This window comes from Copadichromis virginalis, linkage group LG23 (assembly GCF_057382275.1).
Source record: "Copadichromis virginalis isolate Kocher_CV1m ecotype Utaka linkage group LG23, C_Virginalis_male_GT1.1, whole genome shotgun sequence".
NCBI classification, from domain to species: Eukaryota; Metazoa; Chordata; class Actinopteri; order Cichliformes; family Cichlidae; genus Copadichromis; species Copadichromis virginalis.
Genome location: NC_140639.1, coordinates 22,345,507 through 22,478,863, shown reverse-complemented (window position 1 = coordinate 22,478,863; position 133,357 = coordinate 22,345,507). Strand labels below are relative to the sequence as shown.

General features: G+C 40.9%; 5 protein-coding genes across 6 annotated transcripts in view; 3 read left to right on the top strand and 2 right to left on the bottom strand.

Moving 5' to 3' along the window:
• Positions 1 to 26,582: 26,582 nt before the first annotated feature.
• LOC146680835 (dynein light chain Tctex-type 1-like) lies at positions 26,583 to 29,282 on the top strand. The gene is made up of 5 exons (XM_085449255.1): positions 26,583 to 26,797; positions 27,138 to 27,179; positions 27,741 to 27,864; positions 28,447 to 28,524; positions 28,606 to 29,282. The coding sequence occupies exons 1-5, from the start codon at positions 26,759 to 26,761 to the stop codon at positions 28,677 to 28,679; spliced, it is 357 nt and encodes a 118-aa protein (XP_085305381.1). The 5' UTR covers positions 26,583 to 26,758; the 3' UTR covers positions 28,680 to 29,282.
• Positions 29,283 to 31,852: 2,570 nt separating this feature from the next.
• On the bottom strand, positions 31,853 to 46,257 carry cybb (cytochrome b-245, beta polypeptide (chronic granulomatous disease)). Its single transcript, XM_085448278.1, has 13 exons — positions 46,141 to 46,257; positions 45,383 to 45,475; positions 42,586 to 42,696; positions 41,413 to 41,497; positions 40,920 to 41,068; positions 39,368 to 39,549; positions 38,297 to 38,429; positions 38,096 to 38,188; positions 37,524 to 37,777; positions 35,522 to 35,684; positions 35,097 to 35,243; positions 34,798 to 34,922; positions 31,853 to 33,480 (listed from the first exon to the last, which is right to left on the bottom strand). The coding sequence occupies exons 1-13, from the start codon at positions 46,183 to 46,185 to the stop codon at positions 33,363 to 33,365; spliced, it is 1,698 nt and encodes a 565-aa protein (XP_085304404.1). The 5' UTR covers positions 46,186 to 46,257; the 3' UTR covers positions 31,853 to 33,362.
• Positions 46,258 to 61,152: 14,895 nt separating this feature from the next.
• LOC146680833 (uncharacterized) lies at positions 61,153 to 62,321 on the bottom strand. Its single transcript, XM_085447743.1, has one exon. The coding sequence runs from the start codon at positions 62,319 to 62,321 to the stop codon at positions 61,170 to 61,172; it is 1,152 nt and encodes a 383-aa protein (XP_085303869.1). The 3' UTR covers positions 61,153 to 61,169.
• A 4,457-nt stretch (positions 62,322 to 66,778) lies between these two features.
• Positions 66,779 to 121,252, top strand: crfa4 (cytokine receptor family, class I receptor 4). Its single transcript, XM_085448961.1, has 9 exons — positions 66,779 to 66,903; positions 93,961 to 94,070; positions 105,015 to 105,156; positions 106,521 to 106,690; positions 115,111 to 115,289; positions 115,946 to 116,099; positions 117,780 to 117,867; positions 119,190 to 119,259; positions 119,695 to 121,252. The coding sequence occupies exons 2-9, from the start codon at positions 93,980 to 93,982 to the stop codon at positions 120,370 to 120,372; spliced, it is 1,572 nt and encodes a 523-aa protein (XP_085305087.1). The 5' UTR covers positions 66,779 to 66,903; positions 93,961 to 93,979; the 3' UTR covers positions 120,373 to 121,252.
• A 10,886-nt stretch (positions 121,253 to 132,138) lies between these two features.
• Positions 132,139 to 133,357, top strand: part of styxl2 (serine/threonine/tyrosine interacting like 2) — a 31,422-nt gene continuing 30,203 nt past the window's right edge. Inside the window, exon 1 of one of the 2 annotated variants that reach the window (XM_085449801.1) lies at positions 132,139 to 132,195. The gene's annotated coding sequence lies outside the window, so the exon portion shown is untranslated. The remainder of the gene's footprint in view (positions 132,196 to 133,357) is intronic. The other variant, XM_085449802.1, reaches the window with a different exon arrangement.

The following is a 133,357-nucleotide window of genomic DNA, read 5'->3' as shown; positions in this document are numbered from 1 at the left end:
CTTCCTATCCCCCCTCCTCATCCTCCTCTCCCCCCTCCTCGTCCTCCTCTTGCTCCTCCTTGTTCTCTTCCTCTAACTTCACCTCCTTGTCCTTGTCGCCCTCTTTGTCCTACTGCTTCACCTCCACGTCCTCTTCCTCCGCCTCCTCTACTTTTCACTCTTCTCACTCTTTCTGCTCCCTCCATTGTACTCCACACACAGAGCTTACCTGTATTATAGTGCTTAGGCTGATTGCAAAGTGAACTAATTATCTAAAACAGTTTTCACATTTGACAGTGTGCCAGACAGTTGGCAAAATAGTGTAAATAATAGCAATAAATGTGTATAGTTTTGTTAGGAGTGCGTTGATCATTTGGAAATTGAGTGTAAAGCAGTGAGTTGTGTTCACACTTCTGCAAAAAGAGTGCTGTGCAGTGGATTGTAGCTACAGGTTTGCAAAGTGTGTGTTACAAAATGGCAAACTGAGTGCAAAGCAGTGTTTGTGCTTTTAGTTTTGCAAACTCAGTGAGTGGTTTTGCTTTAAGTATTAACAGTTTTTGAAATTGTGCTATAAGAATCACAGTTAGGGTTAAGTTTTACTGGGTCTACTCTTTCCTCATATATGCACTGCATTATGTTCAGTAAAGTGGGTATGATTGATGGTTTAGATCAATGTATTTAATGAAAGTTTTGTACTATGTGTGTTTTGTACCAATAAAAGAAATTAAAATCCATGAGTTCACTGGATTTTAGTGCTTACGTGTGTGTGTGTGTGTGTGTGTGTGTGTGTTTGTTATTTTTTTTAATGTCATTGGGTTTCTAAATCATCCCAGTAGGGCAGTGTTATTACAGTTTTTTCTGATTGCTTAAGCACATGTTATGTAACTATTGGCTAATTTAGCAAAACTCTACACACAAATAAAACAACCTGTCACCCAATTATCCAAACATTTTAGTTCTCTTGCAAAAGCAAACACAGCTAGATTAACTCTTCACACCTTTGTAAAAATGGTGTTTCTGTATCAAACAGTACACACAAGCCATCATCTACTAAGCACACAATGCGCCAACTGCACACCGATGGTATGAATACAAAACACATCTGGCGTTTGCCTTCCCTGTGCACAAGGTAGGCTATGTCAGTTTGAGCTCATACTTCTGTCATAGATCCATAAGCATAGAGGGATCCAAACTTCAAGTACATCAAAACAAACACAAGTGTTTATTTCCAAGTATAGGATTATTTGCAATCGCCATAATGACTATATGGGTTACTTGGTCTGCAGTGAACATGCTTCCTCTGCCCCAGCATCTGGTCATCTAGCAATTCTGTAAAGTAACAATTTCAGTATTTTTACATCAATGGTATTGGTGTGTTTCTCATTGGCATATGGCAGTGCTACAAATCTTTGTGACTGTACTAACCGATTCTCATTTCAAGATGTCCTTATGGTGCTTGCTACAGTGTAGCGGCTCGAGTTAGGCTGGACCCGTTGGCCAGCTACCCTCAGGGTCATTCCACGGTTGATTACATGGTCCACTATTGTAGCTCTGATGTCATCAGCAATTCTATTTCTTACTCTTCCTACCCTTCCTCTCCCCCCTCCTCATCTTCCTCTCCCTCCTCCTCGTCTTCCTCTTGCTCCTCCTTGTCCTTGTCGTCCTCTTCATCCTACTTCTTCACCTCCACGTCCTCTTCCTCGGCCTCCTCTACTTCTCACTCTTTCTGCTCCCTCCATTGTACTCCGCACACACAGCTTACCTGTATTATAGTGCTTAGGCTGATTGCAAAGTGAACTAATTATCTAAAAAAGTTTTCACATGTGAAAGTGTGCCAGACAGTTGGCAAGTTAGTGTTAATGATAGCCATACATGTGTATACTTTTGCTAGGAGTGTGTTGGAAATTTGGTAATTGAGTGTTGTGCAGTGAATTGTGCCTACAGTTTTGCAAAGTGTGTGTTGCAAAATTGCAAACTGAGTGCAAAGCAGTTTTTGTGCTTTTAGTTTTGCAAACTCAGTGAGTGGTTTTGCTATAAGTCTGAATAGTTTTAGAGATTGTGCTACAGGAATCACAGTTAGGGTTTAAGCATTCAGAAAAAACTGTAAAATGCTTAAAATCTATACTAATGTGGACTGGGTAATGTCTGTGGAATCACAGCATGTTGAAAATGTTTGATGGGAATAAAATTTATCATCCTACAGAGGGCTTAATTCAAAGACAACCCAGGTGCACTACAGTTGGAGAAGGATCAAATAGCATGTAGCAGAGAATGGCGGCACCCCACCACTGGCTAGGTTGAAACACATGTACTGTAGACCTCTTGGCCAAACTGCCCCCCAACCTCAAACATCCTTAAAAGGAGAAAGAGCTTGTCCATTATTCCACAGAATCAGAATCAAAATCAGAATCAGAAAGGGTTTTATTGCCAAATGTTGAGCAGGTTTACAACATTAGGAAATTGCTGCGGTGCTTCAGTGCAAACATACTGTCATAAATTACGCTTAAATAGACATGAAAAAATAAAAACATAAAAAAATAAAAATAAGAATAAGAATAAGAATTAAAAGTGCTAAGTAGATAGATATATACATGAGTGCAGATGGTGATCAGTGCCAAACATGGAATGAAGCAGTGAACACAGCGTAGGGTCATGAGTTAGTGGTGGGAACAGTCATACGGTTATTGTTCATGTGTCCAACAGCAGAGGGGAAGAAACTGTTCTTATGGGGAGAGGTTCTGGTGCGAATGGACCGGAGCCTCCTGCCTGAGGGGAGCAGGTCAAACAGATTGTGTCCAGGTTGAGAAGGGTCAGCTGAGATCCGAACTGCACGCCCCAGTGTCCTGGAGGTGTACAGGTCCTGCAGAGATGGGAGTCTGCAGCCAATCAAGATGAAGACTGTATTTTGATTTTCTTAATGAGTCCTAAGTACAAAAAAACTCTTCTCTCCTCTTTCCTAGGAGTCTGTAATTGAAACATAACCTTCGGTCCCCCTCCTTAAAGTTACGAATCACTGCCCAGAGCTGTCTGTTATCATTCTTCATTCAGCCTGTTTGTCTTACATGGAGAATCAAACATACTGTCATCACTTGAACATGAACAGGAGATATCTATGTATGTTTCCTGCATGATAAGGTGATACTGATGAGATGTACTTTGAGAAACAGTAGCTCCTTCCTAAGCTGAAACCCGCCGCTGGCAGCTTCCTGTAGTTAGATGGTGGAGGCAAATGAGTTTTTAGTTTGCTCTGTCCAGCTGAGTGATTAGTGTTAGAAATATAGAGTTTTATCTTAGCTGTCATTATGTTGAGTGTCTTTAAAAGTCATAGTATGGGCCAGTATTTCACCAGAAGGTTTTATTGAACATTTCATCTGAAAATCACTCAGGGTACCAGCATGTTGGCCAACTATCATAAATTTGGTGATTATGGAGGCACTTCTGTAGATAAATTTTACAGACAAACCCAAAAGTAAAGAAACAGTTATTTTGTTTTTAAGGAGAAATTACAGTTTTTTCTGAATGCTTAAAACCCTAACTGTGATTCTTATAGCACACTTTCAAAAACTATTGATACTTATAGCAAAACCACTCACTGAGTTTGTAAAACTAAAAGCACAAACACTGCTTTGCACTCAGTTTGCCATTTTGTAACACACACTTTGCAAACCTGTAGCTACAATCCACTGCACAGCACTCTTTTTGCAGAACTGTAAACACAACTCACTGCTTTACACTCAATTTCCAAATGATCAATGCACTCCTAGCAAAACTATACACATTTACGGCCATTATTTATACTATTTTGCCAACTGTCTGGCACACTGTCAAATGTGAAAACTGTTTTAGATAATTAGTTCACTTTGCAATCAGCCTAAGCACTATAATACAGGTAAGCTCTGTGTGTGGAGTACAATGGAGGGAGCAGAAAGAGTGAGAAGTAGAGGAGGCTGAGGAAGAGGACGTGGAGGTGAAGAAGTATAGGATGAAGAGGACGACAAGGACAAGGAGGACCAAGAGGAGGACGAGGAGGGGGGAGAGGAGGATGAGGAGGGGGGATAGGAAGGGTAAGAAGAGTAAGAAATAGAATTACTGATGACATCAGAGCTACAATAGTGGACCATGTAATCAACCGTGGAATGACCCTGTATAAAGATTTGTAGCACTGCCATATGCCAATGAGAAACACACCAACACCATTGATGTAAAAATACTGAAATTGTTACTTTACAGAATTGCTAGATGACCAGATGCTGGGGGCAGAGGAAGCATGTTCACTGCAGACCAAGTAACCCATATAGTCATTATGGCGATTGCAAATAATCCTATACTTGGAAATAAACACTTGTGTTTGTTTTGATGTGTTTGAATAAACACCAGTACTTGAAGTTTGGATCCCTCTATGCTTATTGATCTATGACAAAAGTATGAGCTCAAACTGACATAGCCTACCTTGTGCACAGAGAAAGCAAAAGCCAGATGTGTTTTGTATTCATACCATCAGTGTGCAGTTGGCGCATTGTGTGCTTAGTAGATGATGGCTTGTGTGTACTGTTTGATACAGAAACACCATTTTTACGAAGGTGTGAAGAGTTAATCTAGCTGTGTTTGCTTTTGCAAGAGAACTACAATATTTTGATTATTGGGTGACAGGTTTTCTTATTTGTGTGAAGAGTTTTGCAAAATTAGCCAATAGTTACAAAAAATGTGCTTAAGCAATCAGAAAAAACTGTAAGATCTAATTAAATGCTCTTCTCAGAAATGTAGGTTTGTACTGTAGAAGTGTCATCATGACAAGAATCTGTCTTCTAGGAGCTGGGAGCATGCTGAAACTCACATGATGTTCAGTTCTGCAGTTGTTGATATTGTTGTAATATACTCCACATTGCTTGAGGAAATTATGGTTAGTGGATTTTGACATCTTGGGGTGTGTTACATGCTCTGAAAAGACACTGCCATGTGTGTGCACTACAATGCCAGACATTCTGATCTCACAATGTGTTACTGCTTCTAGGGTGTGTGTGTGTGTGTGTGTGTGTGTGTGTGTGTGTGTGTGTGTGTGTGTGTGTGTGTGTGTGTGTGTGTGTGTGTTTGACCTCCCTATTTAACACTGTATTTCAAGCAGCTCAGTCATCCACGCAGAAAGCCACAGTACTGTGAGTTCATTTGATCAAGACTTTTCTGCAGACATGATTTGGGTTTCTCCACCAGTGTTTGTGCTGCTGCCGTTTGTGGTGAGTCCATGGCTCTTAGAGTTGATATTGACTGATGCTGAGTTTTCACCCTCTTATTTGATCTTTGAAATTTTAAAAATATTTTTTTGAACCAATCAAGCCGGCACTGCTGGCTGACTTCTAGCATGACAAGACATATATAGGCCAGACCTGGCATACATGCCACTGTTTATGCGATGCATGCCATATCTGGCTCGATTGTGGTTGGGTTTATGGCCCAGACCCATAGAAAACAGGTCTTCCCTAGATCCGGCATCAAGCTGGCACTTCTGACTGACCAGTGTCATGGCAGAGTGTATGTCAATCAGATGTGGGCCAGGTCTGGCAATGATGGCACTATTTATATTCCTATTTTAGTTAGAAGACCCAAATGCCATGTTGCAATACTATACAGCTATGGGAGCCAACGTTTCAAATGCAGGTTTGACAGGTTTATGAGTGTACACTTTATCCAAAGCCTAGTGAGGGTTTACTGGAAGGTTAGTGGTTCGATCCCTGGCTCCTCTAGTCTGCATGTCGAGAATGTGTATGAATGTAGTTAGGAAGCACTCAGTTTAGAAAAAGTGTGTGATTGGGTGACTGTGGCATGTTGTATAGAGCACTTTCAGTAATCTGGGATAATGAAAAGCCCTAAATAAAAATCAGTCCATTCACTGTCTGAACATAGTTTTGTCATGTTACTTTTGCACTATTATGCACATGTTGTTATTACATGGCTCAACTGAGGTACACATTAGGATGACATCTGGGGCCAGAGCTGAAACTGTTCTGGGCCAGCACAGGGCCAGCAGTGTGTTTGCAACTGGTCTTGTGCTAGCCCATGTGTGGGCCACCTCTGGTAAACCAGATCTGGGCCACCAAATGGCCAACATTCTTTGCAGCATGTGGACCGTGTGTAGGCACATTGTGTGGCCCAGATTCGATCCATGCCAATTTTGCTATATGGGTAAAGATAGTCAACTTTATTTTTAGAAGATAAAGTTACTAAAAGATGATGTGACCATCAGAGTCAATAACATTATAGTTCATGCAGTATCAGTTCATCTTACCGCACCATCTCCCTAAAGAACTTCTGGGGGAAGATGAACTTCAAATTTCAGCTCCTTACTGCCATTAATTTATTAGGTTTGTGCATGCTTGAAAACGTCTTGAGCCAGCTTATTATAGGACAGGAATGAAAAATAATTGAAGAAGAGCGGTGGATAGTGTCTTTGGACTCAAGCAACCAGTAAACTTATTGAAAACAAACAACCCCCACCCCCCCAAACATTATCTATAAAAATACAAATACAGTATGTTTGCATGGTTAGTACTTTTAACTAACCTGCCATTTGACTGGCACTTCAGCATTTAGGTGCATTTCTTTTCAAATCTCTTTTTGAGCGTCCATTACACCGGCCTACTGTCTCACATTGTGTGCAGAGAAGCAGGTAAAAAAACGAATGCCTTGCAGTGGCTAAGTGGGGATATACCATGCAGCCTATGAGTCAAGCAACTATTGTTTTTACTAATGAAAACAAAATAATCATATATCCATACATCAAAAATGTTAACCTGAGAGAGAACAACACATCTAAGCAGCTACAACAGGGGAATCTAAACTACATAGAAATCTCAGACAATATAAATACCACGAGAATGACTCATCTACACAAGTCAGAGCAGGTTATAGAATGTGACTGTTTTATATTGTTTGTATTATACATAGTTCAGTTGATAGTTGAATGCCTCTGCACCGTCTGAGAGACAAACCTGTCTGCCTCTCTGTCTGTCTCTGTGTGCAGGATGACCTATGTTAACCCAAGACAATGTAGAGTCACTCAACCTGTAAACAGGTGCACAATGGCACAAGAATATGTGAAATTCTAAATTAATCCATCAACAAGGTGCTCCTACAGTACTCATGATGATAACTTGACTGTGGTTGTTTCTTTGTTTTTCATTTATGGAGTTGCTGGTTTGCAGTTTGATCATTGATGTTTATCAGGTAAGGCTGTCTTGTTGCTGGATGTGTTTCTAGCCCATGTGATGGATAGATTCATTTGCAGTTAGTTATAACTTAGATTCTCTACCACACACTTGGTAGCAGCACAAGTTTGTGGGCATATGCCTGAATAGAGCCTATTGTTAGCTATGTGGCCTGTTTATACTTCTTGATGTCCAATGACTTGAAAACTAACCAGGGTTTTTGGTTAGGACACACATGTTTGGGTCCAGATTGAGGAGCGCCAATTATTGTAACTACTGTTAGTGTCTTTAGTCCATGTAGTTTGTAGCTTCATTAAGTGAAGTTTGAAGAAAGATTTATATACAGTCCTTGTGTTATTGTAACAGTGTTTCAAAGGGCTATTTCTGTGGTTGGGAAGTTGACAAACTGATAGAGTTTTGATAAAGTTTTCCAAAGATTGTAGAGATTAAAATCGCCTGAAACAACAGCAGCCTCTGAGTACTTGTTCTCATATCTACATATCATGTCATGGAGTTGTCTGAGGACATGGAGGTTGTACATTACCCTCAATACAATCCATTAGACTTATCTAGCTAAATAAGTAATAGCCACCAGAGTCTCCTAGTGTAGTTCCAGGAAAGAGTCGAGCACTATAAGATTAAAATATTCTTTGTGACCCTTTCTAGGTAATCGTATTAAGGTTTCTCTATCATACTTAACATGAGCCTCAACTGACAGCAATGGGTTTGCTGAGGTGTTTAGAACAAAATTATCATTACTATTGTAAATATTATAAGTACCTGAATTAATGTTCAAGGCCATCATTGTATTAGAAAATATATACAATCAATGTAGAATCTAAAGCAGGGGTATCCAAACTTCAGCCCGCAGGCCCCCGCAGTTGGCCCGCTGGCCATTTTTAATTGGCCCGCAAGTAATTTTATAAATAGAATAGAATATGGCCCGCGCTTCAGCTTTTGCTTGACAATCTGGGATAGTGAAAAGCCCTAAATAAAAATCAGTCCATTCACTGTCTGACCACAGTTTTGTCATGTTACTTTTGCACTATTATGCACATGTTGTTATTACATGGCTCAACTGAGGTACACATTAGGATGACATCTGGGGCCAGAGCTGAAACTGTTCTGGGCCAGCAGTGTGTTTGCAACTGGTCTTAAACTGGCCCTAAAAGATGATGTGACCATCAGAGTCAATAACATTATAGTTCATGCAGTATCAGTTCATCTTACCGCACCATCTCCCTAAAGAACTTCTGGGGGAAGATGAACTTCAAATTTCAGCTCCTTACTGCCATTAATTTATTAAGTTTGTGCATGCTTGAAAACGTCTTGAGCCAGCTTATTATAGGACAGGAATGAAAAATAACTGAAGAAGAGCGGTGGATAGTGTCTTTGGACTCAAGCAACAAGTAAACTTATTGAAAACAACCCCCCACCCCCCCAAACATTATCTATAAAAATACAAATACAGTATGTTTGCATGGTTAGTACTTTTAACTAACCTGCCCTTTGACTGGCACTTCAGCATTTAGGTGCATTTCTTTTCAAATCTCTTTTTGAGCGTCCATTACACCGGCCTACTGTCTCACATTGTGTGCAGAGAAGCAGGTAAAAAAACGAATGCCTTGCAGTGGCTAAGTGGGGATATACCATGCAGCCTATGAGTCAAGCAACTATTGTTTTTACTAATGAAAACAAAATAATCATATATCCATACATCAAAAATGTTAACCTGAGAGAGAACAACACATCTAAGCAGCTACAACAGGGGAATCTAAACTACATAGAAATCTCAGACAATATAAATACCACGAGAATGACTCATCTACACAAGTCAGAGCAGGTTATAGAATGTGACTGTTTTATATTGTTTGTATTATACATAGTTCAGTTGATAGTTGAATGCCTCTGCACCGTCTGAGAGACACACCTGTCTGCTCCTTCTGACATCTGTGTGCAGGATGACCTATGTTAACCCAAGACAATGTAGAGTCACTCAACCTGTAAACAGGTGCACAATGGCACAAGAATATGTGAAATTCTAAATTAATCCATCAACAAAGTGCTCCTATAGTACTCATGATGATAACTTAGAATGAAAACAACAGAATTTGAGAGAAAACAACAGAATTAGAATGAAAACAACAGAATTAGAATGTAAAGAACTGAATTAGAATGAAAAGAACAGAATTAGAATGTAAAGAACTGAATTAGAATGAAAAGAATAGAATTAGAATGAAAAGAACAACATTTGAATGAAAACAACAGAATTAGAATGACAAGAATGGAATTTGAATGAAAACACCGGAAGTTGAAAGAAAACAACCAAATTTGAAGGAAAACAACGGAAGTTGAAAGAAAACAACAAAATTAGAATGAAAACAACAGAATTTGAAAGAAAACAACAGAATTAGAATGACAAGAACAGAATTAGAATGACAAGAATGGAATTTGAATGAAAACACCGGAAGTTGAAAGAAAACAACAAAATTAGAATGAAAACAACAGAATTTGAATGAAAACAACAGAATTAGAATGACAAGAACTCATTTATGGAGTTGACAGTTGGATATTAATTAATTAATTTCATGATGAGGGTATTGGGTGTATTGCACTTCTTAGTTTTAACACCCTGAGCTAAAGGATCTGTATTATAACTTATGCGCCTGCTATTTCATGAAAGAGCTAAGGGTGGTACCAATCCCCACAAATGCCAATATGAACTGCCAACAGTCCAGCATCACCTACAGAAAACATCTGGCTCATTATATAAGCGCAAAAAAAAAGAGGACATGAACTGCATGGATTAAAATTCTGTCTAAATGGGAAAACATGCTCCTTTCTAATCTCTCATCTCTCCCATGATGTCTCCATGGTGGGATAATTAACAAATCAGCATTAAACCAATATATAGGTGAGATTGTGTTAAGTAACGCTTCATTAACAAAAACAACAACATAACCCTTTTGTTTTGGTACAGCTGCTGGCTGTTGCTATGCTGACTCGTAAATCTGAAGATAGTCTGGTAAATTTGGGAAAACAAAAATGGCTTGCTCTTGTACATAATCGGGATTACACTAAAGAGAAATGAATTGCCAGGGTAAGTCGCTGTTTCCTTATTTATTTTAAATTGATACACTAACTTTGACATGGGGGCAGCACAGCAGTGCATCGTAAGCACTGTTGCCTCACAGGAAGGATTTCAGTTTGATTCTACCAGCTGGAACCTTCTCTGTAATGTTTGTGTGACGCCCACAAGTGTATGGTCACAATTTTAATTTTTTGTGAATTGTTTTGATGTAAAAGACCTGATTTTATGTTGGTATTGCACTTTTCATTTAGAGTTATGGACAATGTAATTGCGTGGCATTACCACAAGGGAGAGATAGTGGTGAGTGCGATAGGCCGTTGTAACGCTTCTCTGACTAATACGGCGGGGTCCCTGTCGGCTCGTGGCCGAAAAATAGCTTTACTTTGTTGTGTGGGTCAACTTTGCTTGCGAGAGACAGAGAGAGGCGTTGAAAGACTGCTCCAACGGAACTTATTGTTTTCGGAGGAAAACACGAACACAGTGTACAGTCGAGTCTTAATAGCTTACTTACAACTGGGCTCGTCAGGTACTCTTCTATGGAACGCCAGGACTGCCATAATGAATTAATTAAATACACCATTAAATAATTAATTAAATGTGGCAATAATTAATTAAAATTGGAATTAATTAATTAAATAAATAGTTATGACACATGTAATTAATTAATTATTGACACATGTAATTAATTATTTATGTATTTCACATTTTAATTAATTATTGACACATTTAATTAATTAATTATTGACACATTTAATTAATTATTTATGTATTTCACATTTTAATTAATTATTGACACATTTAATTAATTATTGACACATTTAATTAATTATTTAATGATATATTTATTTATTTCATTTTGGCAGTCCTGGCGCCTGGCTCTCGTCATGAAATAATTTTATCTGTCAGCCTCACCCATCAAACTCAGGGGGCGGGGTTAACGCTGCCCATGCAGCTTCTCTAACATTTGATTGGTTGCCGTGCAAAGTAAGTCAAAACAGGTCGATCCTAGATAATCGATTGCTTGTGCAGACTTGGGGCAGCCAGTTATCCCAGAATGCAGATCAAATCACAGGCAGCAATGGTGGTGGTGTAGTTTTTCTGTCACCAGCTACACTTTTAACAGTGTTTTAGCCGCGAATGTCGCGACGTATGTCTGGTCAGGTTGTCAACATAGAACATGTTTGCAAAAGTGCTCAGATGTTTTCAGAGATTTCACTAGCTCTGCTAACAGTTAGCATGCAGAGCGCACCGAGGGGGTTACGTTAACCGGTTTGTTTACATATTCCACTCTCCGTGTTCCACATGTTGCATTCGCAGATTCTCACCGAACGATCGTCTCTTTCCGCCTGGTCTTGTGTCTCTGTGCTTCTGTAACATAAAGAACGAGCTGACATTTTTCTCACGAAACCAGCAATCAGCTTAACAGACCCTCAGTTTACCTGCATGCATCCTCCTCCTCATCTGTCAGCTGTTTAACACCTGCTGCTAATTCAAGAAACACGCCTAGTTACCTGGTGATAGTCACAGTTTAACTGGGCAGCCGGTGCTCGATATAACGCAATGTCAGCGCATTTTTCTGCACAAGATAAGTAAATATAGTGTTTTCCCCGAGCGCAGAGCTGCTGGAGCTTGTTTCCTTACAGAGCACTTTATAGGCGAGCCAGCTTTATCAGCGGCTGATGTCCAATCACCGGCACACAGCTTTGAAACCTCAGCTGAGTTTTAGCTCTCAGTGGTTAAACGCTGGACTTCATTCACTCAGGTTCTGTCTGTCGGGTCACGTTTACTTCGCTGTTTTATTTACAACTGAGCAAATCGGTTTGGCTGAGGTTAAAGTTACGTTTCATAACTGCATAGTTTCACAGACGTTTAATGGTTCACTGGCACATGTGTTAGACTGAACTATCATCTAAATATCATCTGTTTTTTAATAGTTATTCAACTGTGTTCTAAGCACCAGCTGTCTGTTAGAATGTGATTTTTTTCTCTCTCTGTTGGCAGAGGTATAAAAATGTGCAGGAAAATCTGACGTGCATGGCAAACTTCACCGACGATATTTAGGGAGGAATAAACACACATCAAACATAAATGAACCATTTGTCTGTCTCCATAATTGAGAGCATTTTCTCTTCTTATGTCAACACTCTCTCTCTCTCTCTCTCTCTTTTTTTTTTCTTTTTCGGTCATGTTATGTTTACCTGTCAAAGGCTTGTTACAAACTATGAAACACATCGTGCAGACTTCTGGATGTTAGAAGAAAACTAATACTGCTCATGAATGAGACTAAAGGCAGGAAGGTGTCCTTTAAAACTAAACATGTTAATAGGACCTCCCTATTTATATCATAGTTTATGATATAGCACGTGTATTTCAGTAATAGCCTGCTGAGGCCACTATACGTTTGTTTATATCTAATCTTCCTTTTCAAACATTTAAACAGCAGCGAGTCTGCAGCTGAGGGAATACAAATTCAAATTGTCGGAACAGGTTTGCTCGTTTCTTGGATTCATTTGGTGATTTATTAAATGTATAACTGTTATTCTAATCTGCTGCTGAGTCTCTTACACTTTTCTTTATGCTGTATATTTTCACGTCTCTGGAATAGTTGGCAGTTAGATAGTCAGCTGGGAAACTTTGTGTTAACTCGTGGAGCTGAGGATATCGTGGATATCGTGGATATGCTGACCTCGCTGCGTGGTGTACAGAGCGAGGTCAGCATGATTAATATTCACAATAAAAATATTAGCCGAACATCATGAAGTCTGTATGTGTTTCATAGTGTCGAACAACCTTTGTACAGTTAAAGCCAGCAGTTACTACATGACGGAAACACCAACGTTATCTCTTTTATGCGTTTATACACAGGTCACGCTGATTACTGAACAAAAACCCAAAGATCAGATGTTAAACAGATTTATTTGCTCTCTCTCCTCCTTAAACATGTTTTTAATGTTAGTTATAATTCAGAATTGGCGACTGAAACACGTAGGACACATAAGAACATCAGGAAATAAAACACCGATAAATATAACCTCAGTAAAAGAAGTCAGCGGGGGTTACTACAGCTGTGTACCGGGGCCTGCGCTTTGTCGGTGGGATTGCTTGCGAGGCGAGCGGGTCTATCCCACGCTTTGCCGTGAGACTGGGCAGACATCTCCGAAATCATCAAAACACTTTTGCAAAGAGGCTGTATCTTGACAAACCGACCAGACACATGAAGATTAAACCACTACATTCTCGGCTAAAAAAATATTAAAACGGTATTTGGTAACACACAAACAGGGTTTTTCAAAGCTCAGTTCTGTTAGCTTCCACATGCCGGTTGTTGTGTGCTAGAAACAATGGACACCAGGCCAAAGCAATGGTTTTGACTCGATCAGCGTTAACCCCGCCCCCTGAGTTTGATGGGTGAGGCTGACAGATAAAATTATTTCATGATGAGAGCCAGGCGCCAGGACTGCCAAAATGAAATAAATAAATATATCATTAAATAATTAATTAAATGTGTCAATAATTAATTAAATGTGTCAATAATTAATTAAAATGTGAAATACATAAATAATTAATTAAATGTGTCAATAATTAATTAATTAAATGTGTCAATAATTAATTAAAATGTGAAATACATAAATAATTAATTAAATGTGTCAATAATTAATTAATTACATGTGTCATAACTATTTATTTAATTAATTAATTCCAATTTTAATTAATTATTGCCACATTTAATTAATTATTTAATGATGTATTTAATTAATTCATTATGGCAGTCCTGGCGTTCCATACTCTTCTTGGCTGAAGTGGTTATTATTATATTTACATGCTTCCAGCTCCCGTTTTTCCTCGATGACAACTCGTACCTTTCCACTCCCCTTTTTCTCCCTCCTCGCTCACAGACACATAACGTGTATGGCAGTCCATTCTCCCTGCAACACGGACTACACTGCCCATGATGCTACATTCTTTAGAGCTATGCTTGTAGCATTCTGCCTGTTAGCTTAGCACAACAACAACAATGAAAAGGCGCTCTCTCACCCAGGAAACTCACAGTCACCGAGAGAGAGAGAGCGTCGCCCTGTAACTATGGCAACCGTAACACTTCCGCCTGGAACAACAGAACGTAGCTGTCAAACAAAACCCAAACAGTCCTGACCCGCGACAAAATGAAACAGGAAAGTATCGCAGTGTAATCCATTTATTTCAACAAACTAACTGTATTCTGAATACCACCTTTTTAAACGGTAACTGTAACGGAATACAGTTACTCATATTTTGTATTTTAAATACGTAACAGCGGTACATGTATTCCGTCACTCCCCAACACTGGTTAAATGTCATCATAACAGCTTTGACTGGCAGCTGCAGTCACGGAGAAACTTGCGTATCTCTGTTCAGGAATAGCAGATAGAGTGTAGGCTCTGAGAGGAGGGCCAGCGTTTACACTACGAAAACACGACCGAGTGTTTTAACCTGACAGCCTGAGGTGTTCTTCAGTAAACTGGACTACCCGACAGAAGGACCCAAGGCCCCGCTGCACTTTTTCGGTAAGTTAAACGTGTTTGTAAGCTAATCCGTAACTAAAATTCAAATTCAAATTCAAATTTTATTTGTCACGTGCACAGTCATACACAGTACGATATGCAGTGAAATGCTTAGACAACTGCTCGTGACCTAAAGAAAAAAAAAAGGAAAAGGCTATGAATAAGATAGGAAATAAATATGAAAAATTAAAAAGGGTAAATTTAACTAGGAAGGAATAAAATATAAAAAAAAATTAAGGTTAAAAATGAAATAACTGTACAACACAAATTAGAATGAAGGGTAAATTTAACTGGGAAAGAATAAGATAAAATATATAAGTTAAAGTTGAAAATAAAATAACTGTACAACAAAATACACAATACACAGTGTAGAAATATATAAGAATGTATGAAGAAATATAAATAAATAAATATATATATACACAATACCAGCAGCTGTACAAGTATTAACTGGAAATGAAGAATATAGTGACCAGTGTTGTGCAATCCACATTATGTCTTGTGCAGTGCAAATATGCTTAAAGTGATTTAAGTGATGAAGTGAAAACAATGTCCAGAAAGTCCAGTGTGTGTGTAAGAACCATATGTGTGGGTCAGTACTGTGTGGTGGTGTGATTGAGAGACCGTATCGCCTGCGGGAAGAAGCTCCTCCTCAGTCTCTCTGTGTTGGTCTTCAGGGAGCGGAATCGCTTTCCTGACCTCAACAGAGAGAACAGTCTGTTGTTGGGATGGCTGAGGTCCTTCACCATCTTCCTGGCCTTGGTCCAGCACCGCCTGCTGTAGATTGAGTGCAGGTCAGGGAGCTCGGAGCGGATGGTGCGCTCAGCTGACCGCACAACCCTCTGTAGAGCTTGTCTGTCCTGCATGGTGCTGTTCCCGAACCAGGTTAAGATGTTTCCCGTCAGGATGCTCTCTATGGTGCACGAGTAAAAGTTCCTGAGCACCTTGGAGGGCAGTTGGAAGCCTCTCAAGCGTCTGAGGTGGTAGAGACGCTGACGGGCCTTTTTCACCACGGTGTTGATGTGACAGGACCATGACAGGTCCTGCGTGATGTGAACTCCGAGGTATTTGAAGCTGTCCACTCTCTCCACTGGGCACTCGTTGATGACAGGGGTCTGGTAGTTCCTCTCCTGCTTAGTGCTGAAGTCCACTATCAGCTCCTTTGTCTTACTGACGTTTAGAAGGAGGTTGTTCCTCTGGCACCAGTTCTCCAGATTCCTAATCTCCTTCAGGTAGGCCGTCTCGTTGTTATCAGAGATCAGGCCCACCACGACGGTGTCGTCAGCAAACTTGATGATGGTGGTGGAGCTGGTAGTGGCCACACAGTCATATGTGTACAGAGAGTACAGCAGGGGGCTCAGAACACACCCCTGGGGGGATCCAGTGCTGAGAGTGGTGGAGGCTGAGACATGTCCACCCATCCTTACTGCCTGTGGTCTGCCAGTTAGGAAGTTGGAGATCCACTGACACATAGATGAGCTGAGTCCCAGATGCTCCAGCTTGGTGGTGAGTGTGGAGGGAATTATGGTATTAAATGCAGAGCTGTAGTCTATGAAGAGCATTTTAACATAATTCCCCCTTCTAGTGTCCAAGTGAGTGAGTGATGTGTGGAGGAGATGAGAGATGGCATCGTCTGTGGAGCGATTTGGACGGTAAGCGAACTGTAGTGGGTCCAGTGTGTCTGGTAGTGAAGAAATGATGAAGTCTCTGACCAGGCGTTCAAAACACTTCATCACTACTGAGGTGAGGGCTACAGGGCGATAGATAAGAGAAGCAGGGTGGGGTTTCTTCGGGACAGGAACAATGATGGACTCTTTGAAGCATGTGGGGATCACCGACTGAGATAAAGAGATGTTGAATATCTCAGTGAACACAGGAGCTAGCTGGTATGCGCAGTCTCTTAGGATGCGACCTGGGATGCCGTCTGGTCCTGCTGCTTTCCTGGTGTTCACTCTCTTGAAGGCTCTCCTTACTTCATGCTCGGAGATGACGAGCACGTTTCAGGTGCTGGCAGTATCTTCCTGTCTGCAGCCGTTAGCGCCGCTAGCACTAGCATCGTTGGAGTCCTTAGCTGCAGCCTCGAAGCGAGCATAGAAAGTGTTCAGCTCGTCTGCCAGAGTCACGGCCGCGTTTGTCATACCGGTTGTTGGTGCTTTATAGTCCGTTATTGTCGTTAGTCCCCGCCATAGGCTCCTAGAGTCACTCTGTTGGAGTTGTGACTCTAGTTTCCTCCCATAGCGCTGCTTCGCCTCTTTCACCACCCTCCGCACGTTATATGATGCGGCTTTGTACGGGTCCATGTCCCCTGTCGTGAGTCCCGTGTTGTAGGCAGCGGTGCGGGATCTCAGAGCGTCGCGGATGGTTTTATCCACCCACGGCTTCTGGTTGGGAAACGTTGTGATAGTCTTTGTCTCCACGGTATCATCCGCTAGTTTCCCGATGAATCCCACAACCGCTTCCGTAAACACGTTGACATCATCATCGGAGCTGTTTCTGAACATGCCCCAGTCTGCGTCATCGAGTGTGTCCTGTAACGCGGCCACCGATTGATCCGTCCAGCGCGCGACCTTCCTCTGAACCGGAACTTCCTGTTTCAGCCTTTGTTTGTATTATGGCATGAGGAAGATGGCGGCGTGATCGGATTTGCCAAACTGAGGGTGAGATTGTGCCTTGTAGCCGTCCTTGACCGTAGTGTAGCAGTGGTCCAGTGTCCTTTCACCTCTGGTGGGGCAGGTGATGTGTTGATAAAAGTTCGGCGCTGCGCGTTTGAGGTTGGCGCTATTAAAGTCCCCCGTCACAATAAGCGCAGCGTCCCGGTGTTATGTCTGGTGCTGTGTGAGTGCCTCATGCAGCTCGCATAAGGCGGTGACCGTGTCCGCTTGTGGTGGAATATAAACGGCACTTACAATGACCGATGTAAATTCCCGAGGTAGATAAAAAGGACGACACAGGATGGACAGTAGTTCCAGATTTGGTGTGCAGGAGCGTGTGAGAGGAACAACGTTCGCACTGTTGCACCAATTGTTGTTCACCATTAAACACACACCGCCTCCCCTTGACTTCCCCAAGTCCCGTGTCCTGTCCATGCGGTGAACCGAGAAGAACTCGGCCGGCTGGATGGCGTGGTCCGGCACCGCTGGGTTCAGCCATGTCTCGGTGAAGCAGAGGAGATTGCAGTCCCGAATGTCTCTCTGGAACTTTATCCTGGCCCTGAGGTCATCAAGCTTGTTCTCCAGTGACTGGACGTTGGCGAGCAGGATGCTAGGCAGAGGTGTGCGGTGTGCACAAGCTCTCAGCCTGTTCCTGACGCCGGCTCGCTTACCTCTAGGCCGCCGCCGCTTCCTACCTACCGTCCTTAGCTCGGTCCTGAGACCTAGCTAGCTAAGATGAGGACTCGGCTGTTAGGGTTCGTTTAGCTAAAAGGTGCAGGTGAATGAATTTACTAAAGAAATCAAGAGAAACGCTCCAGGCGACTCAGTCACTAATTACTGTTACTGTACTTTTATTACAAGTATTATACTGTAAAAGCAACAGGATGCACTCTGCTTCAGCTCCTGTGCAGAGCTGATTATTAAATATGTGCAAACAACAGCATGTTTTCAGTCTCTTGCCACATCTATAAGGACAGTAACTTTAAAAAAAAAAAAAAAAAAGCTTGTACCTTGTAGCTCCTCATTAATCAGGAACTATGGATTAAAGTACTGTAGTGTACTGTAATACTGAAAAAAATGTAAGAGAAGAACTTCAGATCCTGAGTGTGTGAGGACAAAAGAATCAGCTTTATTTCAATTTTGAGGGATAAAATTTATATTTGAGTTTGATGGTTCTGTTCTCTTTGTGATTACAAGAGCTGCCCTCAGATTCAGACCTCAGCACCACCCAGTGACAGCAGACAGATCATCCAACATGTTCACATGTTAACTGCAAAATGAACTGATGAAAACAGTACAAAGGTTAAAGTACCACATGTGCTGCAGTGAAAGCTGCAGCTGTTTTATTGATAAAGTTAAACACACACACACAAAAAAAAAGGATTAATCACACCTGTAACTGTGTCACTGTATATCAGCATTAACAGGACCTTAGTTTGGTGTTTCACAAACCTGCTGATCTTAGACCTGCACAGCTTCCGTTTTAAACACTTGATGTACTCAGCTGCATGAAGAGCACGTTTGAGTTTCTCTGACACAATTAAATAAAACCTGATGAAAGTCAAAGGTCGTTACTTGTATGTTGAACTACAAACTTGTCATCTGGAATTCTTTCACAGTTTTTTGCACATAGTGGGTTATTTATCATAAAGTGATGCAGAGTTATTCATACCAGAGTAACCAGAAAGGATCATATATTTTTAAATATATAACTTTCTACAGGACTAAATATAATATCTTTATGTAAAAGTCCGGAGCCTCTGGGGAGTATCCGAGTATTTATAACATTACACAAAGCAAAGGTCTCCATCACAGTGTTCATGAAATGCTGGGTTTATCCATCTTCTGGGGCGGGCCTACGGAGGAGCTCTGAAGATTTCCCTGTGAGGGAGCTGCTGGTGAAGATCATGAGTCCTGCTTGATCAGTGCGATGAGCTTCAGTGTTCCTGGTGTTTCTTAAATGAAGTCTCTTTCAGTGGGTCAACAGAACTTCTGGCACAGGACAGCTGTAATGAAAAAAAGGGAAGTTTCTCCAAACCTCTGGACTCAGAAACCCAGCTTAGTCCTGATGGTCTCCCTCACTAGTTTCTCTCCAGGGTGAATGTAGCTGTTATACATAATATGGACTCTATTATTAAATGAAAACAACACATTAGACTACACTAATGAAACGTTCTGCTGCTGTTTTTAAAGTTTCCATGTTACCAGGCTGTAGACTAGAGATTTAAACAGTTTTAGATCCATTACACTCACAGTCTTAAATGTCAAAATCTCAAAGGACAGCGTTACATTTTTGGTATTAACAGTAACTCTGGGCCTCTGTGGGATGTGCAGATGATCTCATCGCTGTCTAAAAATGGATAAAAAAAAAGAAGAAGTGCTGAATCCTTCAATAACACAGAGTATTAGAGTAACAGGTATGTAGCATCGCTAACTAGCTAGCAAGAAGCCTCCAACACAGTGCGTATGCTAGCGGCTAATGTAGCAAACGAATTAACAACAGAGCGATTTATAAGATGATAAGCTGTGTGTCTTTTTTTATAACAGTGACATGGTTGTATTTACCTTAATTAAACGAGTCGTCAGTCGCGGTAAACCAGCAAAAAACTCGAACCACAGGTGCTACGTAAAAAGTGTAGGGGGGCGTGTTTGCGGTCATGTCCAGTGGGTGTGTGGGCGGGAGTGTTACACAGTCGCTCCACCTCAAGTCACTACTGCGCAGACTCTGGCTCCAAATTTGCAAGATGGCAGCCTCCACAAGCGGGATATTTTGGCTTCATTTTTGCACAATGGTAGGAGGCGGTGTCGCGTTGTCCATCTTTTATACAGTCATTGGTTGGGACTAACGCGTTATTAAGTAACGCGTTATAGTAACTACGTTATTATTGTGGTAACGTGCATGGTAACTAGTTATTATGCCAAAACCGGGAACGTGTTACTCATTACTGGGATTTAGATAGGCTCGTTATTCGTTACTTCGTGTGGTGGCTATCGCGGAGCTTCCACAGATTCAATAACATTAGCAAGTGGTGGAGGCCAGCAGGTGGATGAAGGAAAAGGAAGGCAAGAGGAGAGACCCTCAGGTGAACTGAACTTCAGGTAAGAAGTTATAACCTGCAGTCCATCTGGGTTAGATATGAACCAAGTTTAGGTGGAGTTTATTTTCGTTATGCTGACTTTTTCGTACTGCGTGCTAGCTAGCATGACTGAGTTTCTATACAACTGAGTGGGTGCTATGTTACTGATGTTGAACTTTATTTTGTTCATAAGGTTAATTATTAGAGTTGCCAACCGTCCCGTAAAAAACAGAATCGTCTGGTACTCAGAGAAAATATTACAGGTTTCGTATTGAGGTGAAAAGGAACACAGTTTGTCCCGGACTTCAACTACAATGAAAAAGACACAAAGCTGGAGTTATTCTGTGTTTACGCTGCACAGCTGCCTCTTCTTCTCTCATCCTCTCACCCTCCCTCTCCTGTTTCTACTTCAATCATGAAACTGATCAATGATCAGCTGATCGGCTTTTCTCTCTTGTTTGTTTATCGCTCACTTTGCGCCAGAAAGAGGAAACCAGCGGATGTCGCGGTAAACAACAGCAGCACGTTTAAGCTTGATCAGCTGTTGTTAGAATTTATTTAATATTAATTTCTAGTATCAGCTGATGTTTGCTGGAGCCACAGCTGTAAACCTGCTGGTCATGATATCGGTTTGGTTATGTGATGAGAGGGAAACATGAAGATGAAACCAGGAAATGTCCTTACTGAATCATCAGAGCTGTGATAGAGAAACAGGTTTACCTTTTAGTTAACATGAATGAGTTGAAGGGAAGTTATGAACTGTTTCTGAGAGACAAATAACCCCAGGATCCTTTTCTAAGTAGCTGACAGCTGGTAACTGTGCAGGGGCAGGTCTAGCAAAGTGTTGCCAGGGGTCCATGTAGGGCATTAAAAGGGAAAGGGGGGCACAAGGAAATACTTTCTTATTCTCATTTAAAATGTCTCACTTTTAAAAAAATAATTATCTGAGTCTTGCAACAAACAATTGATAGATTGATACATATATACCATCAGAACAGTGAACATCACTGTCACAACAGTGTTTATTTTCATTCAAAGGCTTTATGATTTTTGCTATAATGGTGGGCCCGGGACGATTTTTTTGTCCCAGTCCAGCCCTGTATGAAGCTCATCTTCAGTCTGGTGTTACCTACATCTTCCTATTCAGAAGGCAGAATTTCCGAGTTCTGAGTACAATCGAAAGCACCACGACTGCAGTTTTTGTGTTGGATGTAAAAAGCAGGCTAGGATAAAATCAGGTGTGGCAATCTTGCTGGGTATCCAGTTACGGAAGCAACACATTAACAAGAGAATTCTGAGTAAAACCAAAGTTACTTTCTGTTACGTGTCTGCAGGCTGCATGTTTTCTTTCCCTCCCCTTTTGTTTGCCATTCCCTTAGGTCGCAGACTGCAGGCTGATGTCAATCTGGGGACGTCCAATTAATTAGAGGAGGGAGGCCCTAATTGGACAAACCAGGAGTGAAGCCCTTGATAAGGAGACTCACCTGTGGCTGGGCGCGGCTCTCTTCCCTCCTTGAATTGTTTGACACATGTGTGACGTTTCCCTGCTGTCTTTCTTTTGTTTGATGATTGTGGTGGGAGTAAAGTGGACTAGGTAAGTTTGGGGACCCCATACACTTACTCACGTAGAGTCTTTGTGTTAGAAACACTAGGTAAGTAGGTTGGTGCCACCCATGTAATTTTGAGCTTGTTTTAAGTTGAGGTTTAGGGTCTTTCTCTCCTGTTTGTTGCTTTTCTAGGATAGTAGCTCAGCTCAGCTAAGTTTTGGTTTTGTCTTTTTGGTGTTTTTTTTTTTTTTGGCACAACCTAACTGTCCCTTTTCCCCCCACATTTGTTGTTTGAGTCTGGGTTGTTTATTTTGTGAGAGCGCCGCCATTAAACCTTTTTTCATAACACCTGTACTGAGTTTCCGGAGTTGTTGTGTTATCCCCTCCTGCCCTCGGGGAGACGTAACACTTTCCCTAGTAACTAGTTACTCTGAAAGTAACGAGTAACTTGAAGTAACTGAGTTACTTTTGATAGAAGTAACTAGTAATGTAACTAAGTTACTAATTTAAAGTAACTTACCCAACACTGGTTTTCACCGATTGAGAGAAAGCTAACTATACCGCTATTTGTAATGGCAGCCGCCATTTCACTTGTAGTCGTTGGAGATGCTAGTTCTCTACATTGGAGAACTGGCTGAAAATGTGTGGTCAATGCTTACATATGAAACAAGAATTACATGTTATCTTCTCTTCCTATGTACAAGAATAACTGGCTATAACTGGTATAGGTCCTCCCACATTCCAAAGACATGCATTTAGTCATGATAGGTTAATTGGAAACTCTAAAATTGCCCATTGGTGTGAATGTGAGTGCAAATGGTTGTCTGTGTCTATATCCTAACCCTGTGACGGATAGGTAACCTGTCCACGGTGTACCCTGCCTCTCACCCTAAGACAGCTGGGATAGGCTCGCAACATTGAAAAGGATGGATCGAGATTTTATATTTTAGCACTGCTTACTCTATGCAGGGGTGTCGAACTCCAGGCCTCAAGGGCTGGTGTCCTGCAGGTTCTCACCCTTGGTCAACACACCTGAATCAAATGATTAGTTCATTACCAAGCTTCTGGAGAACTTCAAGACATGTTAGCTGTGTCCCAATTCAGCGACCGCACGCTTCGTAGTACACATTTGTAGACCGATTACGTCACAGTGACGCGACAAAGGGTGTCTCTATTCGAAGTATACGGTGGCCCCTAGAGACGAAGCGCGTACAAACTCCCAAACACTTGCAAACTCCCAAACACTTGCAAACTCCCAAACACTTGCAAACTCCCAAACACTTGCAAACTCCCAAACACAACGTGCTCCAGGACGCTAGGGGCAGTGTTGAGCTTTTGTTACCTAGTAACTACACAAGCCAGGAAGTACCAATGACCGGATTTGGGCTGTATCCCAATTCATGGTCTGCAGCCTTAAAGGCCGCATTTTAAGGCCGATTACGTCACACACTTGACACATGAAAATACAACATTGTGGTATTAATGCGCAGTTGTTTAGAAACCGTTATGCTGTCTTGGCGAACTATATTTGTAACTTACAAAATGTAGTCACCGTAACATAAAAATCTGCTTGACATTTTAACTTCCAAAGAACCTCGGTTTAACTTGATGTTGCAAATTCCATAAAAACCTCACAATTAATGAACAATTCTAGGATGTAGTGAAAGTAAAAAAGTAAATGGCCAAACATAACAGTAAAATGATTTCACGTTTTTGAAAGATTTAAAACATTAAAAATTATAACTGGAACTTAATAAAATGGAAATGGACCAATTTTTTTTAACATCATTTGGTTGTGCCTGCATGTCATTGTGTGTGTGTGTTTTTTTTTTTTAATATAATTTAACATAACTTACACAACGGTAGGTTACAGATATTCTTTGCATCATAGGATAATTTACATACAGAGGAGAGGACCAACAGATTTGATTATAACATGTAGCTTTTATGAGCACACTCACATCTCATATGAATTTTACAATTAACCAGGCCCATCCAGATTTTCCCATGCTGACCCATTACCACATTCTGCCACTGTCACTGCAGTACAGGTCAAAATGGTACAGATTTGTACTTTATTTCAAATTGAACCTTTAAAGGGGCATTTCTGGACTTTTAAAGATCAGTATTATACTTTTAAGGGAACATTTTAAAAAAATGTACCTATAGGTACAAAAATGTTCTTCTCTCGTACCTCTATTTCTGAGAGTGCAGCGACACAACGAAGGCTGTCCCAATTCAAAGGCAGCTCGAAATGCGGCCCTCAAATGCGCCCTTAATTTCCCTGAATTTTAAGGGTGGGTCGGTGTAGACTTTATGGCCCAACATATCCCAGATTTCATAGCGCGGCGGTGGTGTGGATAATTTCGCCGAAAAAAACGGCGGAAGAGTAAACTTTCATAAGTAAGTACTGAATATTATGTCACTTATTTATGCGCAAATGTTTTTATAATGAAGAACATTAAAACATTACTGTTGGCCACATGTCGGGAAAGTTATGTGACATTATCGATGTTTGTACTAACTTGGTTTTAAAGCCTTTACTTCAAAATATACGCCGTTCAATAGTTGACTTTAATCTTACAGAGAATGTGATGATTTTATGGATAATTAAAGTCAGTCATATATCCACAAACACAACAAGCTGAAAGTCAGTGATGCTGCTCGGTTTGCAGTCCTGAATATCACGGCACAAGCAGGATCCACTGCACTGTTAATGTTAGCTATGTTTTATTGCTGCCTCTGTTCGGTGGTGTCGAGCCAAACGGACTTTGACGTGTGTTTGAACGAGCTGACGGTTCACTCGTTAAGCTGAAAGAAAGATGCTTTAATCACAGGAGTCACACTTGTGTCCACTGTGTCATCTGGGAACTCTTCTTGTTTCGTAATAACACAATCCTCCTTCTTTTGTGCTGTTTTGTAGCAGTGTATACACCCGAGACTGTCACCTGCACTCTCTCTCTGTTTCTTTCTCTCTGATTGTGTAACAAAAGTATGAACATTCATTTATAAGTTACACTTGTGTTTGAATCCTGCAGCTTATCACACATTTGATTTCCATGTGTGACAACTGCAAGTGTCCAGAGTGAGGACAGACTGAGGGACCCACTGCTGCACATCATCTGTGAGGCTTTGCACCCCTGATGATCCACCAGGACAAACTCAGCAGTGTGTGAGGAAGAGGAGGAGGAAGAGCCAGCCGCAGCTGACAGATGGAGAGAATAGACAGACTGTTCCCTGTTTGTGAAGGACTGCTAGAAAAGTTTAATATAACTAATTGTCTGTCCTGAATCAGTCTTATTAGGTAATGTTCAAATAATTTTATCATTGCAGTGTTTTCAGTGTGGGAGAAAGTACTCAGGACCTTCAAGTTACACACTATGAAAGGCAGCAACAAGTGTAATATTCAGAAACCTAAAGTATGTATCAGCAGCAGAATGGACCTAAAAATAAATGTTTGTTTCAGTTCTGAAGCTTTGAGTATTTTGAATTAGTAGTACTGCTGTGTTTGTTGCATCATATTGTTGTAATTGTTTATATGCTTTATATATTCTGAGGTAAGTTGATCTATAGTGTTACATCATATTCTATAAGGATGTTATGTGTTTGTAGACTTTCTGCCCAGTTTGGACCATTTAGCAGAAGTCAGCCTGTTTAAGGCTCTGATATCTATTCTGTATGACTTAAAGCAGTTATGACATGGTCTGATTTTCTCACCCATTAAAGGAATATTTCATATATCAGTCTACTCTTCATTTTATCAGAAACAGTTTTCACAGCTCGTAAATTTTCCTTTTACACATACGTGTAAGCATTGAGCCAAATCTTTACTGAAGCTCAGTATTTGACACAGAGTTCAAGCTTACTGCTGTAATAAATCATAATAATAATAATAATGGATACTTTATTGATCCCCATGGGGAAATTACTTGTTTTTCTCTGCATTTGACCCATTCACTCAGTGAAGCAGTGGGCAGCCCACTAAGCAGGCGCCCGGGGAGCAGTGTGTAGGGACGGTACCTTGCTCAGGGGTACCTCAGGGTAGCCGTTAAGTGGATTCGAACCGCCGACCTTCCGATCATGGGGCGACCACTTTACCTACTGAGCTATCCCTGCCCCTAATAATACATATAATATTGGCCATATTATATTTACATTACCAAAGTGAGATGACTAGTCTCATGAACAGTATTAGCTAATTGTTATTTACTAATTAATCTTAAAATGACTCTTCAGTAAAGAAATGAAGCCCAACAATCATGTTTTTACAGTCCCGTGGTCTCAGCCTCAGATACTCAACAAATAAAAGTGATCTCATAAAAAAAAACAAAAAAACAAAAAAACATTTCTGACAGAAATGTTCCTTCAATGCATTCACATTCTTCCAAATTCAATCTGCTGTACCTTGTCAAGCATGTACATTTTTAATTTAGGCAATCTGTATTTCTGTCTCAAGGCTGTATTTCACTGAGCCTCCATTAGGGGTCAGCGGTCAGCTAAGCACCGGTACTCCCTCCGGGTTCGGATCGCTCTTTTCGTGTGTCGTTGACTCCACTGACAGCTCCTCCGGAAGTCCCTAAGAGCTCCTGTCGCTTTATCTGTGAACAAAAGGTTTTTCTGGCTTTGTTTTTTCTTCTGTCAGTAAGAAAAAAAGTAGCCCTAGCCGGTGTCAGATGACAGGAGGAATGGAGGAATTTCATAACGGAAGCGAGGTTAGTCCTGATCCGAATTCACCGTTTTCACCAGTGACAGCAGAAATGAGCTAGCTAGCCACTCCCAGTGATAGCGGCGATTTTTTTTAATGCAAACGTCCTAAAATCAATAAATATAATTTATAATATTCAAAATAATCTGCTGTTGCTTTTACTGCTTAATGTGTTGTTAAAAATAAACGTTTACGTGCTCCAATAAGGTTAAATCTGTTGCTAAAAAGTGTTGCTAAAGTGATCCTATGGGTCACTTTAGCATTTTTCCATAAACGTATGTTTATTTAACTAAAGTCCTGTCATGTTATCTTTATTATGACCTGATGATCTGCTTTCTCTATTTTAGGGCTCATTCAATGCAGAAGAAGCTGACACCATAGTCAAAGAAGTAAGGTTTACTTTTATATGCAGCGTTATAAATCCCTTTAATGTCTTAACCCATTTTGCGCCACAGTGTCGTCATGTTTTTCAGGTCTTTATTAAACAAACACTGATTTTGTTCTTTGGGGAGTAAAACAAAAGCACATTTAACATTTTCCCAAGTATTAAGTCATAAAAATAGAAGTTTCAACAGCAGGTTGTTATGGAGAGATGCTTCGATTGTGTAGTAAACGGTTTAGTTTGATTGACTAAAGATTAATAATTAAATCTAGCCATGTAAACAGCTCAAATACACTCCTATTTTTAAATGTAACTTTTACGCGTCATTCATTTTTGCACATAATTTAAAGCTTTTTGATTTGTGTTTCATTGCTAAGCTTGCGTAGTTTTTCTGTGCTCCTGGGAAAATTCAAGATAATAAAAAAGTATCTTTAAAACCTCAGAAAAACCTTCAGAAACAAGCTGCACTCACTGCCTCTTTGTCTCAGTCTCCTCGGGCGCCAGCAACACCGGCTGACTAACACATGACTCTGAGCGCTGTGATGCCGTTTCTCTGTGTTTGTGTCAGTGCATTGAGAACGTCGTGGGCGGCGGAGACTACAGCCAGAGTCAGGTGAACAAGTGGACGGCGAACATCGTGGAGCGCTGCCTCACGCAGCTCGTCAAACAGGGCAAGCCGTACAAGTACATCGGTGTGTATTTGTTACTGTTAGAGTTAACCTTTTCATGCTCTTATGTTTGCCCTCCTATGAATTGTCACTCAAAAACAAGAAAGTCCCAGGGGGCCCAGCCAATCTTAAATCTTCACTCTCATGTCAATCTCTAATCTCTTCTAAAAATAGAGGAGGGTAATGGATTCACTTGAAGATTTAACTCAAAAAACATAAAAATCTCAGACTGTTGGCTTTAAACTGTTAAAGTGTTGAGGCCAATGTGTGATCCAGCTGCCACTCAGATACAAACTTCATTGCTATATATATATATATATATATATATATATATATATATATATAAACTAATACGTTTATATAAATCAATTTCACAAATTTCTGCAATACCAGCCCACCAGGGGGCCCTGTACCACATGGAAACAGTTTTGTTTGTTTTGTTTTGTTTTTAACATAAAACAGTTACTGTAGAGGAAAAAAATCAGCTGATCCAGAGATGTTTTTAAAAAATCTTTTATGTGTTTGTCCTCGTGGGGTAAAATAATGAAACCAGATAACATAAAGAGACGCTTTAAAACTAATTCTTGTGACTTTGTTTGTGCACAGTGACGTGTGCTGTGATGCAGAAAACAGGTGCCGGCCTCCACACAGCCAACTCCTGCTACTGGGACACTGCCATGGACGGTATGTGTTGATTTTGGGGTGTTGTTCCCCTCCTCGATGTGCGACTATAGACGTTTTCTCATTGGTTTTTCGTGTCTGTAGGGAGCTGCACGGTGAGGTGGGAAAACCGCACCATGTACTGTGTGGTCAGCGTGTTCGCCGTGGCCACCGCATAGAAAAACGCACACACATTAATGAATCCACGAGGAGTGCAGTGTGCTCTTGTGACCAGCAGGAGGACACCAAGTGCCACAGAGCCTTCACCCGTACAGCTGTCTGTGCCTTCTGTCAGCTCCCTTAGACCAGTGAGCTCTGAGCAGCAGCTGCAGTGGCTCAAACAGCTGTATGGCTTCAGTTTCCAGCCTTCAGGTGCATGAAACGCCTTCATCGTAATGTATTTACTCCCCTCGCGCCACCGCCGTGCTTTCATAGCTTGATGTTCAGCTGCATTTATCCCAGACGCCTGACAGCTTGCTGTAAAACGACACGTTCAGTCAGGTCCTTCAGTGTTTTGTCTGTTTGTGAATCATGTAGATGAGAGAGAGAAAAGACACTTTTTGTACTCGAGCTGCAGGATAATAAACACGAAGACATTTAAGAACGAGCAGCAGCTTCCCCTCGTCTTTCTTTACACTAATAAAAGCGTAATTCTGTTTTATTTTTTCTGCTTATTTATGATCCCATTGATTTTATCCTGCTTTATTTTACATTTTTATATGATTTTAGCTACTTTTTGTTTTTTTTCTTTTCCTTGAATAAAGATTTGTTTATATAATGTGTTTATTTGTAGCATTTATCATTTTAGGCTTCTTTTAGTTAAACAGAACAGTTATGAGATGCTTTAGCAACAGTGTTTTAAGAATCTTCTTTCATTTAAATAAAGTAAACCTAACTGATTATACAAATATGTCTTATACATTTTTTCTCTGAAGTAAAATAAAGAAGTATTTAGCCTATTTAATATTTAATTTAAAACCTAAAGGAATAATATTTTATAGTTGTTTCTTTTATGAGTTGATTGCAGGACTGTTTTGTTTTTGTTTTTTTAAGTTTAACAAACTTAGAAAAGTAAAATATTTTCCTCTGTAGTGCAATGACAGGGAGTTTACAAGCGCCTCGAATTTGTGCCGAAACGCAGCAGCTCTCAGCACCGACTGGAGAACCGGGTTTGACCCGTTTTTCACTGGAACAAAAGATTATTCATGTCTGCCTTGCACCAGTGTCGCAGACAAACGTCAGATGTCGCCATTAAACTAGGACAGCTTTGCTAAAGCAGGGATCAGCGTTCTGCTGTGACACCATTTCCACCGATCGATCTACCTGTGGAGCAAAGTAGTTAAAATACCAATAAAGACCTACTTTAAACATCCATCAGCACTTTGTTCTACATAAATCAGAGAGGGGTCTAAAGCTGTGGCTTAAAGCTCCTGTTTACTGCTGGTAAATTTCCACCAGGAGCTTTATGGGATATCATCTCAAAAGGAATTCAGTTGTAGTCTTGCAAACACTGACCCAGTCTTTAAAATAATCTTATAGGCTGAAAAGGCACGTTTTTACTTGTGAACAGGTAGCAGACTTTAGTCTTTTATAATCCATTTAGAGTGTGGTGAGAGTTACTAAGTATGTGCACACAGACACACAAGAGTACCTGTAGACTTTTACACTAATTATAAATTCTACATGTGTTGTTGTTTTCGCACATAAACTCATCCTGCCAGCCTGGTGACATTAGACTAGAGTCCTGCTGATCTTAAAATAACCAAGTCTGTTTACTGAAGCACGGTTTTAATGTGTTTGTACTTTCTTGTGCTACTTTGTTCAGTTGTGACATATTTTGGATTTAAATTTTGTGCAAATTATCACAGTTTAACTGAAAGTCAGTTAAACTTCATGGATTTTGAGTCTATTTCAACAACTTTGGTGCAAATCAAAGGGACAGCGTTGACAACAATCAGACAATCAAAAAAAAAAGAGGAACGGCTTTGAAGTTGGTGGCTCTCTCTATATTCCTCCTAACTATTTTTCTTTAGTTTGCTTTTTTCTGCTTGTAGCTTGAGATAGTACCTGTGTGACCTGAATGGGTTGCACAGATAGTCCAGCTCCAACAGGATGGCACAACCATGCTCAACATCACAGGAAGGATGCCCATGTTCCAGCAAACCCTCATGTGTGGAGGAGATACCAGGAAATGAGCTGTTATGCAACGAGAGCTGAACAGGGCTGTAGAAGAGCATGAACCCAGCAGTGTTTGTGCCTCATGTGCATGTTTCTAACCAGACTGTCAGAATGAGACTCTATGAGGGTGCTGGGCATTGTGGACAGTGTGGCCATATTAACTAGATGGGTTGCCAACATTGACCGGAGGGCATTTTTTTTGTTATTACATTAATAATATGTGTTTTCTTGTTCTTTTTTAGAGCACTTGCACTCATGCACGCTATGCAGAATCAAAACTGGATGCATAGTACACTCACAGAGAAGTATAACCGCAGTTATAAAAGTGGAAAATATCTTTCTTAGATTGCAGAAGCAAAGCGGGAAACAAACACAGAGACTTTTTCCCTCGGTGCAGACGTGGATCGAGTAACTCACCACACAGTAGGACAGCTGACTGTGAGAGAACTGTGTCTTCAACGCATTGCCATTAGTTTCACGATTTTCGAGTAGGGCTGCGCTTTGAAAACTAGCTGCACAAGCTGGTGAATGACCTTTTTTTGCATGGCTCCTTCCTCCCTGTCCTCCTCAGACGTGCTGGTTACTGTTGCAGAAGCACTAAACTACTGTTAACCCAATAATTAAACTGAGATCATACTGCAAAAAGTTAGCAGCAATACGGATGTTTACGTTTTCCATTATTAAATTGTACAAATTAGTGCAACTTAATTTGACTTTATCAGTTGGTTTAATAAACTGAAACTGTAAAAATGAGAAACCTTTAAAGTCTTGAAGCTTGACAACTAGTAACCAAGACCTCAGAAGTTTTCTTTAAATTGAGTTTTTCGTCCATGTAACATTTTAAAATGTCTTTACTTCATTAAACAGTTCATGCTGTACATTTAGCTTTAGAGGCTCTGGAGAAAATGTATTCATTATTTAAATACCAACACGTTGTTGATTAAAATCTTTCACACAATGATGAAACCATTTGGAAAGGAAGACCTCGCAGTCAAAGCACTGCATTCTCCTGCAGAAACAGAATCAAAGGTGTGTTTTTTTTCCTGCAACATGAAAAGAACAATTCATTCTCTATTAAAAAAGCAACAAAAGAGCATATTCACAAGTGTCCTTCAGCGAAGTTTGAACAAATTGAAGCGGTCATTTGTCAGGAATGCAGTGAAAAGTCAGGAAGTTTAAATTTAGTTTAGTTTTTATTAGACATTATGAGTTAAGAAATATTTTCAGCAGATTCCAAAAGTTTTTTCATTTACTGTTTAAAAAGAAAAAAGCAGTGAATCCAAAATAATTACAGCAGGGATGTTATAGTAATTTTACTGCATGGGCCACACACATCCCACTTTGATGTGAAGTGGGCTGAACCAGTAAAAACGTGATAAACGTGTAGAAAATTCATTCAAAGAAAATGTCTTTGTACTTTGGGATAGTATGGATGGCAATGAGTGGTGGGAGTCATTATCAGTAGGAAAAACTACAGAACTTATGAAAATGCTGTTAAAGTTCAACATCTATCCACTAAAGCTGTCCAGGCTTACGTTTGATGCCCCTGACTTACAGTATGACAACAATATAGACATCTGATGTCTGAAAAGAATGACAAAAAGAACAGCAATAACCAAAATGTATAATAATTATCATGAAATATACCTTTTAAGAGTTTTGAACACTGTAATCAGCTAAATATGAAAATAAAAAGGTGGAACTACTTTCTCGTCTCCTTTGAGGATCTTTTTGACTATCGTCAAGAGATTGAGTTTGAGTTTTTTCATTAAAGGATTGAGAGCAATTTTAAATGTGTTTACCTTTGTGGTTGATTATTTGACAACAAGCAGTCTCACATGGTAAAATGAACTTTAGGTGACAGAGCCTCTATTAGTAAATCCAACCATGCATATAACCCAGATTTATGCCACAGCTCTCCTTTTCTTATAGCAACACCACCCAGACCTCTGAAACAGACAGACCCTTCTCCAGAAAGCACTCCAGCAGGTAGCCTTCTGCTCCTTCCTGTTCTTGGATTGGATCAAACAGCTATTCAACTTTTTTAGAGAAATCAGGAAATAATCACACAGTAGAAGATTGCTTCTGGTTGGTCCATTTTTTTTTTTTTTTTATCAAAACAAGCTAAACAAAACATTTCTAGCCATAAAAGTCTTTGCCACATTTCTGCTCTCATAGAAAAAACACGGCAGCACAAAAGCATAAAGCATCCTGGAGCTTGTTCGGTCCATGGAGAACGTTTGCAGCAGCCAAAGCTTTAAAGGCCTCCACCTCTTCCCTCATACTGTTAGGGAATTGAAACCGCCTTTTAAGAAGATGAATCCACTTCTGGCACAAAGGAAAATCAATGAGGTGGAAACAAAAAAAAAAAAAAAAAAAAAAAGACGAGAGAAAACATTCTGAAAGTGGCGGTTTCACTTGTTGATGGAACAAAAAAGGAGAAGACAGTAACCTAGAGAACGCCACAGGGTTTATTTTGAGTAACAACTGTATCTTTGCAGAAGTCTGCGGTGAAGACGTGATGAGAAGCTTGTTCCCGTCACCGATGAGCTGCCACTTGTTCCAAATGTAAATTTGTTCTTTTTTCAGAGGAAACTTGATAACTTATAATCAAGCAGCTACTTGGAAAGTTCCCCTTTTTTTTTATCATGATCTAGCTGCTGTTTCTGATTTTCTTTGTTTTCCTAGAAATTTTCTTTATTGAAGATGAACTTGACATCAGCAGCTGAATGAGACATACACTGTTTCTCCAGAGATGTCGCCAGCTGAGGCGGACCGCACAGGAACACACCAACTTTAGATCTGCAGGCACAAAACACCCCAACACTTTGATTATAGATATTGGTATTTATAGCATTCATCAGAGCAACAGTCATGGCTGTATTCCACTCAGTGGTCACACTTTAATAGCTTCAGAAAGAATCAAAAGGCAATGAATTAGCAGCAAAACTTCACCTGCATTTTGCTGTTTTGCAAACAATTCAAAAGTTCTCACAGAATAACTGAATTTGTGTATTTGTAAGTCTGTGCTTTAAATACTTACTATTTCCTACAGGCAGTTAAATCCAGTGTTATAAAAAGATCCCAGGGACCCCATTTAAATAGATGTACTACACATACCAGCATTAAAATTTCAAGAAACAGGAAATGGATGAAAAAAATAAATAAATGTTAGGCGCAGAATGTGGCAGTAAGTTTGTACAGGCCTGCAACTAAAGATAAAATACAGATGGATAAAGAAAGATAAAAATCCATACTGGATTAATACACTGAGTGTTTTCTTATTTACCTAATTTGTTATTGGTAAAACTTTAAAAACAGTATGAAATGACCTTTAAAGTAACGAAAAGTGGCACCAACTTGGGAGATACTGCTAATAAAATAGTTTACACAATTACAAGGAGAAACACAATTTATAAAGTTTATATTATCACAAAATATAACTTGTACATGCTGAAGGTCAGTCTGACTAAATCGTTTTACCTTAATACATTATTGGTAACGTATACAGTGTGCCGGACTGATATTTTATTGTTTTGAGAAACTTTTTCCTTTGATGTACCGAACTGTATCATACAGGTATGCAGGAATTGTAAAGTTCGTTGACTAACCAATTAATGTCTTATCAGTATTAAAGGGTGCTCTACAAAATGAAGACTCTCCTGTTTATGTCTTTGAGTATTTAGCAATATGCAAGCAGTTATATATTTGTTATTTACTGCATCAGAAAACCTTGACTTTTTACGTAACTATATGTGATATTTCACTCTGAGCTGTAATGGACCTAATGTACGACACAGCATGATATTAATATTCTCAAATAAAATTACAAAAATCTCTACTAAATAAAATACTTGAGTAAATCTACTCAGTTTTAAAGCTGCCTAAAATTAGGCAAAGTGGAAGAAAATATGCTGACCCATTTCATTCTTTTATAACTGAGATTGGTATGATGTGCTGACCACTTCTCCCAGTTTACCAGAGATGAGTTTAATAAGATAAGATAAGATAACTACATTTTCAGTCATTATGTAGTGAAGAGGTAACAGCAGTTCTTGAGTAGATGAGATCATGGACTGTGTTTGCTTATGGAGAGATAATAACGTTAAAGAGGCTCACCGAGGGTGCTGCGAAGTAATATTGGTAAACTCATTGTCCCAGTTAGGTTTCCCGTAAAAGGTCTTCTGCTTCAGTCCGGTGATCGGATCATTTTCTGCCTCATGGTGAACACGGAAATGAGCCGCCTGTTAAAGGAAATGACAGATGGATGTCACTTTTTTTCTTTTTATGACTTTTTGCTTAATTTAAGAACCACATGCATTAAACCATAACATAAGAAGATTTCTTCAATCACAAAAAATGGTATTTGTTGTCAGTTCAGCCCACAGAAATAAAAATTTATATCAGTGCCTTCATACCTCCTGCTCCTTCCAGCGGGTGAGGTAGATGTTGTAGCTGAGGAAGCCCATCATGTTCTTCTCCGTCATCTGGCCCTCCAGGGACTGCAACAGGTCTGCAAACCACTCGAAGGCTTGGGTCTCCGGACAGAGCCAGTAGAAGTAGATCTGGCAAACAGTTTATTAACCTGACATTCAGACTTACTTACATTTATCATTTATTTTTTGGTTCATTTCAAACACTCTTATTTCACACTTTTTAACTCAAAGCCTTCAGTAAATAGTTTCACAGCAAAATGGATATGTAGCATCTAGCATTTCTTCCAGACAGATGTTGTAGATAATAATTTTTATTTTTGTTTCATTATGAACGCTTCATGTGGGGCTTATGTGATATGGTTAGTTTTATTTAAACACATTTTTTTTAATTTAAAGTTCTCGCTCACCTTTTTGGTAAAGACATCTTGGTTGTTCTGGATGCGTTTGTACCACACAGATTTGAGGATGGAGGCAAAGGGAGTCACTCCAATTCCTGCACCCACCAGCATGACCACCTCATAACCAAACACGTCTTCACTGGCGGTACCAAACGGGCCATCTATGGCCACCCTGACAACAAAATATACACAAAATAATCTTATATCCTGTTTTTACTCTGCTCTGTGCTTTCAAGTCAAGCTTTATTTACCCAATAAAACTTTGATTATGTGTATTTATCTCAAAGATTAACTTGCTAACTTGCTTAACATGTGGATGTATTGGGACTTTTAGCCCCACACCCTAACTAAAGACCCATGGGCTCTGTGGCTTAACCCACCACTAACTAAATCTGACATTTCCAATGTGCAACTGTTGCTAAAATGTGAGCAATTAAGATATTTTTTGTCCCTCAGAGAGACAATGCTACTTGCTTGGTAATGCTACTGTATGTTTAGTCACTGTCATTGTTCACATTTATGTTTGTGTGTAAAATTAAGCACTCACGTATTGGACGTACAAGTTCCTAGTACTTCATTAGATTTATTAGGTTAATGCTAATTTCCAGAAAATCTTTATTATGTTGAATATATGAACACATGATCTTCTTCTCTGATGTTTTTTTGCTAAATGTTTTGACCCTGTTAAGATTATAAGAGATTCCATTATTTATTTATTTAGTTGTTTTTAACAAGATAATTGTGATGGCCCAATAATTCATGATGTACATCACAAGATCTAAAAATTGAACATTTTAATTACAATAATGATTTTACTTAAGTGACTGTAGTGCATAGTGAGTTTTTCTTTGTTTATTCTCTTATTTGTCTGTGTTATGGCAAATTAATTAAGCTTAAGTTACAAATTTGTGGAACTGGAAATGGCTTGAGTAACCAACATTATACTGAGATTTACACAAGGAACTATACAGAGCATGAGCATGAGAGCCTCCTCTTGATGTTAAAGGGCTGTACTAAAACTTGTTTTATCACCTTTTTATTACAACGTGATAATGTCAGATTGTTATGGTGTCTTTTTAGGAAGTTGTATCCAAAAAATTCAAAATGTATTGTGCAGCTCTGCCCTTTCATATGACATATTAATCAATATGTTTTTTTGAAAGATTTTTTTCAAGGTCAGCTTTGACCTTTGGTGCTAACAATAAAGATAAGGTCAAATGCTTGAAAAAGATATCTTGAAAACTGTGGACGTTAAACTGCTGAAAAAAGACATATAACATATTGTCTTCCTTTGGACGGAGAAATATTTGCGATGTTGCCATGCTATGCCTCCAAAAGTGGCTGAAGTCTGCACAACCTCCAGCAGACATGCAAAGAGGCATGGTGCATTGCCATTTTGAATGAAGGCTGCATACATGACTTCAGTCTCAAGCTAACTGCCATTTTTTTGCATCTGCTTTGGCAAATTCTAGAAAAAAATCTAAGGCCAGTTATATAATGTGTATATATTTTTTAAATATTAGCTTCTTTTTGTTGTCATCTAGAACAGCTATTTGTTTGTTTTGCCTTCAAGCAACTTAAATAATGACATAATTTCAGGATTATTAAGGGATAATTGAAGACTTGGTCACTGTGCTGTTGTCTAGCAAGTCCAATCAAGGTCTATCCAAGCAAACAGTACACTGGCCTTAAGGTGATTCGAGGCAGCAGCTCAAAATAAAGGCCTCCTTCTTTCATTGTCTGGTCTATAGAAAGGAATTAGTGCTCAAATTTGCACAGCAGGACCACTGTGAAAAGATGGTATTCTTAATATTGTATGATTTTTACTGTTTGTGCCTCTCTACTAATTTCTTATGTGAGGGAAGAGAAACAGACATACACAATAAACCTCTCAGGGCTGTAAATGAAACCCCTCCTGCCAACTTTTCAAAGGCGCGCTGGACAGGCAGCAATCAACTGTAATCACAAGCAATTTAAAGCACAATTTTCCTCTGTTGTCAATCTTTCCTACTTCGGCAGTTTCCAGGCCTCCTGAGGCTCATTTTTGTCCCCTCCACAGGCCTCGTACAGCGCCTGAGTCCAGTCCCCGACAATACGGATGTGAGCACTGAAGTAGTCCTCCTCAGGGGCTGAGGTCAAAGTGAAGGGGTGCCACTCTAGCCTGGAGACAGATGGACACTGAATGAAGACGTACTGTCCCACCTCCATACTGAAGCCTTTCCTCTTCATCTGTAGTTCCAGTGTCTTGGAAGGGTGCATAACCACCTGAAGACCAGGTACAGGGACAATAGAATTATAATTACAGTTATTTATTCAGCCTTTTTGACCACATAGTAGCTATTGAAAGTAAATACAGTTTCAAGTAGTAATAATTTCCATGGCACAACTCTAAAATCCTTTGTGTTGTTACCTGCTGTGTTAAGTGTAATCTGCAGTTGTAGTATTAGTGTAATAATGCAGCTAAAAGTCAACCTTTTTTGAAAGACATGCATTTTTTAATCATTTTTCTTCAGATATTTAGTTGAAACAAGCTTGGTGGAGCTCCTAAAAAATGTATACCAGTGTAACTGAGGCAGGACCGACCTTAGTAATGACCACTTTTTGATGGGATCGGTAGATGCGGACGATCCTCTCACACACATACAGGATCATGGGACCCAACACCCACTTCCATGTCTGAAGAAGGGGAAAATATTGGATGAAGTACTTTTCTTAAAAGCCTGAGAAGAGATGCAACTTGCTGAGTGTTTGGGCTGGTAAGAAGTTTAGAAATTCGAAGCTAACCCCAGGTGGGTTTCCAGCAAATTCTGGGACAGCACAGTTGGAGCCATTTTTACCCCAGTCTTCAAACTTGTCGGAGCAGTTTTGAGGTTTATTTGTGTCCAGGCTGGCCACCGTCTGTCCTCGCACAATACGCCTACAATCAGACACACACAGAGAAAAGATGAGCACTTAAACATGTGTATCAATGATTATTTGAAGAGAGACCTGGGAATTTAGTTTAACTAAATTAATTTAATGGAAATTATATTATTATAAACTATGTAGACAAAATTACTGGGCCAGCTGCACATTACACCTACAGGAGCTGCATGACTATGGAAAGCAATGCCATGGGGCTCCCAGTGATTTCAGCGAGATTTGTAAAATCAAACATTTCTGAAATAGCGTTTGAAAAGACAGACTGCATGGCTTGATGGTTGAGTTTGTGGTTGGTTGAATCCGTGGTCATGGGACTGTATGAAAGAGCTGAATTCACAGACTAAGCGGCATGGCCCAATATTTTTGTTCACACAGTAAATTTGTAAATCCTTAAAACTAAGTGTATGATTTATAAAGCTCAATCACAGGTAAGTACAAATTTTACCAGTTTAGAGACTGATTCAAGACCAAGTCAGAGTAATGACAGTTCAAGAATCAAATAGTATTGACTATTAGTTAAAACTGTGATCAGTATAACATGTGTATGAGTTAAAGACCAAGATCAAGCCCAAATGTCCAAATCAAACCGCTAGTCCTGAAAAATTATGTGACAAAACTGCAGTTCACTTGAGGCTGGGAGTCAGAAGGGAGCCAGTTCACATAGACTCCTATGTTACATTGCCCAATGGTATAGCAGTATATACCGTTGGTATATATCACTTCTGGCTCCAACAAGTGCACTAACATTAAGGATAGAAACATAAAGTTGTGGCTAGATCCAGTCTGGTCAAGACAGAAACCAAGTAAATCATTTGTAATAAGCTCATTGAGGGCAAAATACTCTAAGAGGAAATACGTGTGGCTAAGTGTTTCAGGTCAGAAAAAGACAACTAATGGCAGTCCTTTTATGGTTGAAATTTTGTGCTATCTTACGCATAGCCGTGAAACACCAGTCCAATGAAGAAGATGATGAAGAGATGATGCGTGTACCAGAACACCTCAAAGTATGACCTGCGGATGACCTCCATAGATGAAGTGATGATGAGGATGAGTGCTAATGTGATGGCCACACCTGTCAGCCCAGCGACGGTGGTGAACATGACAATGGTAGGATTCTGTAAATGCAGTTTACAGATGACATTTTGAGAAGATTTTCTCTTTAAAAAGGCCAAACAGATGATTAATCTAGAGTGGGATGAAGTCCCAGGTCATCGCCTCAGTTTTTCAGTTGCTTCAGTTGTAATGACACACCTCATGTTTGTTGACTAACTTCCCTCATTTACTAAATGGCTGTTTTGTCATACTTCCCTATATCACAGAGGTTGATTGTTTAACACAAGGTAACAAGAAGGAAACAAATGTTAGAAATGTTGGAAAGCGGAATTTATAAAATGAAATGGAAAGCCTAAAAGTCTCTAAAGAGTCAGCTGGAATGTTGGTCAATTAAAATAGGTTAGCACTTAGCTAACCCCAATTAGCATCGATGGTCAAGTTAAAATCACCAAATCTTATGTACATCTGAGGAAGTCAAACATGTTTACTCCACACAGAAAGGCCCAAGTCAGGATTTGAACCAGGAACGTGGTTGCTGTGAGGCAAAAGTGCTTGCCAAACCACCGTGCTACCCTTTTGCAATTCTTGGATCACTGTGAAGGCACCATGTCTCTGACCTCTGACCACTCTTCATCATGTGCACCAAATATGATCACTTTTGTTTTACTCCTAGATTGTCTTTCTGTGGGAGTTTGGACAATTGTGCTATTTTACAGTAAGAAGACGTTTTTAAGCAGTAATTAAAATGTATTGGTAATATTGCAGAAAAACAAAACAAAAAAAACATTTCCCCATTTTGTACTGTAAGTACACTGTACTTTTTGGGCTTGGGCTGTTATGGAGTTGCTTAACCTTGCCTACCTTCCAGGTAATTTACAGGAAAGTAAACACTTCTTTCTTGTACACTCCTTTTGAAAGTTATGTTTGAACAGTGATTGTTAAAGAAAAGAAAGACCTGCAAGTTTTGATGGTATTTACTTTTTCTTGTATGTTGGTAAGGAAGAACGGTCCTTCATGGGGGAATTACACCCTTCGTTGTGGGCGGTACCACATTTTAAAATATTTTCATGTGCATGTTTTGTCTTTTTCGGAACCTCAATCTTTCTTTGTCTGAAAGAATGAGGTTTATGTTCTTTTTGTTTTTTTGCTTATATCAATTGTCAAAAGTTTCTGTTTTGGCTTATGAACAATTGTATTTGAGAAACAGTATCATTAAAGATGAAATTTCACAACTGATCTTGAGGTTTTTTTAAGAAAAAGGGAAGTTTGCCAGATGAAGTAATACTACTCAATACAAAATTTAGTAAGAAGTTGCAGAGATTTCAAGACATCATTGCAATACAAGAAAACTCAGCTCATATGACTAATCTCACCATTATTTTTGTACTAAAAAGGAAAAAATGAGGGCAGCCTGGCAATGGCAACAACTCACCGTCTCATTTGTTCTGATGGGGTTGAGGAAGGCGGCGTTGTCCCCATTACCAATTTCTGACAGAACAAAGGTCAGAAGGCTGGTGTTGCGATTGAGCTGGGCGTCCATAAAAAACTCAAAGTTAAACAGATGTGCAATAATGTGCACAGCTACAAGAAACAGAGAAAAAGGAAAAATATCACTATAAATATTCAGTGCTTTTCTCCAAAATGTATACAGTTCTGTTTGGGCAGACATTACTGCATAACTACTCATTAAATGGTCATAAGTTAAAGTTAGATGCAGGTTTATTATTAATCATTACTCAGTGGGATATACAAACTCACAAACTCATCTGTATATTCCACTGACCAGTTTAGTCAGTTTATCAACCTCAAGCTATGTCAAAAAATCTATCTTAAAACTTTAATATGCTTTAAATCATTGCTATCATTAGTTATGGGGTAATGATTGCTCCAACCCCTTTAACATGTTAAGAAAAAAGAAAAATTACCTGTATGGAAGGCAATCATGTAAGCCACCAGTTTGTGAAAAGTTAGGTTTCGATCTAGTTGGCGAGCTGCTGTGCGGCTGCAGCACTGAATTTAAACGAGAAACACACAAAAATAAATTAATAAGCGATGAATATTAAAGCACAAGCAAATACACCACTACAGCATTAATAAGTATGGTACACCTGTTCAACTATTGGTTAACAACATCTACTAATCAGCCAATCACATGGCAGAAACCCAGTACATTTAAACATGCATCAATGGTCAAGATCAGTGGTCCCCAACCCCCGGGCCTCTGACCGGTACCAGTCCGTGAGTCGTTTGGTACCGGGCTGCGAGAGTTGAGGCTCAGGTGTGAAATGCATGGTTTTCAGGGTTTTTATCGGTTTTCAGCGTTATTTTGTTATCGTTTTTATCGTTTACTCGGTTTTCCTGGGTCTTTTCACATGTGTTATGAATAAATCTTCTTTTTTTCGGTACCAGTATTGGTTTTATTTTGTTGTATTTATCCGCGACACCTTAAAGGCCGGTCCGTGAAAATATTGTTGGGCATAAACTGGTCCGTGGCGCAAAAAAGGTTGGGGACCGCTGGTCAAGATGACCTCAGTTCAAACTGAGTATCAGAATGTGGACTCAAGGTGATTTAAGTTCACCAGTTCACCAGAGGTCAGAGGACAGTAATGCTCTGAGGTGATATGAAGGAAACAATGACTCAAATAGCCACTTGGTACGACCAAAGTTTGTAGCAGAGCATCTCTTCTACAGTACTCTACGGTATTTTTGCTGATCACAGTGTATCTAACTTCTAATGGTGCTTGCTCATAGGGGGTCATTTGATCGTTGGGTTTTTTCTCTGTATGTATTATTGTAGGGTCTACCTTATAATATAAAGCGCTTTGAGGTGACTGTTGTTGTTTGGCGCTATATAAATAAAATTGAATTGAATTGGTTCCTTCTAGTAGGATAAGGTGCTTTTGCACAAGCTGAAAACATTTCAACCTAATAAAGTAATAAAGTGGCCGGTAAGCAAATGTTTGCAGAAGAATCTGGTCCTATACCCTCATTACTTCTATCAAGTCTTTTCCACATAATGGGACACATTACATGCTATATACTGTCGTTTTGTGGTAAGCCAGATTTTCATTTATCTGTTATTTATCCTTAATGAATACCTGTATGGTGCCGCGGAGGAAGGAGAGGAGGTTTCTGCAGACTGGCAGCAGGATGAGCATGCAGTTGAAATTCAGGCAGGCAGCAGGAGCTCTGGCCCAGGGCAAAGCTTGCTGTGGAGAGTATAAAAAAACGGTGTGTTACAATAAAAAGTTTTCAAATTCACTTCCCTCACCAGTCACGTATAACAGTTCACCAGTAGGAGGTGAAAAGAGTTTTATATAAACCTGAAACTTAACTGCTGACAGGTGTTAAGCAAAAAGAAGAACTAGAACTGGACAGTAAATGGAAATGTCAAGCAGCAGTTATTTAGTGAGGTTTGTGGAAGTCTGAATGCCTTTTAATGTGTCACTTGAAACCTTAAATAGATCATTGCAAACAAGGCTAATGGATATAATTTTTTATTTTCTTATTTAAAAACAGGCAAAACAACAAGATAAATCAAATTAGAGCACGGTTATGGACGGCTGATGGGCTGTGAACCGATCCGGGACTTTACACCCTACAGCAGTTGGAAATGGCTTGAAAAATTCCATTAGAGTCATTTCTATCATTTAATACTGGCAGTCATAGACTTCATAGAGATTGACACACATTTTAATTTAACACCGTGTCATTGGTACCACAATGCATGCATGCATATATTATCTAGATCCTCTAATCCCCAGAAGAGCCCTGATGAGCTGAAGCTAATCCCTGATGGCTCACTTTCTTTATTTATTCATCTTTTCCATCAGAGTGTTATTGTACTGCAGTTACAGAGCCAGTAAATGCTGGTGAGAATACACGTGTGCTCTCACCACTCTGTTTTACATCAATAATTAACTTCATCTCAACATGGTATTGTTATCCTCAAACCCAGTCCCTCATCCCCAAATCATCATCTGAGCCCTTCCTTCAGTGTAAATGATTCATTTTTTTAAGCTTTCCTGAGGTTCTTTTTGGAGCTTACAGGTTTCTCAACACTTTTGGGAAAACAGTCTCTCTAAAGAAGCAGGATGCAGCCACGCTGAATACTGTTCCTCATCTCTCCATATTAAAATCTGAAAAACAGAAAGTACGAGATGCAATGTTTCACTTCTGCTGGCCTGAAGCCAGATGTGCAGCTGCTGGTCCAAAGTCAGTGTGTCATGAAGCCAGCTGTAACTTACTTCCCTTCTCTGTGTGCACGTTTGCTTGTCGAATAATGCCTATGTAGATAAGGAGTGTTTAACATGGGTGTATATGTGTGTATCAGGTGTAAGAATCCTAAATTGCAAGTTTTATTTGAACAAGATATAATCAGAAATATTTGCAAAGCCCGACAGAAATGGCCTTTGATGCAGGCTGATAGCACTGTTCAAACACAAAGTCCAACAAAGATCCAATAATACCTCACAGGCACATTAATGACTACAAACAAGTATAAAGATGACATAGTTTAAGTTACTTAAATCTGTTTTCCCTATTTTTATATCTGATCACGCCATTTTTTATAGTAACCGCATTTAACCTTTACTCTTTGTGGACTTCGTTTAAAATATAATTATTATTTTTTTTCTTATCACAGTAAAAACTTTTTCAAATGGCAATTAATAACTTCCCAGCATTCAAACATTAGAAACATTTAGTGCGTCACTCACACTTTTACAAATCTGTTAATTTTTTTTCTTGTTGGCTGCCAGACAACAAACTAATTAAGTTGCAGCATTAATAGTTCATGTGCAATTTCTGATAGCAACTTTGTAATTTAAAAATGAATGAAATGAGGAGTTAATCATCGCCGTAAGCCAGTCCCGTCCATAAACGTGATCAGGTGAGAGGGAATAATCGTTAGCTCTCACAGTGGTTATTTTGAATGGGAGATATGAGGCTCTGATATCTTCCATGTGGACCAATTATTTGTGGAAGTGTTAACAAACTGATGGGTTTTGTTCTTGCGTACAGGAAATTTTGGCATTTCCACAACAGAAACTTTAACCAACCCCAGGAAGGGAAATTCCCTTCCTCGTTTCAGGGTATTAACCAGTTCAGCTAATTTGGGTTAAAGTTATAACATAATAATTATACTTGTTACTGCCTAGAAAATGGCCATACATTACAGATAGATTCAGTCATGAGAAAGGGAACATTTTCACAGGATTGTATGCAGTCCAGTGCAAAACCTAAGTACACCCTTACTGCTTTCATTGTTTAGATTTGTTTGGAAGCGTTGCCAAGAGAAAGTCTCTTCTCTCTAAAAAGAACATGGTAGCACTATTACCTTTTTTACATTTGTGCGATCTCAACTCCAAAGGTCAATTCTTGGAGTTAAAATAGACCGTTATTAATTCATTTGCATGTATAGATAGGTATCATGAATCGAGTTTATCTTAACATATAAAAAAAACCCAAATATCACATAAAACAAAATAAAATATTCATAATTTAGAACATAGAACTGCAAAAATGTATTTCTTTTTAATGCAAGATTGTTTAACTTATTGCCGTGGCTCTGCACTGTATCACTTCTCTATTCTGTTGCATAGTTACAGTGTACTAAAAAGAGTAGTGGGTGGGGTTGCAGGGTCTGCTTTAATTTTCTTGTTGTAATGTTAGAAACTTTTACTGTAGCTATAATTTGAGGAAATGAAAAAGGCAGAGTCCTGTTTTTTTTCTTCTTTTTTTTTCATATTTGCCTACAACTTTTGAAATAGGTGCAATTGTGTGTTTAACAGCTTGGAAATTCTCTGAAGAAATAAAAACTAGAAATCTACAAATACCGACTCAGTTTGGAGTGAAAGTCTGTGCAACAGAAGTGAAGTTGCAGGTCGGACTCACCCCGAGCAGGACTCTGGTGTAATACCACCTCTCTACCAGGAAGGCCATGTAGAAATGGACAAACAGGAAGGCGTTGATCCCCAGCCATACCAGCTGTAAAATGCACCCAAACACACTCAGGTTTAAATCAGCTGCAAATACAGCAACAGTTCAGGGTAGATAAAAGCATCTTTATTAACACACCAGGAGTGCAAATATCAGTTAAGTGCACTTGTTTAAGTCCCACTACAACAATGGCACACTTTCAGTGCTTAACTTGGAGAACATTTTTCTTTACCTGCTGAAAATGACTTCTCTTTGTTCAGAAAACAAGTCAGACTGTAATCGAAGTGCAACTAAAAACGTGGCTCAAAACTGTGGCATCAGCTCAAATTTAGAATGGATGCCAAAGAATACTTCATTCAGTTTCATGAGTCTATCCTTGACACAGAAAAGAATTCAGATCTATTACCACGATCTGCAGCAGCCATTTTTTTTTTTTAGCTTAACCAATTAAAACTAAATATTTGGAAAAATGTTTAACTGTTTCAACCAAAGCCTATTTGGTTCAATCAATAAGAAGAAAAATCATATTTTTCTGAAGAAAAAGCTTGTTTTTCCATGTTTAGTCACTGATTTATATACCTTAACTATTTTATGACACATTAATGAGACACTGGTGACAATGCAGCTTGAATGAAAAAAACCCAAACAAAACAACAAAAACGAACAGACGTCATACCAGAAGCCAAAAGGAGAAAATCATTAAATATACTCACAATAACAAAGACTGAAAGTCCCTCGTTGGCGATAAAGTTCCCCATTATGAAAATTGTTTCTGAAAGGAGTGTGTGAAAGAGAGTGTTAGTGTGACAATGTAAAGGGAGACAGGAAATGGTGGCGGAGGAGAGTGAAGACTGCTGTGACTGATTACTCCTTTTATAATCTTTCTCAGGCTACTAATAAGGAAGTGGCCTTTCTGCAGAGGCAGTTTCCTTCCCATCATTCCTCCAGTTACTCTTAATCAAAGTTTGAGAAAACAATTATTAGATGGAGAACAAAAAAAGGTGATAATGAACCCTTAAGCCAACACAGTTAAAAAGAAATCATTTCATTTTCCTAAGAAGGTGTGAAGGACTTTGTTATCAATTGTTTTCTTTCACTTTCAGTCCAAGGTACCAGCTAACAGTTGACCACAGCTAAGGTCCATACAATGATAAGATCGGTTTTATCCCAATTACTCTGCACTTCCAGCTAAAACATTGCTCTGAACGAGAACACCAAATAACTTCTTTCAGGTTGATTGCAGTTGGACTAAATATGTTTATATCCGGTGATCCGAAGGGCCAGCTCTGTTCTAGGATGCCCTCTGGACCCAGTGGAGGTGGTGAGTGACAGGAGAACGGCGGCTAAGCTGTCATCCCTGATGGACAACATCTCCCACCCCATGCAGCAGACTGTGACAGCACTGAGCAGCTCCTTCAGTGGGAGACTGCGGCACCCACGGTGTGGGACGGAGAGATTTCGCAGGTCTTTCCTCCCCACTGCTGTCAGACTCCATAATAAAGACTTTAACTGATCAAGCACACACATCCACACATATGCAATAATACTAAGTGCAATAATCCTTTCTGTCATCGTTGTATTTTTACTCAGTTGTATATAGTATTTGTATTTGTATTCTATTTTTATCTTATTGTATATTTGTTTTATTTTATTCTACTGTATATAGTATTTTATTTTATTCTATTCTGTACAGTTGTGTACTGTATTTATTCTTATTGTATTCTAATTTTTGCCTCATAACTTTTGCACTGTCCACTTCCTGCTGTGACAAAACAAATTTCCCACGTGTGGGACTAATAAAGGTTATCTTATCTTATCTTATCTTATCCTGTAAAGAAGTCCTATTCGGCCTTGTTTAAGGACCAAACATGACCAAAGATGCAAAATCTCAGACTTTAAACTGCTTTAAATACTCAGTTGCACCTACTTATTTTCTACTCTTGAGTCTGTTACATGTCAATGCAAGTGGATATCCTTAAATGTTCATTTTAAGCACACAGAACTGCCACCCACCTGCAGGTCAAATCAGAATGAAGTTGACATAAAGGGCTCGGAGCTAATCAGCTTATTTGATTATTTATGTTTAATAAATAACAAAGAATTTCCAGAAACACTTGCCCAATTTTAGGATCCCTTTGCTCTAACCATTTTGAGACACAACCTAGTGGTCCCCTGAAATCAAGTTAAGGCGCACAAGGGACAACTGGAAACCTTATAAACCCCTGTTGGGATCAAATGCTATTGAAAGTTAACTCTAAAAAAAAGCATTGAGAAAATTCGCTTAACTAGTCCTGGAAAAATCACATTTTTCTTGGCAGATTCCAGAAGAAAGCAGTTATAGAACATGATCATTTTTAAAGTCTGGTTTATGGTCATAGCATTGGTCTTAATGTGGAGGGGGGTGAAGCCTGACATTCAGATAAGAAATGACACTCTTACCAACATGAGCTGTGAGGATGGGTATTCTGATAGCAGCAGTTGAGTCCAAGGTGACTGTTTAGGAGGAACTAGGTACTTGATGGCGACATTGTAAATTTTTGTCAGAGGAAGTGGCAGTTTTCTAAACATGAAGTAAAACAGAAGGTAAATTTCCACACGCTTCCTATTTCAAACTAGACTGCAGCAAGGGAAACACATGAACCGAACATTAACTTTGATTTACACTCGAAGAGTACAACAGAAGAGAAAAAGCCAAAAATGTTAGCACTTTTGAATCAAACACAGAGCAAAGGAAAGATGCTTTATTTGACACTAATAACTGGAGCTTTTTGTGTTTTTTACAATTAGAAAGAAGCTTAGCTGCAGTGTGTCATTCTGAGTGAAAGAAAAAAAGCAGTGAGTTATTATCTTTTCCACTGATGACAATGAAAAGATCTAGGGGTCCTTAAGGATTGTAACAAACTACAAGAGGGTTGCAGAGTTTCTTAGATAAGTCAAGATGGAGGCTCAGATAGGGTTTTTTTATGAGGTAGAGTTAAGGATTAACTCTGGGGACACATCACAGAATGTGTATACTTGTTTGGTTCTTTTTTGAGAGTTTCCTCATGAGTCACTCTAAAGCTTTTTCCTTGCTAAAAAGTGGTTGCAGAGAACTTAGAGAGGTTACAGAGGCTTTGAGACAAGTCATGGAGTCCCAAAGGTCCAGCGGGTGGTTCCAGGGGTGTATGAGTTAGAGTTCATCGACGGATTTCTGATGCATTCAGTGTTCATTAGTGAGTTTCATGGGCTTTTTTATGTCAAAGTTCTGTCTTATCTGGGGTTCTTGGTAAGGTTTGGTATGTTTAAGGGGATTTCAATGGTCATAACATCCTTAAGTCGATTACAGTGGGCTAGAGGGGTCTTGATAGGGTTAAAGGCATAAAAATAATTAGATTGAGAGATCTTGATGTTCAATTTGGGGGCTCATGGGACTCATCACTTGACATTTTTCCACTGAGTTGTGTGGTGGCGCTAAATGGCCTCTTGTTGCTTGGGAACATTTTAAGGACTCTTGGAAGTATCTGTGGCACCTTGGGACCCAGGAGTTGATAGGATTCCAAACTCAAATAGTATTGAAAGTGTTCCTGGGGGTTCCTGGAATATCTGACCTCCTAGAAATTGCCTATAATGTGATTCTTTTACTAGTCTCCATTATGTGGATGGTACCTAGAGCTAAGGGTTATTTGATGGAACTGTTCACTTGGATATATTTGATAGGAACATCTTGATAATCCCTGCATTAGAAGACATTTTTTTGTTTGTTTTTTTCCCCTTTTTAGTGAAACTAAAACCAGCTCTCTTTGCTTGAAAAATAAACTTTCCAAGAACAATAACATGTTCTGGATAAAAACCTGTGGGAACGATAAAATCAAATCAAAAGCATTTAAAAATGATATCAAGGTCATAGTTTTTAAGTTTTATCTGGATTTAAGACCTCCATCACTTTAACGCTGGTGCTTTTAGCACAATTGCATGGATGGAAATCCAACTTTCACTTGGGATTATTGTCAATCAGATCACTGCTGATTGTGTTGAGGGATTTAACATTGCTGATTACATCACACCAATAGTAGTTAAGCCTTAAAATGGCGTCCCTCGTGTATGCTGGAAATGAGTATAAAGTTCCCCTTGAGTGTCATCTTTTCCTTGTTAAATATCTGACTGGTGCTCAGTAAATGCCAGGGCTTACGAATATGTAGTTCCATGAAACATGATTTAAACAGTGCACAGGTTTGTGTGCATGCAATAAATCACCAACATGCAAATGCAGAAACAATGTTGGCGCATTACTGCCACCTACCAGGAAATACTACACAGTGTAAAACATGATTGACAACAGACAGTGAATACATGAATGTAGAAAGTAGAAAAAATACCACATGTATAATATTGACAATTCATAGTAATTAAAATCTTAAACTTTATGTAGCAGTTTAATTCTTTTATTCTTTTATCATAAAATAGACTAAAAATCATACTATCATCGTACTATAAATTCCAGAAACTTCTTTAAGCAAGAAAACTGTCAGTGCATTCCTGCTATTATAAACTTGCTGCAAAAAAACCCAACTTGCTGCATTCTTCTCAGGTCACCGACGCGTAATCTAGACAAAAGATGTTTAAATTTAGCTAAAAAGTGAAAGGACTTCCTCTCCAACATCTCTAATGAGTCCTCAGCTGACCAGATGATTTAAAACCCAGGCCCTTCTTAGGGGTTCTGAAGAGGCATTGTTTGCCACAGCATCACCATTCATAATGGCTGTATCCCAATTCAGGGTCTGCAGCCTGCTTAAAGTACGCAGCCTTAACGGTCCACAAGGGCCGCGTATTCAAAGACCGCTAAGGCCGGAAGTACGAGGCTTCTGAAATGGGACGGTCTAGCCTCCATCACGCTGCCCAGGTTGCCTAGCAACCATGATACTAACAGCTGGAAACGTTTCATACAGCTTTGTTTGACAGAAATGAAGGAGAACATATTTTGTTCATTTGTTTGCTTGTTTTCACATGAGCTTTGTTTGATTTGTTGAGTATCTGAGGCTGAGACCACGGGACTGTAAAACATGATTGTTGGGCTTCATTTCTGTACTGAAGAGTCATTTTAAGATTAGCTAGCTATCTGTATGTTAACAGACCGTCAGATATCGTAGTTAAATATGCTTCTTTAAAATGATATCAACATTTTGGAGCATGATTTGCTATTCAATTGTTTTGTATGACCATAAAAACTATGTTATAATCTTTACTAGAAATTCACTAATACTAATGGGAATTCCATTTCTCTTCACTTCTTTATCATTGGCAGGAACATACAGGAACAAAAACAAAGTGTTAAAGCCCTCAAAACTGAAGTGTATTCACAAAAAACCTGGTTCCTAGAACAATATTGTGAGTATGCAGTCACCTACAAAAACGTGTCAGAGGCAACAGATGTGTTCAGCCTTGGATGGCTTATTTATTACTAGAAATTGTCTAAATTTTGCAGTAAATGAAGCTGTTGAATTGCTAGAGTGTAGTCGGGTATTACTGCATACATTTTTTAAATGATATTTTTATTCCATGTAGACCAGTCAGTCTTCTGTAAGAGCTGTCATTTCCAGTGATGGGAATAACAAGTAACGGCGTTACAAACGGCGTTAACTTTTTCAGTAACGAGTAATCTAACTAATTACTACTTCTATCGTTACAACACGTTACCGTTACTAACAAGAAAATGCCATGCGGTTGCGTTACTATTTTTCAACAACCAGACGGTTGAAACTGTCTTCAGCTTACCGCACCTTACCGCATCAGTTGTACAGAAGTAGCTGTCTACGTAAGTAATCTGGGCGCTACAGCTTTAAGCAGCTGCGCACGCTCCCGCGGACAGCAATCACTTTCTGCCCGACAATCACTTTTTGGCACTTTTTTGCAGCTAGGGGGGCAAAACAATCGCATAAGTGCTGCTGTTTGACTGAGGAAGAATAAAGTAGTCGTGGTAAGCCAATCACATGACTCCTTCAAGATGACAAAGCAACAAGGTGATATTTACCAGTTTTTAAATTGTGTTGATAGGCCGTGTAAAACCAGAGCCATGATAAACAATATATATGCGGCGTTTTGTCCTGAATAGTTTCGTCACATTTACTGTCTAAGGACAGCACTAGCAAGCACTCTCTGCTTATGACCAAAAAAATACCCCAAAACAAAAAAACACCCCTTTCGTGTTGGTGGAAAAATGCACCATGTTAACGAATCAAAAATGATATGACAACATGACATTTGGATGTTTAGGAAAAGGGGGGAGTTTTAGAGAGAGAGAGAGAGAGAGAGAGAGAGAGCGAAAGACAGCAAAAAAAGAGAGAGAGCGAGTTTTGAGATGCGAGAGATTTGTGACGTTTAGCGTGTTTGGAGTGTGTAGTTAATGTGTTGTCTTGTGTAGTTAGTGTGTTGTGGATAGTTTTGTGGTGTGTGTCAGAAAAATGAGGTGACTGCTGTCCCCAGGTAAAAAACAGGAGTGATGCACCTGCTGCTGTCAGAGCTGCAGGTATCAGGCTGTGATGTTCTCCTTTATAGTGGACAGAAATATTTAGAGTGGCCCAAATAATTTGGGTGGCATCTTATTGAATGCAGAACAGCTGATTGTTATGCAAATAGTTTGAAACGGTTATTTAAATAAAAGGTCAAAGGTAAATGGATGCAAATAACTTTGTTTGCAAAACTTGTGCATATGATTTTAAAATTGACAATTTATATTTGCATTTAAAGTTATGAACATGATTCATTAAACATGTTTGTGGTTGTTACAGTAAAAATATATCCATTTTCTACTCTGATTTTACGTTTTTTTTGGTCTGATTTTAGATCAATTGTGTAAATACAGTATGTCAAAATGAAAATATAACTGCAAAATCAGACACGTGAGGTTGTGCTGATAAGAATGATACCAAACAAGGCAAAGTAAATAGTTTTTAAAGGTGAAATGTAGAGGAAACATCAAAAGTAGTTAAAAATGGCCAATTATACCCTGGAAAAAATGTTAAACTTTTTTTTAAAAATAACGCAATAGTTACTTTTCAAGTAATTAATTACGTTTAGAATCTTGTAACTCAGTTACTAACTCAGTTACTTTTTTGAATAAGTAACTAGTAACTATAATGAATTACCTTGTCAAAGTAACTTGCCAGCACTGGTCATTTCTATCTTCAGCTGTAATGTGCCATTATTTAGAGACTGAAATAGATCAGACCACTGAGATAATTTAAACACATCTGTGTGTCCATGTTGCATGCTGGTTTGCATTTGTGCACTGGAATAATGTGTGTGTGCGTGTTTTGTTAGGTTTTGTATGTCAGTTTTGAGTGTCGAACAAGCAGACGGTTGTTGAAGAGAATGGGGGAAATGTATTATTCAGATTGAATGAGACTGAAGTTTAATGGCAGAGTGACACACATTAGATGTGACAGAATGAGTCCAATACCACACACATGCACAGACACAAACACAGAGTGCAGGTGTATCTTCTTTTTATTGCTGAAACATGTTGGAGTTGTTTGACACAGTTGTGAAGATCACATCGAGCTGTCTTTCACAGCCAAACTTTCATGAGTCGATCAAGACCAGCTGAGGATCATGTGGCTCGATTTTGCTACATTTAAACACTTCTGTCCAGTACTGATGAAAATATTTGTAATAGATTAAACTATGTGCTGAGCCCAAAACTTCAGATTACAAGGTAGAGACTAAATATTGATGCTGGTCCCCTGGTACTCCAGTACAGGTGTCCATCTCAACACTAATGTTAAAGTGGTGTGACAGGGCCATGTGAGATTATATAGTTTTACTGGCTCACAATGAAGCTAATTTAATGAATTCATATACTACTGGTTAAATACTGTAGGCATACACTGGACCCCCTTTTACCACCAAAACAGCTGCACATCCAAAATGAATATCTCATTACATCACATGCCAAGGGTGCTCTATTGGCTTAAGATCTGGTGACTGTGGAGGCCAATTGAGAACAGCGAACTCATTGTCATGTTCAAGAAACCTTTTTGAGATGATTTGAGCTTTGTGACACAGTGTGTTATCCTGCTGGAAGCAGCCATCAGAAGACAAGAACAATGTGGAGATAAAGGGATGGACATGGTCTCAAATAGGTTTTAGTATTTAAATGAGGCCCAGTATAATACTAACGTGACCAGAGGGTGTCAAAAAATATCCTTTACACCATTACACCACCAACAGCCTGAAGTACTGATAAAAGGCAGGACTGAGCCATGCTTTCATGTTGTTTACTCCAAATTCTGACCCTATCATCTCAGTGTCGAAGAAGAAATCAAGACTCATCAGACCACACAAGCTTTCTCCTGTTATCCAATTTTAGTGGGCCCATGTAAACGTGGCACTAAATGTGATCTTCTGCTGTATTCAGAGATGCACTTCTGCATACTTTGGTTGTAACAAGTTGGTTATTAGTTAGTGGTTGATTTGCTGTTGTCTATTTCAGCTTGAAGCCATCTGACCATTCTCTAACCTCTGACATCAACAAGGCATTTCGCCCAGAGAACTCTCTTTTTCAGACCATTCTGTAAACTCTTGCAAGGGAAATCTAGTAAAAAATTAATAGCTAAATGACAAGAAATGCCATGCCTCCTTTAGACTTATATGATTATGAAGGAGATTTGCCCAGCTGCGTTAGCACCTCTCTTGGCCAATCCAAGAATACAGATGAAAGCATTAGTTTTGGAGAGTCCATCAACAGGAGTTTTTGTCAATGGACCTTGACAAAGGTCGAGAATATATTCTTGTATCAAGGCATGAAGGATGACTGCAATAAGAAGGTAAAAAAACACAGTGGCCACGTCTTTAGGGCCATACTGGTAAAGGTTGACTGGGTCGCTTTTCTCATCAAGAACTTGAGTTACGTTGTACTGAACTGTGATGGGTTACAGCAAACTGGCAAAAATAGAGGCTAATAAGAGGCTTGATGTCATATACCAGGAAAACATTATTCCTATCTGAAAGTATCATTCTTCCACCATCTTCGTAAAACACACACTCTGGAGAGGTTGCTAGCACGTTAAGAAAACCTCTGAGCAAATATAATGAGGCTATTTTTACAACAGATGTTAAACTTTATTTGATAACAGCAGAAGCTAAAGGTAATATTTAGTCAAATTGAACAGTAAGACATCCAGTAATGCATACAGTTAAATGAATCTTATTCCACTGTGTTCACCACCTCTGCTGCTGTGCCATGTACACAACCTTTGTGATTATTTTCATTTACCACATATTTGATGTAAACCCTCAGCTCTCCACATTGTATGTGCTTTATTTTATTTATTTGTTTTGTCCTTGGGATAAAATCCAGCTTGTGTTTGTCACTTTGCCTCCTGTGCCAAACAGTCCAAATGAATTATGCAAGTTCTCCAAGTGCACAAAGTCATCCAGTCAAACCTATGTAATTGTTGTCTCTATTACACTGCTATTAGGTAACTATCAGTTAGCCTGTTGGTTTTAGTCAGGGTTTGGTGTTGGTTTACACCCTAAACAGTCTTTGGATATCTGCCAATTAAGAAGCTCAGCCTGGTTAAAATGACTTGTCCACATTGGTGCAGTTCCTCACTTCTCGCAATGCCTCAGTTAAGCATAATGAATAATTATGATTCTCCATCTGAAATGTGCTTGGTTTGAAGGGAGAATGTTTAAGGCTGAAATCCTGCGAAATGAATAATTTATTCACTTGTCATTCCGCAGCTTCGCACTGTATTTCTATGTCAGCCGTGAGCAGTATAACCTACAAAAGAGGTCAAAACTTAGTCCAGGGTGGAGCGTCACAGCATATGGTAAACCTGCTGTAGAAGATGGAGGTTAAACAAATACTCACATGGTGTGTAATTTAGACAAAAGACCTTCTAGTGATTTTTCTTTCTAATCTGGGGAAAGGGGATTAGATTAAATCTGTTGCATGGCGACTGTGACATCACCGCTGGCCCGTTTCACAATCACAAAGAGCTGCAGGCACTGCAGCTGAGACCTTTGAGCTGCCAAACCAGAACCAGGGCTCGAACGTTTGTAGACCAGGATTCACATTCACCACTAAAAACGCATAAAGGCTTCTCTCAAGGCCTTAGAAAAGAGGGCGAGGGGGTTCCTAATGGAGTTTGTTTCCATTAGGGCTGCCCACTGAGACTCAGTCCTCTGTTTTCAGTGCCCTGACCTTCATGAAATGCACTGTGGACCACATGACATAAAAATCAACTATTGTACTCACAGTCTCAACATGAAGTGATACAAGCAGAGGTAGACCGCACACACACAACACCCTGTCATGGACAACTAGTGACCTGAAAATTTTCACCCTGTGTTCTTTTCCCTCTGCAAGAGAAATGAAGCCAGCATTGAAAACTGCAGTTCCTCTAATGTCCACTTGAGGCTGGCCCCCAAACTAAGCCGATTCTTATAGATTCCCATATTAAAATGTCCAGTATTGTAGCAGAATTAAAAAGGTTTACAGCCTGTTTTCCAATAACTCAGCTAGGAAGGCTTAAAATACTTTGACAGATGGATGCTGACAGAGGTAGCTGACTAACAGGGTTGCTGCCTTTGTAAACATTTTCCATAGAATCACCAGGTAAATATCATGGCTCACTGTTTTTATAGCAGTTAAAAAAATGAATTTAAACACAACCAAAAACAAAGCAGTTCAGTTGATTATTATACAGCTCAATAACAAAGTGAAATCTAATGTGAAATCGAAAATAATCCCACTAAAGTAAAATAAGCATACATTCAAATGCTTACATAAGAAGGTTAACTTTCTCAAATTTAAGATGCCAACATAAAACAGAATTAAAAATAGCTGTGTATAGTAAAAAAGAATATGGTAAAAAAAAAAAAAACAGATTAAATCACAGTCTATCAGACAATGCACTGCAGTATTAAGTATTGTGACAGTGCATCCTTGATATATTAACATGACATTGTTGAATATCTCACAACCATTTTCAAATATTTCAGTTTTATTGTGTTTGATCTCATATATAATATGAGATGCCTAATTAATAGTTTATGCATTTACAAATCCCCATCGGGAGGTTGGAGGGGTTCAGCACTCACACTGACTCAACGTCTTACACAGCAGAGACACTTTTCATTGGAAACAACATAGTGAAGTTAAGGAAATATAAACTGCTTGACTAAGCTAAGAAATATAGTTTGGGTTATGTATAATGGCTTCAGCTTTTTTTTGTTGTTGTTGTTGCCATGGTGACTATTCACTTCTAAAGAGTCTGGAAAACAAAAATACTACCTGCAGCTATTACAGTTTATGGATGTAGCTGGTAATAAAAACTAACAATACATACGCCAGCTCAGTCAGGCTGCTGAGTGGTGGAATTTGTTTCTTAAAGGCCTTTTTAAGCTGTAGGTAGTGTAACAGCAGTCTGGCGAGGAAGGAGCGGCTAGCCGGTCCAGCGGGCATGTGGTGTGGAGGTTAGCCGGATAACACGGAACCAGTCGGTTAAATCCAATAACAGACCTTTATTCGCCGTCAGCAACATTACACTTTATAAGCCAGGTCTCCTCGGCTGTACTCGTCCGAACCTACATGCGCGGGGATTGGTACCACCAGCGCCAGCTTGTCACAACAGTAAGTAAGGTGCTTTCTTGGAGCATGGAACATGAGCAGCATGAAATGGCTGCCGCTAACAACTCACACACCCACTAGGAGACCCCCACAGCTACTACAATAGTTGGGCAACCCCCCCTAGTGGTGCTATAACCCAAAAGGTTTGTTACATCACCCCCCCGGCAATTCGCAGGCTGTCCTCAGCCGGACCCAGGTGACCCTCCTCCCGCTACCCTTCTTCACTATACATAGTTACATTAGGTACTAAGCAGGTTGTGGAGGAATTGTTAGACACCCTTACCTTATAGCATTGGTACAGTCAATAAACAAAATTAGTGCTTGAAGCAAACAATATAGAACATGCAGTATTACTGCCAATCCATCTTCCAGAGATGGTCATAGACAAGGGAAACAGTCAGACATACAACACAACCGGTCACTCAAATCAGTATAACAGAAAACCAAACAAAGGCTCTCACGGGCCACGATTACCAGGGCTCAGTGGAACAGAACAAGTAATCACCCCTTATGAACAGAACAATTACAGCATGTACATGTATGAAACCAACCCTCAGTCAACATTGAGTCTGTCCGTATGATGACGGTTAGTCCACCTGGTAGCAGTCCAACCCTCAGTGATTCTGGGGCACCGGCGGGGTCTCAAATGATATTGTTCCCCCTTGGCCGGTGGCGACTCAGAGGCGCCCTCAGCGGGGTGCCCGCCTGCTCCGATATCCCCTGAACTCGGGAATGAGGGCTGTTCCCCCGTTTCAGTCTCATCCAGGCTCTCCTGGGACGAAGTCCGGTGCCCTGAAGGAGATGTGGAGTCCCAGGAGTAAAATGGCTGAACGTTCACGACGTGGAAGACTCCTGCGTCTTCACCAGTGTCAATCTTGGCTAATCTGTAGTTGACCTCCCCAAGCTTCTGAGTAACCCGGAGGGGCCCTGTAAACAAGGGTGCCAGCTTGGCCGTGAAGCAAGATTGAGCGTCCGATCGATGATGAGCTTTGACTTTCACCAAGTCTCCGACTGCATAGGTCATCGGCCGGCGTCTCAGGTCGTAGTAGCGTTTCTGCCTAGCATGGCTGCGAGCCAGTGTCTCCCTGGCTCGATCGTGGGCCTCCTGAAGCGACGCTTTAAGGGTCTCCGGATAGGGCATGGATGACTCCTCGCTCTCTCCAGACGGCTTAGTAAGCAAGTCAAGGGGTGTCTCCAGCTCCCTACCATACAACATCATAGCAGGGCTGAGTCCTGTACTCTCATGGGGGGCTGAGCGCAGCGCAAAACAGATTTGGGACATGAACTTATCCCACGACGCGTGCTTATCGCCCACGTATGCACGGATGGCCGTTTTGAGAGTTCTGTTCACTCTTTCGGTCGCATTAGTTTGCGGATGATACGCCGTCGTGAGGCGGTGGGTGGACCCAAGAGTGGAGAGAACAGAATCAAACAGCTCACTGACAAAAGGTGAGCCCCTGTCCGAAATAAGGTACCTAGGGGCCCCATGCCTAGCAAATACCTCGTTAATGAACTTACTGGCTGCCACTCGAGCCGTCGCATCCCGAACCGCACACACTTCGATCCACTTCGAGAAATAGTCTACGAAGACCAGTATGTACGAGTTCCCCGAAGCGGTGCGAGGTAGTGGTCCGACAAAATCGACCCCTGCGTATTCCCAGGGTCGCTGGGGCGAAATGGGGACCATGAAGCCCGCTGGCTTTCTTTGACTGGGTTTTGTGAGTTGACATACTGGGCACGACAAGACATAGCGTTTAACTTCCGATGCCATCTTGGGCCAGTAAAACCTAGACTGCATTCTCGCTAGTGTCTTAGCAATCCCCAGGTGACCTGCTGTAGGGTGGTCATGATAATAACCGCACAGGGTACCCCGGAGAGCCGTAGGAGCATACAGCTTCAGCTCCTCCTGGGGCCGAAGACTGCGCTTATGTTTCGGGCCTCGGTAATAGAGTAGGCCGTCATTGACCACCAAGGACGGTGAAGGACTGGCGTCCGAACCCAGATTGGGGGAACACTCCAGGTCTCGGAGCCTTGGACCTGCACCTGGGTCATCTAACTGCAGCTGCCTTAGTTGTGTTCGGTCCTCTAACAAAAGGGGAGGCTGGGCACGAAGATCCATGCCCCACATGACAGCATGCTCCGGCAAGATTTCAATAGGAGGACCCTCTGGTGCAGGCAGTGGGTTGCGAGACAGAGCGTCTGGCACCCTGTTATGTACCCCCGCCTTGTGTACGATGGTAAAGTCAAAGTCCTGCAAGCGCAGGGACCACCGCGCCAACCGGCCAGTAGGGTTTGGGCGTGACATCAGCCACTTAAGGCTGTTGTGGTCAGTCAAGACCGTCACATGAAGCCCTTCCACATAGGGACGAAAGTGTTCTAAAGCCCAAATCACAGCCAGACACTCCTTTTCTGGCGTAGAGTATGGTTTCTCTGCCTTGTGAAGAGCTCGACTTGCGTAAGCGACCGCTACTTCCCTACCCTCTGCATCCTTCTGCATTAAGGCCGCCCCCAAGCCAAGGTCACATGCATCCGTATGGATGAAGAAAGGCCGGGAAAAGTCAGGGAGTGACAGGACAGGCGCTGTCGCAATGCTCTGTTTCAGGAAGTCCATGGACTCCTGACACCTGTCATCCCACTGAAAGGTAACATCCTTCCTTGTCAGGGCGTGCAGAGGTTCTGCATGGCGAGCATATTCCTTTACGAATCTGCGGTAGTATCCCGTCAGACCGAGAAACTGCCGCACCTGTTTCATTGAGGACGGAGTTCTGAACTGCATCACAGCCTTGATTTTGTCATCGTCCGGTTTAATGCCATCCGGGGTAACCCGGTAGCCCAGGAAGGTGAGCTCCTTCAGGCAGAACTGGCATTTCTTAAGCTTCAATGAGAGACCCGCAGACCTAAGTCTCTCAAGGACCTCCCGCAGGTCCAACAAATGCTGTTCGAAGGTAGGGGACACAACCACAATGTCGTCCAGATATACAGCACATGTCTTGTAAACAAGGCCGCTGAGGACGTTGTGTATCAGCCTCTGAAAGGTGGCTGGTGCGTTGCAGAGGCCGAAAGGGAGCACGCGAAACTGAAACAGCCCACAATGGGAAACAAAGGCTGTTTTAGGACGTGAGTCCCCTGAGACCGGCACCTGCCAGTAACCCCTCGCCAGGTCCAATGTTGAAATGAATCGACCTCTCGCTAGGAAGTCGAGAGACTCATCGACCCGCGGTAAGGGGTATGAGTCCTTCCGAGTCACCTGGTTCAGCCCCCTAAAGTCCACACAGAACCGTGGGTCAGCGCCCAACCTGTTAACGATCACGACAGGTGCGGCCCAGGGGCTCATGGACGGTTCAATTATGCCATCTTCCAGCATTTTCTGGACCTGCTCTTCAATGAGTTGTTTCTTTGCAGGGGAGGTGCGGTATGGGGGGAGGTTAATAGGCCTCGCATCTCCCGTGTCGATCACATGTTCAGTTAAAGACGTGCGGCCCAAATGACCATCAAACATGCAGCTAAATTGTTCAAGGAGGACAACTAATAGTTCTCTCTGACTATCTGTTAGGTTTGCCTCCAGAGCTTTGGTCTCCAGCGAGGGCTCTACCATGTCAAGCGTCATAATGACATTATCATCGCTCAACAGATCAACTGAGCAACCCTCCTCTTCATCCGCGCCTGGGCATGGACTGTCGTCCATAACTACGGTTCTCGAGGGGATGTGGATTGTCAAAGAGGCCCTGCTCATAAAGTCCATCCCTAAGACAAAGGGGGACGACAAGTTGCGGATGACAGCAAACCGGTGATAAAACCTTTTGTTCAAGAACCCTATGGGCAGCCATGTAACACCCTCCGGGAGACAGCGAGCACCGTCTACTAGGCTCACCGGTGGACCCATCCACTGGTGGGTCCTGCTGGGAGACAAGTTGTTCTCCAAAATGAGTTCAGCCCGCACAGCAGACAGGGATGCCCCTGTATCTAGCGTAGCGTTCACTGCCACTGAGTTGAAGTTAATTTTGGCTTTCAGTGGGGTGTTCCAGTGTGCTCCAGACTCTACATCTTCCATGTGCCCCACAATGCCTTGCACAATCTGGTGGGCATCATGCGGGCGAGGCATACTTTGTGAATGGGGGGAGGGCTGCCTCATTAAAATGTCCTCCCCCCCCGGGGGTTTCCCGACTGCTGACTGGCCGCACGAGCTGCCGGCAGTGAATCCAGCCCCTCAGCATCGGCCAGTTCCAGGCCCGGTGGTGGTCCTGGAAGAGGTCGGTGGGAGGTTGCCCTGGGTCTGGCAGCACCTCGTTCTTTTGGGGCAACCCAGGTGCAACTTGGGCACGTGCGTGTGGTAAACCCTGGGCGGGAGCATTTAAAACAATGTGGTTCTCTCGCGGTTGCAACACTAGGAGATGAAGTAGGGGTTGAGCGGCCAACTGGACCTAAGGCTGTGTGGAGCTCGTGCGCGCGAAGCAGTAGGTCCATAACCGACGGGACCGGCGTACCGTACAACGCAACCCGATATTTCTCCAATGAATGTTTACATATGAGCTCGATCTGTTCATGCTCCGGCGGCGGGCACCTTAGCTTATTAAACTCACCGAGCATGTGAGCTACAAACGTTGGGAGGGGCTCCTCTAGTGATTGGACGCGATCGAGGATGCCCCGCCAAACGTGCTCTTGGTTATCAGCTGACACAAACACTGATTCAAAAAGTTGGTAAAAATGTGCCCATGTAGTAATGTGAGAGCTGAGGGCCCTAAACCATTTACTGGGCTCTCCCTTGAGGAAGTGAGGGAGCTCACTCAGAACCTGCGAGTCGGTTAGGCGCAGCGACGATCTGTAGCTATCCACTGATTGGAGCCACTCCTCCGGTGACACTCCGCCGTCACCAGCGAACACTGGGGGCTCCAGCTTGGCCTGGTGCAGCGCTGCGGCGATCATCCTCGATGTATTGCAGAGTTCCGCCGACTGACGCTGGAGAAGCGGAGGGGGCTCTGTGTTGATCCCTTTCTGCGTGAATGGCGTGGAAAAAGCCACTGGGTTGGGGGTTCTCTGAGGAGGTGTTTGCTCCCCCGGTTCCCCTCTCGCGCCACCATCCAAGTGCTTCAGAAGGCTCTTTTGTAGCTCCAGCGAATCGTGCAAGCAGACTCGCAGTTTCTCCACCTCTTCTTGCAAGCTTTCCACCTTAAGATTGAGGTCATGAGGGGTAGAGCAAGGGATGATGTACTTAGTCAGGCTGGGAGCTTCAGCATCTGAGTCGCAGCCGTCTCCCTCGCTGCCTGTGTCTGGGTGGGACGCCATTTCAAAAGTATGGCCGAAACCACTCTCTCTCTCACAAAAGTTATGGCAAAGTGAAAGAGCGTTCCCACAGAGTACCTAAGCGTTAATATCCATCAGACAGAGAGCGTCCGTGCACACTCTGATGCTTCACACAAAACAAAACGTCCCTCTGGATGAACACTGAGTCAAAGTCACTGTAGCGTTAGCCTTAGCTTTAGCACCGCCGATGTCGTAACGGTCCAATAGCACTGAGTTAGCGGTCCGACGGACCGTACAGTTACTCACGGAGTACTCCCCCTCGCAGGCGAGCGTGTCAAGCGATGGGTCGGCGCTCTTCCATGCCTGCAAATGTCGTTGAAATCCCGGGGGGTCGGCTCCTTCACGGGGTCCTATCGGCCCGGCCAATACAGCCAGACGAAGAGAAAAAAAAACACGCCACCTCAGCCGAAGTGTCGATCGTTGAAAAACACGGGAAAAACATCCGAGCCCACCGTCTGTCGGTCCGGATGACGATGAAGATCCAGAGAACAATGTTCGGGCGCCACTTTGTAACAGCAGTCTGGCGAGGAAGGAGCGGCTAGCCGGTCCAGCGGGCATGTGGTGTGGAGGTTAGCCGGATAACACGGAACCAGTCGGTTAAATCCAATAACAGACCTTTATTCGCCGTCAGCAACATTACACTTTATAAGCCAGGTCTCCTCGGCTGTACTCGTCCGAACCTACATGCGCGGGGATTGGTACCACCAGCGCCAGCTTGTCACAACAGTAAGTAAGGTGCTTTCTTGGAGCATGGAACATGAGCAGCATGAAATGGCTGCCGCTAACAACTCACACACCCACTAGGAGACCCCCACAGCTACTACAATAGTTGGGCAACCCCCCCTAGTGGTGCTATAACCCAAAAGGTTTGTTACATCAGGTCCTTAGGATGTTGAAAACAAGCTAACTAAAAGTTTTCACTCATCACACTTTAAAAAAGCGGTATGACGGCTGCAAACATCCAAACTATGGATATTCATGTGAAGTCCTACAGCCAAAATTGAGAGATCTCAGTTTCAAAGGAACTTCAGGAGTGCAAGGTTAAGCTGCTTCAGCCGTGTTAGCATCTGAAACAGAAAATTCATACCCGGAATGGAGTCAAGCTGTAATGACGAGTCAAGAAAAGGGGAATGAAATAATTTCCCTCAAAATGAGGAAAAAAGCAAAAAAGCAAGCACTCGTGAAAACCTCATAGCCCACCAAAACATCGTCCGAGATTTAAAGCATCTACTTCAAAATTGTACGCTGAGGAGTTGTTTTGGCTACAACATCAGGTGAAGGAAATGCAGGAAAATGCCACCTGCAGAGTGAGTCGGGAGGCTGCTCAAAACAAGGCCTTAACTTTCCAGCTGAAGGAGACTCTAAAAGTTGTTAGTTGAGTTGTTCTTGAGATGAACTTGAACTAATAGAAACATGTCTAATAGTTTATTATACAACTGAAAATGTCTTGCACTAAATGGGTTTAAGGAGGCACAGAAAAAGAACACAAATTAAATACATCCCGCAATTAAACCAAAGGTACTCAAAACGAGTCTGAACACAGCAGGTTCCTTTGGTGCTGCAAGCACTTCAAGCAGTGTTTCAGTTCAGGTACAGTTGACAGCGGGTACAGTTTAGGTTCACAGTGAAACACAATGACTCAGTTGTCCAGCTTCAAAAAAGGTGGCCAAAGGTAATTTCTCTTTCCTTATTGCTAGTGTCCTTGTCACTACTGGCAGGATCAGATGGTGCCTGCAACTCATTCAGGTTAATAGGTAGACCAATTCCAAGAATGGACAGTCATGTTTGCTGCAACAGGAATCTTTGCTAGGTCTCCCAGCACAGAATGTAGAGGTGACCCAAGGGAATGGATATGCAAAAGAGGAGCTGGACAAAATTGTAGAAGGGCATCAACTCCACGGCAGGGCTAATTATAGACACTAAAAGCTGCTTGGGAGAATTCCAGTCAGTAAAAATCTACAAGTTTGTGCTGCAGTTGAGAATCTGCCCCTGTAAAAACAGTAATCCTTGGAATTGAAAACTGAAAGCACTATTTAAACCTCAACCTAAATTAAATAACAGATTTATAAAACAAAGTTTATGTTGGCTAATGTATTCAGCTCTATCATATGTGACATATCCGTGTCCCATCTGGTAGAAAAATATTCCACTACCACAACCCCACCTCACATCAGCTTTCATTTATCCAGGCAGTCGCCTCAGTCACTGCGTCTCTGGATCTGGGATCTCTTTGATGAATCATTCAAAGGACGATGCACTCTAACTAATTTGAGTCATGCCTCCTGACTTTGGGGAGCAGTCATGCTCTTCTCATTGGTTAAACATCGGCAGCGACACAGTGAACAAACAGAGCAACATACAGTGGAGGCCTTGCAGCACAAGGGCCCTGAATCAAACAAGCTGCTCCTGAGAATAATCTGATTATTTTTGTCTCCGTGGGGCAGAGCTAATACTGATCCAGGATGACTGCTCTTTCACACGTCGTGTGGTACTGTCAGCGCTGCTGCAGGATCAAGATTTTTTTCCCCAAAAGCTGTCAGTGCTATTTTATGCTTCTCCCTCGCCACATTTTAAAGTGAATAATTGTACTTTTTACTGCAAAACGTATATCTGACAGACGCAGTTATGTCTCTAATTAATATTTTATATACTAAAAAACAGATGACGTCTTTAGAAATTGTGCACTAGTATGATTAAACAAGTGGTTTCCAACCATTTGGCTTGTAGACTCATTCCTTAACCTTTTTAGGTAGCTATCTAAACCTCTTTTTTAAAATCAAGATGAAGAAAAGTCTATAAAATTCACATATTTGTGAATATATATATCGCTCAGATGTATAATGTGGCCCCACTAAAATCTGAAACAAAAGAAATAGTGACAGTGAATACTGGACTTTTATTTAGATGTTATTTCCTTTTATTTTGTAATGTTGTGGGATTAGTATTTTTATTCTTTCATCATTTGGGCGAGGCTTGTAACAAACACCCCAAGACATCATTGCTTTGTTTGTGTCAGATGAGCCTGGTTCTGCTGGAAGTTTCTTCCTGTTAAAAGGGAGTTCTTCCTTCCCACTGTCACCTAATGCTTGCTCACAGAGGGGCTGTCTGATTTTAGGTGTCTTCTCCTTAATTCTGCAGCGTGTAGCTGGGATTTGGTGTTATACAAATAAACTGGAATTGAATTAAATTTGTATTGTCATTTGACTTTTTATTAATTATTAATAATAGAGATTTTATTTATTTTCATTTATTTGTTTCATTGTAATTCATGGATTTCTTTTTAATGCACCAGAAGTCATCTGGAACCAAATAGTGGGAAGACCTTTACCTTTTTCTTCAGTTTCACAACTCAGTTGTTTCTGACCATAATCACTTAAATCACAACAATCTGCTTGTCCCGTGAACATTATGTTCATAAATCCTGATAAAATAACACAAACAAACAAAAAAACCCAACACATTTTGTTTTGCTTTTTTATCAATACAGTATCAAAAATTTAACATAGTTTACATCCTTCAGTTTTTCGTTCATTTTCTCCTGCTAATTAATCCAGGTTTACCGTATAAGAATTTACGACAGGACATCCTCACTTATTGGTGCCCATTTCCAAACAGGATGTTACACTTGAGTACTTTGTTAAACCTATGAGGTAGCCTGACATGCAGCTTCCCAGAAAGATATGTACACATTGTGGTAACATAGACAGTAATATGAGGTATAACCAGAATATACTGATTAATACGGAGATCCAAAAGTCCAAAGAGAGAGCACAGAAAGTGAAAGACATTCTGATACTGCGAAATAAGCAACAGCAATGGGAAGTGGGTGGGAACCAAGAGAAACGTGTCCCTGCTTCCAGGAGAGCCACTGAAGTGACTACCATTTTGTCACATTACAGCCACAAACATGAATCAATTTTATTTGAATTCCACATGAAAGACCAACACAAAGTGGTTCCAAACATTTTTTACAAATAAATAACTGCAAAGTGGAGTTAGTGCAAAAAAACAAAACAAAAAACCCAACACTATTTAGTCATTTATAAATTTCCTTTCTCTTAAAACTGGGACTTCTTCATATGAACAAACTGGCTCTAATTTAGAATTTATTTAAAAATGTTACCTTTTTTTGTTTCTGTTTAATTTGCTTCATTTAGCGCACACGTTGTATTTCTATTTTGGCACTAACTGTCTTCCACACATTGCTCCTCGGAGCAGAGCGCAATGGAGACGAGGAGGTGGTTCAGTAAAGATGGGTGGGGGAGTCCAGAGCTCCAGCTGGTGTTTGGCTAATGACGCGGGATCAGGTGGAGGAAAAGCTCCTTATGGAGGGGAGGGGGACAGAAATACTGTGACAGGGTGGTGAAAGGCGCATTCGCTCCGCGGACAGCACATCAGCACCGAGCAACAGCAGCAGCAGCTGTTAGAACAGCTCCCGACTCTTCGTACGGACTTCATCCCCACTATCTGCTCAATCGACGGGCCACCGGCCGGTTCCTGCTCCCCGCGTGGGTTTGTGTTTGAGGAATCGCGCCACAGGAGGCGTTAAAGAGGCTTACTCCAGGTAAGACGGATTCCTGCTTTTTAATCTGCAGGTCAAGTGCGCCAGTTTGTAAGGTTAACAAGAAGATCCCAGTTTACAAACTTCATGTAAAGCGGAAAGAAAATGCGTGAACTGTCTGAAGAATCACACAACTGTTTATTACTGCTTATTTATTTTATGCAAAACCCCAATAGGAGAGTTTTTACCACAGTTTGCTTACTGACGCCCCCCCCCCCCCACACACACACACACACACGTTGAATCCATTGAAAATATAGTGACTATTGTAAATTACCTTTAAAACTGATGCTATTCTGTGTGTTGGAGTGAACATGTTTATCTACTGACATTTGATATAAATACGTTTCTTTTTAAAATTTCTTTACACCTGACAGTGAAACTGCTGCCTGAGGAGCACATGTACACCTTTTCAGTATGTCTGTACACCTGCTCCTGTGTGTTTTGTAAGTCCCTTTTTGAGAAGACAAATGGTCAAATTTAAGTTTTTCCCCAAAAAATAATCGATGCAGAAGCAGATGTAGGACAAGAAAAGAAAAGAAAAGAAAAGAAAAAGATCCGTGAAGTTTCTTAAGCACTTATCAAGTTCAGGATATTGAGGATGGCATTCAATTTACTTTAGTTATTATTTGAATTCACTTTTAATACAGGTTACTTTAATTGAGTGCTCTGACTTAAAATTGTTCTTTTCTGCTCATTTTAAATATCTCTCAGTGTGGTTTGAAGATTGACCTTTTGTGATACCACACGGTTCAAATATCATGTCTGCTTCTTGATCAAAAAAACATCCAAAAATATGAGAGATATCAATGAAAACCATTGTCAGTGTACAGCAGGAGTGTCAAACCTGTGTCCAATCTGGGTCACTGGGTGACCTCACAAAGTGTGAAAATTGCGGTGGAGTCATTAATTACAGACATTATCGATACGACACAACACCTGCTGTGGTGATGGCAGCGGTGCGTCATCACAGTGAAAACATCTGGAAAGTTAAAATTATTTCTAGGATGATGTAAGTTGCTTCAAATAAAAGATGTGAAATACTTCTGTTTAGTTTCAACAAAGCAACGGCTGTGTAACTTTCCTCTTTGATCCGTAATCGTGTGGTGCATGTAATGACAGCTGTGTCACTGAATGTGGAAAGACGTTGACGCATCATTGAAAAGTGCACTTATTTTTTTAAAGATGTCAGGATGTTCCACCGTTTTATGAATAATTTAATGAGAAATCTAACCTTCTGGTGATCAAATTGGGCCCTATGTGATCTAGGAAGTGCCCATGTTTATGTGCTATTGAAGAGTAAGGTTTCAGGCAGACGTAAAGGAAAATAAGCAGCGCTGTAATAAAATTAAATCTGTAAGCATTTAATTCAAGTTGGGGTTCATCTACTCAACATTTGTAGACATTTTGTACACAAATACTTCAGGAATAATAGGAAAACCCCCAATAATATTTCTGTTAAATAAAATAAGACAAACTCTTTGCCTTCAGTGGATGCCGGTCAGCTGTGCTGGTGTCACCAACAAGCAGCTATTCAAGGCTCAGGAAAATCCCTGAATTTTAGCTGAAAGAGTCAATTAATGTAACCTAAAATCATCTGATCATCATTCCAGATTCTAAAATGTGGCACTTTGTTGCTTTACTGTTTGTTTGTTTTTTTTAGTCTAATGAGCTGAACATTTGGCTTTCTTAGTGTATTAATGCTGTATTAATTCTTAGATAACCATTAACTGTGACTTGGACCTTGGAAAGATGTAATAACTAAAGTCAGATAATGGAGCAGAATAGAAAACAAGAGTGACATTTCAGAACGTGAAATCGATGCTTTTTAAGATTTTTCTGCAGACACCCAGCTCTGTGTGAGCTTCTCTCTGCCCAGTAAACCCCTTCGCCCTCATGACCCCATGTGTTATAACAGATAAGAATGGCAGCAAGCATACATTCAGCCACTTCCGCAACAATGAGCCATAAACAAGATGTTTTCTGAGGCTTGTTCAAGATCAGTTCAGTTCCTACATTAAGAGACGACTGTGCACAGGGATTCGCAAGGACGAAATTCTGGGTGCAGTTTTGTGAACACATCTGTTCTTTTCTTCTTTGTCGTTGTTGCAAATGTTTAATCACATCGCCACCTTCTTCTTCTCTGAAAACTTTTGTCTGCATGAACTGGGCTTTTAAAGTCAGGAGAAAGTAGATCTTGTCATCTTCTCTAACTGAAACTTCTAAATGCAGCTCAAGTATGGGAACAGAGGGCATTTACAGCATTTATAAAGTCAGTAAAACACACAGATTGAGCATTTCTATTTTTGTTTAATCCTTATGTTGTTGCCTTTCAGACGTGTCTGCACTCTAACTAACTGATTTGTAGTCACTGGGTACCATCTGCACATACCTGGAAATGCTTTCTAATGATATTGTGAACAAGAAGCATAACATGAAAGATATCGAACCTACTACAGAAAACTACAGAAAGCTCCATAGCTAATATTAGTGTTTGAGGAAGACTTTATAAGAACAATTTGGAATCTGTTAGATTAATATGATTCAGACCAGAGCATCCAAGTTTTTTTCAGTGAGCCCAGCTGAAGTCAGAGAGAGGGTGATGATCATTAACCCTATTTAATGATTATTTCCTCTGTTTCTCTATCTTCTGTTTGCTCATCACTTCAGAAACACTGAGCATATAAAACCACTAAATAAAAAAAACACAAGTTGAGCATTTCATGTTGCATTTGAGGTTGACATTGCTGCATACCTAACTGTAAATTAAAGACTGTAGATGCTTTTCTTTTCATTTTCTTTCATTTACTGTATTTTTAGTCACAACAGCAGTTGTCTCAGTCTGACACAGTAAGATAAGGTGCTACAATGCTGGAGAGAGAACTATAACAATCAGCTCATCACATTTGAGCAGGACTGTGTTTTAGTAGTCCCCCAGCAGCTTAAGCGTATAGCAGCTTAACTAAAGGATGGCTCACGGTCACCTGATCCAGCCCTAACTGTAAACTTTATCAAGAAGGAAAGTTGTAAGTCCAATCTTCAATGCAGAAATAGTGTCACTCTCCCAAATCCAAACTGGAAGTCTGGGAGCCGAGTGCTCTGTTGGGATAATAGACCACTTGGTCTCAAAGAAGCAAAATAGATGACCTAGTTTTTCAACATCACTCTGAGACAGGATGTTTAACAATACTGCACAAATGGAAAGAGCAAGGTCTACAGATTTGGTTAGTTTGTGAGTTAAAGACACGTCTTGGTCAGAAGTGACTCCAAGTTGTTGATGAACAGAGATGGGCAGTAACGCGTTACTTGTAACTTTTCATTTTCTATCATTTACTGTATTTTTAGCCACAACAGCAGTTGTCTCAGTCTGACACAGTAAGATAACAATGCGTAATCAGATTACAGTAACGCGTTACTGTAATCTGATTACTTTTTTCAAGTAACGAGTAAAGTAAGGGATTACTATTGCAAAAACGGTAATAAGATTACCGTTACTTTCCCGTAGGAACGCTGCGTTACTGCGTTACTAAAACCGTGATTTTTTTGTGAGAATGTCTCATGACAGTGACGTAAGCGAGTGCGACATTCGTGACAACAGCTGTGTGCAGATCAACAGTGGATCATATATCGAGTGCGGGAGAGAGTATGAGCGTGCAGCGTTTAAAGCGTGGCAGTACTGACCTTATTTTGAGTCTGATTCCATAAAAAGTGACAAAAACATTAGTGTCCGTTGTGCATGGGAAGAAAACTTCTTTTAACAGCAAAAAACCCCCCTAAACTTCCAAACAAGCACCGAGTGCACTATGACGTAATGGGAAACTCACAGAGAAACTCACGGATTCTTCCACTGACCGCTGCAGCACACCTGCACCAGGGTAAACCTCCGCCTACCCTACTCCTGCTTTACAGGTGAAAATAGAGCAACAGGACCGCTGAGTCTTTGATTTTATTTATTTTCTGCTGGTTTTACTTGCATCTATTTGAAAGAGTGAGTGTAAACACAAAAAAAAATTATTTTATGTGCTGGAATGTGTAGAAAATAGGTTTAAATGTTAAATAAATTTCTTCCAGTCAGAGAATGTTGCATATAATTAAATTTTTGCTTGATGCATAAAGTTAAAAGATTAAAACTAATAAAACAAGTTTTAAAAAGGGACTTTTCCATTTGATTACATTTTATATGATGGATTATGTAGAAAAAGTAGAACTGGGCTGAAAGATCTATCGCTTTATCACCTATTCAGGTTGTAAATCATGTTTTTAAAAAGTAACTATGTAATTAAGTAATTAATTACTTTTGAAAATAAGTAATCAGTAAAGTAACGGGATTACTTTTTGGGGGAAGTAATCAGTAATTAGTTACTGATTACTTTTTTCAAGTAACTTGACCAACACTGTTGATGAATCCCAATCTGCTGCAGACAACAAAGGCAATGATGGAAAAGATTTTCAGGTTTTCAAAGTTTTGGGAGATCTAATCAAGTGTGCAGCTTTTTTTCCCGTAGTTTTTGCGCCATCTACATTTGGGTCAGTGTTGTCATGTACCTGTTTTTATTCAGAAATTGCTTTTCTCCACAGTGAAATCCTCCATTTGATTTGCAGATTGAATGCTTTCAAGAGAATGAAAAGGTCACGGCGACACCAATACATGAATGTATTAAAATGGACACCAGATAAAAATCAGTATCGATTTAAGCAGAGCAGAACTCTGACAAAATAACGGAAACATCCCATAGTGTCTGACGTTTATACCAAGTCAACTTGTTGATCCCAGGTGGAATGATCTGCTAGGCTGCTATCTGCATAATCAAACTCAATGACTTTCCTCTGCTGTGATAGGTGAAAATACATGATCCACTAACTGGAGTTTGGCCCGTGCTGCTGATATTTTATCCATCCATCCGTCCATCCATTTCTTTCCACTTCCTCTGGTTTTTATGCACTAGGTGACCTGAAACCTGTTAGGGGTAGAGTTAGAGTTAGCACCTTAAACTATTTGGCAAATCGGCTAAAATTCACTTAGGATACAAGAATGGCATCCACCTACCTTAATATTAATTTGTTTAAATTATGATCATGAAGGCATTTTAGTTTTGTGTTTAACAGGAAAATGTTAGAAGGTCAGGCACAGCAAGTGACCCATGCCTATTAACAGTGTTGGGTAAGTTACTTTAAAATAGTAACTTAGTTACATTACTAGTTACTTCTCTCAAAAGTAACTCAGTTACTTCAAGTTACTCGTTACTTTCAAAGTAACTAGTTACTAGGGAAAGTAACTTTGGTTTTACTCAGAATTCTCTTGTTAATGTGTCGCTTCCATAACTTTGCCAGTCTTCTAGCTTGCTTACTTGCCACAGTGCACTGTGCCACCTACCAATAGAAAGGAAAAGATAATGTGCATATTTCCACGAGAGAAATCCCACGCCTGGACCGTTGACCGCCGCCATGATTCTAGCCTACGTCACAGCGTCATGTGCGCCTTTTACATCCAACACAAAAACTGCAGTCGTGATGCTTTTGATTGTACTCAGAACTCGGAAATTCTGCCTTCTGAATAGGAAGATGTAGGCAACACCAGACTGCAGATGAGCTGCTTACAGAGCTGGACTGGGACAAAAAAATCGTCCCGGGCATTTTGACTAGAGACTGGCCGCCATTATAGCAAAAATCATAAAGCCTTTGAATGAAAACAAACACTGCTGTGACAGTGATGTACACTGTTTTGATGGTATATATGCATCAATCTATCAATCGTTTGTTGTAAGATTCAGATAATTATTTTTTAAAAGCGAGACATTTTAAATGAGAATAAGAAAGAAAAGTATTTCTTTGTGCCCCCCTTTCCCTGTTAGTGCCCTACATGCCCCCCTGGCCACACTTTGCTAGACCCGCCCCTGCACAGTTACCAGCTGCCAGCTACTTAGAAAAGGATCCTGGTGTTATTTGTCTCTCAGAAACAGTTCATAACTTCAACTCATCCATGTCACCTAAAAGGTAAACCTGTTTCTCCATCACCTGTTCAGCTCTGATGATTCAGTAAGTGTCATGGTCCTGGGTCGTTGACCCAGCGTTTTGTGTTTTGTGACTATTTCCCTCTGTTCTAGTTATTCTGTGTCCTCCCCCCTTGTGTCCGGTTCGGGTTCTAGATTTCCTGTTTTACTTTGTAGGTCTGTCTCGTTATGCCCATTAAGTTCCAGCTGTGTCCCCTCCTGTGTGCCATTTCCTCATTACCTGGTGTGTGTATTTATAGTTGGTGTCTGCCTGTGCTCCTCGTCGGCTCGTCTGCACTCATCCGTGTATTTCTGCGTATCTCTGCATTCATCTGCGTTCCATGGTGTCCTGTCTCTGCGTCCCTCTGCCCCGCACCCCCTTTGTACGGTCTCAGGTTTGCTATTTAGTTTCTCCCAGTTTAGGTTTCCGTTTGTAAAGTACTCATACCTCGTTGCCTGTTTTTGTCACCACCACCTTTGTAAATAAAACATCACTCGTATCATCAGTTTGCTGCATCTTGGGTCCTCCTTTTCCTCCACACCACGCGGCTCCCTCCGCCAGCCGTGACAGTAAGGACATCTCCTGGTTTCATCTTCATGTTTCCCTCTCACCAGATAACCAAACCGACATCATGACCAGCAGCTTTTTTGCAGCTGTGGCTCCAGCAAACATCAGCTGATACTAGAAATTAATATTAAATAAATTCTAACAACAGCTGATCAAGCTTAAACGTGCTGCTGTTGTTTACCGCGACATCCACTGGTTTCCTCTTTCTGCGCAAAGTGAGCGATAAATAAACAAGAGAGCCGATCAGCTGATCATTGATCAGTTTTCATGATTGAAGTAAAAACGGGAGAGGGAGGGGAGAGGATGAAAGGAGAAGAGGCAGCTGTGCAGCGTAAACACAGAATAACTCCAGCTTTGTGTCTTTTTCATTGTAGCTGAATTACGGGACAAACTGTTCCTTTTCACCTCAGTAAGAAACGCGTAATATTTTCTCTGAATACCAGACGGGACGGTTGGCAACTCTAATAACTTATGAACAAAATAAAGCTCAACATCATTAGCTTCATAGCACCACCCAGCTGTATAGAAACTCCGTCATGCTAGCTAGCACGCAGTACGGAAAAAGTCAGAATAACGAAAATAAACTAAACTTGGTTTATATCTGACCCAGAGAGACTGCAGGTCATAACTTCTTACCTGAAGTTCAGTTCACACTTGGACCGGCGGCCACCTCGGGTCTCTTTTCCTTCTGCATCCCCTTTCCTTCATCCACCTGCTGGCCTCCACCACTTGCTAATGTTACTGAATCTGTGGAAGCTCTGCGACAGCCACCACACGAAGTAACGAGTAACGACCCTATCTAAATCCCAGTAACGACTAACGCGTTCCTGATTTTGGCATAATAACTAGTTACTGTGCTCGTTACCACAATAATAACGTAGTTACTGTAACGCGTTATTTAATAACGCGTTAGTCCCAACACTGCCTATTAATGACTATTCATGAGACCTGCCACCACACAAGCTTTGACTGAAATTCATAAATACCACTGTAGTCACTATAATTGTTGTTACTGACATCAAAACAGCTACATATAATATAATGCACTTTACTACACCATAAGGAAATGATTGTCTAGAATTGCAAGGACACTGAATTGGGGTCCTGGACGGTGGTAATGTTGCTGTTTATAAAAATAGAGTTTCCGTTTATCTGAAAATAAATTGAATGTAAAAGAAAAAAATGACAAAATAAAACTAGCGAAAGAAAGTTTCAGAAAACACTTGACCGTGTTACCTTGCATGCAAGCACTAATTAAAGCTCTGCTTTTCCACAATGTGACCATGTCAGTAATTTCCATCCAGTATTTACTCTCATGGTCATATAGAGTACAGCTAGCGAGTGCTCTGGCACCACTCTCCTTAGTAATTCATTTACATTTGGGTAGCAGATCACCAGCTGCTAGCGTCTCGTTTTTTGTGGCCTGGTTCTGCTCGTTGATGGCTATTTGCTTGTGAAGTGGTGAAACAGGTTTGTTGTTTCCACCTTTAGTGGGAGCAGTTTTCTGCTCAAGTATTGAGTTTTATTCGAGATTGTTTTAATAGTTCCCTTTTTTTCCTACTAAACCGTCAATGGAGGCTCACACGTGGCTCTCACTCTTATCCATGACTGAGCTTGTTGTTATGTATGCTAGGGAAGCTACAGACTTGGTGTTGCCATATTACTGATCTTAAAATGTGACACGTTTGTACCATGTAAGCATTTATACTGGTATATAAGAGGATGGTATTATTTGGCAAAGCCCTAATTATAATAATGGTTACCAGGCTTATGATACTGTGTGGTATATTACCATATTTTTTGGACCATAAGGCGCACTGGATTATAAGGTGCATTAAGTGAAACAAAACAGTCAGATACGTCAAGCTTTAGTCAGCTTATTCTTCTTGCTTCCTCCACTTCCATACCATTGATTCATTAATGTTGAATTCTCCTGCAGCGGCTCTATTCTCATGTTGTTGCAGTATATTAATGACTAACCTCGTATTGTGGATGGATTATCTCAGTTGTCTCCTGACTGAAGTTTGGTCCATTTACAGTATCCTGCCATGTGATTGCATTTGTCTCTAACCATCAGGAACCCTCATGTTAACTTTTATCAAGTGGAAAAAGGTTAGCGTTCATCCTCCAGCTTCACTGTGTTTATGTTATGCTAACATAGCTGTGTCGCTAGCGATCACATAGCACATCATTATATACCAGCTAGCCCAACTTCAGTAACCCTACAAAATTCACTGCTGTTTGGTTTTCTGTCTTCATTTATGCTGGAAGTGATAGCAGAGCTGTAAGTTTTATTTTTTTCAGAAATCTCTCAGTCAGAACATGCTATATCATGTTTAGGTGGAAACTAGCTAGCTAACTTCCTGCTAACTTCTAAGTCGGTTATGTTTTCATGGATGCTTGAATATTAAACTTCATTGTTACACCTGGTAAAGCAGCAACACTTATCATTTTTAAAGATGAAAAAATTTAGACAGTTTTTAACTCTCAGTGAGTTCGTTTGACTTTGGGACCTGAATCTGTCAAAAAACATTTTTTGACAGATTTTGAGCGCTGTGTACCACATATAATCGGTTAGAGGTGTTACGATCCTGGGTCTTATGACCAAGTGTTTTGAGTTTTAGTTCATTTTGATGTTTATAGTATGTTTAAGCTCATTAGGTCTCCTAGGTTTATTTGCTTATTAGTTCCCCCTTGTGTTTCCAACCCATGTTAAGTCTCCCCTGCTCTTCATGTGTTTCATGTCTGTGTCTTACGTTGTCAAGTTCTGGTTGTCATGTCTGCGTCTCATTATGTTTCCTATTTTATTTTGAAGAGATCTTGTGTTTTTATATTATGGTTTATGTTTTGAGTCCTTTGTTGTACCGTTTCTTGTTTCCCTAGGTCTGTTATGGTTATCATAGGTTTAGTTCTTTGGCTTTGTCATATGGCTTCCCTGTGTTCCATGTTATGTCCACTGTGACGTTTTTGTACCATGTTTCAGGTTCCTATGTTCTGTCTCCCCAGTTGCTGTTAAGTTTGCATGTTTAGAATTCAGTCAGTGTGTTTCCTGTTTTACTTTGAAGGTCCATGTCTCATGTGAGTTTTTCTAGTTTTGCTTCCCTTGTCTCGTCCAGCCTGATTACTCCCAGCTGTGCTCTCCTTCTGTGTCTCATTCCGTCGTTATCCCTCTGTGTATTTAAGCCCTGTGTTTCTCTTTGTCAGTGTCATAGTCTCCCTCATGGCTGTGTTTCCCTGTGTGTTAGTTATCCATGGCCCAGTTTAGTTTTCCATGCCATTTCTGCAATAAAGCAGCTTTTTGAGTTTAATTTCGTTGTCGTGAGTTTTGCGTTTGGGTCCTTCTCCTGCCTGTACACAGCCGAAACATGACAAGAGGTCAGTAAGCACAACCAGAATTCATACATACGGCGCTCAGGATTATAAGGCGCACTGTCGATTTTTCTCACAGCACAAAGGGTATATTTTTTAGAAAGTAAATTGATGCATTTTATTTAAAATTATTTTTTTAGCAAGTGGCTAAAAGGCAATGTGGATTTTAAGAGTTTAAGAGCCTTGATCTGTCCTAACAGTGACTCCACCAGTTAGCTTTTTTCTTTGATCACTGATCTAATCAACTTTTACACTGTTTAATCATCCATACATTAAGATGGACATATGAAGCTGAACCACAGACTTACCTGAACTGCAAGGTTATTCTCCCAACTGGCAACCATAGCCTGACAAAGGGCACCTATTCTGTTCCTTTCCACCTCTAAATGTATTATTGATGGACCCTACTGAAGTAGCTATGTGTTATTTGCAGTCTTTTCCACAATAGATCCCAACCAGCCTCAAGAAGAAGGGAGAGAGATTTAATTTTGAGCATCTAAAGAACCTGAAAGTATGCCAGATCTGACGTGCAAACTCAGATGCTGTCTTCCGCTCATTCTCTGTCTGAAACAACCTGTTTTAGCTCTTTCCTCTTTGAGGCACTTCTTCTGATTGGCTGACACTATTAAAGTGAAAGTTTGACCAGCAGGCAGTTCTGATATGGCAAAAGATGGCCATATCAGGGATACCCACTCTCTGTGACATTAGAAAAAAAGAAGAAGAAAGAAACAGCATCCTAAAGCCTGAGCATTTGGCTCACAGGGATTAGTTGTACAGTCACTGACCTCGTTATTTAAAAGCAACGCAGGTTCACTTTAAAAGTATTTTAGAGGACTGTTCTGCTTCCAGAAAACTGGACTGTGCCCGACTTTCAGTGCCCTGAAATCTATAGTAGAGTCATGAAGTATTCAGATTTGTTGATTAAAGTTGTGTTATTACCTTTTTCAGTTATTAACTTTACCTAAATAAGTTTAAGACCCCTTAAACAACAAAATCACGAGAGCACACACTGTGTTTAAGGCTCTCAGCTCAGATTCAAGCTGTTTCAAGCAGACTCCAATTTTCTGGCTGTGTTCATCAAAGATTGCTGTGGGATTGGGTCAACATGGACATGCAGGATTATATAACGCTGAAAACCAAACATAACATGTGAGTTCCTGTGGATCGAACGCCCCTGTCCATTCAGATCTATATTTCCTTTGTGCGTTGCCCAAGGCACTGTGATGGTTTGGTGGAAAATGGAAACCACAGAGCAGCATACATCCTCCAGATAAGACTTATCACTGCACATGACAGTTAGAACCGTGGTCACAGAGTGACAGAAACATGTTCTTGTACTTTACAGGGATGTGAACACAAGTTAATTCCTGGGAGGACTTTCAGGTCTCTTCTTTGGCTGTTAAAGGGTTTGCATTAGTGCTTGAGCAGCTGTCATTTGCAGGCTGTTCAGCCCCTGGTGTCTGTTCACTCCAGCATGGTCTGCAGATCAGCGAGCAGAAAAGTGACAGCATTAAAGCCAGACGTTTTCATTGTGGCCTGTGCGCTTTTCTTTTGAAGAATTTACACTGGATTGTCGGAGCAGGTCAGTGATTTGAGGATTTTCTGTCTCGGTCTGAATTCAACATAAGGCAGCCAGCTAATCCCATACACTGTGGAAAAAAAGCTGTTTAGAAAAAAATAAATAAGACAAAGCACTCGCAGGCTGACCTTTGGACTCTTAAGTAAAGCTTGTATCGCTTACACACACAAACCCACTCACAACACACACACATACACATGTCAGGCTGGAAAGAAACAAGTCATGCTGCTCTGATTAAGCTGTAAAGGAAATGTACATGAATCCAGAACTGAAAAATAAATATATAAGGCAGCAGCTCTCAAAAGGGTGAAAAATATGGAGCGCAACAAAAGTCTTTCTGGAACAAACTCTCAATGCTTGGCAACCATCTTGGTAACACCTCTTGGCAATTATTTTGAAGCCTCTATAACAGTGGTTCCCGATCTTTTTTTGCTAGCCCCCCCTTTGTTTTACAAGAAAATCTTCATGATGTTGCGATGCTTCAACCTCTGCATTTGTGTGGGAGCCGTGTCAAAAAACCTGTCCATTATGCTAGCAGTGTTGTTAACTTGTACACAACTTTGGTGACAATGTAGGATCAAGTGAAGAAGGCCCTGGTAACACAGGCCTACAGACTGGTCCAGGATCAACTCATAATCATGGTTGCTAGGTAAAATGTCATTCCTGGGCCGGTTAGCAAGAAACTTCTTGAGATTGCTGATCAGCTGAAACACAAACTGGAAATAGTACTTCAAAGTAAAAGGTGAGTCTTTTGAAACGTGTTTGATAAAACATTCATTATGGGCGTTCTCTGTTTCCAGTTTCCTACTGCTACTTTTTGAGTTTTACTACTGCTTGATGATTAGTAAGCAGTAAGTAAGTGTTTGCACACAAGTCGGCATCTTCCTTGTAAATTAGTGGCAAACTCAGCACCTCTTTGCAAGACGATTTTACCTAACGACAGGCAGCAGCCTTCAGCAAACACCCACCGACTGATTGGGAAAGACACATTTTTCCTTCGTCACCATTGGTTGTATAGCACCCAATATGGAAGACTTTTCCCTAAAAGTCTCAGCTTTTTAAGCTGTTGCAGGATTTTCCTCTCTTTAATTAGAGGGATATATCAGAGCTTCTGTGTGGATATATCACTGAAACAGTGAAGAGCAACCTGACTTTGAACTTATTATGCACTTGTTATAAAAATCAAGAGATGCACGATTGGATGAAAACACACCAAAATGTGGTTTGTGCCAGGAGATGTGATGTCACTTGTGGCATGAACCACCGACCACGAGGGCAACAGCAGCGGGTAGGACGAAGGCTTTACTTTCTCTGAGGTTTTAACTAAAACCATCACCAACAGGGGGCAGAATTTCACCAGTGTGTGGTCGGTAGATGCCCGCCTAATACAGCCCCCCCCTCCCTACCACCCACACTACCACACTACCACCCACCTCCTTTGTTGGGCTTTTGTTGCTCTTTAAAAGTCATCAAGCTTTTGAGCCTTTGTCAGGTTTGATAAACTGGATGGCACAGTGATACATAAACTTGTGCTCCCTTCTTTAAAGTCACTACACGTTTGTTTAGCCCATATTTTACTGCTTGTGTTTGGATGTAATTAGAAACTTAATTTTTAAAGGTCAGCGCCTCGCCTGTGGGGAGCGCAGCGCCGTGACGAAGCAGCAGCAGATGCAGTAGCCCTGTTCTTTTAAAGTAGGAGATAAGGTTTAATTTAATGGCTTTTTGAATGTCTGCTGCAGCCCGTGACCACTTTTATAAGCTCACAATCACAGGTTTGCACAGACACAGCAGCATGGAAACATTTAATTGTTTTTTTGTGTTTTTTTGTGTCTCACTGGCTGCATACCTGCATGTCATCAGAATGAGAGGATGAGAAACACATAGCAACTTGCCATGCAAGGAGAGTTATCTTTTTCAGTCTTCATGACAATGCCAGGTCGGGGTCAGGTGACCGTGGAGTCAGCACTCCTTTGATCTTGTTTGGTCTTCAAAGCTTTGAGGCGTGTTTGGGCTCATTATCCCAGTGCATTTTGAATCCTTCACAGAGATGCAAACCAGAGGAATAACAGAGTCTATTTGACTTTAATCTTCCCACCAGCATGTTTCACTCTGCATTTGATCCCCTTAAGACTGGGTGAGTAATCGGGTCTTTAATTTCACTAACAATTTCTAATGAAACTGAAAGCGAGATAATCAGGATTAAAAAATATATATTCTTTTTTAACCACAAAGCTCTCAAAACTATCAAAATTAGCCTGCCAAAGACTCCAATCTTTCCCACTGGACAGCTTTGGAAAATGTGAAAAAAGACATAAATTTTAGACTTTTAACTGTATTTTGATACAAATTACAGCTTGTCCTGCTCACCCACAGTCATTCATACTACAGTAATAAAGTAAGAGACAAACAAGCAAGCGACAGGAAAGTTCTGATTTATTGTAACAGGGATGTCTAGGCAGTGAGCTACAACAAGTCTTTCAATAATTTTTCACATCTTACAATTTAAGCCCAAAGAGCCGCGCTGACACATTTATTTAATTTCCTACAGCAGCTTTTCATTATCAGATCGTAAAACTGAGGCATACTGTTGAAATTGCACTTGTTTTTCGACTGCCAAGATATCTCAGGGATTGCAGTTTAACTACTTTACACTGACAGAAAGGGGAGTTTCACCAGTTAGGATCAAAGTGTGCTGCATATGGATCCCAATGTAAAATGAGTTTGACATCCCTGATCTAGAAGAAAGTTTCTGTATGCAAGCCTGTTACATACGGTTCTCCAGGAGTGGAGCATTGCCATAGGTGATGGTTGTCAACTTTTCACGGTGCTCCCTTTGTTTCTCCTGCTGCTACCTGAGTCTCTAGTTGTGCCCTACAGTAAAGGCCCCTTCAGAGTCAAAAACACCTGTTAGCCTGACCTTTTTATCCCCATCCACCTTCGTTTTTCTTTAATTCATCATTCAAATTATACCTGAATTTCATGCAAATTCCCAGAAAGGATGTGTTTTTAAATGCATCAACCTTATTAAATTAAATAATTATTATGCCAAATAAAATGATGTTAAACTGAAGATAAAAATGTTCAGATAATTATAATTATGATCTTTACGATAAGCCAGCAGACCTCTTGTGTTATTATTCTCTTTCTCTTTATTGCCTCTGACTGGGATTTAGTCAAGTACAGTGAATATTAGTTGAGTGAATTATGTCAAAAGGAATTTTTTTCTCCATAGTTCACTGTGAAATGCCGGTTCATGATATTTAGCCTTGTTTTCCCTTTTGGGAAAACTTTCAGAGAAGCCCCTCGTCCTCAGAATCTGCTAATAGGTGCTCACTTTTTACTATTCACTGTTCTCTCTCTATTTGGTTCCATCTTTATTAAGGTATGACAAAAAATAACTAAAGAAAGGAAATGATACCTGACTTCAGTGTGTATACATACACACACATGCGGAGCGTATATCTTTCTACACATCCCTGTAACACGTATAACCAGAGCAACAAATGAAGCAGTTTCATCCTACAAATTGAGCATAAAGTTCAGAATGTCAACAGAGTGACGCTCAACCTTAATCCTCTTCAGATCAGCTGATCTCAGTGCCTGCCCACATCAGCTGATTTCTCGTCAACACATCCCATTGGTAAATCTCACACAGGGAATACTATTCAAGCTGCTTTTGTCACAGTCCCATGGTTCTGTGCTGTTTGTCACTTTTGAATTCCCTTTTTGTTTTTAGTAGTGCTTTGGACACGTTACATTTCAGTTTTTTTGTAGTATTTAGAGAAATTCTGATTCAGTGTTTAATTAATAAAATAATAGATAAAAGCTTATTAAATGATCTACAGCTGGGCTCTAACATCTTTGCCTGAGACAAATTGGGTATTAGGAAGAATTCAATGATGAGTGGACCAGCAGCTCCTTTAGTTTTTAGCACCTGCAGCCCGAGGGAATGACTGCTTTCACTGCCTGGGATCACACCGCTCAATATGTGTGAGTGCAAACAAGCAAAGTTACTTTAGAGGGCTGACTCACAGCTCTGCTCTGAGCTGGTGTCCTGTTTCGTGCATGTGTTTCACTGCAGTTGTTTGTGCAGTATGAAGATTGCAGTGCTTGGAAATGGAAATATCAAGTTCGATATGATAAGAAGGCAAAGACGGAGAGGAAGACGTGGCACATGCTCCTCTCTGATTTCCTCTTCCTATTTTGCTGCCATGCTGCTGATCACCTGTTTGCATATCGGTGCCTGCTCCACCTGCATTTACACCTGATGGTCTTAAATGACAGACTCTCAAGCTTTGTTCTTTACCTTGAAATGAGGCTTTACTCTGCAGGTATTTTGGGGTAGTTTAGGGGGAACATGAATGCAGGTTTAGGGTTATAATAGTTAACCTTCAGATTTTTATATAAGTCACACTTATCTGCTCTCTTTCTGTGTCTGTAGCCCTGGTCCAGAGGAGAGAATATGTAGAAGTGCATAGAGGTTAACATGAATATGTCTCATTTAAGGTCATCTTTTCCTGTTCTTGTTGGCCGAGCTTCATGAAATTTGGCATAAAGTGTCCTTAAAAATGTAGGTGAGTGGAGAACAAAAGAATTATATACAGCAGATGGGCAGTATCTGAAAGTCCTGTCCTCAAAAAACAGGAAAAAATCCAGCAAAGACCTGACGCAGGACCTGAGAGATGCATCTGGGTTTTCAGTTGATCATCTAGTATTCATTGAAGCCTTATCTGAAGTGGTCTCAGTGGAAGAGTGGCTGTCAAGAAGCCATTCTTAATGAAGGGAGACAGGGAGAAAAGGCTGAGGTATTAAAATTGAACAAGAACTGCACTGTAAATCAGTGGCAACAGGTCTGATGAAGTGATGAATTCAGATTTGAAGTTTTTTGGCGTAAATCATTGTCAGTATGTAGGGAGAAGTTCAGGAAAGAAGTACAGTGAGTGTCTACAGCCATCAGTAAAACACGGTGGAGGCTCTGTCATGGTTTGTAGTTAAACAAATGGTTGAATTAAGAACACAGAGATGTACCATCACATCTTGATTCACCATGCAAAACCACCTGATTAGGAATGGCTTCATTTTTTAGCATGACATGGATCCCAAACACTGCCAATGCAGTAAAATCATACCTGGATAGAAAAAGTCAAACTCTGTTTTGATTTTATATACATTATTTCCATGTATGCATGTATGTTTCGGTAAATCACAGGATCCATTTTTCTTGCTCAAGACTTTTTGCACAGTATCGTACTATATATATTGACATCACCATGGGAGTCTACAGAACCTAGAGTTTCACAGACTTCCATATTAAAATGTTCCACTTTTAAGGTAAATTGAACATGTTTACAGTCTGTTTTTTGTTTTTCTTGTTTTTACAATGTGAAATTCTTTTCAACAAATTTACAGGTTTTGCACTTTTATAAAAATCAATCGTTTTCTGTAATTTGGGACACTTCAAATAGCAGGTTCAGTGCAGGTTCAGTTCAATAGCCATCCACTGGGTTTTGTCTCTGCTAATTGGCATTACTTAACTTATCTTCTCAACCATGTCTGTGCTGTTGGTTCCTTTTGGACCATGTTAACAATTAATATGACATGCTCTGTGCTTGATTGAGGTTAATTATACTAACAGACAATCGCAGAAGAAGCTTTTGCTCCATTTTAGCTGTTGCACGCATTAGAAAGGACTTGGGATTGACTTTACTCACCACACATTGTTGACCACAATTTGTTATGATGCTTCCTTTGAATTACTACAAAAATATTTCACTTACTGACCTAGAATTTCACTCCTTTATTCTCTAGCACAAATTTCTAGCTGCTGGTGCATTTGGAACAGTCTAAAAGTACAAAGGTTCAGAATTCAAATAGTGTGACCCATGTTATGAAACAAGCATTCCAGCAACTACACCTCCTGTTTGGCACTAACTTGTCGAACCACTATAATCGTGTTTCGCACCACCAGACATCTCTCACTCGCAGCTGCCCAGTTGTGATCTCATCACATCTGTTGAGATGTATGTTAATGTCAGAGGGTGAGCTAACGACTTAACTTCCTAAATTGATAAATAGTGTTTTGGTGTCTACTTTTTACAACAGAACCAAGATAATCTGATTTCAATTCCCCCTGTCCAGAAAACTTTTTAAATGTATAACTGGATCATAACTACCACATGAGTGGTCATTAAACCAATCATGCGCAGAGCCTCCACATGCTCTTGCGCTGAATTCCTCAGAAACATAATTAGATTTCATCTTTTAAGGTCAACAGCATGTTCTGGGGAAAATACACAATTATTTTTTCCTTAAATATGATAACAGTGGTCATATTATGCACTCGACTCCACAGTCCATGAGTTTGTCTCGTGTTGCAGAGTCTTTCTCTCAACTTACGAATAGTAAATTAACTATTAGATGTAGAGTGATTTCCTTCTCTCAGAGACACATGTTTGTTTGTTTTACTACAATCCACATTCACGGCGTCTTACTCTCTAACTTTTAAGGCCTGTATCTATCACGCAGGGCGACTAACTCTGCCTCGTCTCCGCTAATTGGCATTACTTAACTTATCTTCTCAATCGTGTTTGCGCCATTGGTGCCTTTTGGAGCATTTTAATGCAATTACCCAACAATTAATATTGCCGGAGGAGCTGCAGATCAAACCACAAAGCTCCTGATTAGCCATGGCCTAGAGATGGGAGCCTTAGCCATGCATTTTACAATTGTGATTTTAAAAAAACCCAACAAAAAAACCCCAACACATTTAACCACCTGTGGCATTGATTTCCATTAAATAAGGCATACATGAAATACAGACAAAGCAATAATTTTTCATTTTCAGCAATGCTGTACTCTACTACATGCTACATAAAGTTCATAAAAAACTTTATGTAGCATCAAACATTAGCGTATTTAAATTTGGCCAATCCCCCGGTCAAGGACCCCATCAGGTTACTTCTGCCCAAAGTAACCTGATGCTTATAACAGAGATAGCACCTTTTATAGATGAACTTTAGCTGTAAGTGATTACGTGTTGCAACTGCAGTCTCCCATCAACAACTTAATTAATGTTTCCTACATACGGCTGAAACCGGTGTCTACTTTGAAGCACAAAGCAGCAGCATCAAAGAGCTTTTCTGTAGTTCAGGAGCATGAATGAAGAGCAGTGGGCATTCCTCAGTTTGTGCAGGACCTCTAAGGCTAAACCCCAAACAGTGAGCCAGAAAAAGACCAGTTCAGAGAGTCACATGCATTGAGCTCATTTGGCACATTTCCCTCAGGCTTTTAGATGTTTTCTGCGTGACAGGAAGCTGTAAGTTAGCTAATTGCTCAGCAGTAATAAGATGAAGATCGAAAGAAATCTGCTCTAATCATAAAAAAAAAGATCCATGTGACTGATTAGCTCACAGTGGATGTGAGGATTCTCTTTTCCGTCATGTTTTTTCATTGAAACTGAAATGATGCTTGTTTTTCAGTGGTAATTATAGTTCACTAGTGTGTAGTGGCAGACAGGGCAGAGACGCTGAGTCAAAAGATGTAATATTTTTTTTGGAAAGTCTCAGAGCTCATCTAGCAGCTATAAATCGACGCTCAAAAGAAAACCAAGCACAGAACAAAAAGATACAAGATGGTCACAGTGATATAAACTCACCACAACAAGATAAAACAATTTCACAGAAACATAAAATAACCACAAATAGTTGTTAGAGGACACTTTGTAGCAACTACAAAAATGACCACAGATGAATTGAAAAACACACAAAGAGGCACAAAATGACTTCAGAAAAATGTGAAATAACCACAAGTAAGTGGAAGGAGACCACAGAGACACCAAATTACTCTAGAGGGATACATATCAGGCAAAAGGCGCAAAGGAGCTACAGAGAGACTCCCAGTGATATCAACTGACCACAACATGAAAATAAGATTAAAGAAACATTTTCAAAAAGACACTGAATAGACATAAAATGACAGCACTGAAATACAAAATGACTATAAAAATGCCAAAGACACAGAGATACAAAAGAAAATTCAGTGATATATAAAACAACCACAATTAAATGGCAAAAGACCACAAAGAGTAAAAATTAAAGCAAACCAGCCACACAAAGTTGCAAAAGAGACACAAAATAACCGCAGAGAGACTTAAAGTGATATAAACTGACACAGCAATGCAAAAAATATTCTAGATTTTTTAAAAAGACACACAAGCGACACAAATATCTGCACAAAAATGCAAAACAATCACAAAAACTCATAAAGAAAAATGTTAACTGAAGTTCTAAGGAGGTGGTGCTTTTAAACCCTAGCCAGCAAACCAACTGAACTGCCTCAAAATAAAAACACAAAGAGCTTATTTTATCACAAGTGTTAGCCCTTTAAATCCCTAAATACAGAGCATGGGGTATGATAAACATAAACATAAAATCTGAAGTGCAGTCTGAAGCTTTTAAAACAAGTGTTTGGCTTTTTTTTTAGGTCAGATGTTTGGTGAGGGACGCCGAAGGATTAGAAGCCGAGACTTTTTTGTGCTTTTTGAGGTGGTTGCGCCTTGTGGCGTGTCAGGGTGAGCCGAGGCTACCAGATAAAACCCAACAAGGCCTCGCAGTAATCCTGTGAGATCAAGGCGGGGATTATTCGCTGTGATTGTTGTCTTAGAGCTGGAGGATGGAGCTGAGCTGCTGCTATTGTTGCTGCTTGCATGTCAGTTCTGTCATCTTTGCCTTCATAAGACCAGACTTTAAAGGCCCTAAGCCCCCGTGTGGCTTCATTAATGTCACACAGGCTTCACGCAGTCATGATGAGGGAGGCTGACAGATTTATTTATACTGTTTTCTCCTGTTGTTTCATGTCTCCTGTTGCTAATGTAGGTTCATGCCCATACAGTTGTCAGCAACAGGACGGCCCAGAAATTCAGTCCAAGCTTAAAGCAATAATCAGCTACATGTAAGGGTCAGCTATGAGCAGTAAAAGAAAGGCAGAGGGAGGTGGATAACATGGAAAGAAGGAAGGCAAGCTTGAACGTGACAGGTAAAAGGATTTAAACAAAGTAATAAAAAGAAATAAGGAGATGGGGTGAAAGCAAATGAAGTAAAAGTACATAAGGGCAGATGAACAGGAGAAGTAAACAGTGTAAACAATATAGGTGTAAGAAGGAAGGTAAGAAAAAAACACAGAGAAAAGAAATGGATCCAAAAGATCAGAATAAAATTAGGGACACTAGGAAAAAGCAAAGAACAAACTAAGATTAAAATATGGATATATGGTATGAAGGGAAAATATAAAGTAGGCATTAATGAAATGAGAAAAACACGATATGAAAGGAGCAAAAGGAGACATGGAGTGTAAATCTGGAACGTGTTTGGAAAATGAAGAAGAAAAACATGACAAAGAAAAAAACTAAAGAAAGAAAAGTTAAAATGGATGAAAGACAAACAAGTAGTGGCAGAAGTAGTAGAGGTGATGACCTCAGACTCCTGGGTGAAAGCCTCATGTAGGCCTAATGCCACTGCATCCACCTGCTGAGGGGAACTTCGTGGTTTTTTCTACAATTTGCAAAGAGAAATAAACTTCACAGTCAGTGCAGGTAATCAGAAATTAAGAGGCTTGTAGTTGTTTGACAGGTAACTGTCACTTCTGAAATATTGTCAGTGGCCAGGCCAGGAACCACATTTAGACCCTGCAAAGTTCCCGAGCTCCTGGAAAAATCTGTTTATGGTCACTTTAGCTGATTCTAGGAAGCTGCAGCTGAGTAGTCCTCAATAGTTCCTGAGTGCCAAGAAAATCCAGCATTCATTCAGCTTATTAGTGACTTTAGACTACAAGCATTTGGTTTTCCTACTGAAGACCCTCATTCTCAATAGAAAGACAGAAATGACAGAAAACGTTTATCTTCTTTTTGCCTCTCGATCACAGCACGTCTTGAGAATGACTTGTGTTTTTACCTCTGCAGAGAAAACCACCAAAACATATCAATAAGTCCACTCTCCTGATCCTTCAGCAGTGTGTGTAAATGTGCATCTATGACTTCTTGCACATGCTCAGTAGGCTCTGAGGAAACAGTTCAGTGGAGTAAGCTGATTAAAGTAATGAGCTTTGAGCAGACCCTCTAATATCTGATATCGTTGATGTTATCGAACACAGCAACCTAAAGGTCAGTGTCACGGCAACGATATGTTCTGATTTAAAAAATCATGTTTTGTGAGGGGACAGGTCTAAATACTGCAGCACTTTATTTCTAGAAACATCAAAGTCCCTCCAACAGTGTTTTAATCTTTTCATCCAGATGGTTTGACTAGTCTCTGGGGATTCTGGAGACAGTAAGTACTATTAAACCACTTTGTGGGTCGTGCAAACATTGCAGGGTAATTCACTTTTCGAAAGATAAATAAGATCTGATGTAAGCTGGAGCGAATGAGCATCAGCAGTTGTTAGAGTTACAGAGGAGAACAAAAGACACCAACTTGGAAATCATCCACAATTTGAAAGTGAATTTACACCAAGTTTTTCTTTTTTTAATGTTCAGAAGATGTGTTTGTAATGCATCTTTAACTATTTGGAGTTATATTTAAGCCTAAGTTAAGAAGTCCGCTGACTTTAAGTCATGTAATATTGGCTGTGGGAAAATGAACCCATCAGACTGAGCCGTAAAAGAAGAAATTGTCAGTATCTTACCTTACACATGGGCAAAAATCCCTCAAATTTCAAAACAGTGCCAATATTTAATATCCAAAAACATGTCCAATATCTGTTCTGCCAAGGTTGTTTTGTCAGTTTAGTGGGTAGTCCAGCTTCAAATGCTAATTTGAAACAAACAATTTGGGATTTTACAGACCAAGGTCTAGTGCCCAGACTTTGACTTTATTTCTCTAAAAAATAAGTACAGCTACAAACAAATTTACTAAGTCACCACTAACTAGTTCAGAGATCTGCAGTTTCTTGCTGGTTTTCACAGACAGCATAATATCAATCTGCATACATTTTCATTGCTATGCAGACGATACCCATCTTAACACACAAAAATTAGTTATTAAACTACAGGAATGTCTTAAAGACAAGACTTGGAAGACTTCTAATTTCCTGTTTCTAAATTCAGGCACAGAAGTTTTTATACTCAGCCCTAAAATCTTAGAAATATGGTATCCAACCAGATGCCTACTCTGGCTCCCAGTAACACTGTGAAGAATCTTAGAGTCATTTTTGACCAGAATATGTCCTTCACCTTTCTTTTTTTTTTTTTTTTTTTGGCCTGTCCCGTTTGGCTCTTTTGCCATCAGAATTGTTGTCTAAAGGCAAAGAAAGATGCCCAACGGATTTACTTTACCAAACTGACCATCCCAGCCTTGCCGTAATGGTCCATTTGATTCACCTTTTATTGTTTATTTTATTTTCACTTACTGAATACGGGACAGACTTGACTGGGGGAAAGAAGGGGAGAAAGAAAGAGGGAAAGAGAAACAGCTGAGAAGAGGGACGGGGGAGAAGGGCAAAAGACAAAAACCACTGTCCCAGTAAGAGCTGAGGAGAGTCCCAGATGAGGGCTCACTCAGCAGCCGCGGAGCAGAAGCCAGGGGGAGTTGCAGTGACGCGCCCGTGAGCTCCGCCGGCAGCCAGCTGCGCCTGAGTGACCGAGCCCCAGGCCGAAAGGCCGGGGGCACCCCACCTCCGAAGTGGCCCGAGCGAGCCCCAGGCTCCAGGCCCCGATAAGCGGCCGCCAAGGAGTGAGCCGGTGTGTACCTGGACGCCCATCCCCAGACACAAAGAACCACCAACGCACCGATGTCTGAGGGGGTCCGCCACTGGCGGGGAAGTGGTGGTAGGGGGAGATAGGCCTCCAAACCTTGGAGGGCCTGAGATGTCCCCAGAGAGGTGGCGCCTGACACCCAACCTGACATATAGACACAGACATACAGGCACACACAGATACAAACATCCATATGTCCTTCACCTTTCATATTAAACAAATATGCACACTGAAGGATATACTCTTGCTTTCCATGATGCACTGACCATTTCTTCTTCGCTAAATTCTTTTCATTCTCTACGTTGTGTACACCACTCTGCAATTATTAGTTATTAGTAAAGGTTGGGCCTCTCTCCTCTAGTTTGCTTTTTCTCCAATCTCTCTTTGCTCACTTTCCTTTCCTCTCACCATATGGCTGCCCTTCTCTGAGCCTGCTTCTGCTGGGGCTTTCTTCATTTTAAAAGGCAGTTCTTCTCTCATCGTAGCCAAGTGGTTGGTTGTAGGAGGTTGTGTGATTTGGGGATTTATTTCTAGGGTATTTACCTGACAATATAAAGTACTTTGAGATGAATTGTTGTGAATTGGCACTATAGAAATGAAAATGAATTCAACCAATTTGAATTACCAATTCCTCTTGTTTTCTGCCCTCTGGCTCCATGTACATGTTAGCACTGGGTCTGGGTCTGTCAGAAATGTTGATTCCATACAAGTTAGTTCACAGCCTCAGATCCTTCGGTGGGTCCTTCAAAATGTCACAATGCAGACATGGAAAAAAAAAAACGTGCCATGCTTAAGTAGCATACAGAGCCACCTTTAACAGCAAAAAGCTTGAAGTAATGATACAGAAGTCAAAATAAAATTATAGTAACATAGTAGTACAAGTACTATAATAATAGCTGGCAGATGCCTCTCTGCCAGGTCACACAGGCATAATTCAATTATAGTTGGTGATAACATATGGTCTGTTAGAGAAGGTGCTTCACTCCAAATGCTGTCATTTTTTCTGTAAAGCAAATTTACCTTGCCTATGGGTATAAATAAAGTTACCTTGACCTTGACCTTCACTCCTAACCACTATCTGCAGTAAGTGGTGCAGAGGGTGGTCAGGATTATCCACGGTGGATAACAGTTTGGTCAGTGACCTCCCCACCTCAACTTCAAAAGTTTTCAGTCTTCAATCAATCACAGAGCCAGCCTTCCTAATCAGTTTATTCAGTCCGTATGTGTCACCAGCTCCAATGCTGCTTCTCCAGCAGATCACAACAAAGTACACTGAGCTCACCACAACTGAGTGATAGAAAATCTCCAGCATTTTGCTGCACACATTGAAGGATCTCCAGAGGATACGGAGCTTTACAGCCTCATTTTGTATACATTTTGGTCCAACTGTTCAGCCTTATGTTAACATGCATGCCACAGTACTTGCACTCCTCCACCGCATTAACATCCTGATCACATTTATAAGCAGATGATTCCTCCTCGACCACTTCATGGTGCTCTCTTTCTCCTGCCCATCACTAATACGTCCAACTAATGCAGAATAGTCAGACTATTTCTGTGGGTAGTATACAAAGTGAACAGGAATGCAGACAGCATCACCTGTACTGCACATGACCAAATCAGAGTGAATTGTTTTCTGTATGACTTTAACAGTATCTCACTTTATTGTTGTCTGTATGTAATTTTTTATGCACAGCTTGCTTAAAGTTGCACCAGAAGAATCAGGTCCGGCTGAAGTATGGACTTTGGCTGAGCCGTTACAACACCTCGAGTCATTTTTTTTCAGCCATTCTGTTGGAGATTTGCTGCTGTTCTTGGGTTTATTGTCCTGTTCCATGACCAAGTTTTCAAGCTTTAGCTGGTGGTCCTTACAGATGTCCTTACATCTGACTCTAAAACAGTTTGGTATATAGATGAGTTTATGGTCAGTTCAGTGACTGCAAGGTGTCCTGTGTTTGCTTTTCTCCAAAAGCGGTGCTGTGTGAACAAACATCTCCATTTTGGTCTTGTCTCTCCAAAATATATTGCTAAAGAAGTGTTGTGATTTGTTCAGATGCAACTTTGTGAACCTAAACCATGCTACCCTGTTCTTTTTAGATAGAAGAGGTTTTATCCTGAAAACTCTTCCAAACAAGTGATGCTTGTTTAGTCTTTTTTTAATTGTTCTGTCATCGACTTAAACATTTCCCATCCCAGCTGAGGCCTGTAGAGTCTGAGTTGGGTTTTTGGCTTTTCTCTGTGCATTTCACATTCGGATATTGGGCTTATGTTACGGGGTGCCGAGGCAGGCCGTATGGATTAATAACGGACCCAAGATGCAGACTGCTTAAGTGGAGGGTGAGCTTTATTGACAACAGGTGAAGTACAACAAAAAAGGGTGGCGAGAAACAGAACAGTAAAAACTCTAAACTGGGAAAACTAAAACTAAACACAAAGCCAGAACACGAACGAGGGTACCTTGCAGGGAGAATGACCAGGAAGCCGGAGGAATAAACACAGAATGACGGAGGGGAAATAACGCAGACGAACCAGCAACTAACAGAGGCAGACACGAGGTTAAAATACACAGAAGGATAATGAGGGGATGAGACACAAAAGGAGGGCACAGCTGGGAGTAATCCGACCTGACGAGACTGGGGAAAAGTAAACTGAACACACTGAGAACAGACACGGACCTTCAAAGTAAAACAGGAAACACATACACGTAATGACATAACACACCAACTTAACACAGACTGGGCGACACAGAACATAGGAACATGAACCATGAAACAGAGAAGTACAAACACCCAAGGTAACCAAAACCACAGAATAATAATAAACTAAACAAAAACACGGAGTCACAGACTCCGGACCATGACAGCTTAATTTGCTGGCATGTCTTCTCCTGGGAATCTTGTGGCATTGTGTTACCAAACAGCTAAATGCTACACATTAGCAAATGGCTAAAGCATCTGCTTTTACAGTTAGTCACTGCATAGAATGCTAAAAAGGAAAGAGTAAAGGCAATTACTTGCATTTATAATGATTAAAAAGGGACAATTTTTCTTATAAATTCCATTTAAAAATATGTGGATTAAAAAGTTAATTCTATGATTACTGAGTATTTTGTGTGCTGTGTTACATTTCATTCAGTTAAATGGTCAAAAAAATAGATGAGGGCATCCTTTTTGGATAATTTAATGAGCAAAACCTGTCTGTTTGCTATTTAGTTTTAAATTTTTATTACAAGTCCATTTCAGTTAAATTCATTTAATTATTATCACATTCCAGTTTGGGCATTCATGGACTTCCATACCAATGGACAGTGTTTTTCTCTGTTGTTTTATTGTTGTGTAACATGCACCAAGGCAGATTTTGTTTTCTGCTCCTTCTGCAAACACGTGGAAGATTGTCAACACTGGGAGGTAAACAGATAAATCTAAATTAGTTTTTTCTCCTATACGTTTATTAATTCATTGGAAGAAGTTGTAATTTTAGGAATGCATGAAGTTTTTAATGGGAATCTGGTGAGGCGGCGGTGTTGTTCAGGACTGATTTGATGGGAGAAAGGAGGAAGTGAGGGGGGTTTCATCCCTTGTGATGTGTCTCATGACTGGAGGAGGCAAAGCTGTTGTGTTTGGACTTGAGGAGCTGCAGGGTGAACCCACTGATGCCCCTTAAAATTGAACATGTGACTCTTAGACAAGTGGACACTTAGATAGACTTCACTGTTATCAGATGGAAACACAGTAAGTGCATTAGGAGCATTAGGTGTTTAGTGGGTCTTTTCCCCAGCTCATATTTGAATGTTTATTTGTGTTGATAGGTTAACAGAAGGCTCTGAGATGTTGTGGCTGCTGCTCTGTCTGCTTCCTCCCGTGAGTTACGGCAGGATCGTCGCCCAGAACAACGCTCACACCGAAAGACACAACCATGGTGAGTCTGAGAGCAAATGATTTACAAATGATTTACAAAGTATTTATTTATTGCCCAGGTTTTCTTTTTTTTCAAAACTGTTTGCTCATCTGTGCTGATGTCACACCAGATGGTCCCTCTCCTCTTTAGCCTGGAGGCCACAGGATACATGAACTTCAAAAAGTGTCTCAGACCCGCACCACTTGGCCTCAGGCCATCTTAAACGAGCTCAGACTCATTGAAGAAGATGTTTTTGGATCCATCTTTTTCCTTACTCGGTAGAGTTTTAACTTAATGAGCTGTGTTTGCTGACAGTTTTGCCTTTAGAGGTGTTCCTGAGTTCATGCAGCAATCTCCACCACAGAATCAGCTCTGTTTTTAAGGCAGCGCTGCCGGAGGGGCCTGAACTCCACCAACATTTAATGATGGTCTGCAGGCTCGTGTTTTCTTTACAGAGATTTTACAGACTTTCTGAATCTTTTAATTACATTATCCTTCCTTATATTTACTTTTGAAAAGCACTGTCATTATTTTGGGAGGAATTTTGTTCTACTGTCTTGTCTGTTTGCAGTCAGAGAGCACAGCTATCCCTAAAGGGCAATGGCTGTACTAAAGCTTTGATCTTTATTATGTTTTTTTTACAGTATGATGATGCCAGCCTCTTATTGCATCATCGTGACATTGCAGGGAATCATATTGAAAAAATACAAAGTGTGTTGTACAGTTGTGTTTATGTCCTTTCATATGATATATTACTTAATATGGTTTCTTGAAATTTTTTTTCAAGGTCAACTTTTATCTTGAGCGCTAACGATGAAGGACACGGTGAAATACTTAACCAACCTAGCTTCTCGTGTCGGCAAAGGTCTATTATGCTGTTGTTTGAAGTTTGAAGATGATCGGTAAAAAATTGTGGGTAATATAAACTTTTTACGGATTTTCATATTTGGTGTGACCTTGATCCAGTTTTCACCTAAATGAGATCAGTTCAAGCTGTTATTGGTACCTATCATCACACAATTTGAAAATGATATCTTGAAAACTGTGAAGCCTAGATGGGTAGCAAGCAGACAACCAGACAGAACCGATAACATACTCCCTCCCTTTGGGGAGGGAATAACTGTTAACAGGGCAGTCCATCAGCTTCGTTCAAGACTACTGAGTTCATGTCTTTAAACAATTTAAATCACACAGAGAGTCCCGTAATGGGCACTTTCAATCAGCTTGATAAGTTTCCAGTTAATTTTTTGCGGTAACCTTCACATCAGTGTGAACATTTAAAAATAAACTCAGAACAGCAGCAGCTTTGTCTGCCGGGATCAGCTTCAGACGGCTGCCAGCTGAGTTTGACAATTTCCTTCCGCTCAGATGGACATGTCGGCAGCTCATCGATACCTCAGCTGGAGAGGCAGGATGACTCACAAACCTGATGGCTGCTCATGTTTCGGAGCATCACACGGGTTTATCTCTAGGCCTACACAAACACGCTTTGTCTGTGTCTTTCTGATCTGATTTTTGAGTGATGTTTAGGTGAGAATTCATGATTGTGTTTGAAGATACGCACAGCACAATAAGAGATTATCTCATGGCCGCAATTTGAGTTACAAAATTGTGCTTCAGCTTTTATAATGTGTTGAATAACTTACTTTTCATTGAGGAAGAAGAGATATCCTTCCAAGGCTACACTGAGTGAATAATTCAACACTGCAATTCAAGTATGTATGCCCTGGTGTATTTATCGAAAACAAAATGCCTTAGGAGAAATGGGAAATGGAGCATTTGAGATCATAGTATGAACCATCAGGAAAAGAAAATTCATCGAAGAATTTATATTTCTTTCAACCCTCCTACACTCCATGCACAGATGTCTGAGGGATCTTCTAGAAATGGCCATGCTATTTTTGCAGGGAAGTGATCGGTCAACAGGAGGTGATTTTCTACCTGTTGATCTCTAATCTGGAGCATAACCTCCTCCAGAGCAGATCAGGTCTGCAGCATAAGTTACCATGGAGATGCACCCAGTAAGGTGTGAACTGCCTTTGTAACGCTGAAAAAACCCGGGATTAACCTTGAAGTTACCTGGATAAACCCAAATCCTGCTTCGTAGCGCAGACCTCAGGTCATCACGTCTCTGATGCACTTTGCTTTGAATCATTTCAGGAGAGAATATAGTCTGTTCTGTTATTTTGAAAATTGACTTGATGCTCTCTGGTAATACTTTGTCTGACTTCCTGACCTCCTTCTCTGCTCTGTGCAGATTGAGAGGGCTTGAAGGTTTACATCAAAAATAAATTTAGCACTTGTTTTTAACGACACTAGTGCAGAGCCAGTTCTGGTACACTTCAATAATCACGTTATATTCTGGTTGTTTCATGTAAATACAAGGCTGGTCCTTTGAAATCTCTTCATATCTTCATATATTAAACTAGGTCACTCTAAGAATTGCCTTCTTTCTTTTCTCTCCTTCTGTTGGTGCAATTAAAGCCGGATATCATTCTTTGTGAAAAATTAAATTGCAAGCACTGCTGTTCATCTGCAGGTAGAAATTTGTCCAGCATTATTGGTGCCCAGCGTGCGTTCCTTAGCTGATTTATTTCTGAGAAGTGTTGGTTTTTCATGAGAAAGTCCCTGCAGCGTGGCTCCCTGAGCTTCTTACAGCAAACACAAGGCCTTTGTTTCCCTGCTGCTCGCAGACTGAAGCGCCACGAATTCTCAGATGGATTACTGCTCGCTTCCCACAGCGTCATCTCAACGGGCAAGCAGTATTTCATTACATTAATCACCACACTGAGGCCCTGCTTTAACATGATAACACAGACATGAGGTGTGCCTGATTTTGCTGCTCTGAAGCAGTTGGTCATGGATAACTGTTCCAGATTCACACGTTGGGTACACAGTAACAATTGCTGACTTGTTTATGCAGCATCTGTCTGGATACAGGTGAAGCTTAAAAGTTAGGGGTGTAGTCGCTGTGTTTCAGAGGTGGATGGAGGCACAGGTGGCTGTAGCTGCTCTGTCTGCAAGAATCAAATTCAGTAACTGAAGTGTTTGTGCTGTTGGCAGGGGCATGCCTAGAGGGAGCCCCTGTAGTGCCCCCCCACCAATGTCATTGGAACAGAGTACTATTAATCTTATATTGCCCAACACCAGAGCAGTTGGAGTGTAACTGAGTACATTTACTCGAGTACTAGTTTGATGTACTTGTATTTAATTTACGGATTTTTTCGTTATGCTGCTTAACAGTCCTTTGCTTTTACTCCATTATACTTTCACAAATTTCTAGCACCTATCATTAATTCAGGTGTGCAGAGCTTTCTAATTTTTTTGTTTGATACAAATATTTTCTTAAAAATGATTAAGCATCAGCATCTTATTATTCTGAAGATTCATTTTACTGTCATAGATCAAGGTGGACCATTAAAGAGACGTGTACACATCAATAAATGAATAATAATAATTATAGCTTAATAAAATGTCTATATATTATGTATATAATATTCTGAAAATGGTCATTTTACATAAGTAGAATGCTCTGTATAGCTAGCTCGATACATTGACATTTATTTTAATCTCACAAGACAAATTACTTTGATTCTACAGCTTGTTTACTTTTAAGCTATTTAACTGGGATTGTAACTTTTACACAAGTAAAAAGTCTAAATATGTTTTTTCCACTTTGCAAAACATTTGCCCAACACAAAATTATATTTAAAGTCTTGTGCAGCTCCACGTTTCATGTAATAAATCTTTAACAGGACACAGCAGTTACTCATTAGCAGGTATCTCAGTCTGTGTGTTGCACTCATACATTTTATACATTAGCTGATAATTGAGTACTTCATCTCTCTCATCCATCAGAGAAGTTACTTTTCTTCTAGTTACAAACTTCATTCTGCTGTTTGCGTGCATCCGTTACTAGCAGAGCTTTGATTATTATTTAACAGCACTGGGACTGCAGAAACCTTCCATACACGACCTCTAATCCTGTATTAAAGAATCTGTGCAGTACACTTTGAATTTTTGCAATTATAAAACTGTGATGTACTCGGGTTGTTTGGAGGCAGGGGATTTCTGCCTCACTGCTTCATTAAACAAAAAGTAGGCGCCTAACATAAAAAAAGCTATAAACTCGGTTAATTCCTAGAGTGCTCAGAGCTCAGTGCCACCTCAACGCCTGGATGATGCCGTTGATCTTTCCTTTTTTTCAAAATTTATAACAAACAGCATGCTGTCTGTGCAGACAGGACCGCTTTCCCTCTGCTTTCAGACGCCAATCAATTTTCCAGCACTGCTTTAAATCACAGTCATGGGACTAACAGTCTATCAGATAGAGATGGGCTGGATAATTGTGTGTGCGTGTGTGTGTGTGTGTGTGTGTGTGTGTGTGTGTGTGTGTGTGTGTGTGTGTGGTAGAAACTGATGAAATTAGAGAATGGATTTTGTCGAGGTGAAGCAGATGAGAGATGACAGCTGGATAATTGATTTTCCTCCCTGTTGTTTCCCACTTTATGTATGTGGGGTGTGTGTGAGTGTGAGATCTAGCAGTCTGACTGGATAGCCATTTCGTTACCTTTCCATTATCCAGTCAGTCACAGCTTTTTCATTAGATGCTTTCATGTGTTTACTGGGACGAAAGATTTGATTTTCTCTCCAGCAGTTCGCACGTGTTGGCACCGAAGCTGCTTCGGCCGGTTCGTTTCAGCAATGCGACTTTGCCAAAAACGGCTCAGGAGATACCGAAAACAAAGCGGTGAACAACTTTTTAGCAAGTTTTCCTTCCTGTGTAGATTATGATAAGAAACGTAGGGTTTAATTTCCGTCTTTTATTAGATGCAAAATGTCTTAAGGTGCAGAAATAATAGCTGGGATGTTTGCCCCCAGCATGTGGCAGAGATACAGAGACCCTGCAGGTATTGTTTAATGATTTAACATGATTTAATAGTTTGTGTGTAATAAAGGCAAAGTTGACACACTGCTGTGCTCCCACAGTGTTTTATTAATAACTACCATGCTGTGTTGTCATGTATAATATGTTTACAATACATTAGGTTTTTGTCCTAAGTCATCACCTCACTAGTCTCCCTCTCCTTGTTGCTGTTCTTAAGCTGGGCTGAGACAGTATAAATAAACACAAGAATAGAAAGGAAATGAATAGATGTGACCCAACAGAGACAGGTTTACACAAGTGATCTGATCAAATTAGCTTTAAAAGGTTCACTTGTCCCACACTTAGATTAAATTAAAGCAAGCAAACAATACATTTTTCATTTATAAGATTCTTTTATTTTGTTATTATTATTATTTTTTAATAGAAAAGGAAAAAATGTCTTTATATACACATTGATGGACAGAAGTTTCATGGAATGTCATAGTAATTTTTGAGCTTTAATGATTTCTGTGGGTGGAATGATTGCACGCACACATCTTTAATGAATTTAAAAAACAAGCACTGGGTGCTCCAGTCTGAACTTATTTTAGATTTTTTTTCTAATCCACACAGGGTCAAAAGCCTTCTGGCTGGATATTTGACCCCTCTTCTTGGCAGAATTGGTAGCATTAGCTTAAATTAGTTGGTTTTCTGGCACAGACCTGGGTTTAAAGCACGGTACACAAAATGTCAATATAGATGGTGTTGAGGATTTGGGAAGTTCATTCCAGAAGGTTAATCTTAGCCTGCTTCATCCACTCAAAAAACAGATTTTATCTGTTTTTCTTTTGTCTTGTGTTTGGTCAGTGGTCAATGGTAACTTTATTGTCCCCAGTGGGAAATTGATTTGCAGTCTGTTCATACAGAGAGATGAAAACAAAGAAACACAACACAAAGCCCAGAGAAAACAGACCAAATTTTTCATAAAAAAATGCAAATGTGCAATGGCAACAACCCTTACGTATTATTAACCGTGATTATAGCAGCAGGTACAAAAGACACGCTATGTCTCTTAGACTTCAACGGAGGCACTTTATACCCACGACCACAGGGAAGCAGCTGAAAATCATTAAAGAGAGGATGGTCTGAGCATAACATGACAGAGGTTGCCTTCCTCAGCACCTGCCTGTTATAAAAGTCCACAAGTTGGACCTGAGACCTCCCTGAAATCTGACCAGCCACTTTAACCAGATTGCTAAGTCTGGCCTTATTGTTAAAAGACATATTACCATACCAAGCAATGATGCAGAACAAATAAAACAGATTCAATAAAACTTTTATATAAAAAAAAAAAGGGTCATTATTTCAGAAGAAACATTAAAACCCAATCTCCTTAAAAAGTAGTCTTTGTTGAACCTTTTTCACTGTAGCAGCAAGATGTGGCTAAAAGGGACAGAGTCTTATCAACAACCCCCAAATACTTATAACTGTCCACTAGTTCAATGGCTGCACCATTTACCACTGTTAGTGCAGGATGGGGGGATGACTTCCTGAAGTCAATAACCATGTCCTTGGTTTTCAAGGTGTTGATCATTAAAATGACTGATCACACCAAGAAGCAAACTCATCCACAACAGGCCCATGGGAATCCTCTTCACCATGAAGGAGGCTTACCATGACTGTGTCATCGGCATCTGTAATGACATGCCTGTTAGCCTGTGTACTGCGACATTCATTACTGTACAAAATATATAGTAAAGTGGAGAGGCAGCAACCCTGTGGTGAAGCAGTAGAAGAGTTCAGCTGTTTGGAAAAACAGCCGTTTACTCTCACACACTGAGACCTGTCAGCTAAAAAGTCTAAAATCCAGCCAACAAGATTAAAATCAAGTTTAGACTGGTTAAGAAGTTCATCAGCTAAGCTATGTGTCTAAGTCCTAACTAAGTCCAGTTTTTATCATTTAAGGTGACTGGCAAGAGTAAAATCTTTTCTTTCGAGGCAGCACCTTGAAACAGTGAGCCATGCTTTTATTTCTTCCTGCCTGGACTACTGTAACTCACTTTATGTGGGGGTCAGTCAGTCATTGCTCTCATTGCAGGTTCAAAATGCGGCTGCACGACTCCTAACAGGAACTAGAAAAAGAGAGCATATAACCCCCGTGTTAGCCTCTCTGCACTGGCTGCCTGTGTCTTTTAGAGTTAATTTTAAAATTCTTGTGTTTGTTTTTAAATGCCTTCACAGTCTTGCCCCGCCTTACCTCTCTGAGCTTCTTCATCCCCACACACCCTGTCGCTCTCTCAGGTCAGCTGACCAGCTGCTCCTGGAGGTACCGAGATCCAGGAGGAAGCTCAGAGGGGACAGGGCCTTCTCTATCATGGCTCCAAAATTATGGAATAATTTGCCCATGCACGTTAGAGAGGCCCCTTCACTGTCCACTTTTAAATCACGTCTTAAAATCCACTTTTATTCCTTGGCTTTTAACCTCAGTGAGACTTAGTTTCTCTTTTAATTGAAGTAGTTATTTAATTAATGATTCCACTCTTCTTTTATTTGGTTTTTACTTATATCTCATGTAATTTTATTTTACAGTTCCACAGCACTTTGTGTCAGCTGTGGTTATTTTAAAGTGCTTTATAAATAAAGTTGATGATGATGATGATGTGGCTGGATAGTATTAAAAGCTGAAGAAAAAACAATAAATGAGAGTTGAGCATGACGCTTTGGCACCATCAAGATGGCAATATAGGAAATTTAACAGAGTGACCACTGCATCATCAACACCCCTACACGGCCTGTATGCAAATTGTAGTGGGCCGATAAGCTTTTCTACCTGCTGCAGGATCTCCTTCCTGATAATTTATTCAAAAGACTTCATCACTAAAGATGTTTTTTCCATACCTCGGGAAACCTTTTGTTGCTGAAGTGATAAAAGAAAGATATAAGAAAAAACACTGCAGAGTTGCTCAGCACATGTTTTAAGCACCTGGCCACATATTTGTTTTTGTTTTGTTTTTTCTAAATCATTGTTCTGCTTGAGACGTTTTGACGATCTAGCTGTTGATTTGAGGTGAAGCTGAAGAATTTGGAGGTATAGTCCTCCTTCTTGATTTTTCCATCCAGTTTATGTAATATGCTAGTACAACTGTCAGCAAAATAGCGCCATAGCATGATGCTACCACCACCATACTTGCCAGATGGTACAGTGTTTACATACCTCTGTCTACCAATATACCTCTTGTCGTTGTGGCCAGGCGGCTCAAACTTTCTTTTGTCTGACCACAAAACTTTTCTCCAGAAGGCATTTGGCTTGTCCATGTGGGCAGCTGCAAATTTCAGTCAAACTTTAAGGTGTTGCAAAAAAGTTACAGATACAAATTCTTGAAATGTTGAACTGATCATCTTGGAATTTCCAGTTGTTTACAAAATGGCTCCAAGAGACATTCCTAACCTGTGTAAATCTGCAAATCTTAATCTAAGTTCCTTGAATTTTCCCATTGTCCTGAGTGTTAGTCAGTCCAGTGATTGCTGTTAATTAGTGCTGTTGTGCTGAACAATGAAGCAACCACTTGTAGTCAGTAATGATCACTAATAAGAAGTTAATACGCCTTAAAAAGTTAAAAGACTCTGCAGAACCCTCAGCATCGCTGAAAGATTTAAGTGAGTATATATTTGAGTCTGTATGTATAACTCTGTACATTAGAGAATTCCAAAATAAATTCAAAATTGTGAATTGAAACTACAACGGGGTTTTTGAATCCATAAATATTTATATATCATTCAACTGATATGTTCATTTATTTATTTTAATTATTTCTGAACATTTATTTATTTATCAATACATTTTTTTCCTGCCTCCTTTTTGGCGCAGGGCGTTTTTTGACACTCGCCAACTGTTCACGTGTGGCTGATGAGTGCTTGATTGATTTGTCTGCCCCTGTTTTCGGCCAGTTGTTTTTCTGCTTGTGAAAGAGTGTCATGCTTTAGAGAGCACTGTGTTTGTATTCACAGTGTGAGTCTCCAAAATCCCTGCTGTGCCTGAAGAAGAGCAGATTGATCAAAGAGTTACTGTGTAGCACAGCTGTATGCCCACTTTGTCTGTCTTTTATATTTAATTTGAAAGAAATTGAATTATCATCAGTCTGCTCTCAATAAATCATAAAAAAAGAGAGGACGTGTTTTTAGAAATGATTGTAATAGTTTTCAGTTTGCTGCAGTCATGTGGGCCATATTTGCTTCAGTTGTCCTACTTCTTAATTATAGGATTTGTAAAGAATTTATTCGTAAATCAGGGTGGAAAATAAGTATTTGGTCACCTCAAACAAGGAAAATCTCTGGCTCTCACAGACCTGTAACGTCTTCTGTAAGAAGCTTTTCTGTCCCCCACTCGTTACCTGTATGAATGGCACGTGTTTGAACTCATCATCTGTATAAAAGACACCTGTCCACAGCCTCAAACAGTCAGACTCCAAACTCCGCCATGGCCAAGACCAAAGAGCTTTCGAAGGACACCAGGAAAAGTATTGTAGACCTGCACCAGACTGGGAAGAGTGAATCTACAATAGGCAAGCAGCTTGGTGTGAAAAAATCAACTGTGGGAGCAATCATCAGAAAATGGAAGACATACAAGACCACTGATAATCTCCCTCGATCTGGGGCTCCACGCAAGATCTCATCCCGTGGGGTCAAAATGATCATGAGAACGGTGAGCAAAGATCCCAGAACCACACGGGGGGACCTGGTGAATGACCTGCAGAGAGCTGGGACCAAAGTAACAAAGGTCACCATCAGTAACACACTACAACGGCAGGGAATCAAATCCCGCAGTGCCAGACGTGTTCCGCTGCTGAAGCCAGTGCATGTCCAGGCCCGTCTGAAGTTTGCCAGAGAGCACATGGATGATACAGCAGAGGATTGGGAGAATGTCATGTGGTCAGATGAAACCAAAGTAGAACTTTTTGGTATAAACTCCACTCGTCGTGTTTGGAGGAAGAAGAATACTGAGTTGCATCCCAAGAACACCATACCTACTGTGAAGCATGGGGGTGGAAACATCGTGCTATGGGGCTGTTTTTCTGCCAAGGGGACAGGACGACTGATCCGTGTTAAGGACAGAATGAATGGGGCCATGTATCGTGAGATTTTGAGCCAAAACCTCCTTCCATCAGTGAGAACTTTGAAGATGAAACGAGGCTGGGTCTTCCAACATGACAATGATCCAAAACACACCGCCCGGGCAACAAAGGAGTGGCTCCGTAAGAAGCATTTGAAAGTCCTGGAGTGGCCTAGCCAGTCTCCAGACCTCAACCCCATAGAAAATCTGTGGCGGGAGTTGAAAGTCCGTGTTGCTCGGCGACAGCCCCAAAACATCACTGCTCTCGAGAAGATCTGCATGGAGGAATGGGCCAAAATACCAGCTACTGTGTGTGCAAACCTGGTAAAGACCTATAGTAAACGTTTGACCTCTGTTATTGCCAACAAAGGTTATGTTACAAAGTATTGAGTTGTATTTTTGTTATTGACCAAATACTTATTTTCCACCCTGATTTACGAATAAATTCTTTACAAATCCTACCATGTGGATTCATGGATTTTTTTTTTCACATTCTGACTCTCACAGTTGAAGTGTACCTCTGGTGCAAATTACTGACCTCTGTCATCATTTTAGGTGGGGGAACTTGCACAATCGGTGGCTGACTAAATACTTTTTTGCCCCACTGTAATCATCAATGATTTTTGCACCACAGCTGCCATTTCTTATTGTGTGTCATACATACAAGTTTAAAACAATGAAGGTCACTGTATATACAGGTGTTCATTGTGAGCAAAATTTCAGGTTTCAGACACTCAGGTTCAGTTTTTTTCTACTCTTGGCCTTGTATGATATCACAGGCACAAATGTGGCCAAATATTTCAAACTGACAGACAGCCAGTCAAATGAATGTTAGGTCAAAGGGAGGATGACCTTAAAGAGGAAGTAGCTGAAATGGCTTGTAACAGACAGAATGAATTAAACTGAGGGGCTTGAGGAAGAAAGATGTGGTGAGCAGACTATAATTTCATCATACTTCCTCTAACTCCACCCATGTGTGACTCCACAGAGGCGACTGGTGGCACCACGACAAGGCCTCACATCTACTTCTGCCGCTCGCCAAACATGGAGGACTTCACCTGCTGGTGGCATCCACTCAGCAACCTGACAGACGGAGAGGAAGTCACCCACATCCTCACCTACTCCAAAGAGTATGAACTCCACATCTCACAGTTAACTAGGACTAAAATAAACAGTAGATAGGTGTTGACTGGTGGCCTTAGTGCATATGTTTGAGACTGAGGGACTAAAAGGCTTTAAAAATTGTAATCAAATTGTTTCAAATTTCATCAATGCTTTACACTAACCCACATTAGTGGGGTTAGTGTAAACATATTATGTTATAAAACCTTATAAAACATCCACCCTAACAAACAATAAGAGCCTTGTTTTAGCCTTGTGAAACTATAAAAGAAGCCCCAGATCAGCAGCACACTGGGTCAGTTACTGGGTCAGGTGAGTTTGTGCAGTTTGATTTCTCGTGCTTCGCGTCACCGGGAAGCTTTTAAGAAGGTCAATATTTCCAAGCTGCTCTGAAATCCTGAACGCAGACTCACGTGGCCTCAAACAGATGCCAGCTGGCCCAGATGGCAGCCACAGCAAAGAAAACGCTGCCACTAATCAGGACAAATTGGATTGTGCTTTTGACCACCACGTGGCTTCAGAGCTCCTACTGATTGTTGTTTCATCTCCTGCTGCACTTTGTATGTTTGTTTGGGAAAACAAATGTAGATCAGGGATTATCTGATAAAAAAAAAAAAAAAGACAAAATCTTACTAAACACCAAAGCAGCTAGGAATAAAGTCACAGCTCAGAGAGGGAGATTACACTCTGCAGGCACACCTCAGTGCTGTTTGTGTTTTAATATATTAAACTGCCATTACACACTTTTTATTTACATGAAATACCCTCACTAGGACTGAATACAAACATGCTAATAAGGTTAAACATAAGCTTGTGATTATCCTCCATATAGAAAAGTTTCAAAACTTAAAGACAAGTTCCTTAAAATATTACAGTTAAGATCAATTTGAGGCATTAGCCTAACGTTGAACCTGATTTGGGGCTTTGATTTGGCCATTTCTTTATAATGGTTTTAACCTGGTTTTAAGCTGGTTTCAGATGTTGGGACTACTAGGTCAGGACTGGATTCAGTTTTGGTTTGGGGCTTGATCGAGAACTTTCCCCAGAATTTGTGTGTCTCTCTCTGTAATCTCCATGTGTTAACCTCAGGTCCTCAGGAGTGAGACCATCTGTTGTGGGATACCTTGTTTTTCTTTTGGCTGAAAACAGTTCTTCAGCCCTCTGGTTGGATGTTTGGCTTCATGATGTCTACAATAAGTGTGATAAATTATTGCAAACCTGCTTGGAAATTAGACAAAATTAGACTGTTAAAAAAGCCAAAAAGAAAAGAAAGCCCAAGTATTGTTTAAAAAGATGTCCAGTGTTAATTTACTGATTTCCCTTTTGTTTGTTAGTGTTTATCTAAATGTGTTTTTTCTTTGATTTTGTGAAGGAAGGAAGCCAAACTGGAATGTCCAGACTATGTGACTGGCGGCCCCAACAGCTGCCACTTTGACAGCAGCCACACATCTATATGGATGGTGTACTGTTTGACCGTGACCGCCATAACCACCCACAGAAACTACACCTCCGAGCAGCACTGCCTGGACGTGGCGGAAATAGGTAAGGGGTCGGATCTCGGTTAAAAATGCTGATTCAAACTAATTATATGACTCCATTACACAGAAGTTCAGTTTTTTTGCTTCTTTTTGTTTTGATTTGGTTCGTTTGTTATTCAGCCAACAACAAAACTGTTCTGTTAAATGGAATTTGATTCCATTGGAAATGGATTTTGGTGCAGATTTCTCCTTGCGACCTCTTATTTACTGACTAACATTGAGAACAAAGTGATACAAGAAAACAGACGAAAACAGAGCGAGTTTCAAGGCTTCAAAATTCATGTCTGAGTATTGATAAACCCATTTTTTAAAAAAGAAATCTTCATGCTCAGACAGCCAGCTGCGCCACCTGTGGTCAAAGCAGCAGCGAAATAAAGGGCAAAAGTGAGATGACTTTATTGTCTGCAGGCTTTAATTCATTTTACCTCCTGGAAAACTTAAAAGATTGCATAAATAAGATAATTCACAGCAAGTTCACGGGAAGGAGAACTTGTTCTAATCTCAAACTCGATATAAATCAGAAACAGAAAAACATTTGCACACGAAGAGCCAAAGGACTTTGGACTGGAAATCAGTAGGTTTTTAACTTTTCCTCACTGTCATCATAATTGAGCTGTAATTTTATATGTATCTGGTAAAAAGCCACCAAATGTGTTATTAGTTGTCAGGAACCAAGCAGTAAAGCATAAAGGACACCGGTGGTTTTAATTCAAAAAACGGGTTTTATTGACCCAAAAATATGAAAATATATTTAACAAAGCCAAAACTTAAACAGGCAGACCAATAAAAGAGGTCAACTCAACAGACTAAACTCAAGATAATAATTACCAAAACCTCAAACAAACATATGGTAAACTGACCTGCTGAAATGACACACAGGGGGACTTAAATACTGGTTTAGCTAAACCAAATGACACACACGGGGGAAAACAAGATGGCTGCCATATAACCAACTAATACAAAACATTTAAACAAACATGAAACACCCCCCAGGCAATGAAGCATGTGGTGCAATCCAATTAGGCTGTCAGCAGTACTTCAGGTCTCCCAGCCCTTTGCCACACCTTTTGCCAGACAGGAGGAGACACCAACCCCCAGGTAACTCAAACAAAGAAAGATGTATTAATATAACAAAACAGAACTTTGACCTTGCAAGGTTAATATGTGTGCACGCCATATAAACATTGGAAGGTGTGATGGAAAAATGAATACATTTAATAAAGAAACGATATTGAACAATAAATAGAATATTTTAAAGTAGTGACTGTAAATTAAACTAAAGTGAATCAACGGGTGATGAGGTGTGGAGCTTACCATGTGTGGCATGCCATCACACACCTCCCCTCTTCAGAGCTCTCGCTGGAACAGCGAGAGAGATAGTCAGCAGTAAGGTTCTCCTTGCCTGGTACGTGGTGGACAGTGAATCGGAATGGCTGTAAGGCCAGGTACCAGCGGGTAATTCGCCCATTTGTGTCCTTCATCTGCTCAAGCCACTGTAGTGCTTTGTGATCAGTTTCCAAGGTTAAGTCTCTTCCCAGTAGATAGTAGCGGAAGGAGTCCAGGGCCCACTTGATCGCTAAGGTCTCCTTCTCTACTGTGGAATACCGAACTTCCCGTGGAAACAGTTTCCGGCTGATGTAAGCCACTGGATGGCGGCCTTCCATGGTTTCCTGAAGGAGGACAGCTCCCAGGCCCCGATCTGAAGCATCAGTCTGTAATATGAATGGTTCATCAAAGTTGGGACTGTACAAAACCGGTTGCTTACTTAGTGACTGTTGTATGTCATGAAACGCTGCCACTGCCTCCTCTGTCCACTGGATGTAATTGGGGGAACGTGATCCCGTCAGGTCTGTGAGCAGAGCTGCCCTGTTGGAGAACTGAGGGATGAAACGACGGTAGAAACCTGCCATGCCCAAAAAGGATCTCAGCTGCTTCCTTGTTTGGGGCAGGGGGGATGATTCCATGGCCTCGATTTTGCTGACTTGTGGCCTGATAACCCCCTTGCCGATGACATGGCCCAGGTATTCTGTCTCAGCAGCGGCGAAAACACACTTTGACGGATTCACCGTCAACCCAGCTGAGTGCAGGTGGTCCAGAACAGTTCGCAGGTGTTCCACATGCTCCTCCCAGGTGTTGCTGTGGATAACAATATCATCCAAGTAAGCAGCAGCAAAGTCAGAGCAGTCATGTAATACCTGATCCATCAGCCGTTGGAAAGTTGCTGGAGCTCCATGTAGTCCAAATGGCAAGACTGTAAATTGGAAAAGCCCCCATGGTGTTCTGAATGCTGTGAACTCTCTGGACCGTTGAGTGAGTGGGACCTGCCAGTAACCCTTACACAGATCTATTGTGGTCAGGTACCTTGCTTTTCCCAGACGTTCAAGTAGATCATCAATTCTTGGTGTCGGGTAGGAGTCAAACATGGATATGGAGTTCAGGTACCTGAAATCAATGCAGAACCTCATACTCTCATCCTTTTTGGGTACCAAGACCACAGGGTTGCACCATTCACTCTTAGATCTTTCAATGATCCCTAGAGATAGCATCAAATCGATTTCCTTCTTCAATGAAGGCAGCAGACGTTCTGGGATCCTGTAACTTAATCGTCTCACAGAGGCACCTTCTCGTACCACAATATCATGTTCGACAATGTCAGTTCTCCCTGGATTCTCTTGAAAGACTGCTGATTTACACATTTCTCTCACCTGCTGCTGCTTGTCCTCTGGGAGATGGCTGAGATCATAATCTAGAGAGCCAGCAGGTGGTAGATATTGCTCATCTGCTTCATCTTCTTCAGGCACTCGCCGTATGAGCATTGCATCCGCCTTGTGTTCAATACGCTCCACCCACTCCTTCAGAAGGTTTATATGCAAGACCTTGCTGGAGCGCAACTGCCCTGGGGTGGACACCTCATATGTGGTGGGTCCCAGCTTCCTCATGACTTCAAATGGCCCCTGCCACTTTGCCAACAATTTGTTGTTGTCACTGGGGAGGAGCACGAGCACCTTTTGTCCTGGCTCAAACGCACGCTGACGAGCAGATTTATCATACCAAGACTTCTGCTGCTGCTGGGCCTCCACCATATGTGATTGAGCAAGTTCACCCATTTTCTCCAACCGTTCTCTCATCTGAATGACATAAGACAAAATGTTCTTGGATCCCCCCTCCACCTTGTCTCCCTCCCAAATCTCCTTTAACAGAGTTAGAGGGCCACGAACCTCATAACCATACAACAGCTCAAAAGGTGAAAAACCTGTGGAGGCTTGGGGGACTTCTCTATAAGCAAAGAGTAGATATGGCAGCCATTGATCCCAATCGTTACCACTGTCGTTGACAAACTTCCTGAGCATCTGTTTCAATGTCTGGTTAAACAGTTCTGTCAGCCCATCAGTTTGAGGGTGGTATGGTGAAGTTCTCAGCCTTGATCAGTTAGTATTTCTCGTGGAAACCCAACTCTTGCAAAGAACTGCACTAAACAAAATGCAATGGGCTTGGCCTTTATAGATTTTAAAGGGAACACCTCAGGATATTTTGTGGCATAATCTGTTACAACAAGCATGTAACGATTTCCTGCTTTGCTCCTCTCAACAGGCCCTACAATATCCATTCCAAGACGCTCAAAAGGAGTGCCGATGACAGGGAGAGGTTGGAGTGGAGCTCTATGGGGGATTTTAGCAGATGTTATCTGACACTGTGGGCAACTTTTACAAAACTGAGCCACATCTTTGCTAAGACCAGGCCAGTAGAAATGATGTTTGATGCGAGCTGTGGTCTTGTGTTTACCAAGGTGGCCAGCCCACGGAATAGAATGCCCTAAGGTGAGAATGGCGTTTCTAACCTTCTGGGGAACCACCAGCTGCAGCACCGACCCCTGCTGACGATAGAGAATGTCATTTTGCAAGATGTACTCACTGTTAACCTGCTCCACTCCAGGTTCCTTTTCTTTGGCCTTCCGGAAAAGAGATATTAAAGATTGATCAGATTTTTGGAGTTCAGCAATTTCAGTTGGAATATTAAACCCTAGGGGTGACGGTGTTGGCTCAGCGTCTGTTAGTGTATCCACAGGTGAAAATTTGAATTTCTCCTGCCTTCTTTGTCTGCGGGTCTTCCGTGGCTTCACCACAGTTGTCTCAAACTCCTCATTAAAAAAAGGCAGGGCACTCAGGGTCTCAGAGTGGGTACTGACTTGCTTAGCCTGAGCTCTGGTAACAGCTACATTGCACTCCTCAGTCTGCTCAGACTCCAACAAATCAAAAAGCACAGGAAGGTCACGCCCTAACACGGCAGAGTAAGGCAAACTGTTCACAACACCCACATTCAGCAGATACATCTGGTCCTGAACTTTAATGTAGATGTCAGCTGTCGGATATCTTTTATCATCTCCATGGACACAACAGATTGAAATTGTATCACTGGTGCGAACAATATTAGGTGGGGCAAAATCTGAGTGAATAAGAGACCGAGAACTGCCAGAGTCAAGAAGGGCATTGAGTAGAACCCCATTCACTTCAATCTGGCTCATTTTGATGGATTTGTCACTCTCCTGCTCAGGATCAGCATTAGAACGAGGAGCAAAACACATTTGCACCATTTTAGCAGAATTTCTTGGGCACATAGGTTTTGTATGGCCCTCTAATCCACAAAGATAACAAATGAGCTTCTTACCAGAGGCCTTTGGTGGTCTAATGGTAGACTGAGAGCTCTTACTGGTGCTTGTATTTGCTGAATCCAGATGGTTTTGCTGAGGTATCTTCCGGGTGTCCCTCGATACCTTCCATGCATTATGGCTCCATGCTTGCCCCTTCTTTCTGGCAGCAACAAAAACATCAGCTAACCGAGCCGCTTCCATTGCTGAACCAGGGTTGTGTTCTCTGATCCAAACCTGAAGCTCAGGAGATAACATTCTGAGAAACTGCTCCAAGATTATAGTTTCACCAATGTCATGAATAGTTTTACCACATTAGTACAAGCAGCTCAATATGACCTTTATTCACTATGTAAATAACAGGTTTTGTCCTTGCTCAAAATTAGCCCTAACTAAGTACAGCTGTAAATTTGACCTCTTTATCATTACATCACACCATTCATTAAAAAAAATTAACACTCAAGGACAGAGGAGGATCTTTAGGCTCATCTTCAAGTTCATAAAAAGACAAAGAGAACTTGACAGTTGACAGAGCTGCCAGTTTGCCGAGAACTAGGAGTTAATAACAACTGTAATAGTCACTGTGATGGCGTGAATAATTACCCACCTACTTCATCTGGATTGGATTAATCCTGAACCTAAATAGAGGATAATAGGGGGATGTGAGGTGTGCACTATGAAGGGAGATTAAAGGAAGCGTTGTGGCTATCTGGCTGAATCACCATGGTACTTACCCTCAACACATAACCTCATCTGGACAGGTCGTGTTTAGAGTTTTGATTTAAAATTGTCTTTAAGTGTAACAAGTACCGTCTGCTGAGGGAATACCTTTTACACATAAACTGTATATAACAGATGGACACAGCCACAGTGATGTCACACATTGGTTTGTGTGTAAGTGTTTTGGCTATGCTTTTTTTGTAACCTAGAGGGACCATGTTTGGATGACAGGTCAGAATGCTGTGTTGTCAACATTTGGCTCTTTTGGCACTTTCCATTTGTACTTTTGCAGAACACACTGTCTGCTGTCTCCTCACAACTTACATACATTTAAATTCCTGAATCAGAAAATACATTACCAATTGGCTTGGCTCTTAACTCCATTTTTAGCTGGAATGGCAACAAATCAAGCAGATTAGAAAGCTGTTCAGTCTATTACAGAGCCTATTCAATTTGGGAAAACAAATTTTACTTTGCTTTGGTCCAAAGCTAAAGTGATTTCCTCGTCTCCTTCATTATGGCACAGTGCCATACCTGAATGCGCTTCTTCAGCTCTATTTAAATGGATCTAGTTTAACATTTAACATCTTTAATGAGCAGCTGTCAGTTTGGAAAGAAACAGCAGCATTGAGAGCAGATTGAGTGGCAAAATAAATGTTTTCACTTATGAATTCACAAAATTAATGGTTTTCTCCCAGCACTGCTCTCTTGACTTATTTTCAGAGCCTGTTGCTTTCTGCCAGAATATGTTTTAAGGCTTAATAACCTCTACTCACATCCCGTTGCCCTGTTCCACTGACTCACCGTCCCGACTGACATGATTGCTGACTTCTTGGCTAAATTGGATTTATTCTGTTAATGGCAGTAAAAAGTAACACTTAAGCACAAGTCTGCAAAGCAAATGGAAATCTAGTTGTGTGAAAAAAGGGGAATGTAATTATATGTCTCCACATGAGGTAGATAAATCAGGGTTCCCATGCATTCTTAAGAAGTTTTAAAAAGTATGAAATTTGATTTCACATAAAATGTCTTTACTTCTGAAAGGCCTTTTTAGTTTTTAAAAGGTATTTATGACAGAAACAAATCATAGTACTTAATCAAATATACAGTCATGGTAAAATAAAATTTCACCCTTTTTAAATTCAAATATTTTACATTTCATCAGCAAGTGTGAGCACCTCTATAAAAGTTTTGGGAGTTTGCTAGTCAGGAACATTCAGGTGTGTGGTAACTCAATGCCAAGAAGGAAAGACATCAGCAATGGTCTTAGAGAAGCAACCTGCCTATCGCTTACTGAAGCGTTGTAAGATAATACATAACAATAATAATGGTAAATGGCCTGCATTTGTATAGCGCTTTTCTAGTCCCTTTCTAGTCCAAAGCGCTTCACACTACATTCAGTCATTCACACACATTCACACACTGGCGATGGTAAGCTACATTGTAGCCACAGCTGCCCTGGGGCGCACTGACAGAGGCGAGGCTGCCGGACACTGGCGCCACCGGGCCCTCTGACCACCACCAGTAGGCAAACACAGGGTTAGTATCTTGCCCAAGGATATTTGGCATGCAGCCAGGAGGCAGCCTGGGATCGAACCACCGACCTTCTGATTAGTGGCTGACCTGCTCTGCCACCTGAGCTACAGCATAGCTGCCACATCAGAATCGCTTCATTTCCTAATTTCAGAGAGTCTTCTTTATACCTACACAAATATACGAACAGTGCTAATTTGACCATTTCAAAATCTATTATTGCTTATCATGTTTACCATAATAATATAAGATAACAATAAAGTTAATAAATAAATAATAAATAGTTATTATTTGTTAAAACCAGCCTCAGAATCTCTCAGTATGCTCAGTCTGAACTGAAGTAATTTAGCTGTGGAGCATTTCAAGGTTAACCATGTGAGTGAGCTCCTGATTTAATTAGAATCTTGTTTCACTTCATACATTTTCAGACTCACTACATAATGAGTTTGACATTTTTTAATGTTAAAATATAGAGAGTGTAGTGTTTATATTATATCCCTGTATAGTACTCTCAAAGCCTCCCAATATGCTTCAAGTTCAAGGTTCTTTATTTGTCACATGCATAGTTATACAAGTATAACACACAGTGAAATGTAGCCTGACACGCTCCTCGACATGTGCAAAGAAATTGGGAGGGGGGGGTAGAGGAAGAACATTATATATATATATAGTATATACATTGGGTGAATGTGCAGTAGTAGCAGCAAGCAGGTGAATTCTGTACATTAATATGAATAGACATCTGACTATTTTACAGGATAGACAATTTAAAATTAAAGGAATTGAAATGTACATTGTGCCTTGGTTTAGTGTCTGGAAGAGTCCTGCCTCAGTCAATTATAGATGATGTGAGAGGGCGGGTGTGTGTGTTTAGGGCACGGATGGCTTGGGGATAGAAGCTCCTCTTGAGTCTCTCTGTCCTTGCCCGGATGATGCAGAACCTTCTACCAGATTGCAGAAGTTGGAACAGTTTGTTGCCAGGATGGGACGGGTCCTTCAGTATCTGCGCTGCTCTAGTCCGGCATCTCCTGGTGTAGGTGTCCTGAAGCGGGGGGAGAGCAATCCTGCAGCAGCGTTCTGCTGTACGGATCACTCTCTGGAGAGCTTTTTGGTCCTTCACACAGCTGTTCCCGAACCACGATGTCATGTTCTGTGTGAGGATGCTCTCCACAGCGCCTGTATAGAAAATCCTGAGGATCTTTGGAGAGACCCTGAACTTCCTCAGTTGTCGTAGGTGATACAGGCGCTGCCTGGCCTTTTTGGTCTGGACCTGAATGTGGGCAGCCCTTGTCAGGTCTGAGGAGATGTGGACACCAAGATACTTGAAGGACTGCACCCTCTCCGCTGGAGCTCCATTGATGATAATGGGCTTGTAGTCTCTGTGCTGACCACCACCAAGTCCACCACCAGTGATAAGTAGGGTACTAATAGTTCCTACCCAAGTCTAAGAGAAAAGAGAACCCAGAATTTTGACAATTCTGATACACTAGTATTTACCATGTTCTGGATCCTTTTTTTGTTCACAGTTCAGACGGAAACACCAGTCAACCTGACCTACAACCTGACAGACGTCGGTGGTGATGAAATGGGCCACAATGCGCTGATCTCCTGGACCTACCCGGTGCCTGCCCATGTGCAGTACGGTTGGATCACGCTGGTCTATGAGCTGCAGTACAGACGTATTACCGAGCCAGACAACTGGAAGGTAAAGAGAGAAGTAATAATGAACTACAGATGAGTTTTTATACAAATGGAAGAAAAGAAAAAAAGTTCTTGGGGGGAAGATCTTTACATTTACAGTTCTGGATATTTATTTAGGAAAGAAAAGAAATCTTTACATCACTGAGGTGTGTTTCTGAATTAAATTGGTGATATTTGCCTTTATTTTATTTTACTTTTAAAAATAATTTAAGCGCAGACAACTGATTCAAATGTGAGATTACAGTCATTTGTTTTAATCGAGTTTTGGTTTCAGGTGAATGAGAAACTAGCTTGTGGGTGTGAGGAAAATGTTGGGTGCATCATCTACATAAAAGATAATATTTTGAATCTTGTACAGAATTTAATTAATAGACATTAGAAAAAACAAGCTCAAACAAAAATGTGATGAGGATGGCAAACTTCAACAAAATGTCAGGAAAAAAGAGGAGAGACCCTAAATTGAGCACATAGAATCTCAAGATACAAAACAAACGAACCAAGAACTTAAAAAAAATTTGCCAACAAAATCCTGTGTAAAACAATGTGGCAGAAAATGTTATACACGTTACACTGAGTTCATTACTCTTCTTTAGACAGAGTTTTACGTATAAAGTAGTTCATTATGGTCTGCATGTCACAGAACATGTTGTCTGTATGCAGGTGAAGTATCCTCTGCGTGAGCCTCAGGTGGAGCTGCTTGGACTCCCGGTGGACGACTACGTGGTCCGAGTTCGTTGCCGTGCGCAGCACTCCAAGCTGTGGAGTGACTGGAGCGCCACGCTGGTGATGAGCATCCCGCCGAGGCAGTCTGCAGGTACATCAGCAGCCAGACGGAGTAACGGTGCTGATTTACATGCTTCTGGTTTTGACTTTCAAGTGTTTCTTATTTTTACATTTATTGTTGGTTTAATTGCAGTGAACACAGTATGTTTCTGCATTTTTAAATTATATTTTGTCGGTTTCTCGTGAGATTCATTTTGAACAAATTTTAAGGCAAGTACAAAAAAGTTAAGCACCTATTTTTATTGTAGATCCTAACTAAAGCTTTATAATGCAGGCATAAAATCACATTGCATTTAGTACAGGCAATGACAAGACATCAATAACTTAAAAAAAACACCATCCAGTTAAAAGCTCTCAACACAGACTCAGTAGTGCTGTGGCACAGGAGGAAGGATTCAAACATCTACAGCTTGACACTAGACATTAATCCTGCAGACACATGCTAAGCTTTTTAAGCACATTAAGCATATTTCTTTTACATGCAATGTTGTTTAAAAAAAAAACAAATTTAAAAAAACAAACAAAAAAAGACAGTTTTTCAGACATAGAAACAGCATTTCTTTCAGTACAGTGCCAGGATTCTGAATTTGGACAGAATGGATCAGATCTATTTGAGCTGAGGATTCACATTACAGAAGTTAATGTTTTTAATGCTACCACTTCTATTTATTACAAGCAGGTACATGTGCCTGTATCAATCAAGGAAGCAGTACCCAATCAATCACTGTTATTTTTGCTGTACATTAGAAATACTAATATAAGCCAGTTCACAAGCTGTGGGCAGTGACTGAAAGAGGCTCTCCCTCAGTGATCGGGTGAGAACTTCAGTCATTTGGGAGGGATTCAGATTAGATCTGCTACTACTCCATAGATGATGGATGGATGGATGGATGGCTAGACACTGAAATCCAACTGAAATTAAATAAATCCTGTCTTATTTGAATTATTTCCATCATATAGGCTAGAACACAGTAAAAGAGAGCTGAAGAAAGAGACTGTTTGATAAGCTACATTGACTCTCATCAGTCGAGAGGCTCACTGTATTTAAATTCATTAACTTCTCTCAATAGAAACTGCCTCTGCTTTCAAAGAGAACGATATGCAGAAATGTTCAGCTCTGTGTAGTTCTACTGTGAAAAAAAGCTACTGTGTAAAATACATGTGACCCATTTATTAACAATCTCAGGGAAAATTAGTTTTTTCCCCTAAGGGTAGTGTAAATATCTTTTAAACAGCAGGAGAGAGCCATGCTGCTTCAATAAGCATCATGCCATGTCACAAGATATGCATCCACAGCAGTATGCAATGCAAAAGAAAAAAAATTAAAGAAAGTTTCTTTGCTGAATGACTCCTGCTTGCTTAACATGCATCAGCTCGTGTGAAATGGCCTGTTCTGATTGGTGTGAATGATAAATTAATGAATGTTATCTTCAAAGATTGGAAAACGACAGTCTTTTTTCATTTTTTATTTTTAATTGTATTTGTTATAATCATTTAACATGAAATTGAGGAAAATCTCTCTCACAGGCAGTCCTGATGGGCTCTTTGTTAAATTGGTGGGTCCAAGCCCCTTAGGCCCACCCACAACATCACAAAAGATTTCCTCTGTTAAAAAAACATCCCTTTTCCCAATTAAATGTGTCACTGAAGGAGTAAAGCTGCAGGGGAGGAGGAGAGGGACGGTGACTCAAGGTGTGTTTTACCTGTGCAGGTAAATTGCTGGTGCTGATTCTGGTGACTGGAGTTGGCGTTGTGGCTCTGCTTGTTATCACCTTCAGTATTATTCTACAAAGCAAGAGGTGAGAAAAAATACACATCTGTTTCTATCTTTGTCTTGCCACATATACACATGCGCCCGGACACACAAACACACATACATCATTTGATTTAGATTTTTGGGTTTAATATTGCAGGTGTAGAAGTAAGACGCTAACTGCTGCCCTGCTTCTTGTTTTTGTAGCTGTAAATAAGAATTTTCTTTACATCTGAACTGATTCATTTTTAGGAAGACCTTCAAATTTGTAAAGAATGTTCAGCTGCAGAGAAATTGTTAAACTTAAATTGTTAAACTATCCAATTCTGACGCACAGGAAGAGCAGGCTCAGAGATAACACTACATTTTTTAAAAAGATTAAATACATTTTATGGCTGGAACACTGACTTCGTTCAATGTGTGTGTGCTAGCTTAGTGCTGCCGTGAAGCTGCCTATTTTATGTGTGTCAATTAAAGGCAAGTACACCCTTTTTCAAGGTTTTACATATCACTACATATTAAAAATAATCTAGTCCCACCAGAGCATTTCAATCAGGTTAAAGTCTGGACTTTGACTGAGCCACAGTCAGTCTGCTGTAGATTCTCTACTGTGCTTGGGATCATTGTCCTGTTTAATGACACGGTTTGGGCCGAGCTTTAGTTGTTGGACAGATGGTCTCAAATTTGACTCTAGAATACTTGGATATACAGAGCACCTCATGGTCAACTCATTGACTTGTGGCTGCAAAACAAGCCTAACTCATGATCCCTCCACCACCATGCTGTAAGCTGGTATGAATTGTTTGTGCTGATACACTGTGTTTGTTTGTGCATTATGATCAGACATCTTTACTTTGGTCTCTTCTGCCCAAAGGATGTCTTCTGGTTTGTTCAGATGCATCACTGCAAACTTAAGCTGTGTTGCAATGTTCTTTTTAGAGAGAAGTTGTTTTCTCTTGGCAACCCCTTCAAACCAGCTTGTTGATCAGTCTTTTTTGAATAATCCTTTTCACATACAGCCACCAGGAGGTGATCAGGATATTTTGGCTATTTTGGCATGTGTTTGAGCTTCTCTTCCCTATAATTTATCATATCTGCATTGCCCCATAATACACACCAACAGTTCCTATTTAAAGCAGAAAGTGGTTCAGAATAATATTTTCCATGGGAACTTTTCAGAGGCTCCACAGAAACACACTGTGAAAAATAAAGATTAGCTTCACTCCTCAGTGTGGACAAAATGAGCGAACGGCGATAGGTTTTGTCTCTTCTCAGGGTCACACTGTTACAGCGTGGGAGGATGAATGTGTTGTTTTTGTTTGCGTACTGACATGTTCAAACCTCCTCTCTGTCTACATTCACCTTCAGAATAAAAGAGTACTTCCTGCCACCCATTCCAAAGCCACGGATCATCGGGATTGACCCATTGCTCCTGAAGGTAAAATGCGTGCATGCATCCCTCCTTTCAGGGTCGTGTTTTAGCCATTTGTCCTGACCTTGTACTTCTGCTCCTTTATTGCCTTCTTTCCATTTGTTGCTTTTATCTCCCCTCCCCCTCTTTTTCTTATTGTATCCTCATGTTTCTCCTTCTTTTGCTGTTTTCACTGAAAATTGCCCTCATGTTCTTTTTCTTTTTTCTATCACTTTCCTCATTTCCCATTTACATTTTGATTCTATTTTTCCTCATCTTAATTTTCATTTCTCATGCTTTTGCTTTCCTGATCCTCTTCCTCTTAATTTCTTAATTTGCCTTACTATTATTTCCTTTATCATTCTTCTTCTTTTCCCATTTTCTTCTACATCTTAATTTCTCATTGGTTCATTATTTTTTTCTTTATTTATTTATTCCTCCCATCCCCACCTCCATCCTCAGAAGGGGAACTTGGACGAAATCAACCGCCACTTCAGTAACTTCCACAGCTACAGGCCTCCAAGCTACTCTGAGGAAGTCTGGGACCACGTCAGCACTGATGACATCTATCTCACCACACCGAAGCACAGCAGCGACGCACACAACCCTTCGGAATCAGAGAGGGACACCTTAATAGTTCCCTGCAACCCGGCGCCCTTAGAAGTGTCCACCCGGCATCAGCTCACAGCTCTAAACCCAAACTCGTACATGCAGAATGTGCCACCTTACTGCTCTTTACCCAATAAAGCCTTCACCCCACCTCTGAGTATTCCTTCCCCGTGGCCGATGCCAGAGATCGTATCACTGCCCCGGACGGACTACAGCATGATGGAACATCCCAGCCTTTCCAACACCATCCCCACTCCAGACCTCACTTTCAGCACCAGCCCCTCACCGCAGGACTTCTACACCTGTGTCCAGCTCTTAAATGAAAGTGGTGAGGTACATCTAGTGCCATGCTTGCCGCCGCCATACTGCAGGGAGTTCCCACCTCTCCCAAGGGCTAATTTAGATACTGCAGAGAAGGAGGAGAAAAAGAAGACAACCAACCACCAAACTAGGAAGAATGATGGTGGCAACTCTGAGAAGAGTGAGGCGGCTGTCCCTCTGCTGCCTGTTGCTGTTGACAACAGTGGCTGAGTCACAGGAAGGAGATCTATAAACTTTGAGAAAATGCATCTAACGCAGAGACTTTTAAAATATGCAAAGTAAAATCTCCTGTAACCTGCTGGTTTGACTGGAAAGTGATACTGTTCTGTTCCACACCATTCAAGCTTCAAAGAAGAAGAGCACCTGGTTGACTTAACAACAGGAAGTAAATCTGCAAGCTCAAAGAGCCTTTTTTTTAGCTTGCTAACATCCTGATCTAGTATTGGAAACCATTTAAAAGACTATGGACCAACAATACTGATGCAATAAAGAACATTATGTTTCGATGACCAACATTTGGGCCCTCACAGTATTGAAACTGATCATTTCAAAGACACTTGGCTAAATTTTAAGCTTCACATGCACTATGCTAGAGCTAAAATCAAAGAAATCAATAGTTAAGAGGAAAAAAATCAAGACTAAATTAATACAAGCAAGCACATCATCCACAAAAGCTGGATTTCCTGATGAGATTAACACTGAGCTCTATTTATGGGTAATGGAGTTCATCAAACTTGAGGAAGCGTAACTGTAAATAAAATAATATAAATGTCACTTTACCACTCGCTGCTTTTCCCCAAAGCTTCTCATTCAGGGTTGTATGTCTTCTCAGGAAAAAGTGCAATCTGATGTTGAAGGGTGTTTGATTTACGGGGATTGTTTAACTTTCATCCCACTGTTTTCTCTTTCAGTGTCATTAAAGCAACATCTGGTGCATATTACACATATATGTTACAAAGCTGTAAATATGGCAATCTTCATGTCCAGGATATCAACTTATTCCATTGTGTAGTACTTACATGTGCCGGCCTTGTAGGGGAATATTTGCATCACTTTCAGAATGTGAGTCTGGCACATTTCAGTGGGTGTCCCAGACTGGGGAGGAATAAAAAAATAAAAATAAAATTATATATATATATATATATGTATATATGTATATATATATAACTCACACTCCTGGTATGACATGAAGCTGGCTGCTGCCAAGAAGCCGGACTTGGCAGATGAGAACACCTGTTTCTCTTCAGAGGAGGAACCTGTTACATTTTCAGTCCAGAGTCCCAAAAGATTTATTTAGAGATTTATTCCAGAAATATAAGGAATCAAGGAAAAGTAACTCCACTCCCTCAGAAAGACAGAAACTGTGAATTTATTTTCATTGTACTCAGTATGTTTAACTTTATGAGGTCTCAGTCAGGACCCTATATTTTGGAGAAGCAAAAGGCATTCTGATTGCTGTAACGTTTGGGAATTGGGATAATAACAAAATGACTTTGTAATCGCTAAGCATCAGTATAATCACTGAGACCTCACAGGATTAACAAACTTCTACCTCTGGCCACATCTCTTTAGTTTCCATAGAATATTTAATAAGGTAAAGCCCTCCCCCTCTGGTCTATTACACAATAGTATATATTTTCATAACAGATGGTTTTAGTCAGGATTAAAAAATAACACTATTACAAAAAGTGTTATATATATTTTTTGAAATGATGAAAGACCACCCTCAGGTAGTGTGTTCTTTATTTTCTTGGATCGAAGTGACATATTTTGGAAATCAAAGAGAACCAGTGCATGCATTTAAATTGCAGTATTACATTTTGTATTTAGGTCAAGGAATTCAAAGAGTCTGAGGACTCGTCAGGGGTTAAATACAAAGAGTTGGTTGAAAAAGAAGGATATTTTTAAAGAGCAAATCCAATCTGTCCATCTGCTGCTGGCTGATCTTTGGTGCCAGGTGATCTTACTCTATTTCCAGATTGTAATGACAGCTAAAATTAGAAAGCTGTTCTAGCCCTATTCTTCAGACCAATGGGATGAACAATACCTGTAGTGTGTCTAAGACATAAGGCCTCTTGATGTATCAGTCTTAATTCTGAATGTCCTAACTCTTCCACAATTTATATCCTAGACACCCTGAGAAGGATTTGACCAGTCAGCATCCTGACATTCAAGCCCAACAATATCATGAAATCATTTGGCTGTTTTAGAATGTCTTAAAACATTTCCAGCATCAGAGTGCCAAACATGCCACCAAAGAAAAGCCAGTAGCATTTTACCAGCTGGATACACTAGGTGATTTTTGATTCCTTAAGCCTCAGAGAAATGCTGTAACCACTGTGTTGAGGTGGGTTCTGTAGCTTACTAATAATTTCTACCTTGTTATTGTCGAAATGGCTGCCATTGTTGTCCCACTAGCTGTTTCAGGACACAGAAATACATGAAATGACCACAAAATCATACTTTAGCAGTGGAAAGCAATGAGTTCCTATCCTGTTGCCATGGTTACCAGAGAGTTTTACATGTGTTTGCTGGTTAATTCCATTAAAAAGTCTTTTTCCAACATGATGATGATATCTTGACAGTGCAGTGCCAGGAGATCACCGGAGATCAGCTGCAGGTGCGTGGGCCAAGGGCGTGAGCCCAATCCGAGCTCCGCCCAGGCAGACAGGTAGGAGAGAGAGAGAGAGCAAGGCAAGGGGAGCAGAGAGACAGTAAAACAACAAGCACTTGTGGCCACACTGGGCTGGCCGGGGAGGCACAGGGACCATGACACACCGCTGCCCTGTTAGCTCTGACACTGAGAAGTGTGCCGTCACCGTGGGGTTTTTTTCTTGTGGATGTTGCAGTTAGACGTTGTGCTGTTACCTCTTCTTGTGCCTGTACGTGCCTTTTCTCACAGAGTACTATTTGTTTGCTATTCCTCTGTCGTGTTGAACTCTCAAGCAGCCAACGTGCCACTCCTACACTCCTGGAAATCTTTTAATATGAGCATAAATGGCTGATGGGTGAACACCTACAGTGTCTGCACATGTGTGCTGTGTGGAGCATGTACAAAACCTACTCAGTGTTAGTTACAGTTTCACCTTTTATTGTGTCTAGACAAAAGCACTTTCGATTACTCTTCAATAAAATAAAGAGTTTAAAAGCTTCTAAAAGTGTGTGGGCTTCATCATTCTTAATGCACACACCTTTAAATCAAAACTGTTTGAGATGGTTGATAAAACGGAGTGATTCGTGATTGCTCCAAGAATAATCCTTCTTGTTTATTTCCTCTCATGTTTCTCACTAATGTGTCCAAATTGCAGTTACCTGTCAGCATAACTGGATTTGGTTCTGTCCTGCCTCCTATGCGAGTTATATCTTCTTGTCCTTGTGATGATCAACAACTTATTGAAGATAGATAAATGGTTACTAAATATTAATGAACTGTCAATATATCATTTATAAATGCCTAGAATAAAGAGCTAGGCTTACTTTAGGCGGAACTGGGCTTATCGTAAGTTTTATTTTGTAACAGGCCTAAAGGAACCAAACACCAAAAGAAGCTAAAAATGAAAAAAGTAGAAAATAAATAATGTGAAATTAAGAGAAAAACAGTGGTTTTTGTGAGAGTCAAATGTGTCATGTGTGAAAGTCCACTGACTGCTCAAGTTTTCCCTGGATGCTCCATTTTCATTCCTCAGTCTGAGCACATGGTTCTTTGGTAGGTCACAGTCCCTTCCACCAGAGATACAATCAGACACCAGGAGTTAAGGAGTGAAGTAGGTGTTCTACTTAAGGAGCCTTCCTTGTTGTTGTTGTTTTTATTAAATATGCTGATTGGAACAGTTCCATCATTTACCCACTGTTTTTTGTTTGTTTGTTTGTTTGTTTGTTTTTTAAAGCAGGCATTTAATGATCTCAACATGACAGTATTCCTGGACCTGTTTATATTGTCACAGTCATGTGAAAAAGAAAGATTTCTTTGCAGTCCTGTGGCAAACGCTCTGTGATTCAGTAGCTCGTGGAACCCCCTTTAACTGCAACAAACTGAATTCATCATTCAATGTTCCACTTTATCAGTCTCTCACATGGTTATGGGGGAATTTTGACCCTCTCTTCTTGCTTCATAGAGGTGTGTATGCACTCATTTATGCACGGCCCTCTTAAAGTCCCTCGGCAGCATTTCAATCAGGTTGACATTTGGACTTTGACTGGGCCTCTATCTTTTTCTTTTTCAGCCATTCTGTTGTACATTTTCTGCAGTGCTTGGCATCCAGTTTGGTCCAAGCTTTAGCTGTTAGACAGAAGTCCTCACATTTGACTCTAGAATACGTTGGTATACAGAGGAGTTCATGGTCAGCTCAGTGACAGCTCCACGTTGGGCTCATATGTTCAAAGGATATTATTCTATAAGTATTCAAGTATTCAAGCTGCCATGTTCTTTTTAGCGAGAAGAGGCTTATACCGGGAAATCCTTTCAAACAAGTCATACTTGGTCGTTTTTCTTATTATGAGGTCTGTAGCATCTGAGATGTAACCCATAGTTTTTTGCAGTTTGAACATTGCATGGGCTTTCTTCTATTTAGCCTCTTAATCAGCATCCTTTCAGCAGATCCAACATAGCATTGCTATGTAAGCTGTAAGCGTTGTGTCTCAGCAGCTGTGGTGACTAACTAGATCAAGCACTTCAACTATATATCAGAAGCTTTTTTTAAAGAAAAAAAAAGAGGAAAAAAAAGAAATATTCAAGGCCCAGGCAAGAGGAGGCAGAGGATGTGTTGTCTCCTGTCGCTGCTACAGCAGACATGGACATTGCCTCAGATACAAACTTAGGAGGGTGAATTTGGACCCACTGTAATCTCACTGTGGCTCAGTACAATCTGTGACGCACCGAGCCAGACATTCACACACTTCTCCAGTGTCCAATTTCTCACTTAGGCCTAATTGAAAAATAAATTCATTACTCACAACAAAGTTATTAAAGGAAACTTCAGAGGCCAGTGAGAAATGTCCATGTCTGTCACACTGTCACCATAAAATCATGCCTGCTGCTCAGAGTAATGTCAGTGTTAACAGCAGTGTCTCTGTTCCTTCTGTTAAACTGTGCACACAGGTATGCAAGAGTGAGTAACCATGGTTACAAAGGGACGCCATAATCATCATTCCCAGCCGAACACCTCAGGCTATTATGAAATGTTAGCTTTTTTTTTCTTTTCTCTTTCGTGTTATGAGGCGTTGATGGGAGAGAGGAGTTCAACACAAAACATGCTAATAGAAAGGTTTGGTTTTACTGAATAAATAAATAAAATTGCAATCCAGGTATCCACAGAAGGGTAAACAGTCAGGAGGACAGGTGGGGAGTTGGGACTATAGAAACACTTGGACATGGGTGAAAACCTTACAAAAGAGGGAAAACAAAGAAAGCAAAGCAAAGTTGTTGTTTTTTTTTTTTAAAAGGGAAAAATGGTGAAACCAAGAAAAGAAGAAACAGGAAAAGTCAACCCAGGAAAGGCTCTTTTATACTGACTCAATTATAAAGGGACCAACATTTTCAAAATAAGAGCATGACAGTAAAGAGGGGGCTCAACCTCACAGTTTATCATCTTATATAGCAGCTTTGTCCCTTCCTGCCATACTACAGCAGAGCTGTATCTCACACCACTTTATACACAGAGGGTTAAAAACACTTACAGTGGGGCAAAAAAGTATTTAGTCAGCCACCGATTGTGCAAGTTCCCCCACCTAAAATGATGACAGAGGTCAGTCATTTGCACCAGAGGTACACTTCAACTGTGAGAGACAGAATGTGAAAAAAAAATCCATGAATCCACATGGTAGGATTTGTAAAGAATTTATTCGTAAATCAGGGTGGAAAATAAGTATTTGGTCAATAACAAAAATACAACTCAATACTTTGTAACATAACCTTTGTTGGCAATAACAGAGGTCAAACGTTTACTATAGGTCTTTACCAGGTTTGCACACACAGTAGCTGGTATTTTGGCCCATTCCTCCATGCAGATCTTCTCGAGAGCAGTGATGTTTTGGGGCTGTCGCCGAGCAACACAGACTTTCAACTCCCGCCACAGATTTTCTATGAGGTTGAGGTCTGGAGACTGGCTAGGCCACTCCAGGACTTTCAAATGCTTCTTACGGAGCCACTCCTTTGTTGCCCGGGCGGTGTGTTTTGGATCATTGTCATGTTGGAAGACCCAGCCTCGTTTCATCTTCAAAGTTCTCACTGATGGAAGGAGGTTTTGGCTCAAAATCTCACGATACATGGCCCCATTCATTCTGTCCTTAACACGGATCAGTCGTCCTGTCCCCTTGGCAGAAAAACAGCCCTATAGCATGATGTTTCCACCCCCATGCTTCACAGTAGGTATGGTGTTCTTGGGATGCAACTCAGTATTCTTCTTCCTCCAAACACGACGAGTTGAGTTTATACCAAAAAGTTCTACTTTGGTTTCATCTGACCACATGACATTCTCCCAATCCTCTGCTGTATCATCCATGTGCTCTCTGGCAAACTTCAGACGGGCCTGGACATGCACTGGCTTCAGCAGCGGAACACGTCTGGCACTGCGGGATTTGATTCCCTGCCGTTGTAGTGTGTTACTGATGGTGACCTTTGTTACTTTGGTCCCAGCTCTCTGCAGGTCATTCACCAGGTCCCCCGTGTGGTTCTGGGATCTTTGCTCACCGTTCTCATGATCATTTTGACCCCACGGGATGAGATCTTGCGTGGAGCCCCAGATCGAGGGAGATTATCAGTGGTCTTGTATGTCTTCCATTTTCTGATGATTGCTCCCACAGTTGATTTTTTCACACCAAGCTGCTTGCCTATTGTAGATTCACTCTTCCCAGTCTGGTGCAGGTCTACAATACTTTTCCTGGTGTCCTTCGAAAGCTCTTTGGTCTTGGCCATGGCAGAGTTTGGAGTCTGACTGTTTGAGGCTGTGGACAGGTGTCTTTTATACAGATGATGAGTTCAAACAGGTGCCATTCATACAGGTAACGAGTGGGGGACAGAAAAGCTTCTTACAGAAGACGTTACAGGTCTGTGAGAGCCAGAGATTTTCCTTGTTTGAGGTGACCAAATACTTATTTTCCACCCTGATTTACGAATAAATTCTTTACAAATCCTTTTTTTTTTTTTTTTTTTTTTTGGCATGTCCCGTTTGGCTCTTTTGCCATCAGAATTGTTGTCTAAAGGCAAAGAAAGATGCCCAATGGATTTACTTTACCAAATTGACCATCCCAGCCTTGCCGTAATGGTCCATTTGATTCACCTTTTATTGTTTATTTTATTTTCACTTACTGAATACGGGACAGACTTGACTGGGGGAAAGAAGGGGAGAAAGAAAGAGGGAAAGAGAAACAGCTGAGAAGAGGGACGGGGGAGAAGGGCAAAAGACAAAAACCAACAGAACGGGCAGAGAAAAAAAATGCATATATCAATCACCTGGATCACCTGCTGAGAAAGAAAAAAGAAAGCAAGCAGAAGAGAACAAGAGTAATAGAATAAACAACATCACAATGATATATGGGAATATGACAGTAAATACTAAATGTTAAACATTATTGTGCAGCACATAAGATCAACAGAACACAGTGTGCTTTGAGGTAGGAGCCAAAAAGGGTGTAGTTTGTGGGTGTGATCACCCGTGTGTACACCTGTGAGCATGGACGCGCTTGTTTTTTTTTTTTTTTTAAAAGGTTCCTTCATGTAATAATCTGCTAGAGGGTGTGGGGGGGCCACAGCCCCGTCCTCCAGGGCGTGAAGCAGGTGTGGAGGAGATCAAAACTCCAGACATCCAGAGGCCCCCAGAACACAAGAGACCAAGGAAGACCAACAGAGGGGCAGCAGCGCCACTGTCCCAGAAAGAGCTGAGGAGAGTCCCAGATGAGGGCTCACTCAGCAGCCGCGGAGCAGAAGCCAGGGGGAGTTGCAGTGACGCGCCCGTGAGCTCCGCCGGCAGCCAGCTGCGCCTGAGTGACCGAGCCCCAGGCCGAGAGGCCGGGGGCACCCCACCTCCGAAGTGGCCCGAGCGAGCCCCAGGCTCCAGGCCCCGATAAGCGGCCGCCAAGGAGTGAGCCGGTGTGTACCTGGACGCCCATCCCCGGACACAAAGAACCACCAACGCACCGATGTCTGAGGGGGTCCGCCACTGGCAGGGGAAGTGGTGGTAGGGGGAGATAGGCCTCCAAACCTTGGAGGGCCTGAGATGTCCCCAGAGAGGTGGCGCCTGACACCCAACCTGACATATAGACACAGACATACAGGCACACACAGATACAAACATCCATTCCCACCCTCATGCTCTCATATGCACTTACTCCACACTCAACCAACGTGGAGACAGACATAAAGAGACGTTGTACACACGATCACACTCCCCAAGCGTACTCTACAAACCGGGTCTAGGTGCCCTCGCCCCTGGAGGGGGGAACTGCACCCAGACCCAGGTGGTGTTTCCCTTTTCCCTGCGGTGGGGGGAGGCAGACCGCCCCGACTCTGCAGCAGCAGGAAGGCTCCACACTCCAGACCGCAGTCGGACGGCCAACTCCTCCTCCTAGTCCTAGCCCCCCTGCTCCAGCAGGTCGCAGAGAATGGGGGTGAGAGAAGACTCCAAACCTCCCTCCACCCGCTCATTGTAATGTTGATGCATGTGTGTTCTAAGGTGCATTTAAAACCCAGGAGGGCATGGAGCTACCTGCCAGAGAGCAGCAGGTAAGCGCATGGTCCCTCCTGCTAGCCCTCAATGTCTACGTGTATTTAAAATTGAGAGGTGGGCAACGATGCCAGGGGTGGGGTGTACACCCTGATGGTACTTTGGACTCCGTGTATCGTGCCCACCCCCAAGATCCTATATGTATGTGTAATGAGAGTGTGAGTAATGTGAATGTCTAAGTTGTGGGATAAAATTGAGGCAGAGGCAGCCAGAAGGGGACAGAGGGGGGGGGGGGGGGGGTAGCCTCCTCTGCACCCTGGTGACATATCCCTACTCCAAGGCCCTGCATGTGTGGGTGGTTGTGGTGGAGCGGGAAGAGGGAGGCAGCTGGAGATGGGGAGGGAAGGAAGGGAGGGGCAAGTGACCCCTCCCTGGGGCCAGCTCCCCCGCTGACCCCAGTAGGCACCCCCATACTCCGCGACCCGCCAGGGAAAGGGGGCCCAGGCCCATCCAGACCGGGCCCAGTGCAGCAGCGCCGCCCGGCCCCACAGAGCCCGGGACAGTCCACCCAACCCCACCACAGAGAAAACTGCACCCACCCCACCATCCACTCATCTTCCAGACTACATAAGACAATAAACACCCAGGCTGAGATCTTCCTCCACCTCTCCTGTATCTCCCCCTCCTGCAGAGGCAGCTCCTGAGGAGAGGAAAGCTCCTGCAAGATGTGACAATCTCCCCCACCAGTTGAAGAGCCCCCCAGGTGGCTCGACGCACCGGCGGCACCCTGCTCCAGGGCTGGGCCCCCATGCACCCACCCGCCCACAACCCCGGCAACACACCAACCAGGACCCAAGCTCTTTGGTCTTGGCCATGGCAGAGTTTGGAGTCTGACTGTTTGAGGCTGTGGACAGGTGTCTTTTATACAGATGATGAGTTCAAACAGGTGCCATTTATACAGGTAATGAGTGGGGGACAGAAAAGCTTCTTACAGAAGACGTTACAGGTCTGTGAGAGCCAGAGATTTTCCTTGTTTGAGGTGGCCAAATACTTATTTTCCACCCTGATTTACGAATAAATTCTTTACAAATCCTACCATGTGAATTCATGGATTTTTTTTTTCACATTCTGTCTCTCACAGTTGAAGTGTACCTCTGGTGCAAATTACTGACCTCTGTCATCATTTTAAGTGGGGGAACTTGCACAATCGGTGGCTGACTAAATACTTTTTTGCCCCACTGTATGTGTTCTCAGTCACAGCTCCTCTGCCAATCCTCCTCTATCCTATAGCTTCATTTAGGGTTTCCTTCAAGACTGATTTTAAGGACACAGGCAGAAAAAAAGGCCCTGAACTGGCCGTAGGTTTTCTGTCTGTGTGTATGTCACCCCTGTAATGGACTGGACGGTGTGGTGTGAAGATCAATGTCTGCAAAATCATTAATTTTGTAGCAAATGATAAAGAGTTGATCTGCAGAAGCAGAAAAATATCATCGTATTAATGTCAATGTTCCTGCTTAAAACAGCTGGATTAGAAATCACCACAGGCAGACTCTGAAATTGTGATTATTATAATATTTTATCCAAGAGCTTTTCCTGCTTTTTATTCAGCAGTTACAGTAAATAAAGTCTTTCCATAATTAGCTCTACATGCATGCAGGAAGACTCGTGTATCTTATTAATCTAATGAGACTAAGTTGAAACACATCACGTGAAGTGGAAATAGACTCTCATGGGAAAAGAGGAGTTTAAATTCAGTTTGATCTGCTGAAACATCCAGTAATTGGAATTCATTTTGTGAGCCTTTAAATAATGAGCTCATAATATCAGTGTGTGTGTGAGTGTGTGTGACTTAAATTAGCTGCATTCTCAGACTATAAATAGTCCAGATGATTGTCATCTGACTGCAGATAAACACAGACACACACAAACACAGTTGGGAGACTGTAGTTCCTACCATTGACTGAGAAAATCAGCTTTCTACGGGAGGTCGTGTTACAAAAGCAAAAATAAAAATAGTTCTGTGCACTGAAAGGACAGGAAGGCACTTATCAGTTGTTTGCTGAAGTCCAGTGATACATCAGTGTGGAGTTTTTATTTCTTACTTTTCCTTTCTTTTAGAAGCTTTGTTTCCTGTGTTTCAAAGTCAACGTGTTATTATGCCGAGTGACTATAACGCAGAGAGTTTACCTGCTGTCTGAAACCAGAATACAGGAAAAAACACTAAGTGAAGAATAGGGGAGGGCAACAGAGGAGTAGAGAGAAAGGGCAAAGAAAGAAACTTTACAAAAGTGTAAAGGAGAGAAAGAAAAGGACTCAATAAAAGGAAAGCTCTGAAGAAAAAAAACGTCATGAATAAATTAAAAAGAAACTGACCTCCAAACACATTTCATGATGTTTTTGGTCATTATTTGATAAGCTTGCAGCATTGCTGATGATGTAACAACATTGTAACTTTAAAGAAAATGAATACAATGTACTGTACAATGTATCTACAACATAAATGCGATAAAGTTTTCTAATGCAACAATGTAACTTTGTTACATATAAGACATACGCTTATCAGATGTAACCTATCTTTTCACAGAAAAGGTAGATAGATAGAAGTAACTCTCATATAATTCACCTATAAAAAATGTGTTTTTAAGAAGGATTTAATATGATAGTGGGCTTGCTGACCTTATCTCCTTATTTTACAAGAATCAACATTGCTAGGTATTAAGAACACCAAATTTTAAATGTAATGCAGAAGTAATAGACCGAGATAGATGAAATTACCACGACAATACCCCAACCAAATTTTTGTTGGTAGGGAATAAACTAAAGAAAAGGAAGGAAATGCAGGAAGAAAGGCAGTGGGAGGCAGATCCATTTAAAAGGTAGGAGGAAATGAACAGGAAGTAAAGAAACAAAGGTGGAAAAGAAGAGGAGAGAAAAGGACTGAGAAAAGAAACCAAAGGAATCAAGGAAGAAAGAAGAAGTATGTGAAAAAAGACAAGGGAGGAAAGGTAATAGGAGGGAAGGAGACATAATCATGTTGTGGATGTAAATCTCAGTGAAATTAGAGAAAGCTGAATCCTCCTGCAATGCATGTTATTCAATAAACATTTCCTCAATTTGCATTTAATTTGCATTTTTATCAGTGTGTGTCTCTCCATCTCGGTTTGGTTGTGTCTTTTAATGAGGCCTGTTTAAGTAAAGGTTAACTGAACTGTACTCGAGTAAGAGTACTCAGTTACTCCACAGCTCTGGTGTCAGGTGTCAAGGCCTCCACTGGCCAGGCGGTCCAGGGTGGGGGGAGGTGAGAGGGTCTAACTTTAGGAGTCTGTGTCAGAGCGCTCGGAGTCGGCTTCAGAGGAGCACCTTTCAGACAGAGGTAGGAAAACACACTCACTCTCAGACACACACACTGACACAGGTAGGAGATGTTTTCTATGCAGCTGAAGTCCTGTTTATTATTTCTGAATTTTCACACATCTGATCTGATCTGAGAGCAGCTCTTCCTCTGCTGCTGTTTAAGGCTCAGAGCTGTTAGGTCTCAGCACTGCTGTGAGGCCTGCAGGCTGAGGCAGCTGTCACCGCCTTAAAAATAGACTTGCTGGAAGGCCTCAGCTCACACACACACACACACACACACACACACACACACACACACACACACACACACACACACACACACACTTATAGCAACATGAGGCTCTGTCTGATTGCTTAGTATCTTAGTCATGGCTGCCTGTTGTTGACCCTTACTGACTGTCGATCAATATAACTGAAAGAATATTTGGTGTTTTGACTTATTTCAGCTGTAATCACAGCTGAGAGAAAAACAAGAAGAAAGAATCAGACTTCTTAAATCTTAATCTGACCTCCCCTCAGGCTGATTATTAATCACTGTCACTGACATAAACTCAAGCTACATATGTTGAGCTTAATGAGAGCAGGGCAATTAGAAATCTGAGTTTTCCTTTTCTGTTTAACACCATCAATTCCACTTAGAGCCAGTCAGTGTTTATGCAAGTATTAAAACCAAGTATCATGTAGACTAGTACTGTGCAATGCTGTATATTTTGATGTTGATCCAATATTGTCAATACTGCCAATAACTGCACAGATACCGATTTGTAGATATAACTTCATGTAGCTAATGTAGGGGAGAGGAGTGTGTCTGAACACATAATGACCACTGTGATTTTTTACTTTTCTCTATAATTAGTTAACACATCAAAACTGTCATGGTTAGCACTGGCAAACTGTGGGAACGGGGAAAAATGGGACCACAAATGCAGGACTCTTCAATGAAATCAATACATTTATTTACAGTGAAGTAAATAATCACACAAAAATAAATCCCTGTGCACCCCAGACTCCCGTGCCGTGTCTTCCTCCCAGTGTCTGTGCTCTGTGTCCTCACTTCCAAGTGTCCACGCACCCCGTGCTTGCTGCCCTCTCGTTTCCACGTTCCCCGTGAGAAATAACAGAGGCAGACTTTAGACACGTTCAAACTGTGGCTGGCTTACACTCACTAATATGTTGAAAAC

Excerpts from the sequence above, each read along its gene's own strand:
- cybb (XM_085448278.1), bottom strand. The coding sequence starts at position 46,185 with ATGGGGAACTTTATCGCCAACGAGGGACTTTCAGTCTTTGTTATT. Across the intron at positions 41,069-41,412 it reads CATGATTGCCTTCCATACAG|CTGTGCACATTATTGCACAT; the intron begins GTAATTTTTCTT and ends TGTTTCTTGTAG. Across the intron at positions 38,430-39,367 it reads CTGGTGTTTCACGGCTATGC|GCGTATTGTGCGAGGACAGA; the intron begins GTAAGATAGCAC and ends GTCTGATTGTAG.
- crfa4 (XM_085448961.1), top strand. The coding sequence starts at position 93,980 with ATGTTGTGGCTGCTGCTCTGTCTGCTTCCTCCCGTGAGTTACGGCAGG. Across the intron at positions 105,157-106,520 it reads ATCCTCACCTACTCCAAAGA|GAAGGAAGCCAAACTGGAAT; the intron begins GTATGAACTCCA and ends GATTTTGTGAAG. Across the intron at positions 119,260-119,694 it reads TTGACCCATTGCTCCTGAAG|AAGGGGAACTTGGACGAAAT; the intron begins GTAAAATGCGTG and ends CTCCATCCTCAG.
- LOC146680833 (XM_085447743.1), bottom strand. The coding sequence starts at position 62,321 with ATGGCGTCCCACCCAGACACAGGCAGCGAGGGAGACGGCTGCGACTCA.
- LOC146680835 (XM_085449255.1), top strand. The coding sequence starts at position 26,759 with ATGACAGGAGGAATGGAGGAATTTCATAACGGAAGCGAG. Across the intron at positions 26,798-27,137 it reads AATTTCATAACGGAAGCGAG|GGCTCATTCAATGCAGAAGA; the intron begins GTTAGTCCTGAT and ends TCTCTATTTTAG. Across the intron at positions 28,525-28,605 it reads CTGGGACACTGCCATGGACG|GGAGCTGCACGGTGAGGTGG; the intron begins GTATGTGTTGAT and ends TCGTGTCTGTAG.